General features: G+C 38.6%; 4 protein-coding genes and 13 non-coding genes across 19 annotated transcripts; 3 read left to right on the top strand and 14 right to left on the bottom strand.

The window, feature by feature from the left end:
• Window positions 1–3,189: 3,189 nt before the first annotated feature.
• On the top strand, window positions 3,190–8,422 carry klhl41b (kelch-like family member 41b). The gene is made up of 6 exons (XM_052130570.1): window positions 3,190–4,375; window positions 5,090–5,247; window positions 5,399–5,506; window positions 7,269–7,454; window positions 7,574–7,720; window positions 7,949–8,422. Exons 1-6 carry the CDS (start codon window positions 3,272–3,274, stop codon window positions 8,058–8,060), a joined length of 1,815 nt encoding a protein of 604 aa, XP_051986530.1. The 5' UTR covers window positions 3,190–3,271; the 3' UTR covers window positions 8,061–8,422.
• Window positions 8,423–12,025: 3,603 nt separating this feature from the next.
• On the bottom strand, window positions 12,026–12,119 carry trnai-uau (transfer RNA isoleucine (anticodon UAU)). The gene is made up of 2 exons: window positions 12,082–12,119; window positions 12,026–12,061 (listed from the first exon to the last, which is right to left on the bottom strand). It is a non-coding gene; the product is annotated as a tRNA-Ile (tRNA).
• A 2,046-nt stretch (window positions 12,120–14,165) lies between these two features.
• Window positions 14,166–14,259, bottom strand: trnai-uau (transfer RNA isoleucine (anticodon UAU)). The gene is made up of 2 exons: window positions 14,222–14,259; window positions 14,166–14,201 (listed from the first exon to the last, which is right to left on the bottom strand). It is a non-coding gene; the product is annotated as a tRNA-Ile (tRNA).
• A 1,210-nt stretch (window positions 14,260–15,469) lies between these two features.
• trnai-uau (transfer RNA isoleucine (anticodon UAU)) lies at window positions 15,470–15,563 on the bottom strand. The gene is made up of 2 exons: window positions 15,526–15,563; window positions 15,470–15,505 (listed from the first exon to the last, which is right to left on the bottom strand). It is a non-coding gene; the product is annotated as a tRNA-Ile (tRNA).
• A 740-nt stretch (window positions 15,564–16,303) lies between these two features.
• On the bottom strand, window positions 16,304–16,397 carry trnai-uau (transfer RNA isoleucine (anticodon UAU)). The gene is made up of 2 exons: window positions 16,360–16,397; window positions 16,304–16,339 (listed from the first exon to the last, which is right to left on the bottom strand). It is a non-coding gene; the product is annotated as a tRNA-Ile (tRNA).
• Window positions 16,398–18,433: 2,036 nt separating this feature from the next.
• Window positions 18,434–18,527, bottom strand: trnai-uau (transfer RNA isoleucine (anticodon UAU)). The gene is made up of 2 exons: window positions 18,490–18,527; window positions 18,434–18,469 (listed from the first exon to the last, which is right to left on the bottom strand). It is a non-coding gene; the product is annotated as a tRNA-Ile (tRNA).
• Window positions 18,528–23,107: 4,580 nt separating this feature from the next.
• On the bottom strand, window positions 23,108–23,201 carry trnai-uau (transfer RNA isoleucine (anticodon UAU)). The gene is made up of 2 exons: window positions 23,164–23,201; window positions 23,108–23,143 (listed from the first exon to the last, which is right to left on the bottom strand). It is a non-coding gene; the product is annotated as a tRNA-Ile (tRNA).
• Window positions 23,202–23,941: 740 nt separating this feature from the next.
• On the bottom strand, window positions 23,942–24,035 carry trnai-uau (transfer RNA isoleucine (anticodon UAU)). The gene is made up of 2 exons: window positions 23,998–24,035; window positions 23,942–23,977 (listed from the first exon to the last, which is right to left on the bottom strand). It is a non-coding gene; the product is annotated as a tRNA-Ile (tRNA).
• Window positions 24,036–26,080: 2,045 nt separating this feature from the next.
• trnai-uau (transfer RNA isoleucine (anticodon UAU)) lies at window positions 26,081–26,174 on the bottom strand. The gene is made up of 2 exons: window positions 26,137–26,174; window positions 26,081–26,116 (listed from the first exon to the last, which is right to left on the bottom strand). It is a non-coding gene; the product is annotated as a tRNA-Ile (tRNA).
• A 2,022-nt stretch (window positions 26,175–28,196) lies between these two features.
• On the bottom strand, window positions 28,197–28,290 carry trnai-uau (transfer RNA isoleucine (anticodon UAU)). The gene is made up of 2 exons: window positions 28,253–28,290; window positions 28,197–28,232 (listed from the first exon to the last, which is right to left on the bottom strand). It is a non-coding gene; the product is annotated as a tRNA-Ile (tRNA).
• Window positions 28,291–29,030: 740 nt separating this feature from the next.
• On the bottom strand, window positions 29,031–29,124 carry trnai-uau (transfer RNA isoleucine (anticodon UAU)). Its single transcript has 2 exons — window positions 29,087–29,124; window positions 29,031–29,066 (listed from the first exon to the last, which is right to left on the bottom strand). It is a non-coding gene; the product is annotated as a tRNA-Ile (tRNA).
• A 2,879-nt stretch (window positions 29,125–32,003) lies between these two features.
• Window positions 32,004–32,097, bottom strand: trnai-uau (transfer RNA isoleucine (anticodon UAU)). Its single transcript has 2 exons — window positions 32,060–32,097; window positions 32,004–32,039 (listed from the first exon to the last, which is right to left on the bottom strand). It is a non-coding gene; the product is annotated as a tRNA-Ile (tRNA).
• Window positions 32,098–34,148: 2,051 nt separating this feature from the next.
• On the bottom strand, window positions 34,149–34,242 carry trnai-uau (transfer RNA isoleucine (anticodon UAU)). Its single transcript has 2 exons — window positions 34,205–34,242; window positions 34,149–34,184 (listed from the first exon to the last, which is right to left on the bottom strand). It is a non-coding gene; the product is annotated as a tRNA-Ile (tRNA).
• Window positions 34,243–34,972: 730 nt separating this feature from the next.
• On the bottom strand, window positions 34,973–35,066 carry trnai-uau (transfer RNA isoleucine (anticodon UAU)). The gene is made up of 2 exons: window positions 35,029–35,066; window positions 34,973–35,008 (listed from the first exon to the last, which is right to left on the bottom strand). It is a non-coding gene; the product is annotated as a tRNA-Ile (tRNA).
• A 9,313-nt stretch (window positions 35,067–44,379) lies between these two features.
• On the bottom strand, window positions 44,380–61,375 carry ppig (peptidylprolyl isomerase G (cyclophilin G)). 2 transcript variants are annotated; one of them, XM_052130647.1, is made up of 13 exons: window positions 61,270–61,375; window positions 58,783–58,847; window positions 58,612–58,686; window positions 55,329–55,436; window positions 55,201–55,245; window positions 54,799–54,886; window positions 54,501–54,530; window positions 53,525–53,664; window positions 52,505–52,673; window positions 48,946–49,149; window positions 48,760–48,841; window positions 48,404–48,555; window positions 44,380–45,781 (listed from the first exon to the last, which is right to left on the bottom strand). In XM_052130647.1, the coding sequence occupies exons 2-13, from the start codon at window positions 58,841–58,843 to the stop codon at window positions 44,827–44,829; spliced, it is 2,109 nt and encodes a 702-aa protein (XP_051986607.1). In that variant the 5' UTR covers window positions 58,844–58,847; window positions 61,270–61,375; the 3' UTR covers window positions 44,380–44,826. The 2 variants fall into 2 exon arrangements, with proteins under 2 accessions (XP_051986607.1, XP_051986608.1); XM_052130648.1 differs by lacking the exons at window positions 58,612–58,686; window positions 58,783–58,847; window positions 61,270–61,375 and having other exon boundaries at window positions 54,501–54,576; window positions 55,329–55,428.
• A 5,472-nt stretch (window positions 61,376–66,847) lies between these two features.
• Window positions 66,848–68,492, top strand: phospho2 (phosphatase, orphan 2). 2 transcript variants are annotated; one of them, XM_052130946.1, is made up of 3 exons: window positions 66,848–66,900; window positions 67,063–67,194; window positions 67,387–68,492. In XM_052130946.1, exon 3 carries the CDS (start codon window positions 67,388–67,390, stop codon window positions 68,111–68,113), a length of 726 nt encoding a protein of 241 aa, XP_051986906.1. In that variant the 5' UTR covers window positions 66,848–66,900; window positions 67,063–67,194; window position 67,387; the 3' UTR covers window positions 68,114–68,492. The 2 variants fall into 2 exon arrangements, with proteins under 2 accessions (XP_051986906.1, XP_051986907.1); XM_052130947.1 differs by lacking the exons at window positions 66,848–66,900; window positions 67,063–67,194 and adding an exon at window positions 67,227–67,257.
• A 6,226-nt stretch (window positions 68,493–74,718) lies between these two features.
• ssb (small RNA binding exonuclease protection factor La) lies at window positions 74,719–89,245 on the top strand. Its single transcript, XM_052130450.1, has 12 exons — window positions 74,719–74,811; window positions 75,482–75,540; window positions 75,629–75,732; window positions 77,925–78,099; window positions 79,865–79,972; window positions 80,151–80,254; window positions 80,388–80,459; window positions 80,546–80,588; window positions 80,905–81,042; window positions 85,727–85,922; window positions 87,811–87,927; window positions 88,182–89,245. The coding sequence occupies exons 2-12, from the start codon at window positions 75,484–75,486 to the stop codon at window positions 88,274–88,276; spliced, it is 1,209 nt and encodes a 402-aa protein (XP_051986410.1). The 5' UTR covers window positions 74,719–74,811; window positions 75,482–75,483; the 3' UTR covers window positions 88,277–89,245.
• Window positions 89,246–101,169: the final 11,924 nt, after the last annotated feature.

Here is a 101,169-nt window from a genome sequence, read left to right as displayed (position 1 = left end):
TTTTAAATTCCATTTGTTGGCATTAATGCCACCGATATTACCAGCTTTTTATAAGTCAGCTTTTAATTTCAGCCATTTTGATAACTTCAACCACATGCCCTCTCTCCAAAACCTAGCCCTCCAAAGGCATGTCAGCAAACCTGATCACGCAAAATGATTGCCAATCAGAGAGCATTTCTGATTGGTTGTGTAGTTTACTGATTCGCTAAAAGAAAAATTGGGCTGTTCTCAAATCTTTTGCTGTTTACAGAACGTAGGGCTGTTGTAGAAACAGGAGAGATTTGTATGGTATTAAAAAAAGAGTAACTTGCACCACCTTTAAATATAATTTCTTCCTAAACAACTCCTCATCTGCCATTGGTCACAAAAACAGTTAGGCCTGGTCCAAACTCATGACACTGGTCTGGAGTTAATAGCCGCTTATCCACTCTCAGGCCAGTGCGAGCCAGGACTATCAACTGGCCAGCCGGGGCCAATAGCCTCTGACCTCGAGCCGCAAGACCAAAATCAATATGAGTTACCACAATAAGGCCAATAGCCCCATAGCGTTGCTCCAAAACCCGCCCTTTATATGCCGCCCTGGTGCCAACGTCACACCCCCCTGCCCATTTCACAAGCAAAAGGGAAGCTCAAGCTGAGGTATCATGTTATTTAGTTTTCTAGAATATCGAGTTTATATTGAATGTAAACATTAGCTAGCTAGCAAGATATTAGCGATAACAACTCAACGACTGTAACTGTCATGATGTCCTGAGTGGTCTCTCCACTATCAGCGGGACGATGTTTCAGCACACAGTCTATGAAAGTTAATAAAAATCATTGAAATAATTGCTTTGGGCACCGCTTTGTCCAATGTGTGTTTTAACAGACTTGTACTGTGCTCATCTGTACCATTGTGCGCTGGATACACATCCTGACAAGTTCTGCGAAACTCTGGCTTTGACATTAAACCCACCTCAATCCCCAGTTGGCCTTGTTTGGCCCAAAGGTAATCTGCGGGCCAAAGGTCATTGGCCCAGATAAAGCCCAGAGGGGGCACAATGAAGCCCCGGAAGTGACAGTGGGAATGCACCTGGACCTGGCACATACTAGTACACCCTCATTTGGCACAATAGTGGAAATGTGGCTAATGTTGTTATGTTGTGCGCTCCAACCTACAGTTTTTGTTTTAAAAGTGTTGACTCTTCAGGAAGTCAACCTACAAATGACTTCTATTTGTCTCAGCACATTAAACTGGAATAGAAGAAAGTATTACAGGATCCAAAAAATTCAACAGAGTGATCTTACTGTAAAAGTTGTGACTTGGCAAACTACCATCTGGACAGAAATTGATATGCAAAATATCGAGGTGTTTAAAAATCAGAGGGTAATTCATCCATCCATTAATTAATTGAAGTTGTTGACGATCTGTTATGATTAATGAGCTAACAAGTGACATCGAATTTTACTAGCCTGAAGTTGACAGATTTAATAATTGAGGCAAAACAACCACAAACAACTGAGAAAGCAGACTCTAAAAAAAGAAAATGTATGATAAATCAGAGCTGTAATGTAGAGTCTACTGGAAAATCTGACAGCAAACTTGCATGCTAGTCATTTGCCAGAATAAAAGCACTCTTTCTTACACATACTTTTCATTATTGTATCAAATAACAAGAAGAAAATATCTGTGCTACCTGACACATATCAGTAATTGGTGTCCTGAGAAATCACACCTGTCTCTGTGACCGCTAGACACTGTAAACAGCAAAAATAAGTAAATAAAAAATGAATATGACTGCAGGACACAATTGTTTAGCCAATCAGAAGACTTTGAGTCAGTCCCTGCCTGTCAGCCATTTTGTGCTTTTTGGTTTTTCTGACATATCTTTTAGAAGGGCATGATTTTGGAGAGAGGGCCAGTCTAATTCAGTGGCTGCTAAGTATGGTGGAAGTTAGCAAAATGGCTAACACTGCTTACAGCATGCTTATAGCATGTTTTTTTCCTTTAACAAACTGTCTCTTAATATAAGCTTTTACTTAAATTACACATGATTCCATCCACCACCTTTTTCAGGGGATGTTTGTTCGAAGTCAAATCTATAAGCTCTCAAGTTTTGCAAAGCTTTTTAACTTCCAACAGACGTCCAACAGGCATGTTACACTGGTCTGTAGCATGCTTTTAAACAGAGAATGTTGTAAAAACTGTCCGTGAAAATGAGCAAAATCAGAGTTGATGTTGTGAAATGCAATGATGGTGACACTGCAATCCTTTACAGCTCAGTACCCACTGCACACTAATAAGACAGGAAATAGTGAAAGGATCTCAGTGCTAATGTTCCATTTCACAACTCAATTACTTGCAAGAGTAATCTGAATATTTACTAGCCAGTGGCTCATAACAGAAATTGGCTTGAATATATGAGTGATTTACTCACAATATAGAGGGCTGACATTTACATTAGGTAATTCAACAGACACTTTTGTCCAAAGTGACTTACTTATGAGCAATGCTACAACATTAGTGGTTCATTCTAAGACTTATGATCTAAGTGTATAGTTTAGTTTTCTTTATGTCTCTTTGTGTTAAAGTCAATTACCCTGTGTCTAGGAAGTACTACCCTAATCTATTACTTAATTTGCATGCTTGTGGTCTCTCAATGTTTAGAAGTGGTTTCCACAAGTACAACTAACTATTTTTACATTTAAAGTTTTATTTGAGTGGTTGAAAGTCTCTGCTTTCAGGATCTGATGTATGAATAATAAAGTTTAGGTTACTCTTAAGGAACCCTCATGTTGAGTCTGCTGAAAATGGCTTATCACCTGTTGTAGTCGCAGCTGTTTCCAAACCCTGCTAATGCTGCATTTGTATGGTGATTTTAACTAATAGACAGATTTACACAAAACTGGGACCAGAATCACCTACAAACATGCATATAACCCCTTAGAATTCCTGTTAATCCTTTTGAATTGATAAAACTTGAAGATTCATGGATCACATCAGATCTTTTTGTGGCCTGTCCCACAGTGACAGCTGCTCTCTAGGCACTGGGCTGCCCCACTATTCCCCTCTTCACAACTAAAATTGAAGGATGACAGGGGCAGTGGGGGTGGACAAGAGTGGAAGAGTTATATTTAGACCAGCAGGATTAAATGACAGTCCTTTCAGCCTGGGAATCTTTTCACCACTCTGTCCTTTTCCAACCCGGACTGTGTGGCAAGCAGACCTGCGGCCACCTTCTCTCATTTTTTCTTCTCTTGTACTCCAATTTCCATCTCAAAACACAAAATAATGGATCCAAAAGCCATTAAGGAGGAACTGCGGCTTTTCCAGAGCACCTTGCTTCAGGATGGGCTGAAGGAACTCCTGAATGAAAACAAGTTTGTGGACTGTACTTTGAAAATCGGTGACCGCTGCTTTCCTTGCCACCGTTTGATAATGGCCGCCTGCAGCCCCTACTTCAGAGAGCTCTTCTTCTCCGAGGATGGCAAGGAGAAGGAAAGTGGTAAGGAGGTTGTTCTGGATGATGTAGATCCCAACATCGTGGAAATGATCATCCAGTACTTGTACTCCGCTGAGATTGACTTGACGGATGACAATGTTCAGGAGATATTTGCAGTGGCGAACCGTTTCCAGATCCCCTCAGTGTTTACAGTATGTGTGAATTATCTCCAGGCGAAGCTGTCCTTGTCCAATTGTCTTGCCGTCTTCAGGCTTGGCCTGGTCCTCAGCGTGCCCAGGCTTGCCATAGCGGCACGCGACTACATCATCGACCGCTTTGAAACCGTGGCTGCTGAGGAGGAGTACCTTCAGCTGGCACCCCACGAACTCTTGGCCCTAATTGGCGGAGATGCCCTCAACGTGGAAAAAGAGGAAGTCGTATTTGAGTCGGTGATGAAATGGGTGCGTAGCGACAAGGCGAAGCGTGCCAAGAGTCTGGGGGAGGCGTTTGAGTGCATCCGCTTCCGTCTGCTTCCTGAAAAGTACTTCCGGGAGAAGGTTGAGACTGATGACATAATAAAGGCTGATCCAGAACTCTTGAAGAAGCTACAAGTCATTAAAGATGCCTTCGGAGGAAAACTTCCAGAGAAGAAGAAGGCAGAGAAGAAGGAAGGAGAGGTAAATGAAGAGGAGGAAGAGGAGTTGTTGCCAGGGTACTTAAATGATAATCGTAGATTGGGGATGTACGGACGAGACCTGATCCTCATGATAAATGATACGGCAGCTGTGGCATACGATGTGGTAGAGAATGAGTGTTTTCTGGCTGCCATGTCCGAGCAGGTGCCAAAGAACCATGTGAGTCTTTGCACCAAGAAGAACCAGCTTTATATTGTCGGTGGCCTGTTTGTTGATGAAGAAAGCAAAGAGTCTCCTCTGCAGTGCTACTTCTACCAGGTATGTGATCAAATTAACCCTCGAAAAATGAATTACTTTGAAAACGTCATGCTGTTGGATTGATCAATCAGAATTGGCTGCTGAAAAGACCATTATATGCTTTGAATTTGAGGCCGCCTTTGAGGATTGCATACTTCTGTCCTAGCCAGGTTTTTTTTTTTTTTTTGGTCAACCAGCTTCACAAAGACCATGCAGGTTTAATAAACCTGCCTGGAAATTCATGTTGGTCTTTTCAGCAGGTCTTTTCAAGTTCTTTTCAACATTAATCTGTATACTCTTAGAAAAATGGTTACTTTTAAGGTACAATCACTGGGATGCTACCTTCAAGGGACATTTTTGAGTCTTTTTGATGACAAAATTCTACCCTACTGCCCTATTGTGCACCTTTAATGATACATTTATATTTAGTCTATCTGGGAACAAAATGTACCAGGAACTTTTTTCTCATTAAGGGTACAATTATTTAACCCAAAACTCTAACTAGAGCTACTGATACCTTAAAAGGTACAGTTTGGTACTTTTATCTTAGTGTTAAGAGCATCATAGCATATTATAATTTGGCATTCTGTTGTTGACCCCAGCCAATTACGGTTCATGCTTGATGACCTAATTTTTATCTTCGACTGTTTGTTTAGAGATGTTTTCAAATGTTGTCTCAGTTTGGATAATATGTAATTCCTGGCAAACTGAAAATTATAATTTCTGTTGTTGCAGCTGGACATTCTTGCGGCTGAGTGGAGGGCCATGCCACCTATGCCCAGCCCCCGATGCCTGTTCAATTTGGGTGAATGTGAGAACCTTCTATTCGCCATCGCTGGCAAAGACCTGCAGACAAACGTGTCTCTTGATTCTGTCGTGTGTTATGACACTGAGTATGACATGTCAAATCAACTATTTATTGACTGTGCTTGTATTTCTTTCTGTAAAAATGTCGAGCAGTAAATTCAGTAATTGTACCCTTCACATACATACACGTAGGTTTTTTGCTCAGACTTGGTGTTTCAATATTTCATGTCATTACAGAAAGATGAAATGGAGTGAGACCAAGAAACTTCCTCTGCATATTCACGGTCACGCAGTTGTCTCACATAACAACCTGGTGTATTGCATTGGAGGAAAGACAGATGACAAGTAAGTGTGTGAGTGTAAGTGAGCTCAGTGGTGTTGGAGAACATACAGTGTAATTTGCAGCTGTCTACACTCTCTCAAAGTTCCCTGTGACAGTCTCAATATCCCCTCTCCAGTTTGACACTTTTTATTTGTTTTTGCTTTATATGGTCAGCATGGACAATTCACTTTACCAAAGATTCTTGTTGACCTTTTGTGAATTACTTTGGTATTTATAGATACCTTAATGATACACTAACACAGTGTTTCCCAATCTTTTTTGCCATAAGTACCCCCACAGTACCATCGGTAAGCACCCTTCAAAAAAATCAAAGATGTTTATAATTTAACATTATAGTAAATATTGATTATTTTTGATCAATCAGCATTGGATTTATCTATAGACATTCCTTTTAGGGCTGGGTATTGATAAAGATTCGATTCTGATTCACAAGCTCTCGTTTTGATTCTGATTTTGATTCATTTGTATATATTTCAGTTATAATGTCTTTTTTGCTTACATATGAAAGAATGTATTTCTCAGCTAATGCCATACCTGCCAACACTCCTGATTTTACCAGGTTTCTCCTGTTTTTGCACCCCTCCTCCCGCTGTATTCCCGATATACAATTTCTCCCGATAAACTCACGATTTTCCGCATCTACACTTTGCTCATGAGAATGTATTAGACCTACAGGTAGGGTTGGTTGCCTCCCATCCCTTAAATATGAGCTCAATCTGTATTTAAATATGAAATGATGCATCCCGTATCAAATCAATACCGGACATGATTTGTCCCATAAGTTGATCAGATGGTGTCACAGCGAAATTGTTCCAGATCTTTAATTTAACATTGATATAAGTTGGAAATGTTTCATATGGTGAGTAAGGGTCATCTGAAAAGTCCACACATTGTGATGAAACGTGCGAATACTGTGAATGGTGTTGTAAGGTGCCATTTGAATAGTCCACACATTGTGCTTAAACGGTGGACATTTTTATTAAAAAAAAAATGTTAAATGTTCAATAAGATGTACAAAATTACACAGATCCGTCAATGTAGGAATACAATCAATGAGTCATAAGGACAAGAAGTACAGTTGAATGAAAAATGTATGGTACAAAATCCCATAAAAATACATATAACACAGATGTTTACATAGAGAAGACAAATCATCAAAGAAATAAAAATTATTAGATTTTTTATAAGTCATGGGTCAGTAAAGTTCTCAGCATATAAGAAAGGATATACACTTTTTATTATTAATAACTCAAAAAGCATTTATTGCTAAAAATGTCAAGGACATGGTAAGGGACCATCTGAATACATTTCTTAGTATTTTTTACCTTCAGTGTGGTATTACTGGCCTGTATTGCCGCTCACTATACGCATGATACACAGTCTGCGTAGTGCACCTATTCCCTATGGGGGCACCATCTTACCCTAGTGGGGCACCAGAAACTCCACAGGCTGCCGTTCCTCGCATATACGATCCACAGTCTTGGTGACGTCAGCCGAAATGAAGATTAATTTCAAAGGAAGAGCACGTTATTACATTTTGATGAAAGCTTAAGAAGACAAACTTTTTTTTTTAATGAAATTTTTAATAACTGATGAATCACTATAAGACCAAGAATGTGTATTAAGAAAGCAAAAAGGGATAATGCTGATTTCATGTTGATTTTAACCTCGATTTTATGCTTGATTAAAAAGAGTGTCAGCTACAGCAGTTGATGGAATGACCAAACCCAAAAATGAAAACATCTCTCCCTTTGTCTCTCTTAGCACAGTAATCAATAAGATGTTTATGTACAACCACAAGCAGTCAGAATGGCAGGAACTGGCAGCTATGAAGACGCCCAGAGCGATGTTTGGTGCTGTAGTTCATAAGGGGAAAATTATCGTAGCTGGTGGAGTGAATGAAGGAGGTCTAACAGCTTTATCTGAAGTCTACGATTTTGGAACAAACAAGTAAGAATAATACATTTTGCCTCAAAAATGGCTTCAGAGGGTCTAGTATCATCATAAATGTATTTATTGTTCAATAATGACCGGCTGGCTGTACTTTATCCCACTTATTGTGTCTTTAGGTGGGACACATTCACAGAGTTTCCTCAGGAGCGCAGCTCTGTGAATCTCGTGAGCACTGGTGGAAACCTCTATGCAATTGGCGGCTTTGCAATTGTAGAGCTGGAAGACAAAAACATTGGACCCTCAGAGCTCACTGATGTCTGGCAGTAAGTCCCATTGGCTGATTCTCTGTCCAGTTGCATGAGCCTATGAGGTGTTCACACATATAAAAAAAGAAAACGACTATACTACTATACAGTCAATAAATCAGATTCCAAAAGGAATGGAAACCTACAACAGAGCCCGACCTGAATAGAGCTGGAAGTACTATTCTAGAAGTCAACATAAGTAGCTTCTTTTGCACCTATAAGTATATTTTTTTGCTGTTTTCACAGGTATGAAGAGGATAAGAAGGCATGGAGTGGCATGTTGAGAGAGATGCGCTACGCCTCTGGCTCCTCCTGCGTCGGTATGCGTCTTAATGCTGCTAGAATGGCCAAACTGTAAAAGAACCCAATATCTCCAAGTGTGACCCCTTTGGTGATTTGACTTTTGACCTCAGCACACAGCTGTATGTGTTCATTTCTGTCTAATGTTAAATGAGAAGCTAAGGGATCTAAAAGCTAGTCTGAGGCAAAGATGCTGAGTTTCCTCAGGGTTTTTACAGTTTAGACACAACACAGTTGTAATGAAATGTGTGCATGTAATTTGAGTCTCTTTAATGCCAGACAGATTTCTGAATATTTGAGCAAGAACAGGTGTATGTCTGTATTGTTAATAATATACTCAAAATAGGTTCTCTACATCAATAACACTAGATAATAAACTGTATGTGCAATTTTTTGTAAAATAAAGATTTTTAAACTATACCAACTAACCTGTGGCTTACTGTGGCTTTTTCTAGCAGTTTATTTCCTTGAATACTGCAAAACAAAGAGCTTTGTAATATGGAGGCATAGTGCAGATAATGCATACTTAAGAGTTTGGCCAGTTAATTTGTTTATAGTGCAATATTTGAATTATTAAGTGAATGTAACTGAATATGCAGTGGCAAGAAAAAGTATGTGAACACATTTAAAGTAGCTGGTTTTCTGAATTAATTGTATAAAATTTGATCTCATCTTCATCAAAGTCACAAGTATAGACAAAACGATGTGCTTAAGCTAACAACACACAAACAATTATAATCTTTCATGTTTTATTGAACACATCCCGTTAAACATTCAGTGCTTTGCAAAATAGTAAGTGCACCCTTGAATTTAATACTGGTCGATCCTCCTTTGGTAGCAATAACCAAGCAGACTCAACCTAATCCGGTAGCTACGGATTAGACCTGCACAACGTTCAGAAGGAATTTTGGATTATTCTTCCTTATAGAACTGCTTCAGCTCAGCCATATTCTTAAACTGTCTGGTGTGAACGGCTTTTTTGAGGTCATTCCACAGCATCTCTATTGGGTTAATGTCTGGACTCCGACTGGTCCATTCAAAAAGGTGGATTTTCTTTTTTGAAGCCATTCTGTAGTTCAAGTCTTTAGCTGTCACCCTAGGGTTCTTTTTTACCTCATTGGCTGGATTGGCTGAATTGGCATCTTGGCTGGACGGCCAGGTCACATGGGTAAGGTGTCATAAGGGCTATATCTCACCGATTTTAAAGTTTTGATTCAAATGCTAGTGTTTTCTCTAGAAGTATTTTTGTATGTTGGTTTCAAACACTGTCCTAAATTAAATTGTTTATATTGAATTCTGTCCTCTAAACTAAAATTCCCAAATCATAATTTTATTGCTATAGATGTTGGGTAAACAAGTGAACACAATAGCACAAATTCATGCAAGGGTCAACTATTTGATGAAGGTAAACTTAAAGGGTTGAATGTTGAATTTTTTTTTTTTATGTCAAATTGGGGCAAGTTGTCACATTTTTACAGGGATCTGTTTGTTTTACAGTTTTTTTCTGAAAAGCATATTACCCTATAAATAAAATTATGAAAAATGTTATGGTGATTATAGTGATTAGTGTTAGGGAAACCCTAAACCTTTTTTTTTTTTTAAGTGACATTCTCAGCAGTTCATTTACTTTACCTTCAGGAGACCTCTCAGATCCTTCGACCCCGTCGGGGTCCCTGGTCACCTGTCTCATCCTGAGATGAGCCCTTTCTGCTGGGACTGTCAACAGCTCTCAAAGGAGAACAGAAAAAAGAGGCCCAGAACCTCTTTCTCTTCTCCCCTTTCTTGCCAATCACACTTCCTCCAGCACCTAATCTCCATCACCAGCACCATCTGTGTTGTTCTGACAAATGATGGTGGTGTACTCTTGTACACTGCATCAAACTCTGATTACTCGCTAGGTGCACACTGTTCCATCGTTGTATTGTATCATCAAAACCATTAACTTCACCACAAATGTTTCAGAGTTTGACACCTGTATCAGCACTTTTGGAACTCTTCAAATTCTCATTGTGATGTCATAATGGTTCATCAATAACTAATGACTGGGTTTTCCACTGATCTGTTATATATATATATATATATATATATATAGATCAGTGGGGTTTCCTCACAGTGTCAATGGTTATAAATGATAGAAGTAAATTAATTTAACTAATACGGCTAATGCCAAGTTTACACTACACGATTTAAAGCCCGATTTTCGACAGTTTTGTGGAGATCGCTGACAAAAGCCGAAATCGTAGGCAAGTCGGAGCTCGCTCACGGGAGCGACGACTGCCATGTATAAATGATCAAAGACTGATGTCAGTGAGATATCTAGAATGTTAAATATCTGGACCTGTCGGCGATTCCAAATCACACAATGTGAAATATGTGTTGACTGAATACAACTGCAGTGTTGACCTACAGCCAATGAGAGAGCAAGAAACGGGGCACGGGAAGTTTCAGTGTGAGTCCTGATGTACCTTCAACAGGCTGTGTTATCGAGAAAGTCACATTGGACCGAAGCAATGGAGGAAAATTTTGTGGAATATTGGCAGGAGCACCAGATTTGATGTTTCATCTGAACTGTACCACAACCGTATGAAGAAAGATAAGAGTTGGAGAGAAATTGCCAATTCTCTTGGACAGTCAGGTAAACAAATAGATCGATTTTTCGGTATGAGGTACTTTTTCATATTGTTACCAATAAATGATGCCTTTAGGTGATTCAAAACTTACACATCATATTCTGAAATCCATAACATATGATCATGCATTTGTTTTCGTATCTCGTATCACTTCTCACGTGCACTATGTTGTGAAACGTAATTTGGAGTCCAGGCTGAGTCGTCGGGGATTCGTCAACAGTGAAATATCTTGTAATGTGTTCACCCATGTCACAGATTCATCGTGACAAGACAGACAGTTGTGTAATATGAACGGTACCATGATCCGATGTCTTTGAAAGTCATGTAGTGTGTAGGAGCCATAACGTTTCTTCAGTAAACTACACTTATATAATAAGAATACTCTTTATATTCATAGTTTCTATATACTGCTAATACTATACAATAAAGTTCCATTTGTTAACATTAGTTAACTACATTAAGTACTCTTAATTTAATTTTCTTCCAAAGCACTATATAGTACCAAAACTATCTCAGTCCTTTCCTAAATACCTGCTTGACACTATATATTGCTAAATTAATTTGGAAAATTTATGTTGCTAATTAGTATTCCTGAAATTATACTCAAATAAGTATAACATTTTGTTCAAGGTGATTAAAAAGTTATTTGATAATAGTTCAATAAGAGAACATAAAACACCTTTTTTCTCTTAAGTAATCAAATCACAAGCTTGCCATTGCCTTGCTACATACTGTCTTATGCACTAACCGATTATACCACTGGATCTGATACACTGAACAAAGGCTATAGCACAACATGGGGGAAAAAAAGCCCTATTCTTTCTTTTTTATACTTCATTATGACCATGCATACAAAAGACTTAACATCCATTTGTCAATGTAAAAGAATTTAAACTAATTCTGAAGATTGGCCAACAATTTAGAAGACTGAAAGACAAATGAATATCGGTCTTCAATAAAACAGTTTGAACTCTCATCTTGTTAGAGGGTCTCTAAAACCAATCTTCAGGTCAGGGTCAAACTCCTAACCTCAGCATTGCCTTTCTATGTTATGTCTTATTACTACCATGTGCTAACTGATAACATCACTGGGGATGACAACCAGCCTACTTTTTTTATACGTCATTAGAACTATTCAGAAATTATACATAATATCCAACTGTGAATATAAGGAAAACAACACTAATTCTAGAGATTGACCAACACCATTGAAGATTTAAAGCAAACACCATTAAAGATTTAAAGCCAAATGTAATTCACTTTTCCTTATTGTCATCTTCAAACTCTCATTTTATTAGACCATATGTTCAAGGTGAGGCTCAAACTCACAACTCTCATCATTAGTCTCCCTTATCCTTTGAACTCTCATCTTGTTAGAGAGGCTCTAAAAACATGCTCCAGGTGAGGCTCGAACTCACAACCTCGGCATTGCTTTGCTTTATACTGTCATATAAGTACCATGCGCTAACCGATTGCGCCACAGGAGCTGTTGAACATCAAGAGGTTACATCACAACATGACAAAAAACACTGCCCGAGTCCTTTTAGACTTAGAATTCTAGAGATTGGACAACATCATTGAAGATTTAAAGCCAAATGTACTTTACTTTATCATCATCCTTCGAACTCTCATTTTGCTAGAGCAAATCAAAGACCTTGTTCAAGGTGAGGCTCAAACTCACAAACTCTGATCATTAGTCTTCTTATGCTTTGAACTCTCACCTTGTTAGAGAGGCTCTAAAACCATGCACCAGGTGAGGCTCGAACTCACAACCTCGACATTGCTTTGCTTTATATTGTCTTATAAGTACCAATCTATAAAACCAATCTTCAGGTCTGGCTCAAACTCCTAACCTCAGAAGTGCCTTTCTACGTTATGTCTTATAACTACCATGTGCTAACTGATTGCATCACTGGGGATGACAACCAGCCTACTTTTCTGATACGTCATTAGAACTATTCAGAAATGATACATAATATCCAACTGTGAATGTAAGCAAAACAACACTAATTCTAGAGATTGACCAACACCATTGAAGATTTAAAGCAAACACCATTAAAGATTTAAAGCCAAATGTACTTCACTTTTCATTATTGTCATCTTCACACTCTCATTTTATTAGAGCATATCAGAGCATATGTTCAAGGTGAGGCTCAAACTCACACCTCTCATCATTAGTCTCCCTTATCCTAAGAACTCTCATATTCTTAGAGAGGCTCTAAAAACATGCTCCAGGTGAGGCTCGAACTCACAACCTCGGCATTGCTTTGCTTTATACTGTCATATAAGTACCGTAGGGTAACCGATTGCGCAACAGGAGCTGTTGAACATCAAGAGGTTACATCACAACATGCCAAAAAACACTGCCCGAGTCCTTTTAGACTTAGAATTCTAGAGATTGGACAACATCATTGAAGATTTAAAGCCAAATGTACTTTACTTTTTCATCATCCTTCGAACTCTCATTTTGCTAGAGCAAATCAAAGATCTTGTTCAAGGTGAGGCTCAAACTCACAAACTCTGATCATTAGTCTTCTTATGCTTTGAACTCTCACCTTGTTAGAGAGGCTCTAAAACCATGCACCAGGTGAGGCTCGAACTCACAACCTCGACATTGCTTTGCTTTATACTGTCTTATAAGTACCAAGCTATAAAACCAATCTTCAGGTCTGGCTCAAACTCCTAACCTCAGAAGTGCCTTTCTACGTTATGTCTTATAACTACCATGTGCTAACTGATTACATCACTGGGGATGACAACCAGCCTACTTTTTTGATACGTCATTAGAACTATTCAGAAATGATACATAATATCCAACTGTGAATGTAAGGAAAACAACACTAATTCTAGAGATTGACCAAAACCATCGAAGGTTTAAAGCAAACACCATTAAAGATTTAAAGCCAAATGTACTTCACTTTTCATTATCGTCATCTTCAAACTCTCATTTTATTAGAGCATATGTTCAAGGTGAGGCTCAAACTCACACCTCTCATCATTAGTCTCCCTTATCCTTTGAACTCTCATCTTGTTAGAGAGGCTCTAAAAACATGCTCCAGGTGAGGCTCGAACTCACAACCTCGACATTGCTTTGCTTTATACTGTCTTATAAGTACCAATCTATAAAACCAATCTTCAGGTCAGGCTCAAACTCCTAACCTCAGAAGTGCCTTTCTACGTTATGTCTTATTACTACCATGTGCTAACTGATTACATCACTGGGGTTGACAAACAGCCTACTTTTTTGATACGTCATTAGAACTATTCAGAAATGATACATAATATCCAACTGTGAATGTAAGGAAAACAACACTAATTCTAGAGATTGACCAACACCATTGAAGATTTAAAGCAAACATCATTAAAGATTTAAAGCCAAATGTACTTCACTTTTCATTATCGTCATCTTCAAACTCTCATTTTCTTAGAGCATATCAGAGCATATGTTCAAGGTGAGGCTCAAACTCACAACTCTCATCATTAGTCTCCCTTATCCTTTGAACTCTCATCTTGTTAGAGAGGCTCTAAAAACATGCTCCAGGTGAGGCTCGAACTCACAACCTCAGCATTGCTTTGCATTATACTGTCATATAAGTTCCGCGCGTTAACCGATTGCGCCACAGGAGCTGTTGAACATCAAGAGGATACATCACAACATGCCAAAAAACACTGCCCGAGTCCTTTTAGACTTAGAATTCTAGAGATTGGACAACATCATTGAAGATTTAAAGCCAAATGTAATTTACTTCATCATCATCCTTCGAACTCTCATTTTGTTAGAGCAAATCAAAGACCTTGTTCAAGGTGAGGCTCAAACTCACAACCTCTGATCATTAGTCTTCTTATGCTTTGAACTCTCACCTTGTTAGAGAGGCTCTAAAACCATGCACCAGGTGAGGCTCGAACTCACAACCTCGACATTGCTTTGCTTTATACTGTCTTATAAGTACCAATCTATAAAACCAATCTTCAGGTCAGGCTCAAACTCCTAACCTCAGAAGTGCCTTTCTACGTTATGTCTTATTACTACCATGTGCTAACTGATTACATGACAGGGGATGACAACCAGCCTACTTTTCTGATACGTCATTAGAACTATTCAGAAATGATACATAATATCCAACTGTGAATGTAAGGAAAACAACACTAATTCTAGAGATTGACCAACACCATTGAAGATTTAAAGCAAACACCATTAAAGATTTAAAGCCGAATATACTTCACTTTTCATTATCGTCATCTTCAAACTCTCATTTTATTAGAGCATATGTTCAAGGTGAGGCTCAAACTCACAACTCTCATCATTAGTCTCCCTTATCCTTTGAACTCTCATCCTGTTAGAGGCTCTAAAATCATGCTCCAGGTGAGGCTCGAACTCACAACCTCGACATTGCTTTGCTTTATACTGTCTTATAAGTACCAATCTATAAAACCAATCTTCAGGTCAGGCTCAAACTCCTAACCTCAGAAGTGCCTTTCTACGTTATGTCTTATTACTACCATGTGCTAACTGATTACATCACTGGGGTGGACAACCAGCCTACTTTTTTGATACGTCATTAGAACTATTCAGAAATGATACATAATATCCAACTGTGAATGTAAGGAAAACAACACTAATTCTAGAGATTGACCAACACCATTGAAGATTTAAAGCAAACACCATTAAAGATTTAAAGCCAAATGTACTTCACTTTTCATTATCGTCATCTTCAAACTCTCATTTTCTTAGAGCATATCAGAGAATATGTTCAAGGTGAGGCTCAAACTCACAACTCTCATCATTAGTCTCCCTTATCCTTTGAACTCTCATCTTGTTAGAGACGCTCTAAAAACATGCTCCAGGTGAGGCTCGAACTCACAACCTCAGCATTGCTTTGCTTTATACTGTCATATAAGTACCGCGTGCTAACCGATTGCGCCACAGGAGCTGTTGACCACCAAGAGGTTACATCACAACATGCCAAAAAACACTGCCCGAGTCCTTTTAGACTTAGAATTCTAGAGATTGGACAACATCATTGAAGATTTAAAGCCAAATGTACTTTACTTTATCATCATCCTTCGAACTCTCATTTTGCTAGAGCAAATCAAAGACCTTGTTCAAGGTGAGGCTCAAACTCACAAACTCTGATCATTAGTCTTCTTATGCTTTGAACTCTCACCTTGTTAGAGAGGCTCTAAAACCATGCACCAGGTGAGGCTCGAACTCACAACCTCGACATTGCTTTGCTTTATACTGTCTTATAAGTACCAATCTATAAAACCAATCTTCAGGTCTGGCTCAAACTCCTAACCTCAGAAGTGCCTTTCTACGTTATGTCTTATAACTACCATGTGCTAACTGATTACATCACTGGGGATGACAACCAGCCTACTTTTTTGATACGTCATTAGAGCTATTCAGAAATGATACATAATATCCAACTGTGAATTTAAGGAAAACAACACTAATTCTAGAGATTGACCAACACCATTGAAGATTTAAAGCAAACACCATTAAAGATTTAAAGCCAAATGTACTTCACTTTTCATTATCGTCATCTTCAAACTCTCATTTTCTTAGAGCATATCAGAGAATATGTTCAAGGTGAGGCTCAAACTCACAACTCTCATCATTAGTCTCCCTTATCCTTTGAACTCTCATCTTGTTAGAGACGCTCTAAAAACATGCTCCAGGTGAGGCTCGAACTCACAACCTCAGCATTGCTTTGCTTTATACTGTCATATAAGTACCGCGTGCTAACCGATTGCGCCACAGGAGCTGTTGACCACCAAGAGGTTACATCACAACATGCCAAAAAACACTGCCCGAGTCCTTTTAGACTTAGAATTCTAGAGATTGGACAACATCATTGAAGATTTAAAGCCAAATGTACTTTACTTTATCATCATCCTTCGACCTCTCATTTTGCTAGAGCAAATCAAAGACCTTGTTCAAGATGAGGCTCAAACTCACAAACTCTGATCATTAGTCTTCTTATGCTTTGAACTCTCACCTTGTTAGAGAGGCTCTAAAACCATGCACCAGGTGAGGCTCGAACTCACAACCTCGACATTGCTTTGCTTTATACTGTCTTATAAGTACCAAGCTATAAAACCAATCTTCAGGTCTGGCTCAAACTCCTAACCTCAGAAGTGCCTTTCTATGTTATGTCTTATAACTACCATGTGCTAACTGATTACATCACTGGGGATGACAACCAGCCTACTTTTTTGATACGTCATTAGAACTATTCAGAAATGATACATAATATCCAACTGTGAATGTAAGGAAAACAACACTAATTCTAGAGATTGACCAACACCATTGAAGATTTAAAGCAACCACCATTAAAGATTTAAAGCCAAATGTACTTCACTTTTCATTATCGTCATCTTCAAACTCTCATTTTTATTAGAGCATATGTTCAAGGTGAGGCTCAAACTCACACCTCTCATCATTAGTCTCCCTTATCCTTTGAACTCTCATCTTGTTAGAGAGGCTCTAAAAACATGCTCCAGGTGAGGCTCGAACTCACAACCTCGGCATTGCTTTGCTTTATACTGTCATATAAGTACCGCAGCTAACCGATTAGCCTACAGGAGCTGTTGAACATCAAGAGGTTACATCACAACATGCCAAAAAACACTGCCCGAGTCCTTTTAGACTTAGAATTCTAGAGATTGGACAACATCATTGAAGATTTAAAGCCAAATGTACTTTACTTTATCATCATCCTTCGAACTCTCATTTTGCTAGAGCAAATCAAAGACCTTGTTCAAGGTGAGGCTCAAACTCACAAACTCTGATCATTAGTCTTCTTATGCTTTGAACTCTCACCTTGTTAGAGAGGCTCTAAAACCATGCACCAGGTGAGGCTCGAACTCACAACCTCGACATTGCTTTGCTTTATATTGTCTTATAAGTACCAATCTATAAAACCAATCTTCAGGTCTGGCTCAAACTCCTAACCTCAGAAGTGCCTTTCTACGTTATGTCTTATAACTACCATGTGCTAACTGATTGCATCACTGGGGATGACAACCAGCCTACTTTTCTGATACGTCATTAGAACTATTCAGAAATGATACATAATATCCAACTGTGAATGTAAGCAAAACAACACTAATTCTAGAGATTGACCAACACCATTGAAGATTTAAAGCAACCACCATTAAAGATTTAAAGCCAAATGTACTTCACTTTTCATTATCGTCATCTTCAAACTCTCATTTTATTAGAGCATATGTTCAAGGTGAGGCTCAAACTCACACCTCTCATCATTAGTCTCCCTTATCCTTTGAACTCTCATCTTGTTAGAGAGGCTCTAAAAACATGCTCCAGGTGAGGCTCGAACTCACAACCTCGACATTGCTTTGCTTTATACTGTCTTATAAGTACCAATCTATAAAACCAATCTTCAGGTCAGGCTCAAACTCCTAACCTCAGAAGTGCCTTTCTACGTTATGTCTTATAACTACCATGTGCTAACTGATTACATCACTGGGGATGACAACCAGCCTACTTTTTTGATACGTCATTAGAACTATTCAGAAATGATACATAATATCCAACTGTGAATGTAAGGAAAACAACACTAATTCTAGAGATTGACCAACACCATTGAAGATTTAAAGCAACCACCATTAAAGATTTAAAGCCAAATGTACTTGACTTTTTATTATCTTCATCTTCAAACTCTCATTTTCTTAGAGCATATCAGAGCATATGTTCAAGGTGAGGCTCAAACTCACACCTCACATCATTAGTCTCCCTTATATTTTGAACTCTCATCTTGTTAGAGAGGCTCTAAAAACATGCTCCAGGTGAGGCTCGAACTCACAGCCTCGGCATTGCTTTGCTTTATACTGTCATATAAGTACCGCGCGCTAACCGATTGCACCACGGGAGCTGTTGAACATCAAGAGGTTACATCACAACATGCCAAAAAACACTGCCTGAGTCCTTTTAGACTTAGAATTCTAGAGATTGGACAACATCATTGAAGATTTAAAGCCAAATGTACTTTACTTTTTCATCATCCTTCGAACTCTCATTTTGCTAGAGCAAATCAAAGACCTTGTTCAAGGTGAGGCTCAAACTCACAAACTCTGATCATTAGTCTTCTTATGCTTTGAACTCTCACCTTGTTAGAGAGGCTCTAAAACCATGCACCAGGTGAGGCTCGAACTCACAACCTCGACATTGCTTTGCTTTATACTGTCTTATAAGTACCAAGCTATAAAACCAATCTTCAGGTCTGGCTCAAACTCCTAACCTCAGAAGTGCCTTTCTACGTTATGTCTTATAACTACCATGTGCTAACTGATTACATCACTGGGGATGACAACCAGCCTACTTTTTTGATACGTCATTAGAACTATTCAGAAATGATACATAATATCCAACTGTGAATGTAAGGAAAACAACACTAATTCTAGAGATTGACCAACACCATTGAAGATTTAAAGCAACCACCATTAAAGATTTAAAGCCAAATGTACTTCACTTTTCATTATCGTCATCTTCAAACTCTCATTTTATTAGAGCATATGTTCAAGGTGAGGCTCAAACTCACACCTCTCATCATTAGTCTCCCTTATCCTTTGAACTCTCATCTTGTTAGAGAGGCTCTAAAAACATGCTCCAGGTGAGGCTCGAACTCACAACCTCGACATTGCTTTGCTTTATACTGTCTTATAAGTACCAATCTATAAAACCAATCTTCAGGTCAGGCTCAAACTCCTAACCTCAGAAGTGCCTTTCTACGTTATGTCTTATTACTACCATGTGCTAACTGATTACATCACTGGGGTTGACAAACAGCCTACTTTTTGATACGTCATTAGAACTATTCAGAAATGATACATAATATCCAACTGTGAATGTAAGGAAAACAACACTAATTCTAGAGATTGACCAACACCATTGAAGATTTAAAGCCAAATGTACTTCACTTTTCATTATCGTCATCTTCAAACTCTCATTTTCTTAGAGCATATCAGAGCATATGTTCAAGGTGAGGCTCAAACTCACAACTCTCATCATTAGTCTCCCTTATCCTTTGAACTCTCATCTTGTTAGAGAGGCTCTAAAAACATGCTCCAGGTGAGGCTCGAATCTCACAACCTCGGCATTGCTTTGCTTTATACTGTCATATAAGTACCGCACGCTAACCGATTAGCCACAGGAGCTGTTGAACATGAAGAGGTTACATCACAACATGCCAAAAAACACTGCCCGAGTCCTTTTAGACTTAGAATTCTAGAGATTGGACAACATCATTGAAGATTTAAAGCCAAATGTACTTTACTTTTTCATCATCCTTCGAACTCTCATTTTGCTAGAGCAAATCAAAGACCTTGTTCAAGGTGAGGCTCAAACTCACAAACTCTGATCATTAGTCTTCTTATGCTTTGAACTCTCACCTTGTTAGAGAGGCTCTAAAACCATGCACCAGGTGAGGCTCGAACTCACAACCTCGACATTGCTTTGCTTTATACTGTCTTATAAGTACCAAGCTATAAAACCAATCTTCAGGTCTGGCTCAAACTCCTAACCTCAGAAGTGCCTTTCTACGTTATGTCTTATAACTACCATGTGCTAACTGATTACATCACTGGGGATGACAACCAGCCTACTTTTTTGATACGTCATTAGAACTATTCAGAAATGATACATAATATCCAACTGTGAATGTAAGGAAAACAACACTAATTCTAGAGATTGACCAACACCATTGAAGATTTAAAGCAACCACCATTAAAGATTTAAAGCCAAATGTACTTCACTTTTCATTATCGTCATCTTCAAACTCTCATTTTATTAGAGCATATGTTCAAGGTGAGGCTCAAACTCACACCTCTCATCATTAGTCTCCCTTATCCTTTGAACTCTCATCTTGTTAGAGAGGCTCTAAAAACATGCTCCAGGTGAGGCTCGAACTCACAACCTCGACATTGCTTTGCTTTATACTGTCTTATAAGTACCAATCTATAAAACCAATCTTCAGGTCAGGCTCAAACTCCTAACCTCAGAAGTGCCTTTCTACGTTATGTCTTATTACTACCATGTGCTAACTGATTACATCACTGGGGTTGACAAACAGCCTACTTTTTTGATACGTCATTAGAACTATTCAGAAATGATACATAATATCCAACTGTGAATGTAAGGAAAACAACACTAATTCTAGAGATTGACCAACACCATTGAAGATTTAAAGCCAAATGTACTTCACTTTTCATTATCGTCATCTTCAAACTCTCATTTTCTTAGAGCATATCAGAGCATATGTTCAAGGTAAGGCTCAAACTCACAACTCTCATCATTAGTCTCCCTTATCCTTTGAACTCTCATCTTGTTAGAGAGGCTCTAAAAACATGCTCCAGGTGAGGCTCAATCTCACAACCTCGGCATTGCTTTGCTTTATACTGTCATATAAGTACTGCAGCTAACCGATTAGCCACAGGAGCTGTTGAACATGAAGAGGTTACATCACAACATGCCAAAAAACACTGCCCGAGTCCTTTTAGACTTAGAATTCTAGAGATTGGACAACATCATTGAAGATTTAAAGCCAAATGTACTTTACTTTTTCATCATCCTTCGAACTCTCATTTTGCTAGAGCAAATCAAAGACCTTGTTCAAGGTGAGGCTCAAACTCACAAACTCTGATCATTAGTCTTCTTATGCTTTGAACTCTCACCTTGTTAGAGAGGCTCTAAAACCATGCACCAGGTGAGGCTCGAACTCACAACCTCGACATTGCTTTGCTTTATACTGTCTTATAAGTACCAAGCTATAAAACCAATCTTCAGGTCTGGCTCAAACTCCTAACCTCAGAAGTGCCTTTCTACGTTATGTCTTATAACTACCATGTGCTAACTGATTACATCACTGGGGATGACAACCAGCCTACTTTTTTGATACGTCATTAGAACTATTCAGAAATGATACATAATATCCAACTGTGAATGTAAGGAAAACAACACTAATTCTAGAGATTGACCAACACCATTGAAGATTTAAAGCAACCACCATTAAAGATTTAAAGCCAAATGTACTTGACTTTTTATTATCTTCATCTTCAAACTCTTATTTTCTTAGAGCATATCAGAGCATATGTTCAAGGTGAGGCTCAAACTCACACCTCTCATCATTAGACTCCCTTATCCTAAGAACTCTCATATTCTTAGAGAGGCTCTAAAAACACGCTCCAGGTGAGGGTCGAACTCACAACCTCGGCATTGCTTTGCTTTATACTGTCATATAAGTACCGTGGGGTAACCGATTGCGCAAAAGGAGCTGTTGAACATCAAGAGGTTACATCACAACATGCCAAAAAACACTGCCCGAGTCCTTTTAGACTTAGAATTCTAGAGATTGGACAACACCATTAAAGATTTAAAGCCGAATGTACTTCACTTTTCATTATCGTCATCTTCAAACTCTCATTTTATTAGAGCATATGTTCAAGGTGAGGCTCAAACTCACACCTCTCATCATTAGTCTCCCTTATCCTTTGAACTCTCATCTTGTTAGAGAGGCTCTAAAACCATGCACCAGGTGAGGCTCGAACTCACAACCTCGACATTGCTTTGCTTTATACTGTCTTATAAGTACCAAGCTATAAAACCAATCTTCAGGTCTGGCTCAAACTCCTAACCTCAGAAGTGCCTTTCTATGTTATGTCTTATAACTACCATGTGCTAACTGATTACATCACTGGGGATGACAACCAGCCTACTTTTTTGATACGTCATTAGAAATATTCAGAAATGATACATAATATCCAACTGTGAATTTAAGGAAAACAACACTAATTCTAGAGATTGACCAACACCATTGAAGATTTAAAGCAACCACCATTAAAGATTTAAAGCCAAATGTACTTCACTTTTCATTATCGTCATCTTCAAACTCTCATTTTATTAGAGCATATGTTCAAGGTGAGGCTCAAACTCACACCTCTCATCATTAGTCTCCCTTATCCTTTGAACTCTCATCTTGTTAGAGAGGCTCTAAAAACATGCTCCAGGTGAGGCTCGAACTCACAACCTCGACATTGCTTTGCTTTATACTGTCTTATAAGTACCAATCTATAAAACCAATCTTCAGGTCAGGCTCAAACTCCTAACCTCAGAAGTGCCTTTCTACGTTATGTCTTATTACTACCATGTGCTAACTGATTACATCACTGGGGTTGACAAACAGCCTACTTTTTTGATACGTCATTAGAACTATTCAGAAATGATACATAATATCCAACTGTGAATGTAAGGAAAACAACACTAATTCTAGAGATTGACCAACACCATTGAAGATTTAAAGCCAAATGTACTTCACTTTTCATTATCGTCATCTTCAAACTCTCATTTTCTTAGAGCATATCAGAGCATATGTTCAAGGTGAGGCTCAAACTCACAACTCTCATCATTAGTCTCCCTTATCCTTTGAACTCTCATCTTGTTAGAGAGGCTCTAAAAACATGCTCCAGGTGAGGCTCAATCTCACAACCTCGGCATTGCTTTGCTTTATACTGTCATATAAGTACCGCACGCTAACCGATTGCGCCACAGGAGCTGTTGAACATGAAGAGGTTACATCACAACATGCCAAAAAACACTGCCCGAGTCCTTTTAGACTTAGAATTCTAGAGATTGGACAACATCATTGAAGATTTAAAGCCAAATGTACTTTACTTTTTCATCATCCTTCAAACTCTCATTTTGCTAGAGCAAATCAAAGACCTTGTTCAAGGTGAGGCTCAAACTCACAAACTCTGATCATTAGTCTTCTTATGCTTTGAACTCTCACCTTGTTAGAGAGGCTCTAAAACCATGCACCAGGTGAGGCTCGAACTCACAACCTCGACATTGCTTTGCTTTATACTGTCTTATAAGTACCAAGCTATAAAACCAATCTTCAGGTCTGGCTCAAACTCCTAACCTCAGAAGTGCCTTTCTACGTTATGTCTTATAACTACCATGTGCTAACTGATTACATCACTGGGGATGACAACCAGCCTACTTTTTTGATACGTCATTAGAACTATTCAGAAATGATACATAATATCCAACTGTGAATGTAAGGAAAACAACACTAATTCTAGAGATTGACCAACACCATTGAAGATTTAAAGCAACCACCATTAAAGATTTAAAGCCAAATGTACTTGACTTTTTATTATCTTCATCTTCAAACTCTCATTTTCTTAGAGCATATCAGAGCATATGTTCAAGGTGAGGCTCAAACTCACACCTCACATCATTAGTCTCCCTTATATTTTGAACTCTCATCTTGTTAGAGAGGCACTAAAAACATGCTCCAGGTGAGGCTCGAACTCACAGCCTCGGCATTGCTTTGCTTTATACTGTCATATAAGTACCGCGCGCTAACCGATTGCGCCACAGGAGCTGTTGAACATGAAGAGGTTACATCACAACATGCCAAAAAACACTGCCCGAGTCCTTTTAGACTTAGAATTCTAGAGATTGGACAACATCATTGAAGATTTAAAGCCAAATGTACTTTACTTTTTCATCATCCTTCGAACTCTCATTTTGCTAGAGCAAATCAAAGACCTTGTTCAAGGTGAGGCTCAAACTCACAAACTCTGATCATTAGTCTTCTTATGCTTTGAACTCTCACCTTGTTAGAGAGGCTCTAAAACCATGCACCAGGTGAGGCTCGAACTCACAACCTCGACATTGCTTTGCTTTATATTGTCTTATAAGTACCAAGCTATAAAACCAATCTTCAGGTCTGGCTCAAACTCCTAACCTCAGAAGTGCCTTTCTACGTTATGTCTTATAACTACCATGTGCTAACTGATTACATCACTGGGGTTGACAAACAGCCTACTTTTTTGATACATCATTAGAACTATTCAGAAATGATACATAATATCCAACTGTGAATGTAAGGAAAACAACACTAATTCTAGAGATTGACCAACACCATTGAAGATTTAAAGCAAACATCATTAAAGATTTAAAGCCAAATGTATTTCACTTTTCATTATCGTCATCTTCAAACTCTCATTTTCTTAGAGCATATCAGAGCATATGTTCAAGGTGAGGCTCAAACTCACAACTCTCATCATTAGTCTCCCTTATCCTTTGAACTCTCATCTTGTTAGAGAGGCTCTAAAAACATGCTCCAGGTGAGGCTCAAACTCACAACCTCGGCATTGCTTTGCTTTATACTGTCATATAAGTACCACTTGCTAACCGATTGCACCACAGGAGCTGTTGAACATCAAGAGGTTACATCACAACATGCCAAAAAACACTGCCCGAGTCCTTTTAGACTTAGAATTCTAGAGATTGGACAACATCATTGAAGATTTAAAGCCAAATGTACTTTACTTTATCATCATCCTTCGAACTCTCATTTTGCTAGAGCAAATCAAAGACCTTGTTCAATGTGAGGCTCAAACTCACAAACTCTGATCATTAGTCTTCTTATGCTTTGAACTCTCACCTTGTTAGAGAGGCTCTAAAACCATGCACCAGGTGAGGCTCGAACTCACAACCTCGACATTGTTTGCTTTATACTGTCTTATAAGTACCAATCTATAAAACCAATCTTCAGGTCTGGATCAAACTCCTAACTTCAGAAGTGCCTTTCTACGTTATGTCTTATAACTACCATGTGCTAACTGATTACATGACAGGGGATGACAACCAGCCTACTTTTTTGATACGTCATTAGAGCTATTCAGAAATGATACATAATATCCAACTGTGAATGTAAGGAAAACAACACTAATTCTAGAGATTGACCAAAACCATCGAAGGTTTAAAGCAAACACCATTAAAGATTTAAAGCCGAATGTACTTCACTTTTCATTATCGTCATCTTCAAAATCTCATTTTATTAGAGCATATGTTCAAGGTGAGGCTCAAACTCACACCTCTCAGCATTAGTCTCCCTTATCCTTTGAACTCTCATCTTGTTAGAGAGGCTCTAAAAACATGCTCCAGGTGAGGCTCGAACTCACACCCTCGACATTGCTTTACTTTATACTGTCTTATAAGTACCAATCTATAAAACCAATCTTCAGGTCTGGCTCAAACTCCTAACCTCAGAAGTGCCTTTCTACGTTATGTCTTATTACTACCATGTGCTAACTGATTACATCACTGGGGTTGACAAACAGCCTACTTTTTTGATACGTCATTAGAACTATTCAGAAATGATACATAATATCCAACTGTGAATGTAAGGAAAACAACACTAATTCTAGAGATTGACCAACACCATTGAAGATTTAAAGCAAAAACCATTAAAGATTTAAAGCCAAATGTACTTCACTTTTCATTATCATCATCTTCAAACTCTCATTTTCTTAGAGCATATCAGAGCATATGTTCAAGGTGAGGCTCAAACTCACAACTCTCATCATTAGTCTCCCTTATCCTTTGAACTCTCATCTTCTTAGAGAGGCTCTAAAAACATGCTCCAGGTGAGGCTCGAACTCACAACCTCGGCATTGCTTTGCATTATACTGTCATATAAGTTCCGCGCGTTAACCTATTGCGCCACAGGAGCTGTTGAACATCAAGAGGATACATCACAACATGCCAAAAAACACTGCCCGAGTCCTTTTAGACTTAGAATTCTAGAGATTGGACAACATCATTGAAGATTTAAAGCCAAATGTACTTTACTTCATCATCATCCTTCGAACTCTCATTTTGTTAGAGCAAATCAAAGACCTTGTTCAAGGTGAGGCTCAAACTCACAACCTCTGATCATTAGTCTTCTTATGCTTTGAACTCTCACCTTGTTAGAGAGGCTCTAAAACCATGCACCAGGTGAGGCTCGAACTCACAACCTCGACATTGCTTTGCTTTATACTGTCTTATAAGTACCAATCTATAAAACCAATCTTCAGGTCAGGCTCAAACTCCTAACCTCAGAAGTGCCTTTCTACGTTATGTCTTATTACTACCATGTGCTAACTGATTACATGACAGGGGATGACAACCAGCCTACTTTTCTGATACGTCATTAGAACTATTCAGAAATGATACATAATATCCAACTGTGAATGTAAGGAAAACAACACTAATTCTAGAGATTGACCAACACCATTGAAGATTTAAAGCAAACACCATTAAAGATTTAAAGCCAAATGTACTTCACTTTTCATTATCGTCATCTTCAAACTCTCATTTTATTAGAGCATATGTTCAAGGTGAGGCTCAAACTCACAACTCTCATCATTAGTCTCACTTATCCTTTGAACTCTCATCTTGTTAGAGAGGCTCTAAAAACATGCTCCAGGTGAGGCTCGAACTCACAACCTCGACATTGCTTTGCTTTATACTGTCTTATAAGTACCAATCTATAAAACCAATCTTCAGGTCGGGCTCAAACTCCTAACCTCAGAAGTGCCTTTCTACGTTATGTCTTATTACTACCATGTGCTAACTGATTACATCACTGGGGTGGACAACCAGCCTACTTTTTTGATACGTCATTAGAACTATTCAGAAATGATACATAATATCCAACTGTGAATGTAAGGAAAACAACACTAATTCTAGAGATTGACCAACACCATTGAAGATTTAAAGCAAACACCATTAAAGATTTAAAGCCAAATGTACTTCACTTTTCATTATCGTCATCTTCAAACTCTCATTTTCTTAGTGCATATCAGAGCATATGTTCAAGGTGAGGCTCAAACTCACAACTCTCATCATTAGTCTCCCTTATCCTTTGAACTCTCATCTTGTTAGAGAGGCTCTAAAAACATGCTCCAGGTGAGGCTCGAACTCACAACCTCGGCATTGCTTTGCTTTATACTGTCATATAAGTACTGCAGCTAACCGATTGCGCCACAGGAGCTGTTGACCGTCAAGAGGTTACATCACAACATGCCAAAAAACACTGCCCGAGTCCTTTTAGACTTAGAATTCTAGAGATTGGACAACATCATTGAAGATTTAAAGCCAAATGTACTTTACTTTATCATCATCCTTTGAACTCTCATTTTGCTAGAGCAAATCAAAGACCTTGTTCAAGGTGAGGCTCAAACTCACAAACTCTGATCATTAGTCTTCTTATGCTTTGAACTCTCACCTTGTTAGAGAGGCTCTAAAACCATGCACCAGGTGAGGCTCGAACTCACAACCTCGACATTGCTTTGCTTTATACTGTCTTATAAGTACCAATCTATAAAACCAATCTTCAGGTCAGGCTCAAACTCCTAACCTCAGAAGTGCCTTTCTACGTTATGTCTTATTACTACCATGTGCTAACTGATTACATCACTGGGGTTGACAAACAGCCTACTTTTTTGATACGTCATTAGAACTATTCAGAAATGATACATAATATCCAACTGTGAATGTAAGGAAAACAACACTAATTCTAGAGATTGACCAACACCATTGAAGATTTAAAGCCAAATGTACTTCACTTTTCATTATCGTCATCTTCAAACTCTCATTTTCTTAGAGCATATCAGAGCATATGTTCAAGGTGAGGCTCAAACTCACAACTCTCATCATTAGTCTCCCTTATCCTTTGAACTCTCATCTTGTTAGAGAGGCTCTAAAAACATGCTCCAGGTGAGGCTCGAACTCACAACCTCGGCATTGCTTTGCTTTATACTGTCATATAAGTACCGCGCGCTAACCGATTGCGCCACAGGAGCTGTTGACCATCAAGAGGTTACATCACAACATGCCAAAAAACACTGCCCGAGTCCTTTTAGACTTAGAATTCTAGAGATTGGACAACACCATTGAAGATTTAAAGGCAAATGTACTTTACTTTTTCATCATCCTTCGAACTCTCATTTTGTTAGAGCAAATCAAAGACCTTGTTCAAGGTGAGGCTCAAACTCACAACCTCTGATCATTAGTCTTCTTATGCTTTGAACTCTCACCTTGTAAGAGAGGCTCTAAAACCATGCACCAGGTGAGGCTCGAACTCACAACCTCGACATTGCTTTGCTTTATATTGTCTTATAAGTACCAATCTATAAAACCAATCTTCAGGTCTGGATCAAACTCCTAACTTCAGAAGTGCCTTTCTACGTTATGTCTTATAACTACCATGTGCTAACTGATTACATCACTGGGGATGACAACCAGCCTACTTTTTTGATACGTCATTAGAACTATTCAGAAATGATACATAATATCCAACTGTGAATGTAAGGAAAACAACACTAATTCTAGAGATTGACCAACACCATTGAAGATTTAAAGCAACCACCATTAAAGATTTAAAGCCAAATGTACTTGACTTTTCATTATCGTCATCTTCAAACTCTCATTTTCTTAGAGCATATCAGAGCATATGTTCAAGGTGAGGCTCAAACTCACACCTCACATCATTAGTCTCCCTTATCCTTTGAACTCTCATCTTGTTAGAGAGGCTCTAAAAACATGCTCCAGGTGAGGCTCGAACTCACAGCCTCGGCATTGCTTTGCTTTATACTGTCATATAAGTACCACACGCTAACCGATTGCGCCACAGGAGCTGATGAACATCAAGAGGTTACATCACAACATGCCAAAAAACACTGCCCGAGTCCTTTTAGACTTAGAATTCTAGAGATTGGACAACACCATTGAAGATTTAAAGGCAAATGTACTTTACTTTATCATCATCCTTCGAACTCTCATTTTGTTAGAGCAAATCAAAGACCTTGTTCAAGGTGAGGCTCAAACTCACAACCTCTGATCATTAGTCTTCTTATGCTTTGAACTCTCACCTTGTAAGAGAGGCTCTAAAACCATGCACCAGGTGAGGCTCGAACTCACAACCTCGACATTGCTTTGCTTTATATTGTCTTATAAGTACCAATCTATAAAACCAATCTTCAGGTCTGGATCAAACTCCTAACTTCAGAAGTGCCTTTCTACGTTATGTCTTATAACTACCATGTGCTAACTGATTACATGACAGGGGATGACAACCAGCCTACTTTTTTGATACGTCATTAGAGCTATTCAGAAATGATACATAATATCCAACTGTGAATGTAAGGAAAACAACACTAATTCTAGAGATTGACCAAAACCATCGAAGATTTAAAGCAAACACCATTAAAGATTTAAAGCCGAATGTACTTCACTTTTCATTATCGTCATCTTCAAACTCTCATTTTATTAGAGCATATGTTCAAGGTGAGGCTCAAACTCACACCTCTCATCATTAGTCTCCCTTATCCTTTGAACTCTCATCTTGTTAGAGAGGCTCTAAAAACATGCTCCAGGTGAGGCTCGAACTCACAACCTCGACATTGCTTTGCTTTATACTGTCTTATAAGTACCAATCTATAAAACCAATCTTCAGGTCAGGCTCAAACTCCTAACCTCAGAAGTGCCTTTCTACGTTATGTCTTATTACTACCATGTGCTAACTGATTACATCACTGGGGTTGACAAACAGCCTACTTTTTTGATACGTCATTAGAACTATTCAGAAATGATACATAATATCCAACTGTGAATGTAAGGAAAACAACACTAATTCTAGAGATTGACCAACACCATTGAAGATTTAAAGCAAACACCATTAAAGATTTAAAGCCAAATGTACTTCACTTTTCATTATCGTCATCTTCAAACTCTCATTTTCTTAGAGCATATCAGAGCATATGTTCAAGGTGAGGCTCAAACTCACAACTCTCATCATTAGTCTCCCTTATCCTTTGAACTCTCATCTTGTTAGAGAGGCTCTAAAAACATGCTCCAGGTGAGGCTCGAACTCACAACCTCGGCATTGCTTTGCTTTATACTGTCATATAAGTACTGGCGCTAACCGATTAGCCTACAGGAGCTGTTGAACATCAAGAGGTTACATCACAACATGCCAAAAAACACTGCCCGAGTCCTTTTAGACTTAGAATTCTAGAGATTGGACAACATCATTGAAGATTTAAAGCCAAATGTACTTTACTTTATCATCATCCTTTGAACTCTCATTTTGCTAGAGCAAATCAAAGACCTTGTTCAAGGTGAGGCTCAAACTCACAAACTCTGATCATTAGTCTTCTTATGCTTTGAACTCTCACCTTGTTAGAGAGGCTCTAAAACCATGCACCAGGTGAGGCTCGAACTCACAACCTCGACATTGCTTTGCTTTATACTGTCTTATAAGTACCAATCTATAAAACCAATCTTCAGGTCTGGCTCAAACTCCTAACCTCAGAAGTGCCTTTCTACGTTATGTCTTATAACTACCATGTGCTAACTGATTACATCACTGGGGATGACAACCAGCCTACTTTTTTGATACGTCATTAGAACTATTCAGAAATGATACATAATATCCAACTGTGAATGTAAGGAAAACAACACTAATTCTAGAGATTGACCAACACCATTGAAGATTTAAAGCAACCACCATTAAAGATTTAAAGCCAAATGTACTTCACTTTTCATTATCGTCATCTTCAAACTCTCATTTTCTTAGAGCATATCAGAGCATATGTTCAAGGTGAGGCTCAAACTCACAACTCTCATCATTAGTCTCCCTTATCCTTTGAACTCTCATCTTGTTAGAGAGGCTCTAAAAACATGCTCCAGGTGAGGCTCGAACTCACAACCTCGGCATTGCTTTGCTTTATACTGTCATATAAGTACTGCAGCTAACCGATTATGCCTACAGGAGCTGTTGACCATCAAGAGGTTACATCACAACATGCCAAAAAACACTGCCCGAGTCCTTTTAGACTTAGAATTCTAGAGATTGGACAACATCATTGAAGATTTAAAGCCAAATGTACTTTACTTTATCATCATCCTTCGAACTCTCATTTTGCTAGAGCAAATCAAAGACCTTGTTCAAGGTGAGGCTCAAACTCACAAACTCTGATCATTAGTCTTCTTATGCTTTGAACTCTCACCTTGTTAGAGAGGCTCTAAAACCATGCACCAGGTGAGGCTCGAACTCACAACCTCGACATTGCTTTGCTTTATACTGTCTTATAAGTACCAATCTATAAAACCAATCTTCAGGTCAGGCTCAAACTCCTAACCTCAGAAGTGCCTTTCTACGTTATGTCTTATAACTACCATGTGCTAACTGATTACATCACTGGGGATGACAACCAGCCTACTTTTTTGATACGTCATTAGAACTATTCAGAAATGATACATAATATCCAACTGTGAATGTAAGGAAAACAACACTAATTCTAGAGATTGACCAACACCATTGAAGATTTAAAGCAACCACCATTAAAGATTTAAAGCCAAATGTACTTCACTTTTCATTATCGTCATCTTCAAACTCTCATTTTCTTAGAGCATATCAGAGCATATGTTCAAGGTGAGGCTCAAACTCACAACTCTCATCATTAGTCTCCCTTATCCTTTGAACTCTCATCTTGTTAGAGAGGCTCTAAAAACATGCTCCAGGTGAGGCTCGAACTCACAACCTCGGCATTGCTTTGCTTTATACTGTCATATAAGTACCACGCGCTAACCGATTATGCCACAGGAGCTGTTGAACATCAAGAGGTTACATCACAACATGCCAAAAAACACTGCCCGAGTCCTTTTAGACTTAGAATTCTAGAGATTGGACAACATCATTGAAGATTTAAAGCCAAATGTACTTTACTTTATCATCATCCTTCGAACTCTCATTTTGTTAGAGCAAATCAAAGACCTTGTTCAAGGTGAGGCTCAAACTCACAACCTCTGATCATTAGTCTTCTTATGCTTTGAACTCTCACCTTGTTAGAGAGGCTCTAAAACCATGCACCAGGTGAGGCTCGAACTCACAACCTCGACATTGCTTTGCTTTTATACTGTCTTATAAGTACCAATCTATAAAACCAATCTTCAGGTCTGGCTCAAACTCCTAACCTCAGAAGTGCCTTTCTACGTTATGTCTTATAACTACCATGTGCTAACTGATTACATCACTGGGGATGACAACCAGCCTACTTTTTTGATACGTCATTAGAACTATTCAGAAATGATACATAATATCCAACTGTGAATGTAAGGAAAACAACACTAATTCTAGAGATTGACCAACACCATTGAAGATTTAAAGCAAACACCATTAAAGATTTAAAGCCAAATGTACTTCACTTTTCATTATCGTCATCTTCAAACTCTCATTTTCTTAGAGCATATCAGAGCATATGTTCAAGGTGAGGCTCAAACTCACACCTCTCATCATTAGTCTCCCTTATCCTTTGAACTCTCATCTTGTTAGAGAGGCTCTAAAAACATGCTCCAGGTGAGGCTCGAACTCACAACCTCGGCATTGCTTTGCTTTATACTGTCATATAAGTACCACACGCTAACCGATTAGCATCACAGGAGCTGTTGAACATCAAGAGGTTACATCACAACATGCCAAAAAACACTGCCCGAGTCCTTTTAGACTTAGAATTCTAGAGATTGGACAACATCATTGAAGATTTAAAGCCAAATGTACTTTACTTTCATCATCATCCTTCGAACTCTCATTTTGTTAGAGCAAATCAAAGACCTTGTTCAAGGTGAGGCTCAAACTCACAACCTCTGATCATTAGTCTTCTTATGCTTTGAACTCTCACCTTGTTAGAGAGGCTCTAAAACCATGCACCAGGTGAGGCTCGAACTCACAACCTCGACATTGCTTTGCTTTATACTGTCTTATAAGTACCAATCTATAAAACCAATCTTCAGGTCTGGATCAAACTCCTAACTTCAGAAGTGCCTTTCTACGTTATGTCTTATAACTACCATGTGCTAACTGATTACATGACGGGGATGACAACCAGCCTACTTTTTGATACGTCATTAGAGCTATTCAGAAATGATACATAATATCCAACTGTGAATGTAAGGAAAACAACACTAATTCTAGAGATTGACCAAAACCATCGAAGATTTAAAGCAAACACCATTAAAGATTTAAAGCCAAATGTACTTCACTTTTCATTATCGTCATCTTCAAACTCTCATTTTATTAGAGCAAATCAGTGTTCAAGGTGAGGCTCAAACTCACAACCTCTCATCATTAGTCTCCTTATCCTTTGAACTCTCATCTTGTTAGAGAGGCTCTAAAACCATGCTCCAGGTGAGGCTCGAACTCACAACCTCGACATTGCTTTGCTTTATACTGTCTTATAAGTACCAATCTATAAAACCAATCTTCAGGTCAGGCTCAAACTCCTAACCTCAGAAGTGCCTTTCTACGTTATGTCTTATTACTACCATGTGCTAACTGATTACATCACTGGGGTTGACAAACAGCCTACTTTTTTGATACGTCATTAGAACTATTCAGAAATGATACATAATATCCAACTGTGAATGTAAGGAAAACAACACTAATTCTAGAGATTGACCAACACCATTGAAGATTTAAAGCAAACACCATTAAAGATTTAAAGCCAAATGTACTTCACTTTTCATTATCGTCATCTTCAAACTCTCATTTTCTTAGAGCATATCAGAGCATATGTTCAAGGTGAGGCTCAAACTCACAACTCTCATCATTAGTCTCCCTTATCCTTTGAACTCTCATCTTGTTAGAGAGGCTCTAAAAACATGCTCCAGGTGAGGCTCGAACTCACAACCTCGGCATTGCTTTGCTTTATGCTGTCATATAAGTACCGCACGCTAACCAATTGCGCCACAGGAGCTGTTGAACATCAATAGGTTACATCACAACATGCCAAAAAACACTGCCCGAGTCCTTTTAGACTTAGAATTCTAGAGATTGGACAACATCATTGAAGATTTAAAGCCAAATGTACTTTACTTTTTCATCATCCTTCGAACTCTCATTTTGCTAGAGCAAATCAAAGACCTTGTTCAAGGTGAGGCTCAAACTCACAAACTCTGATCATTAGTCTTCTTATGCTTTGAACTCTCACCTTGTAAGAGAGGCTCTAAAACCATGCACCAGGTGAGGCTCGAACTCACAACCTCGACATTGCTTTGCTTTATACTGTCTTATAAGTACCAATCTATAAAACCAATCTTCAGGTCTGGCTCAAACTCCTAACCTCAGAAGTGCCTTTCTATGTTATGTCTTATAACTACCATGTGCTAACTGATTACATCACTGGGGATGACAACCAGCCTACTTTTTTGATACGTCATTAGAAATATTCAGAAATGATACATAATATCCAACTGTGAATTTAAGGAAAACAACACTAATTCTAGAGATTGACCAACACCATTGAAGATTTAAAGCAACCACCATTAAAGATTTAAAGCCAAATGTACTTCACTTTTCATTATCGTCATCTTCAAACTCTCATTTTATTAGAGCATATGTTCAAGGTGAGGCTAAAACTCACAACGCTCATCATTAGTCTCCCTTATCCTTTGAACTCTCACATTCTTAGAGAGGCTCTAAAAACATGCTCCAGGTGAGGCTCGAACTCACAATCTCGGCATTGCTTTGCTTTATACTGTCATATAAGTACCACGCGCTAACCGATTGCGCCACAGGAGCTGTTCACCTTCAAGAGGTTACATCACAACATGCCAAAAAACACTGCCCGAGTCCTTTTAGACTCAGAATTCTAGAGATTGGACAACACCATTGAAGATTTAAAGCGAAATGTACTTTACTTTATCATCATCCTTCGAAATCTCATTTTGTTAGAGCAAATAAAAGACCTTGTTCAAGGTGAGGCTCAAACTCACAACCTCTGATCATTAGTCTTCTTATGCTTTGAACTCCCACCTTGTTAGAGAGGCTCTAAAACCATGCACCAGGTGAGGCTCCAACTCACAACCTCGGCATTGCTTTGCTTTATACTGTCATATAAGTACCATTTTTGTTATTGATCATGTTTTTTCCTGTTTTTGGTTTAGAGAGGAAGTAAGGGGAGAGTTTTCTTGTTGATTTTAAATTTTATTTGTAAAGGTTAGAAAGTACTCTTTAAATAAAGTCAGAAGAAATTTGTTTTGGCCTGATCGACTTTTTGAAGCTTCCCTTTCTCATGTGTTATCTTGTTAATAAATATGATTCTTTCATTTAAGATTGGAGTGATCTTTGTGACAGAGCTGGGACAGGAGAGGACACTCTTCAAATCAAATCAAATCAAATCAAATCAAATCACTTTATTGTCACACTACCAAGTACACAAGTGCAACAGTAGGTGAAATTCTTGTGTGCAGTTCCGAGCAACATAGCAGTCATGACAGTGACGAGACATATACCAATTACAATAAACAACATACTTACACAAAACAATTTACAAATCAAATGTACACATACTTACACAACACAATAATTATATACAATACACACAATATACAATACAATAAGGAGTATATGAAATATATATATATATATGAAGTAGTATATTGAGGAGAATATGTTGACAGTCCAGTGTGAGATATAAGATGAATAAAGTGCAGTGCTAATTATTGATCGTGATAGATCAAGTGTTCAACAGTCTGACTGCTTGGGGAAAGAAGCTGTCATGTAGTCGGCTGGTGCTGGTCCTGATGCTGCGATACCGCCTGCCTGATGGTAGCAGTGAGAGCAGCCCATGACTCGGGTGGCTGGAGTCTCTGATGATCCTCCGAGCTTTTTTCACAAACCGCCTAGTGTATATGTCCTGGAGGGAGGGAAGCTCACCTCCGATGATGTTTCTGGCAGTTCGCACCACCCTTTGCAGGGCTTTGCGTTTGTGGGCGGTGCTATTGCCGTACCAGGCAGTGATGCAGCCAGTCAGGATGCTCTCTACAGTACTGGTGTAGAACCGTGTGAGGATGTGGTGGTTCATTCCAAACTTCCTCAGCCGTCTCAGGAAGAAGAGGTGCTGGTGAGCCTTCTTCACAACGGCCTCAGTGTGGACGGACCATGTGAGTTCTTCAGTGATGTGGACACCGAGGAACTTGAAACTGCTGACTCTCTCTACCGGTGCTCCATTGATGGTGATGGGGCTGTGTTCTCTGTCTTTCTTCCTGAAATCCACCACAAGCTCCATGGTTTTACTGACGTTGAGGGAGAGGTTGTGCTCCTGACACCAGCGTGTCAGAGTGTGCACCTCCTCTCTGTAGGCTCTTTCATCATTGTCAGTGATCAGACCTACCACCGTTGTATCGTCAGCAAACTTAATGATGGCATTGGAGCTATGTGTTGCCACACAGTCATGCGTGTATAGGGAATACAGTAGGGGGCTGAGAACACAGCCCTGCGGGGCTCCAGTGTTGAGGGTCAGTGATGAGGAGATGTTGCTGCCCATTCTAACCACCTGACGTCTGCCTGACAGGATATCCAGGATCCAGCTGCACAGCGAGCCATTTAAGCCCAGAGCCCGGAGTTTCACATCAAGCTTGGAGGGCACTATGGTGTTGAATGCTGAGCTGTAGTCTACAAACAGCATTCTCACATATGTGTTCCTTTTTTCCAGATGGGAGAGAGCAGTGTGTAGTGTAGATGCAATGGTATCATCAGTGGAGCGGTTGTTGCTGTAGGCAAACTGCAATGGGTCCAAAGGGGGGGCAGAACAGAGCAGATGTAATCTCTGATTAACCTTTCAAAGCATTTGCTGACGATGGGGGTCAGAGCAACAGGACGCCAGTCATTTAAGCAAGTGATTGTGGCTTGCTTCGGTACAGGCACAATGGTTGATGTTTTGAAGCATGTGGGGACTACAGACAGGGAGAGGGTCAGATTGAAAATGTCCATAAAAACACCTGCCAGTTGATTCGCGCACGCTCTGATGACGCGGCCCGGAATGCCGTCTGGACCCGCGGCTTTACGGATGTTCACCTGTCGGAAGGATCGGGTTACATCCACAACAGAGACGGAGAGTGAATCAACCTCTGTAGCGTCAGCAGCGAGTGCTCTCTCCGCGAGGGCGGTGTTACTGTCCTCAAAACGAGCATAAAATGTATTAAGTTCGTCCGGGAGAGATGCAGCGGTGTTCACAGTGGAGTCTTTATTCCGTTTGTAGTCCGTGATGGTATTAATTCCCTGCCACATGCTTCTAGAGTCAGTGGTGTTGAACTGACCTTCAAGTTTGTGCCTGTACTGGCGTTTGGCTTCACTGATGGTGTTACGGAGGGCATAACTGGCTTGTTTACGCTCCTCCGTGTTAGAAGAATTAAAAGCAGAGGACCGCGCATTGAGTGCTGTGCGAGCCTTGCCGTTAACCCATGATTTCTGGTTGGGGTATATCCGTATTGTTTTGGTCGGAACAACATCCTCTACGCACTTCCTGATGAAACACGTTACGCTGTCAGCGTAAACCTCGATGTCGTCATCAGAGTCTGATTGGTCCGACCAGCACTGGATCGTTCTGAGGGTGGGTGCTTCCCGTTTCAGCTTCTGCTTGTAAGCGGGCAAAAGCAGAACGGAAGAGTGGTCCGATTTGCCAAATGGGGGGCGGGGGATAGATTTGTAGCCATCCCGGAAAGGAGAGTAACAATGATCTAAAACCCGGTCCCCTCGTGTGTTGAACTTTATGTGTTGGTGGTATTTTGGAGCGATTGTTTTGAAGTTGGCTTTGTTAAAGTCCCCGATAACAATGAACGGAGCCTCAGGGTGCGCGGTTTCCTGCTCACTTATACTCCCATACAGTTCCCTGAGTGCCCGGTCTGTGTCGGCTTGTGGGGGGATGTACACAGTAGTGATGATGACCGCTGTGAATTCCCTCGGCAGCCAGAATGGTCGACACAGAAGCATGAGATATTCCAGATCAGGAGAGCAGAAAGACTTGATGAAATGTACGTTCCTCTGATCACACCATGATTTGTTGATCATAAAACATACACCACCACCTCTGCTTTTACCGGAGAGGTCTTTCGCTCTGTCCGCTCGGTGCACGGAAAAGCCCGTGGTTTCGATGGCCGAGTCTGGAATCTCCGCAGCCAGCCAGGTTTCTGTAAGGCAGATAACACAGCAATCTCTCATCTCTCGTTGGAAAGAGATCCTCGCTCTCAGCTCGCAGAGCTTGTTGTCCAGAGACTGAACATTTGCCAGTAGTATACTGGATAGCGGGGGTCGATTTGCATGATGTCTTACTCTGATGAGAACGCCGGTTCGTTTTCCTCTTTTCCTTCTGCGTTTCCGCGGCCGAGCAGCCCAGACAAAGGGCTCCGCTGGCGTGTTTGTAAACAGCAGGTCTTGCTGTATACTTACATTGCACCACAGGAGCTGTTGAAATATCAAGAGGTTATATCACAGCATGCGAAAAAACACTCCTTTTTAGACTTTGTAATGCCAAATAATACATCAGACATAATATCCTACTGTGAATGTAAGGAAAACAACACTAATTCTACAGATTGGCCAACACCATTGAAGATTTAAAGCCAAATTACATTAGTTTTCCTTAATATCATCCTTTGAACTCATCTTCTTAGAGCATATCTAAGACCATGCTCAAGGTGAGCCTCAAACTAACAACCTCAGCATTGCCTTGTTTCATACTGTCTTCTAAGAAACACTCGAGAACCGATTACACCACTGGAGCTGACATCCTGAATTCAGGTTATAGTACACCATGGGTAAAAACACACCCGGAGTCCTTTTTTTACTTGATCATCACTAAACATACATAAGACATAAAATCCTACAGTCAATGTAAAGAAATTAACACTAATTCTAAAGACTGACCAACACAAGAGAAGACTGCAAAACAAATGTGTATCGGTCTTCCTTAAAACTGTTTGAACTCACATCTTGTTAGAGCATCAATAAAACCAATCTTTAGGTCAGGCTCAAACTCCTTCGCATTTTCTTTACATATTTGCAATTCAGATTGAGCCTTCTTTTTTGATACGTCATTATAACTATTCATACATATATGTGCTGTCTTATAAGTACTGCACGCTAAGAGATTGCACCACAGGAGCTGACATTCTGTAATGAGGTTATGGCACATTACAGGAAAAACACAGCCTATGCTGTCAATGTAAAGAAATTAACTCTAATTCTAAATATTGGCCAACATAATAGAAGACTGCCTGACAAATGTATAATGGTCTTCCTTAAAACCAATTGAACTCATCTTGTTAGAGCATCTATATATCCAATCTTTAGGTCAGGCTCAAACTCCCAACCTCAGCATTGACTTGCAACGTAATGTCTTAAAAGTAACTTGCGCTAACCGATTGTGGTACTGGACCTGGAACATCCTGAAGAGAGGTTATAGTACACTATGGGAAAAAACACAGCCCGAGTTCTTATATTTTATACTTCATTATGTCCATGAATACACAAGACTTAACATGCTACTGTCAATGTAAATGAATTAACACTAATAACAGCGTTTCTGTACTTGTTAGAGCATCTCTACAACCATGCTCAAGGTGAGGGTTGAACTCACAACCTCAGCATTGCCTTGATACATACTGTCTTTTAAATACTATGCGAGAGCATATTGTAATCAGGTTCTAGCACCACAGGGGAAAAAACAGCCAGAGTCTTTTTTTAAACTTCATTATGACCATGTATACATAAGACATAAAATCCTACTGTCAATGTACACTAAGTCTAAACACTAATTCTAATGATTGGCCAACACAATTGAAGACTGCAAGACAAATGTATAGTCTTCCTTAAAATCTTTTGAACCCTCATCTTGTTAGATCATCTCTAAAAGCATCCTACAGGTGAGGCTTGAACTCACAACCTCAGCATTGCCTTGTTACTCTCTGTCTTACGACTATTACGCACTAATCGATTGCACATGACATCTTGCAAATAGGTTATAGAACACCACAAGTAAATCTCAATTTAAGTTGGATTTAAAATTCAATGAATATAATATAATAAGTACAACTACCAAACTGTTTTACAACTGTAAAACTCAAAAATATCAATGATTATTAGGTTCAATAATCTTGCATTTTTAAGTTCAGTCAGTATCTGGTGTGGCCACCAGCTGCATTAAGTTCTGCAGTGCATCTCCTCCTCATGGACTGCACCAGATTTGCCAGTTCTTGCTGTGAGATGTTACCCCACACTTCCACCAAGGCACTTGCAAGTTCCTGAGCGGAATGGCCCTAGCCCTCACCCTCTGATCCAACAGGTCCCAGAAGTGCTCAATGGGATTGAGATTCGTGCTCTTTGCTGGCCATGGCAGAACGCACAGAACGAGCAGTATGGCTGGTGGCATTGTCAGGCTGGAGGGTCATGTCAGGATGAGCCTGCAGGAAGGGTAGCACATGAGGGAGGAGGATGTCTTTCCTGTAACGCACAGCATTGAGATGGCCTGCATTGACAACAAGCTCAGATGATGCTGTTACACACCGCCCTAGACCATGATGGACCCTCCACCTCCAAATCAATCACGAGTCCAGCCATCACCCCTAGTGAGACAAAACCACGACTCATCAGTGAAGAGCACTTTTTGCCAGTCCTGTCTGGTCCAGTGAAGGTGGGTTTGTTCCCATAGGTGACGTTGCTGCCGGTGATGTCTGGTAAGGACCTGCCTTACAACAGGCCCACAAGCCCTCAGTCCAGCCCCTCTCAGTCTATTGCAGACAGTCTGAACACTGATGGAGGGATTGTGCATTCTTGGTGTAACTTGGGCAGTTGTTGTTGCCATCCTGTACCTGTCCCGCAGGTGTGATATTCAGATGTATTGATCCTGTACTGGTGTTGTTACACGTGGTCTGCCACTGCGAGGACGATCAGCTGTCCTTCCTGTCACCCTGTAACGTCTTAGGCATCTCACAGTACGGACATTGTAATTTATTGCCCTGGCCACATCTACAGTCCTCTTGCCTCCATGCAGCATGTCTAAGATACGTTCATGAAGATGAGCAGAGACCCTCGGCATCTTTCTTTAGGTGTTTTTCAGAGTCAAGAAAGGTCTCTTTAGTGTCTGAAGTTTTTATAACTGTGACCTTAATTGTCTACCATCTGTAAGCTGTTAGTATCTTAACGACCGTTCCACAGGTGCATGTTCATTAATAGTTTATGGTCAATGAAACAAGCACGGAAAACATTGTTTATTTCGATTTTTTTAAATGATCTTTAAAATACAGTGTCCTGAAAAAGGGACATTCCTTTTATTGCTAAGTTTATATTATGATTCAATAAATCGCGATCCATCACATTATAATCTAGCTGAATTAAGTGCACGCTCAAGTGTGCATCAGCCGGGTGCAGTTTTATATCCCTCCTCCTTTGAAGAGGCGCTGACCACACAGAGAAATGCAAGTTTCTGAATTTAGTTATTTACATGATCAGCTTCTGTATTATTTGAACTTTAATAAAGCTATAATGCATTTAATATAACTGCATTCAGTCAGGCATGAACTGCAGTGCTGCTCTCGCACATCATCATTAGAGTTTGATATGATCTCATGTTACATTAAATGAGATCAAATGACTATTCGACAAGGAAAATGTTTGTCAACAATTTTTTATTGCCGACATTGTTGATAACGTCAACGAATAATTTCAGCCCTATCTAATAATATACCACATTTAGTTCCAGTCCTCGAATCTGATTGGACGAGAGACGTTCCATGAGCACTGATGATGTGACAACATCATCACTCAGACGCTTCACTGTGTGTGCATCACTCCTCTTGCGTTCATACTGTTCTAAACTAAAGTGTAAGCGTAATGCATACGTGTTACGAATTACCGTCTTAATTTTTGAAATTACATATGTTAGCCATCAGGTGGTGGCAAAAGATAATTTTTGTGTGTAATATGAGCCTGTTTGTGATTAAGTGAATCTGTTAGTCATTGTTTACATAGAACTGCGCTCCGTGATCACTGGTATTACTAATACATTACCAAAGCTATGAAATAGCTTTAAATGGACAACTACAGGATTAAGGCTCTTGCTGAGAGACACAACAGGCTGATTTATTACAGAACTCAAGTGCTTACCATTTATCGGAGTATCCAAGTTGGATACATACTGTTTAAAATGGTGGAGGACATCGCTGTTTCTATAGTGAATGACACTTGCACACCGGCTACCGCGAAATAGAGAGGAATAACCCTGCTTGGACATCTATTTTCCACAGAAAGCTGACAGCATCTCTGATTGGGTGGGGCAACAGTTGATTGCACACGCTCCATCTCTCTCTCTCACATACACATCCAGCCATCTATCCTTGTTTATCCAATAACTTGTTAGAAACAGCACAAGCTGTGATACTATTTCTGAAGATAACTTTTTGAATTACTAATGAAGTCTTGGACGCATCATTTGTTTTGAAACAGCAACGGCAGATTCTGATTCGTCGCGTAAGAAAGTAGTTCCAAGCACAAATGCGTTTTTATGACCGTACTTAGTTTTTCCAATTTTTTTTAAAATGTACTTGTTCATTGAACTGTTTTATATAAGCAATATCACACTCGCAATCATGCTATATGGCCCTACATCCGCACTTATAGCACTCTTGCTCCTGTGATATTGCTTAACTAAGCTTGGAAAGTTTGGTGAAAATATTCAAATACTTAGTACATATCTAACAATCTGTAACATGTGACGCAATACAATAAACATGGATGCACACAATTGTCTATTGCGACATTACTGTCAGTCCAATATAGTTGGCACTGCATCAACCTTTAATTTAAGTCTCTCTGCTAAACCTGCGTCGAACTGTGTCTTGTCTGAAAAACAATCCGTAGTAAAAGGAAGCTAACAAACATTGTCTTTCTGACGTGTTCCAGGACTTCATTAAAAATAAACATGTGTCAGTCTTTCCTCGTGTTAGGAGCAGAATAAAATGCAGAGAGTCTGTTTTTCCACAACCTGGGACTGCACAGCGTTTTGTAAACTTTGCAGGCATCTCGAACATCCTGTTGCTCCAATAATCCGTTTGTCCACGCCGTGCCGACTCTCATTACCGCTCTAACGGCGAAACTGTGGGTGGGCCAACAATACGATTATGAAGTAGGCGTTGACCTTTTTTATGCAGGGGCAGTGCTGACGTATTCATCCCTATAATATATTATATATAAATATATAATTGTTTAAATAAAGCCTTTTTTTTTTTTTTTTTGGACTAACGAGTAAGTTGTATGTTCAGAAACTTACAGTATGTTTTTATAGTACTATGACCTCTTATATGTCAAAAGATCAAGAAAAAATGTATTTCTCAATGCATAACGCCTTTAAATGGCATAAACGTCAACTTTACTGATTTAATTAAACTTTTTCTACATTAGATAGTTCAATCAACATGTAAAATTGAGTTTATCTGAAAAAATTTAAGTTGTCAAAGTTGTTTACCTGAACTACAGCTTTGCACACTCGGTATATTCTTTCAACCAATTTAACAAGGTGCATCCTGATACTTTCTGAACTGTATTAATTGGCATTCCCATGTATGGAGAACACTTAGTGAAGCAAAAGCAACCAACATCCACCCAAACTCATGAAATGAAAGAAATTCACCCATAGGCTAATTTTAATTGTCTAAGGCCTTTGGTCAAACGTTCAACTCATTTTTATTTTCTTAACACTTTTCGAAACATAGTTTCGAAGCAGCTTTATCAAAAAATTAGGTGTAATGTCTTAAAAGAGCAGTTTCATCAGAAAAAGCCATTGAAAATCATGCCTTAAAATGATTTGCCTTCACACCACGGTGTGGAAGCTAAAGGCAATGTGACAAGGAACTCAAAACTCCATAAGATGTTCCAGGGTCAGTTCCCCACTGTCTAAAAACAAGTTTTATAATTCCTATAAAATAAATTATCAAAATAAACAAGTTCAGTTAAGCATGTCCAAACTTCAGACTGGCATTCTTTTTAAATAAATAAAAGCTCATTATACTTTAGAAACAGAGAACTCAATCAAGAGGACATTTGAAAGCCATGTCACAGGTTCAGTATCAATTTTATTTCTCAAATTCAACAGAACCTACATTGTCAAATGTAATCTCTTTACAAACATAAAGCCCTTACAAAATTCCAAGGTACGCAAACATGTCCCCAACAAACCCCTTTTAAAAAACCATTCAAAACAGAAACTTTTTTTCCAAGCAACCATTTTTACTAAGAAACTTCTATCCTCACTAAACATTAGATTATGGAAGGACATGGGCGATGAAAACGAGAGAATACAAATGAAAAGACAAAAGCAGGACAAATACAACCGAATCTGAAACTAATTAGAATTTTGCTGTCTGTATCAAATCAAGACAAATATTCCAGGAATTTAGGACCAGGGCATGTCCAGTTTATACAATGACTAAAATACGGCAGGAGTCTCTTTGTATCGATCATTGTACAGCAAAACATGAATAAAATGGGGTACAGTACATGCAGAATCTCAGTCACTGTCGCTGGAACTAGAGCCCTTTTTCTTTGCATCTTTTCTTGGGCTTTTCGACTTGTCCTTCACTTTCTCTTTTGATTTTGGGCTCGCACTCCTTTTTCGCTTCTTTTGTTTATCTCCATCACTCTCAGAATCGCTGTTTCCACTGTGGCTCTTTTCCTTCCTTTTCCTGCTCTGTCTATCATCCCTCTCTTTGCTCCAATGTTTCGGCGAGGAACGGTCTTTCGAGCTCCTGTCTCTCCCTCTGGTCTCTTTGCTCTTCGAGTCATCCGTACTCTTCCTCTTGTTTCGGTCTTCTGCATCTTTTCCCCGGTCCCGAGCACGGTCTCGCTCTCTGCTTCTGGACCGGCGAGAAGATCTTCTGTCTCTGCTGCTGCTGTGACGTCTGTCACGCCCTCGGTCGCGTGATTGGCCACGCCCCCTCGAGCGGGACCTTCGTGTGGCATTGCGGCCCTTTTCTCTGCTTTTCGATCTGTCGCGACGCTGCTCTCCATTCTTTTTCTTTTCCACATCCTTTGTTTTCTCCTTTTCATTCCCCTCGGAATGTTGTTTGGTCTTTTCCTTACTCTTGTCGTCTTGTTCTTTTTCTTTCTTCTCTCGTTCTTTGGTGTATTTGTCTTTCTTGTCCTTGCTGCTCGAGCGTCCCCGTTTGTCATCCGCTTTGCTGCGCTTTTCGTCCTTCTCCCTCTTATTTTCTTTGCTCTTGCTTCGGCTGCGAGCTTTCTTCTTTTTCGCATCGGCGTCAGTCTTTTTGCGAGCTTCCCTGTCCCTGCTCTTTGAACGATGTCTGTCCCTCTTCCTCTCTCTTCCTCTGGAGGGACTGCGAGATTTATTTCGTTTTTCTTTCTTGTCTTTGTCAGAGTTTTTCTTTGCTTCTTCCAGCTCTGCTTTTTTGTTCTCGCTCACAGCTGGCTCGGCGGCATCCGTCTTTAGATCTGACATATCTCCTCTAAAAAAAGTCAAACAATTAATGCAAAAGATTTAATTTCATTAGAATAGTAATACTTTATATAATGCTTGAGAGCATTCAGAACATGTTTAGTTCACCCGAAAACTGAAAGCAGTCATTATTCACCATCTTTCGTTGAAAACCTGTATGCTTACCGCAAGCAATTCTGACACTGAACCACGTGCAGGATATAAATGATAGATTAACAATTACATTTTCACTAGTAATTGCCAATTCTTCATTTCAGGAATGGAAAAATAACTAGTAGTGAAAGAAGACTTTTAGAAGAATATCTAGACTCTGTAGGTCTATACAATGCAAGTGAATGGTGGGCAGAACTTTGAAACTCCAAAAAGCACAAAAAGGCAGCATAAAAATAATCCATATGAATTATGGGTTTCATGGAGTAATCCATGAAAATGCTGATTTACGTTCATGCATTTCGCCACCTACTGTGCTGTTGAGCAAATTATTTTGTATTATTTTCCTTTGCTTTGCTTTTTTCTATCTTTTTCTCCTACCTGCCCAGTAGGCGTCATAGGTGAATCAGCAAATCTCACATTGCTTCTGAAGGTATACATTAAACCACTGGAGTCATATGGATTACTTTTATGCTGCCTTTATGTACCTTCTAAATTTTAGTCACCATTCACTTGCACTGTAAGGACCTACAGAGTGGAGATATTCTTCTAAAAATCTTAATTTGTGTTCAGCAGAAGAAAATGATACACATCAGGGATGACATGAAGGTGAGTAAATGAGAACATTTTCATTTTTGGTTGAACTATCCCTTTAAAAAAAAAATATGTATATAGAGATATTTGCAGAAATAATTTTCATTAATAAGATTTCAATTATCTGTCATTCACTCCCATTCAAAACACATTCAGTTATCTAAAATGTCTTAGTTGAAATTACAATTTTACATACAAGATCAATAATTACTCCATTGGGCAAATGTCCATTACTGATGTCAACATTTGAATTACAGCTGGTAAAAAAGTACTTTGGTGTCACCAATGGCAATGTTAATTTCAGACTGAAATGCGATTATAACTATTAATTAAAGTCATTTAAAAGGAATAGTTAACCCAACAATGAAAATTCTCATGATTTGCTCACCTTTAAGTCATCCCAGATGTGTAAGTCTTTCCTTCTTTAGCAGAACCGAAGTGAAGATTTTTATAAGCACATTTCAGCTCTGTATGTCCATACAATGCAAGTAAACAGGTGCCATGAGGCTGCTGGCTGTTTGACCATCCAAAAGGCATATTTAGGCAGCATAAAAGAAATCAACACGACTCCAGTCGATCAATAAATGTCTTCTGAAGCAAATCGACAGGTTTGTGTAAGAAACTAATCCATAATTAAAATGTTTTTAACTATAAATCCTTACATCCTGCCAGAGCTGGGAAATGTTTGAAATGACCCAACTCTTGTATGACATTCATTCCTCTGTTGTAAACAAAGCACCCGCTTCAGTCTTTTCATGTGAATTATGTCACATGATAGCTCTGTGATGGGTCGACTGGTACCAGGAAGCATTTTTTAAAAGTTATTACAGTTTTAATTCACAATAACGTTTTTACACAAACCTATCGATTTGCTATCAAATAGCCAGTAGCCTGATGGCACCCATTCACTTTAATTTTATGGACCTACAGAGCTGAAATGTGCTTATAAAAATCTTCAGTTATGCTCAAGGAAGACATATACATATAGCATGGCTTAAATATGAGTAAATCATGAGAATTTTCATTTTTGGTGAACTATTCCTTTAAGACATTTAATTACCCGTAAATTTATTTATATCAGAAATCCACTCCAATTTATCTGAAATACTGAATATAATATGAAAAAATAGACTTTTAATTTAAATTGACATTTATGCATTTGGCAGACGCTTTTATCCAAAGCCCTTATTACAGGGACAATCCCCCTGAAGCAACCTGGAGTTAAGTGCCTTGCTCAAGGACACAATGGTGGTGGCTGTGGGGACTGAACCAGCATTATAAATAAAGAATTATCATTTCCACTAGTTGAAATTAAATTGTTGTTTTTAGGAATGGATATTTGTACCAGTAACAATCATTGATATTTATATAAAAATATAGATTTTTTTTATCAGCAAGAAGTGCACCGCTAATGTGAAATTGTAATTTCAACTAGTAAGAAACCTGTAATTGTCATAATAGGAGTGAATGAGTTTGTGGTAAAATTCTAAAATTTTAGAATTTAAAAATGCATTTGCAAATAAAGAACGTTTACTGGTTTTAATTACATTTCTGATATCAAGAACGTGCATTTCTGCAAATAAGAATTAATGTTTTTGTTATTTCAAAGGTAATTACTGGCATCAGAAATTTAGCACTTTCACTACTAGCAATTCCACTCCTGATTTGAAGAATTAACATTTTAACTAGTGGAAATTCAATTGATTTCTGTTATTCATATCCTGCAAATGATTAAGAGTAATTTCGGCTTGATGATGTTAAGTAAAAGACAAGATCTTCATTTTTGGGTCAGCTATTCCTTTAAGACTTCAATACATGAATCATGGATGCAATATTAGCATGAACATTAACACTGATGTCTAATGTGTAGTTGAAATATTCTGCGCACTTGTCCCCTTTGATCCATCGTTCTTGGGTGATGGAGGAGTTGGCTTTAGCTTTCTGTGTCCTTTGCATTTCCTGCCGCCAGTGTGGAGGTGTCTCACTGCGTCGAAAGCGATCCCATGACCGTGAGCGCGATCGAGATGGCGTCCGATAGCGCTACAGGACAGATCAATGGCCAAAGACACAAGTTAAACTAGTGCAATATACATGCATTCAATATGCAAGATATTGAAAAATGTGAACGTATGTAAAATATACAGTGGCCCCAAAAGTATTAGGACACTCAAATCACACATTAAAACATTTAATTGCATTCGAAACAAAATATCAAAGAAAAAGGCATCTGCCATCATCTCTCACCCTGGGTCCTCTTCCTTTAATTCTTCGCCCTGATCTGGTCATCACCAGTCTTGTGCGATTTGGCCTAGAGTTCGCCATGGGTCTGGAATGTTATTTACAAAGTTATAGAAAATCACACATCTTCAGACATTTCTTCCAGGTCTGTGCAATCCTTTGATCGTGGACAAATTTTAAAACATCTCCTACCTGTCTCTTTCTCTCTCCCTCTCCCTGACTCTTTCTCTCTGCCTCTCTCTCCCAGAGTCCTCCTTGCGCTGTTCTTTGCCTTGGTCCTCCTCTTTGGCCTTCTGAGGGCTTCGTCTCATCAGGAAGCGGTTTTCTGGAACGGGCGGGACTTCCTCAGGGCGGATGGACGACACAGCTTGGGCATCAGCCTCTTCCTCATCAGACCTCCACAGAAAGACACAATTATGGTATGTTATATATATGTTCCTGATATTTAAATGTTTATATACAGTGCTGTGGAAAAGTATCTGCCCCATCCTAATTTCTTTTTTGTGCACAGAAGATTTTTTTTTATACTAAATTGTTTTAGATCTTAAAACGAGATAACATAAAAGAAAGGCAACCTGAGTAAACACAAAATAAAGTTTTCAAATAAATATGTACTTTATTGAAGCAAAAAAAGTTATCCAACATATATCACCCATGTGAAAAACGAACTGCCTCCTTAAATTTAATAGCTGGCTGTGCCAACTTTAGCAGCATCAACTGCAACCTTCTGATAACTGGAGATCACACACAAAGCTGTGGTGCAATTTTGTCCCACTCTTCTTTGTAGAACTGCTTTAGTTCAGCCACAATGAAGGGTTTTGAGCAAGAACTGCCCATTTAAGATCCTGCCAGAGCATCCCAATCAGGTTCAAGCCAGGACTTTGTCTTGGCCACTCCAAAACTTTAATTTGGCTTCTTTTGAGCCATTCAGAGGTGGACTTACTCATATGTTTTGGATCATTGTCTTGCTGCATAATCCAGTTGCATTTGAGCTTCAACTCACGGACTGATGACCAGAAGTTCTCCTTTAGGATTTTCTGGTAGAGAGCAGAATTCATGTTTCCCTCAATTATTGCAAGTCGCCCTGAAGTGGCAAAGCATCCCCACACCATCAGACTACCACCACCATGCTTGAGCGTAGGTATGATGTACTTTTTGTGGAATTCTGTGTTTGATTTACGCCAGATGTAACGGGACCCCTGTCTTCCAAACAGTTTAACTTTCGACTCATCAGTCCATAGAACATTCTCTCGAAAGGTTTGAGGATCAAGGTGTGTTTCTGATAGTGGATTCATGAATAATGACCTTTAATGATGCAAGAGAGGCCTGCAAATCCTTGGATGTTGTCCTTGGCTTTTTTTTTTTTTTTTTTGTGAATTCCTGGATGAGTTGTTCCTGTGTTCTTGGAGGAGTTCGGCCACTTCTGGGAAGGTTCACTACTGTGCCAAGTTCTCCATTTGGAGTTAATGGCTCTCACTGTGACTCTTTTGAGTCCCAGAGCCTTTAAAATACATCAGTCTGGGAAGGGTTACAAAGCCATTTCAAATCACCTTTTTCCTCAAAAGTTCTGGAATTTCTTTCGAGCTTGGCATATTGTGCTGCTACTGGGTGAGACCTTCTAGCCAACTTCACACTGCTGAAAAGTTCTATTTAGGTGTTTATTTGATTGAACTGGTCTGGCAGTAATCAGGCCTGGGTGTGTCTAGTCCAGCGGAACCCCATTATGAATGCAGTTTCATAGATTTGGGGAGATTTAATGATCAAAATCAAGTTAAGTTAATAAAATGTATTACTACTTTTTACATTAAGACTTTATTTTAGACCTACATTACTTTTTAAAAGAAGTCTCTTCTGCTCACCAAGACTGCATTAATTTGATCCAAAATACAGTGAAAACAGTGATATTGTGAACTCTTTTTACAATTTAAAAGAACAGTTTTCAATTTGAATATATTGTAAAATGCAATTTGTGATCAAAGCTGAATTTTCAGCATCATTACTGCAGTCTTCAGTGTCACATGATCCTTCAGAAATCATTATAAGATGAGTGATTTTCTAATATGGGCATATTTAAAGTGCATTTTACTCATTTAACCTGAACACATATTTGCAAAGCTTTGTTGATGATGAGGCAGCATTAACACTAGTTAAAATATAATCTAAACATTCATATTTTTTTATATCATATTACATATCATATTTATATCACACATCATACAATTTAAATACCTTCTTTAGCCGAAACAGCATTTAAAATGTAACAAAAACTTGCCTATTAGGACATATTTCAAATTTCAATACTCAATCCTGGCTGTCAAGTCTGGAAACAGTCCCACTAGTAAAATATGTACATGTTTATATAAAATAGCATGTCAACTAATGAAAACTAAATTACTTATCTGAAATTGTATCCTCGGCTGGATCAAGTCTCTCTTCAAAATACAAAATGTTAACTCTTCGTCACTATCCAGGAGTTTTCTCACCTGTGTATCGTGCAATCTTCCGAAAAGTAAATGAACTAGATGTTTTGAGGCACAGTCAGGGGCGTTTACCATTTGCATTGATCGCCTCAGCACATTAACGTATGAATAGCGCCCTATGCCCGTGGGTGTGATCACATTAGAGATCATTCGCCAAGAGACACTGTACATCGCTGTATACATTTGTTTCATACAGATTACATTGCAGGAAAATATTTTTTTAAATTTGAATTGTTTTAAAAGTAGACATTTTAAGCTTTCTGAAAACATATGTTTCATGTTTGTGTGATAAGTATTAGCTTTCAGTTCATTTTTGTGACGTGTTTCAGATATATGCTTGTGAACATAGTCTGCTGTAAACTCACCCTTTATTTTACAAAAGCACAAGGTGTTGTTGTTATTGTGAGTGTACACAAATAAAAGTGGACCCTTTATAGTCTCTAATGATGTCTTACACTTATCTGTATGCCCCAAAATGATGGAGAATTTTATGTTGTTTCCGTTGTAATGACGAAAAAATCCAGCAGGATGCGCCGGCGCGTCCGCCGACCCCAGAGGGTTAAAGACAACAAAGTCAAGGTATTGGAGTGGCCATCAAAAAGCCCTGACCTCAATCCCATAGAAAATGTGTAGGCAGAACTGAAAAAGCATGTGTGAGCAAGGAGGCCTACAAACCGGTTTCAGTTACACCAGTTCTGTCTGGAGGAATGAGACTAAATTCCAGCAACTTGTTGTGAGAAGCTTGTGGACAGCTACCCCAAAAGTTTGACCCAAGTTAAACAATATAAAGGCAATGCTAGCAAATTCTAACAAAGTGTATGTAAAATTCTGACCAACTGGGAATATGATGAAAGAAATAAAAGCTGCAATATATAATTCTATATAATATTATTCTGACATTTTACATTCTTAAAATAGTGATCCTAACTGACATAAGACAGGCAATGTTTTCTACAAATAAATGTCAGATTTTAAATGTCTTTGGCTAAGCTGTATGTAAACTTCTGACTTCAACTGAATATACATTCTCATCTATTTATTAGGTCACTACATATTTCCCATACTTCCATTTGGGTTATTGTATAGTTTCAATGACTTAAATATTATTCTCAAATGTGAAAAACAGCAATAATAAAGAATGAGTATATGTGCACACACTTTTGACAGGTAGTGCGTGAAATAATGTTTTCAAGAAATGTTAAAGCATTAAATCTAAAGATAAAATAACATGCAGTATGTGTGTGTAAATGGAGGCTGTATTGGTCAAGTACCCCTTCTTTTCTTTCTTCTTGTGTTTCTGTTCCTTCTTTTTCTTGTGTTCTTTCTTGTCTTTCTTCCGTCGTTTCTTCTCGTCCTTCTCCGATTCAGAGTCAGTGGAGCTGTCTGAGGAAGAGTCGTCATCGCTCTCGCTGGAAGACTGATGCTTCTTCTCTTTTTTTGCTGGACAAGAGAAGTTTGAAAATGTTTTCATTTTGGCCGTTTTGATTCTTTAGGACCCATAGAGCCATCACGATTATTACATTTTGATGGACAATTCATTGTACAAATAACAAATAATTCTGATTAACAAATTAATTGTCGGTTTCATTCCAGTCACTTACAGAGTAAGCTCCAAGTGTAATACATATAAGTAAACATGTTTAACTTATATAATACAATAGGGATATTTGATTTCCTTTAAGGTTGTGAAATCTTTTTTTCCTTAAATGCTGTCTGGTGGACTCGCTGCATTAGTGTAAACAAAGATTTTCTCACATGCGTGCCACATCTGAATGGGCAAAAAGTAAGCTTTTCAGTGAATAAAGACTTACATTTTGGTCTGTTCCTGACACAAAGCTAGCATATGGCTTCAGAATACATTAAATAATTGTTACTGGTGTTTTTATGCACTTTTGGAGATTTATCACAATCCTCTCATCCCTCGTCCTTATATTCCATGGATGAAAAAGTCATACTGGTTCAGAGGGTCTAGTGCACAATGACGACAGAATTTTCATTTTTTGGGTTAGCTAGTTTTCAGCTTCCTAAAGCAGTTTAACTTTTTAATTTAAATGTTTGTATATTTCCATAAAGTACATGACTAAAATGCTTTATTTTCATAACAAAGTATCTAGAAAATAATGAACAATGTAGGCCTAGTGACAAATAATGTAATTGAGATTTAGAGTATAATTGAAGTGTACAAAAAAAAAAAAAAAAAAACAGCAATTGCACACACTACAGTTGGATAAACAACTATTCTTGCAAGCCACATTTACTTGAACCTGAGAAAAGAAATTACAAATGGTCACCTTTAGATTTTGGAATAAGTTCCCCACAGTTGAGCACTTTGACCTCGGTGTAGGGTCGGCTATTGGGATCAGTCTTCTGACTCTCGATCATCTGGATCACCTCCTGGCCGGAGATCACCTGACCAAACACCACATGAAGTCTGGGGGAACATAATTAAACACCATTGTCAAGAGCAATATATAGTACAAGGATAGTACAAATGTATGTGTAGCACCAGCAGGTTGCAGATTATTCAAAGACAAATCTATATTCTTGTATAATCATGTTACTCTAGATGTAGAGCGATATCGCTTTTACAAATAATCGGTGCCTATAGTTGCTTTCTGCAAAATTCTGTTATCGGCCGACAATGATTTATTTATTTTTATTCCATAGTATTCCTCTGTGGCTGCCACTGAAGGATTCTATAGTTTTATCAAGTGACTGATAATATTCATTCATATTTTTATCCTCGCTTCAAAGCAAATTAGTGTTTTTTGTTAAAAAAAAAACAACATATGGTCAAATACGTACGTGTGTGTGTGTGTATGTATGAATGTATATATGCGTGTGTGGTGAATATAAAGGCTACAAAAAGATTAATTTGGGAAATAGTTAAATACAAAACATTGTCAGGAAGACTAGTTTACATCATTTCAAAATAAGAGTCCACATATAGGTAAGTGGTGGCTTATTCACAGTTCATAGAAGCTCCAAATCTTAATTTCCTTCTGGTTATTATTGGGATTTTGAATGCACAATAAACTACATATGCGATTTTACTCATTTTGTACTCTTGTGGCACATATGTCTGTGCCCGTCATAGTAAGAAAATGCTTAGAAAGTTGAACATACTATGAATAGATTTTTTTTTTAAATATCGGCCGATATTGATACTTTTTCACCACCTTCCTTATCGTACCGGCAAAATCCACAATCGGTCGAACTCTAGCGTACATTCTGAAAGCTTTGATACTTAAACGGAAAGGCGCTTACCCGTCCAAGTGAGGAGTTGGCTTTGTAGTTCTATGGTCAGGGACACAAAACAGTGAGGCAGAATGTAAATACAAATCTAACGAACACAAAAACAGTGATTAATGCAAACCATATATCCATTGTTGACATTGTCATACGCAGTTCACAACTAGTTGAAGTTTGAACCAGTGCATCAAGGACATTTACACTCATTATACATCAAGGAAAAAAGAAAGAAAAAGATTTTGCAGATTATCCTCTCCATTATCCAACGCGACAGTAACGCTGCTCCATTAAGAGGTCAGTTTGCCGGACTCACATAAAGAACTGTGAGCCATTGGTGTCTTTCCCCCTGTTTGCCATTGACAGTAGGAACTCCTTGGTGTGTTTCATTGTGAAGCTTTCATCTAGAACAGAAGCAAATTAGAATTATAATGACATTTCAAGTCATTTGTGATCACTGGAAGTTGATTTGCTAATGAATAATCGATTTTTATTCAGATTCAATAAAAAGAGCCAACTCAACAGAACAATTGGCTCACTAGTTGGACTTCATTATGACCTGTGAGCTAATTATATACACTATAAGAAATTCCATGAAGCAAGATATAAAAAAAATTTTTAATTGAGGGTTAATTTTTTAATTTCTTGATTTATCAAGGTTGTCCATTCCCTATATAAATGAAAGTAGGTTGGAGAAGAGGAAAAAAAGTACACCCACCTTCAAAGAATCCTCCATATATGGATTCACCACCTCTGCCATTTCCTGTTTAGACATATGAATCATTAAATATGATTCCACACAGGCAGTTCAATAATGCAATGGAATAAAGCAACAGACAGCCATACCTTCACTAAAGTCTCCTCCTTGTATCATGAAGTCCTTCACTATCCTGTGGAACAAACTTCCTTTGTAGTGCAAGGGTTTCTGAGTGGTTTTACCAATTCCTTTCTCACCTGCAGAGAGAAAGAGCTTAGTTTAACTTATTAAGGAGTAAACAAAGCACATCACTAAGCATTCACACATTTGTGATGATTTTGCTGGCGATATACAATTTTGCAATATCCTAAATGGTAAACTGGCCATTAAAGGTTTTCAGATCTCAGATTAGTTTTGCAATACCTTTTTTGTGTTTGAGGTGATTTAAGTGCATCTGATTTACCCTTTGTAGCAATAATGAGTTCATAAGTTCAGTTTGATTCCAAACTTCAGTTCTTGGGTGGAGCAAAAGGGGTTTTCCAGCCTATTAGCAATCAACATACAGCTCAAAAGTTATGCATTTCCTCTGAAATGGCATAAACGTGTTGTTTTTTCTTTAATCAGAGGACCCATCATTTCAGCCATTATAGCAAAGTAGATTCAAAATGTACTTATTTTCATTTATATGTCCCAACAATGCATGTAAAAAAAAGCATTATTTACATACATCTACAGTGCATCCGGAAAGTATTAACAGCGCTTCACTTTTTCCACATTTTCTTATGTTACAGCCTTATTCCAAAAAGGACACAATTCATTATTTTCCTCAAACATTACCCCATAATGACAACATGAAAGTTTGTTTGAAATCTTTGCAAATTCATAAAAAAAAAAAAATCATATGTACGTAAGTATTCACACCCTTTGCTCAATACTTTGTTGAAGCACCTTTGGCACCAATTACAGACTTAAGTCTTTTTGTATATGATGCTACAAGCTTGGCACACCTATTTTTGGGCAGTTTCTCCCATTCTTCTTTGCAGGACCTCTCAAGCTCTATCAGTTTGGATGGGGAGCGTCTGTGCACAGCCATTTTCAGATCTCTCTAGAGATGTTCAATCGGGTTCAAGTCTGGGCCACTCAAAGACATTCACAGAGTTGTCCCGTAGCCACTCCTTTGTTATCTTGGCTGTGTACTTAGGGTCATTGTCCTCTTGGAAGATGAGCTTTCGCCCCAATCTGAGGTCCAGAGTGCTCTGGAGCAGGTTTTCATCAAGGATGTCTCTGTACATTGATGCTTTCAATGTATTCTCCCAGTTCCTGCCACTGAAAAACATCCCCACAGCATGATGCTGCCACCACCATGCTTCACTGTAGGGATAGTATTGGCCAGGTGATGAGGTTTCCTCCAAACATGACGCTTGCCATTCAGGCCAAAGAGATCAATCTTTGTTTCATCAGACCAAAGAAATTTTGTTTTGAACAGGGTGTGCAAAAAATAAAACTTCACTCATTATTTTTTGGAAACCATTTCAATATTATAAGAATACTAAATTATTATTGTGGGACTCAGTTAAGTTTATTATTAGAATATAAAACTGAATTATTATTTTGAGATTTATTTTATATAATAGTAATACTGTATATTTCTGTGTAATTACTTCACCAGAATCTTATATTTTAGTGGAAAACTGAAGTGCAGATATGATGGATAATAATCTCACATTTAAATCACAGCCTTTTGTGGTTTAATAATCACATATGACCATGTTGCAACTCTGACGTCATTTTAATTAATTTTGTAGCCCTGAAGCATAGTAAAATCTGTTTAAAGGAATCGTAGTGGTCAAGGATAAAGTGCACTATAATCATCAAGATATTTACGATATTGCTTAATTTAATTTTGCCAACAAAATTATCATGATATTGTGTATATTCAATACATTGCCCAGCCCTATTTCAAACTGTCCATTTCAATGAATTCTAGAGTTTATCTAGTGACAAATAGTGTGCTAAATTCTACACATTTTCTGAATAACACTTCAGGCAATAAACATTTTAATGTACTTGGTGACATTAAAGGCTATTTGGTCAAAATTAGGGATGCACCGATATGACATTTTTGGAGTGATTTCAACAAAAAACCACAGACCCATACTGATATTTTGCCACTTACATTACTTTGTCATCAAATCACTTTCACTTAATTATGCTTTATGTACAAAAGCCTTTTCACTGTTCTTACAATAAATAATTTCCATTGAACATTGGATCTGTTGAACACATGACAGGCCAAACTATCAAGAAGTTAAGTCTGCTGGTTTCAAAGTGTTTTGGATGGTTATCCTCATCATGTAGCCTTTAGGTACAGCTTTCACAATCATCACAACGTTTTATGGCATTTCTTCTGCATTAACATAAGAACGAGAAAGAATAAAAATGAAATAAATAAAAATTTAATATTCTTAGGAGAGCCAAGCCCTCTACATATTGTGGCTATTATTATTTCTGGATTGAAAATATTCAGTGAATTCAAATGTATGTACTAATTAATTATAAATAAATCACCTGTTGTTCATATTGGTGTTTTTCTGCTTATTATCAATATGCTGAAGCAGGGGTGCCCAATACGTCGATCGCGATCTACCAGTCGATCACAGAGGCAATGCTGGTAGATCGCACAAAATTTAAATGTACTTTCGTTAAATTTTAATAAAAATAAATATAATGTCTTTCCTCCTTTTAGTTTCTGTCTGACTTGCACTTGACGAGTAAATATTGACCAGGCGTGGTTTTGTTTATTCAGTTGTCATGACAACTAGGTTTGCACATATATCGCCTTCCAAAGATTTCTGAGAACAGAGCTGAAATTGCGATGCTACTGTCCGGATTAGGCAAAACTGTCTGATTCCATTCAGTGCAAGTCATCAGAATAAGGTAAATGCCATGGCTATTGTAATCTATTGTGCTGTAGGTGTTTTGGGTTTAGTGTTAAAACTGAATGATATCAACATTGAACATTATTATATATTTTATTTATTTAATTAGAAGATGAATTCCATGTAGGGATACATGCAGTAGTCCCAACAAGCATTTTCTTATTTTAAATGAAACTGTGTTTTTTTAGTTGGTAGATCTTATTGAGTTGGTCATTTAAAAGTAGATCATCACACAAAAAAGTGTGGGCACCCCTGTGCTGAAGGTTTTAATTTGGTAAATAATTGGCTGATAAATATTAGTAGCGACACATCGGTGCATCCCTAGAGAAATTGAAGGTGCCCGATTGAAGAAAAAAAATTATTTCAGCGCAAAAACAAAGCTTTATACATCAAATATCATTTAAAGGCTGAAAAGTTCTAGCTTTTAAGCCTTGATTAATACCACCTCATATACTGTACTGAAAAATCAGGTCAATTCCTTTTTTACATATACCTGTGCACAGGCAGCGGAAGTTTTCACAAGTCTTGGGACACACATCAGAGAAGAGTTCAATGACTACCCGTCCCGCTGTAGAAACAAAATTGAGCAGAAAAAACAGGTCAATAAAGGAAATGCATGCAACAATTTCCAGATATTTGACATCACGTGTATATAGAGTCCTACCAGGCACGTTACTGATGCCGAAGTCAAAAAAGCAGCGAGGACGCTGCGCCTTCACCCCCATCGTACTGCATGTACAAAACATAAGTCAGGAACTGTTACAGCAACAAATGTAGCTACACATTATAAGATCTGTGCGGATAAGAATTCCACTATATTTGTACAAATGACAATAATACATTGTGCTCTACTGGTGAATTTCATGTAAAGGTCACATAAAATTACATCTATTTTAGGGCCAATAATATTTTCTGCATTTATTTGTGATAATTTAAAAAACTGCACACTACAAATAAAACCAATATGCATAAGAGTCATTGACAACCAAGGTAATAAAACTGAAATGGTTTAAAACACTTGTCAAATAAAGTTGGTAGCAATATAATCTTTAAGTCCATGTTGAATTCAAACATTTTTTGATAAACATAACATTTAAAAAAATGTGAATGTATTAAATAGTTTAAATGACTTAAATGTAAAGTGGTGTAACTATCAAGTCAAAATGTTTTAAAAATACTTTTTGTTTCCAACTTAATTATTAATTTCAAAAACCTTTTCAAACACATTTTAAGAATTTTTGAGTAAAGAATATTAAGAACTTTTCTCAGGGTTACACCAAATGACCTTAACAAACAATGCTGCCTTATAAAAATGTCAACATATTGATATTAAATGACATGACAAAATAATAGGGTTTTTTCCTACTTTGCACACACTGTTGATGGTCAAAAGAGTCTTCTTTTTAATGTCACATGACAACAAAATGGCTGCCTGCATGTTGTTACCACATGACTTTAATCTGATGGTCAAATATTAGTCATTTTAAAATAAAACATTTTCACTGCTTATATATATATATATATATATATATATATATAAAAAAATTCAAAAATTTTTATAACAAAAGATTATTCTGCACTACTCATGCCAACATTTGAGTTACAAGAATTTCAGCTTTAATGAGACTTAAAAGATTTTTTTATTTAATTTTTACTGTCCCTGGATGGTTACACCATTGATTTTTTTATTTTATTTTTAGCCCTAGAATAAAAAGAGAAAAGAAATTGAAAACATGTAATTCATACTAGAGGTGTATACACTGAATGGCTTGTACAGTGGGCACTATGCATGACAGGTGCATCGCTTCATGCGCTTCTCTTCTTACTCTGACGCGCCCATTGCATTGGAATAGGGTAAATCTGGACTCATCAGACCACATGACCATTTTCCATTGTTCCAGTCCAATCTTTATGCTCCCTAGCAAATTGAATCATTTTTTCGAATAGAATCACTAACAAGTGGCTTTCTTGTGGCCACGCAGCTGTTTAGTCCCAATCCAGTAAGTTCTTGTCACATTGTGCATGTGGAAATGCCCTTACTTTCACTATTAAACATAGCCGTGAGATCTACTGTTGGACAGTTCTCAACCTAACTCCGGGGATTTCAGCAATCTCCTTAGTTGATTGTTTTTTTGCTTGATGCGGGCCAATAATTTGCCCCTTTCTGAAACACAGGAACATCTTTTCCACAACCACAGGAAACGTCTTCCAACATGGTTGTGTAAGAAATTAGATCAGTATCAGTATTGTTGCAAGCTGAAACAGATTAATGTGCTGCAATAATGATCCAATCATAAGCTCTTAAGTATCTGCTTATTTAAAAAACAAATGGCGACTTTTTTTTAGCCAGACAGTGTATTTAAGTGATTGTTGGGAGTGATTTGCATTTGTAATTGAATTTCGTAATACTTTAAAGATCAGGACAAAATACAAGTTACACGTCACTGGCACATAAATGCGTATTAGTTGTAATATCATATACACACACATACTTGCAAAATATAATTTGTTATTCTTTTTTTCCCTGGGGGGGAATACAACCCGGACAAGTTCTTGATTGCTTTCCATAAATTCACCCGAAGAATGAAAAATAACCTACTTTTCACAGCCTCACATACAGACTCCTTTTGAAACGCATTTCTTCCAACATATCAGCAGTTTTCTTCAAATCATTAAAAGTACGTGTTAATCTCAGTACGTTCACTTGCAGCAAAATAATTCACAGGCCTCATAGCTCACGTTGCAAAGAAAGCGAATAAACCAGTGTGTGACCTGTGCTTGAGTTGCCAATAATCAACTTAAAAATAAAAACAGACCCTTAAACCAGTTTTCGTGATTCTGCATGTGCTCCAGGGAGCGAGAACCTAACGTGCTACTTCACACACTAACTTCAGCACATTCAGAGTCCATTACGGTGTTTAGGCGACACTGTCATCAGTCGAAGACTTTAGAGTAGAAAGAGAGTAGGAACTAAACGCTTTTTGCTCAAATCCGCAGTAAAATCGCAATGTTTATCTGTTTAGAATTTGAATGGTTAGCATGCTAACCGTTGCTATTCGTGTGTTCTTTGACGTTTCTTTTCCTTTTCTACGTATCAACAAGCTATATGTCACGCAAAAAGGTCTGATCTACAGAAGAGAATATAACTTACATGTCTAGTTCACGTTAAGCAAATATAACTGCAGTAAACAGGATTAACGCGTGTTTGCGTTTCCTCAGCGCGCTGCTCTCTAAAGATGGCGCGTGACGCAGCGTTGTATTATCAGGGGGTCAGTCAGGAAGCGGCTGCAGGTCCCTTTTTGCACCTGCTGGTAGATGCTGGAACTTCACCACCCGATGGCAAAAAGCACGTTTCACCATAGACAGCCATTCAAAAGTAGTCGTGTTTTATGAGGAAATAAAACAATTTCCAAGAACCATTTCAACTTGAAATAATTCAATACATTATAAAATATCGCCATCTGGTGACGGATTGTTTTTGAAGGGCTCTTAAAAGCGTGAAATGTATTTATATTTTTTCCCTGTTTATTCTCATTGACGAGTGATCAGTCACGTGACACCCAATCCCGGAACTGAGCACCAATGAGCAAAGATGGCACCCTCCATTTCGCTCGCTTTCTGGGAACCCTGCGCTAGCTGAGCACAGTCATAGAGATGAATGGGATGCTAACGAATAGCATTTACAGCTCCATGTGTGTGCCATTACAAAAAGGATAACCGCCTGAACTGAGACTACGGATGCCTGAAGCGAACAAAATCGAATGTGTTTCACCATCGAAACTTAGTGCTATTCACCCTTATGTTCATAGCTATATCCTTTTTGTAGTTCAGCTATCTTAGGAAAAATTGTCAAAATTGCGCAGCTCCATCAGCCAAAAGTTTTTGGAATTCACAATTTCAAAATATGAATTGGGAAGAAACCTTTAAAATTAAAAGACGATATTGTGTGACCAATAAGATTCATGAGGTCTCGTTTAAGATTATTCACGGGATTTACCCTATTAAACAAGTTATTGCAAGATTTTGGAAAGATATTGATTTAAAATGTGCTTTTTGTAACATTGAAATTGAACACCTTTTTGACTGTATCTATGCAAAAATGTTCTGGTGTGATTTCGAATGTTTTATTATGATGAATACGGGTATTGATATGCTTTTAAGGAAAGAGGATGTTTTGTTTCATTTTCTATAGTAAAATTTAACATAAAGCATGGTATATTAAACTTCACACACTTCAAAATAGAATTAAAGTATTACTTGAATATGTTAACAGAAGTAAAAAACAGCAAAGCGCTAACTTTTATAAAGCCTTGAATATTCCCCTTTGAATCTTAGTATTATATGCATTTTATAATGTATAATTTATAGCCTTGTGAATTCTGTATAATGTCGATATACCTTTTTGTATGTTTTTTCTTATGCTTTCAGTTGGTTTGACTGTCATGTTATATTGATTAAAGCAATAAAAACAATAGGACACTTCGAATGCAAAAAAATTTACAAAAAAACCTTATGTTCTGTTGAGGTTTGCTTCACTTCCTTGTTGTTTGGGGTTACTGTTACCCCAATGATTAAAGTTTGAAAATTATAATTATAATTAGGAAATAATCCTTTTTTCCTGCTTAAATATTCCTTTTCATTTATCCTGAGTTTATTGAACTGATAAAAGAATAGAAATTAGTGTATCATAATAATAAAATAATGAAGAAAATATAGTTGTAAATGTTCTATATATGTTTTTGAACAAATATAAATGTTCCCTTTGTTTTTGAAAAAAAAAAATCACAGAACATTTTTTATTCAAAATAGTAACATTACTTATGTTTGGGGGTCACACAAGTGTAGTAGTGTCAGTGAATGCAAAGATGGACAATGTTGTCTCCCTTCCTTTAGTCTGAACAAGCTCTTTTGGAAGCTCTGGCTTGTTCTTTCTTATTGTGCCCAACATTGTAACCTTTCTTTTCAGCATTTCTTCTCCTAGTGCATATAAAGTAAAAAAAGTTATCGCATGTCACATCATGGCCAGGGAGCCCATCAGTGACATTCAACACTACTCTCATAGCCTGTTTTTTTTTTCTGATGCACCTCCAGGAGGTTTTCATGAGGAGACTTTTAATTTCCAAGCATAGCTATTATTGGCATCACAAGCTGCCCACATCTTTATACCATATCATGCAGGCTTGCTTGGCATGTACTGCCGAAAGGGACATTTTCCTCTGAACTGAACAAGACATTCATCGACAGTCACATAGGGACATGGGTTATAGAAGAGGGGCAGTTGCTGAACCCTATCCCAAACATCCCTTATGGCTGTCAATTTGTCATTGTCATTGTCATTGTGACAGGGCGGAGGGCGGGGCCGGGTTGTGATTCTACACACCCGGCCCCTTATCAGGCTAATCAAGCCTCCGAGAGGGATAAAGGCTGACTGCGGACAGTGGTGCAAGAGAGAGAGAGCGTATACGGGCAGTTGCCCCATGTGCGTTTGTGTGTGTGTCTTTTATTTAATAAAAAGTTGTTATAATGTCAAACCGGTTCTCGCCAACTCCTTTCCATTGAACTGCTTTACACTTGTGCCGAAACCCGGGAAGGAGGAGGGATACGACGTAGTCGTGTTCTCGCCACTACCATCCACCCCAACGGAGCAGCCGCTGCCATCTGCCGGGGGAAGGAGGAGCCAGGAGGAAGCGAAGGAACGGCTGACGACCGTGAGGGGAGAAGGGGCACGCTGCCGACTGTCAGGGACGGGGGGAGACCCCTTCTGTTCCCCGAGAATGCGGCGGGGTATTCCGTCTGCCAGGGGTCGGAGGACTGCCTCCGATCTGCCCGGGGAGTCATGGCTGTCGTCCGTTAGAGGGTGGAGGATTGGCCGAGTCCCAAGCTACGGCGTATCGGAGAACCGGCGAGTAATTGTTTTTTTTTCTCTCTCTCTCTCCCCTCTTTCTCTCACTGCCGCTCCACGTTGGCCTTTTACCTCTCTGTGTGTGTGTGTGTGTGTGTGTGTGTGAGAGAGAGAGAGAGTGTGCTTTATATTGAAAAATTGCACCTTAGGTACCAAACAGATTCAAAGCATGTGAACGCCTTAAATGTCTGAATTTCATTGCATTATATTAAAAAAATAATTCCATCTGAAAACGAATGATGCTTGAGCTTTTCTCAGAAATAAAAACTTTTGTGGGTGACTTTAAGGTGCTTTCACACTAGCACTTTTAGTGCACACCCAAGGTTGAATGACATCAAAGTTCAGTTCGTTTGGATAATGTGAACTCGGTTTTCCGAACTCGGGTGCGCACCCGTGAACCACACCCGGGTCTGCTTTAAAAGGTGTGACAGCGGATCTAGAGGACCCTGCTAAGAAACACCCCAGAGGTTCCGTCCACTGCTGCACCAAATGACCCTGCCGTGGGCAACCCCAGAGGTACTTGTCATGTTCACCCTCAAAGTCCTTGTCATGGCCTGCACCAGGGGTCCCTGACATGCGCCACCTCAGAGATTCTTGCCAGTGCTTCCCCTTGAGGTCCCTGCCAAGGACCAACACAGAGGTTCCAGCAAGTGCCACCCCAGCGGTCCCTGCCACGTGTTCAGCTAGTGCTATCTCGAGATCCCTGCCAAGGACTGCAAGGACCCAGAGGTCCCCACAATAGGCCGCCCAAGATGTTTCCTGCCTCATCCATACTTTGTGGTCCCTGCCAAGGTCCTGATCAGTACTGCCCTTAAACTCATTGCCACCGCAGCCCCAGAGGTCTCTCCATTCTTGCCAGTGCTTCCCCTTGAGGTCCCTGCCAAGGACCAACACAGAGGTTGCCACCCCAGTGCCACCCCAGCGGTCCCTGCCACGTGTTCAGCTAGTGCTATCACGAGATCCCTGCCAAGGACTGCAAGGACCCAGAGGTCCCCACAATAGGCCGCCCAAGATGTTTCCTGCCTCATCCATACTTTGTGGTCCCTGCCAAGGTCCTGATCAGTACTGCCCTTAAACTCATTGCCACCGCAGCCCCAGAGGTCTCTCCATTCTTGCCAGTGCTTCCCCTGGAGGTCCCTGCCAAGGACCAACACAGAGGTTCCAGCAAGTGCCACCCCAGCGGTCCCTGCCACGTGTTCAGCTAGTGCTATCTCGAGATCCCTGCCAAGGACTGCAAGGACCCAGAGGTCCCCACAATAGGCCGCCTATTATGTTGGTATGTGCTGCCCCAAAAGTCAGCTCTGGTACAGCACCTGAGTCACTGTTCATGTTCTCTTCAGTCTACCCTGGAGCTAGATGGTGAACATCAGCCAGTGAACAGGAAGCACCACTTAGATCACTGTCTAGGTCCCAAAAGTGCACATGAAAAAAATTACATCAAGTTGTATTCTTTTAAATAACTCAACATTAATTGTGGCCCCACATGTTTTCTTGTCTAAAATAATTTTAATTATTGTTGAATTGTCTTGATGATATGTTAAATATCAATAGTAGGCCATTTAAAAAATAAATAAATAAATAAATTATATATATATATATATATATATATATATATATATATATATATATATATATATATATATATATATATATATTATAACATTATTGCTATAATGTATCAATCTACAGGGCTGTAGCAAGGCATTCTGACTGTATATTCATCTGGTACACTTTCTTAATAAAAAATAAAATGTAAAATTTGTTGTGGGCCCACTCAGGACCTTTAGGTCCTTATAATCATTACAACCTTTCACACCATTACCTACCTATGTCAGTCCACATCAGGTAAAACTTTTTCTCAGAAAACTGCACACTATAATTACTATATATATTCAAGACTATTTTGTATTAATTGAAGTAATCCGTTTTGGATAAATCTCTGAGCATACTGGCTGGGACCACACACAGGGTGTGCAGGGCATTCCAGTGATTTAAATTTTTTGTTTTAGTTCTGTGGGAGATGCCTGCCCACCACTGTCTAATATAATAATATTAATATCAGCAGATTAAAAAGATTATAATTTTTTTTTTTTTAGAGATAAAACCCTGAACGGTGTCTTTAAGTGAGGTGACTCCGGCCCATTGTATTGTTTAAAAATAATGCACACCCGAGGTGCAGCTGGCACGACGCGCTTATTTTTTTTTAACAATTCAACTGGACGTCATCAATTGTTTATTTAATCTGCAATAAGAGAAAATGTCATACAGTGGGAGTTCAGAAGTTTAATACTGTCATAACACAACTACCAAAGCATATTTAATTTAGTCATAAAGCACCACAAAATGTGCATGTTTTCAGATAACTTTATCAATATAAATAATGACAATAACATTTTAATCTTTTCATTCTTTATGTATAATTATGTAGCATAAATGATAGAAGTCTGTTCTATAGAAATTAAGTGGTCTTCCATCGTGGCCATTTAACGTTAAAATTTATAAAATGCATGTTTTTTTATTTATTAAATATAATTAAATAAAACATTAATTACTGTAAACAATATTTAAAACTAACTATATAAAATAAATGTCTCTGGAAATAACCCATATGTTGTGTCTAGGATAAATGTGGCAACACCACTGATCTATATATATAACATGTTATATATATAGATCAGTGGGCAACACCTAATTCGTACTTAAAATTAAATAAATAAAAACGATAAATACAAGCTCGCGAAATGATTGGCCAATCAGAGAGTGGCAAGCCCCTTAGAATTATGAGTGACGTGAGCTACAGCCTGTCAGAGATAAGCCTTCACTTGCGGTGGTGTGACTAGTCAAGCAAGCTTCGTGTAGTCGCCAACTTGTCTATTGTCGGTATGTTTGATTTCCTTACATGAATTTCCAAACCTATGTAAAACGTTACGTAACAATTTATGATTGAGAATGCAAGGTTTGATATTCCACTTTTGTATGCATATACATCTGGAAAGACCCTATTGTGGTTATATCGTGTTTCTTCTATTGTTTATTTTTCAGTCTAGCAATGAATGACTAACTAAAAACAGAAACTAAAAGGCCGAAGTTCTTCAGGGCGCCCAATCAGCGCTTTAAGATTTTGAGTGACGTTAGCCGCAGCCTATCAGAGACCAGCAATCACTTGAGTGGGAGGTGAGTAGTTATGCTAGCTTTATGTAGTCGAAAGGCTAAAATTCGTCAAACTGTCGTCCTCAGGTCAGTACATGTTTGATTTCCTCACAATAATTTCGACATGTATTAAAAGCGTTGCTGTTTTGTTAATGAGAATACAAGGTTAGATATGTTGAAGGTATATCGTGCATTTAATCGCATTTTTCCATCTAGAATGAAGACCTTAGTCGTATTCGACTTTGATTACACTGTAGTGGATGACAACAGCGACACATGGGTGATCCGCTCGACTCCCGATCAGAGTTTACCGGACTGCCTGAAGCAGTCGTACCAGAGAGGCCGCTGGACCGAGTATATGGGTCGGGTGTTGACCTACATCGGAGACCAGTCCGTCCACCCGGACCACATGCGCACGGTCATGGAGACCATCCCGTTCACGAAAGGCATGATCGAGGTCTTGACATTCATATCTGAGAATAAGAAAGACATAGACTGCATAATAGTCTCTGATTCTAATACACTGTTTATAGACTGGATCTTGCATGTATCAGGTGTGAAGTCCGCTATAGATGACGTATTCAGCAACCCGGCAAGCATTGACGCACGCGGGTACATGAGTGTGCGGTGCTTTCACGCGCATGACTGTCAGCAGTGCCCTATAAACCTTTGTAAGAGGAAAGTGCTGAATGATTTCAGAGAGAATCAAGATAAAGCTGGTGTGCAATATCAGAGAATTTGCTATGTTGGAGATGGGGGGAATGACTTTTGTCCCATTAAGGATTTGAAAGAAGGGGATATTGCAATGCCTAGGAAAGGATTTACACTAGAGAAGCTGTTGTGCAAAGCCAGATCAGAGGGTTCAACGACATTTAGGGCGAAAATTGTACCCTGGGACAGTGGCAATGTAATCCTACAAGAAATAAGAGCACTAATTGAGTAGCTAATATAGCAGATACTGCTACAAACAACAGGGATACTGAACCAGCACAATATCAAGATGAATATTCTTCAGGAAATGCATTATGCGTTTGCATAGCTGTTGATTGATAATATGAGTCAAATTATATAGTTTGAGTCATAATATGCTAAACTGATAAAAGTGTTTGGGCTTGTTAAAATATCTGTTAACATTGTGTTTCTAAAGGTTATCTTAAAAATTTGGTTTCATGTTTACATGATATGATTTACATATGAATATAACTTTAATTTGTGTTTATGCCTGTAATAGTGATATTTAATCAATTGAGATTCGTGATAGAACATTCAAATGAACAAATGTATGTTTTAACATTGTTTGCTGTAATCTGCAGGATACTTTTTAACATCTATAAATAATACTTTAATTTTATTGCTTCCATTATTGCAAGCATTGTCTGCTTTTATTGCTTCCATTATTGCAAGCATTGTCTGCTTTTATTGCTTCCATTATTGCAAGCATTGATTTAGTCACGTAAGGGAGACCATACTGTATGTGAAAGTAGGGATGCATTGATATGAACATTTTTGGTCGATACTGATTATAACAAAAAATATAGGTCAATGATTACATTTTGCAATTTACCTTATTTTGTCACCTGATCACTGTTTTACTTAGTAATGCTTAAAATATATACAAAGAGGTACAAAAGATTTTTTACAGTTCTAACAATATATAACATGATAATTAATATGAAAAAAGGTAATTTTTTTTTAATACTAAAATATCTCTGTACTTCTTAGCAGTTTAAAATGCAGCCTTTTAAGGTTTAGTAATCGCACAAAGCCATATTACGATTTCAGTCTTTATTCAGTCACTCATGCAGCATTAATGGATATCATACCGATCACTGTAAAAACTAATAGTAATCTCAAATGACATGCCAAATATATTAACTTAATCTTAAGTTTTTACTACTCTTACTGGTTTTAATTAAGTTACCTTGACTCTCTAAATCCTAAAGTTGTCATTATTAAAAACATTTATGTGGTCCTTAAACATTACTTGAAATGCCACATTTTAGAATCATGACTCAAATATATAAGTTCTTTAAACTTTGGCTTCAAGCACTACTATTTCAAAATTACCCAAGGACCAAATTACAGCTGTGTGGCATACCCATAAACCCTTGCGCTTTAATAAATTATGTTTGTTCAAAACAATGGAACTTATGTAGTAAGAAAAAAATATTTTTATTTAAAAATGTATTTAGTTTGAATTCTTATGACTATTGTTGCTACTCAAGAGCGGAAGAAGAAGAAGCAGCGTAATAATAATAATAATAGGAAAACTAACGAAACAATAGGGGTCTTCACCCCTTCAGGGCTTGACCCCTGATAATACATTTAAATAGTATATCAGAAGGTTGGCGTTCCCAAAATTTTTAATTTAAGCATAAAATGCTGTATTAATATCTGTCCCCTATATTAAGTGTTGTCCCATCACCCAGGATACAGAGTCTGGTGCTAAATGAAAGTTCAGTGTTCAATACCTCACATAATGTTCCGAACACCCAACCAAAATTCTTGGACCTTTATACATCCCCAAAATATATGTATTGTGTCCCTGTCTTCTGATTGGCACCACCAGCAGGTGGGTGTGTCTTTAAGACCCAACCTATACAATATAGAGGGGGTCCAGTAGAATCGATGCAAAATCTTAAATTGCATCAGATGGACCCTTGCATCTCTAGATGTAGACTTGATGCTTTTTAGAATCCTAGCCCATACTCCCTCCTCCAATACCAAGTTAAAAAAAAATTCTGATAATCTCTTGAGAGAAGACAAAGTTCCATCCCCCAGACTCTGAATTAAAAGGGAGTAATACACAGATGCCTCATGACCTTTTCCAAAAGCAGTAATCACCACTTCCAGAGTATCTGCTGCTTTAGGGGGGTGTATACTACTCCCCAAAATAGTACAGAACAGGTGGTGCAGCTGTAAATAACTAAAGAACTGGGATCAAGGAATCTTAAAATGTTGATCCAAATTTTCAAAAGATCTCAGCACTCCACCCTCATATAGGTCACTGAGTGCAGTAACCCCACTCCCATTCCACTATGACCAACAGAAAGGGGACTTATTAAGATGTAATTTAGGGTTCAGCCATATGATTGAGGCAGCATTTAAATAATTGTCCGAATTAAACACTGGACTCTTTTGTCCAAACCATGTGCAAGATAATGGGTTGTGAATGAACTTCTCCGGTTAGTTTGATAGAAAGGCTTTGCAATGGTGAAATAGGGGCAAGGACTTCCTGTTCAATATAAAACCAGGGAGGGGCTCTCTCAGGACGAAGCGACCAATGAGCCAAATGCCTGACCGAATGCATAATAATAAAACTAAATCTTGGGTAGGCCTAGCCCACCTTTGTCAATCGGCCTATGTAACTTATTGAAATGTAACCTGGGACTCCATCCATCCATCCATCCATCGTCAACCGCTTATCCTGTGTACAGGGTCGCAGGGGGCTGGAGCCTATCAACCTGGGACTCTTTCATTCAAAATAAAGTATTTCGCTATGCTATCAAATTGCTTGAAATAAGAGAGGGGGACATCTACAGGGAGAGATTGTAGCAGGTATTTTCATTTTGAAATCCAATTAATTTGAATAACATTAACCTTCCCAATCATAGATAAATGTAATGAAGCCTACCTGCCCACATCAATCGAAAACCTTTTTATTAAAGGGTCAAAATGAACTCTAACTATATCACACAAATTAGCTGAGTAAAAAATTCCCAAATGCTTAGTGCCCCGTTTGGGCCACTGGAAGGTGCCTGGCTGAAAAGCAGATACTGGGCAGTACACTGTCAAAGCCAAAGCTTCGGATTTAGACCAATTGACTCTGTAAATTGAGAACTTAGAAAAGGAACTAATAATCCTGTGGAGGCAAGGCATAGATCTATTGGGGTCAGAGACGAATAATAAAATATAATCTGCATAAAGCAAAAGCTTATGCGCCACACCTCCCGCCATCACCCCTGTGAAATAATCCTCCTTTCTTATCACGGCTGCTAATGGTTCCAGGGCAAGACAGAATAATAATGGGGAAAGAGGGCAACCCTGACGGGTGCCCCTATCCAGAGTAAAGTAATCTGAAATTAATCAATTTGTTTGTACTGCCGCAAAAGTAACTTAATCCATTCAGTATAATTATTCTCAAACCCGTACATTTCCAAAGTCTTATAAAGATAATCTCAATCTACCATATCAAACGCCTTTTCAGCATCAAGTGAGATGGCAGCGATGGGAGTCTGATCATTCGACACTGATCACATGATATTGATGAAACACCTAATGTTATCAAAAGAGCTGCGGCTCTGAATGTACCCCACATGATCTGTATGTATAAGAGATGTCATAACTACTTAATCGGTTAGCCAAATTGTTTTTAACATGATTCTGTATAAACGTCTTACAAAAGTGGAGCCAATTCTGTAGCATAATATCAAAAAACACAGTGGTGATGCCATGTGATGGTGTAGTGGTCTAAACCACATAACTGGTAAGCAGAAGGTCGCTGGTTCCATCCCCACAACCACCATTGTGTCCTTGAGCAAGGCACTTAACTCCAGGTTGCTCCGGGGGGATTGTCCCTGTAATAAGTCGCTTTGGATAAAAGCGTCTGCCAAATGCATAAATGTAAATGTAATCTGGCTCCGGAGCCTTGCCTGTAGGCAGGGCCTTTATTACCTGGTCTAGCTCCTCCAAGGTTATTTCAGAATCAAGAGAATTTGTATGCTCAGTTGTCAGTTTAGGGAGATCTAATGGTTCCACAAAGTTTCTAATATCTTCATCAGTAGACGAAGACGTGGAACCATAAATATCAAGATAGAATTCTTTAAAAGCATTATTAATATCAATGGCCAGGGTAAAAATTTCACCACCAACATATTCCACTGAGGCAATGGTAGAAAAAGACACTCTCTGCTTTATATTATCTAGAAAAAAGCTTCCCTGCTTTGTCCCCTGACTCAAAATATGACTTGCTCTAAATAACCAAACTCCACCTTCTGCGACAAAATAGTATTATATCTGTATTTCAGTTGGGTCAATTGTCTGAGGCCATCAGATGACATTTGGCGCTTCAGTTCTGTCTCAGGACTTTTAATATTCTCTTCCAACTCCACAAATTCTCATGCTTTGCTTTTTTTTTTTTTTTTTTATGTGAATGAGGCATACTGTATGATCCGACCCCTAAGAACTGCCTTAAGTGCCTCCCAAGCCACACCCACAGAGGATACTGAGGACCAGTTGGTCTCTATATAAATATTGATTTTAGCCTTTCACATTTGTTGGAATTCAGGATTTTGCAAAAGGGATACATTAAAGCAGCAACTGTAAGATTTATTTTTCTCCATATGTGGCAACATCTCTAAACTCACCAGGGCGTGATCTGAGACTAAAATGTTTCCAATTGAGCAATCAACAACAGAGGAAATGATGGACTTAGATATATAAAAATATATATATATATATATATATATATATATATATATATATATATATATATATATATATTCCAGAATAAATCTTATGGATGGATGAAAAAGGGTGCGAAAATCAAACTTTGCCACTTAATTTCTGCTAAAACTATAATGACTCGTCCTGATTTATCTTTAATCTGTTTGAGACATTTGAATTGTAGATGTTTACTTATCAATGTAAAGACTCCCCTGCTCTTACTTGAGCCAGCACTAAAGATAATATGTCCACCCCATATCTTCCCAAATTTTTCAGCTTCCTGCGGGTAAAGATGCGTTTCTTGAAGAAACACTATATCAAATTTCTTGCGTTTAAGAAAATAAATAACCTTCCTTCTCTTTATAAGGTGCCATAACCCATTCACATTCTATGTGGAGAGAAATAATCCACTCATGTTAACATTTGACATTTTGACATGTTAGAAAAACTTGAAGCCATGTGTTTGTGTCTTCTTTTAAGTTTATCATTAAACCATTATTTATATTGAAAAGCCAGTTCTCGCCTCCTTCTTTCCATTGAATCCCGTTACACACACATGACGGACATGTCCGTAAACGATCTCTCTCTCCCGCACGATCCTCTGAAGTCGACCTTTAACCCTCACTGAGGCATAATTAGCCTAATACGGGACCGGGTGTGTAGGGTCACGACCCGGCCCCGCCCTCCGCCTTGCCACAATTAATAACATGGAAAAATACCTACAAAGAAATGTACAGTAAGTCAGTACATTACAGTATAGATTTACACCTTGCAAGGAAACAAGTGAGTGAAAAGGAGCACCATAATACATAAGACTTGGTCAAAATAAAAGGTAGTAATTAAGAAAAACAGGTCCATATGAGATACACAAACAGTTAGGTAAAATAACTTTATAATAATTATTATCATTATTAAACAATATTGAAGATGCTAGATGCTAAATGTTTACATTCTTCACTGTATTCCATGAAATGATGAAATGCTCAAAGGGTAGGACCACTATGCTTTAGAGTCAGCTGCAATAGTGCCTCATTGTTTATACATGTTTGTTAAGTTTGCTTTTATGTCACAATGTCATCTGTACAGCATAGAAAAGAATGAACTCATCAAAGATGAAACAGAAGAGCACTAAAAACTAATAAACTTTACCTCAATGTTTGAATTTTATTGAGTATTAGGCTACAGTATTCTATAGAGCATGATTTACCACACTGTAAAAAAATATTTCCATGATTTCTTAATTTTATATTGTTTCCAGATCAACTTAGATTTACTAATTTCTTCAGATCTGTGTTTTTGAGTTAACTACTGGCACAATGGCAATGTACTGATATAATATTAAAACAATTTTTTTTTTTTTAAATCAGAAAAAAGTTAATTCCACTACTTGTTAGTTTACTGTACCTTTTTATACAGATTATTATTTATTTATTTTATTTTATTATCAAATTTTATTTCAAAAATAAGTAACCAGGTTCGAGGTTTGAGCTGGTTTGGTTTGAGCAACAAAAATCTGTATAACGGGGATAACTCTTCACTGTATTTTAATCATATATTTGAATGTACAATGTACAGATTCTGCTGTTTTGGAAGGAAATTGGTACATTCAACTGATCACAAAAAGAAAAGGTTAGAGTGGGCAAAGAAACACAGATGTTGGACAACAGATAATCGGAAAAGAGTGTTATGGATCTTAACCCCATTGAGCTTTTGTGGGATCAGCTAGACTCACATCTATGGCAAGTGCTACAGGAAGTGTGGGGTGAAATGTCACCTGAGTATCTGGACAAACTCACAGCTAGAATGCCACGGATGTGCAAAGCTGTCATTGCTGCATGTGGAGGATTTTTTATCATTTCTGGAAGTAGTTAGTAATTTCTGAATATTTTTTTCAAATTGTAATAGTAATTTTTCACGTAATTAATGTCCTGACTATACATTGTGATCAGTTGAATGCCACTTTGGTGAATAAAAGAACCAATTTATTTCCATAAGGAAAAAATCTGTACATTATTCCAAACTTTTGGCAGCCAACGAATGAATTCCATGTTGAACTCAATTTCCCATGATTCCGTGTCCTGTTCATATGTGATATCATAACAACGCGACACCGCACATTTGGTTCACAGGAAAAAGATTCCTTGTGGGAGAGTAGCCGCATTTCGTTTAGATCAGACAGGTCAGAAAGCAGGAAAAGTGAGTATCGTGTTCTTGAAACTTGTTCTTATGATTTTATGTATTTATTTTTACAGCGTCGTGGTGGTTTCCGTTCAGAACGGACCCAAAATGAACGATTACACATTCAGCTTGAGATAGCTGATCAGTGTAATTCTGTAACACGTGGCTCGCGTGGCTTACATGTATTAACACGTATAGAGTGACAATACACACTAAAACGAGATTATATTCGGTCTGATTTATCACTGTGCATATTGACTTCAACAATGAGCACTGAATGTTAAAATAAAACAGCGCGCGTGTGCTCATTTGTATTCACACGTGGTTTGAGCACCACACTGCATTACATACCTTTTATCCCAATGCATGACACTCTTTTTAATACATGTCATTAATAAGCCATTAATAAGCTTATGTAATTATCAAAAGGTGAATAAATATGGGTGATTCTTCAATTAATGGAACTTTTCTGTCCCATAGGATGATTTCAAAGACAAAATGCTTATACACATATTTTTAGTTTAAAGGACTACTTCTAAAATATTTAAAATGGTAATAAAATATTTGAGTGTAGTTGACTAACTAAATCAAAGCGTTATTTAATGTAATAGAGTTTAATGTTATTAATTTATTGAAAGCGCGGATGTGCACTGTAGTAATAGATTTTTGTCATTTATCATCTTTACAGAGATGGCAGATAACCAGGAAATGTCTCCATTGGAGAAGAAGGTGGCAGAACAGATCGAGGTGTGAAAATGGTCATGTTAAATTCTTCTCCCCTTTGAAATTAATTCATATTAATGTTATGAATGCAAATATTTCTGTCTGTTTTCAGTACTATTTTGGTGACCACAATCTCCCCCGAGACAAGTTCTTAAAGGAGCAGGTGCAGTTAGATGATGGCTGGGTCACTCTCGAGACCATGCTCAAATTTAATAGGTAATGGGAAATGCGTCATATTTCTAGATGAATGGTAATGGTACATTTTTATATAAAGCTTGGCTTAATGATGTCAAGTGAGAGTAGTCTCTGGAAAATGGCCTTTATTTACTCACACTCATCATTTTTAGTGAATGCAAAAGAAGAAATTTGAATTACTTGACATGCTCCTTTTTATTTAATGACAGTTCATAGATACCTGCTGTCAAGCTCAGAAAAATGACAAGAAACGCCATGAAGAAGTAATCAATATTACATATACACTCACCTAAAGGATTATTAGGAAACACCATACTAATACTGTGTTTGACCCCCTTTCGCCTTCAGAACTGCCTTAAATCTACGTGGCATTGATTCAACGAGGTGCTGAAAGCATTCTTTAGAAATGTTGGCCCATATTGATAGGATAGCATCTTGCAGTTGATGGAGATTTGTGGGATGCACATCCAGGGCACGAAGCTCCCGTTACACCACATCCCAAAGATGCTCTATTGGGTTGAGATCTGGTGACTGTGGGGGCCATTTTAGTACAGTGAACTCATTGTCATGTTCAAGAAACCAATTTGAAATGATTCGAGCTTTGTGACATGGTGCATTATCCTGCTGGAAGTAGCCATCAGAGGATGGGTACATGGTGGCCGTAAAGGGATGGACATGGTTAGAAACAATGCTCAGGTAGGCCGTGGCATTTAAACGATGCCCAATTGGCACTAAGGGGCCTAAAGTGTGCCAAGAAAACATCCCCCACACCATTACACCACCACCACCAGCCTGCACAGTGGTAACAAGGCATGATGGATCCATGTTCTCATTCTGTTTACGCCAAATTCTGACTCTACCATCTGAATGTCTCAACAGAAATCGAGACTCATCAGACAGGCAACATTTTTCCAGTCTTCAACTGTCCAATTTTGGTGAGCTCTTGCAAATTGTAGCCTCTTTTTCCTATTTGTAGTGGAGATGAGTGGTACCCGGTGGGGTCTTCTGCTGTTGTAGCCCATCCGCCTCAAGGTTTTGCGTGTTGTGGCTTCACAAATGCTTTGCTGCATACCTCGGTTGTAACGAGTGGTTATTTCAGGCAAAGTTGCTCTTCTATCAGCTTGAATCAGTCGGCCCATTCTCCTCTGACCTCTAGCATCAACAAGGCATTTTCAGCCCACAGGACTGCCGCATACTGGATGTTTTCCCTTTTCACACCATTCTTTGTAAACCCTAGAAATGGTTGTGCGTGAAAATCCCAGTAACTGAGCAGATTGTGAAATACTCAGACCGGCCCGTCTGGCACCAACAACCATGCCACGCTCAAAATTGCTTAAATTTCCTTTCTTTCCCATTCTGACATTCAGTTTGGAGTTCAGGAGATTATCTTGACCAGGACCACACCCCTAAATGCATTGAAGCAACTGCCAAGTGATTGGTTGATTAGATAATTGCATTAATGAGAAATTGAACAGGTGTTCCTAATAATCCTTTAGGTGAGTGTAAGTCTGATCATGAGTAAAAATAAGAAAGTCACATTTGTGATGCTTTTTTGGTGCTTGACAGCCGAGGACACAATCAACTGTCATTTAATTGAAAAGTACTGCATGAAGATAATAAAAAAATGCACCTTTAGGGGGCCTGGGTAGCTCAGAGAGTATTGACGCTGACTACCAACCCTGACTACCAACCCTGGAGTCACAAGCTCGATTCTAGGGCGTGCTGAGTGACTCCAGCCAGGTCTCCTTAGCAACCAAATTGGCCCGGTTGCTAGGGAGGGTAGTCACATGGGGTAACCTTGTGGTCGCGATTTGGTGTTCTTGCTCTCAATGGGGCGTGTGGTAAGTTGTGTGTGGATCGCGGAGAGTAGCATGAGCCTCCACATGCTGTGAGTCTCAGCGGTGTCGTGCACAGCGAGCCACGTGATAAGATGCGCGGATTGACTGTCTCAGAAGTGGAGACAACTGAGACTTGTCCTCCGCCACCCGGATTGAGGTGATTAACCACGCCACCACGAGGACCTACTAAGTAGTGGGAATTAGAGATTTACCTTTAGTATTCCACAGAAAATAGCATCGCTGTCTGAAATGTGATGGTGAGTAAATAATGAAAGAATTAAAATTTGTAGGTAAACTATTCTTTTTTTCTAATGTTATATTTTTCATAATTGGTTTTCATCCTCTCAAAATCACTAATTTTCTTTGTTTTCACAGACTGAAAAGTCTCACGTCTGACGCAGCTGTCATAGTCCAGTCGCTACAGAAATCCAAAACTGGTTTGCTGGAGCTCAGTGAGGACAAAACCAAAATTAGGCGAAGTCTGAACAAACCCCTTCCTGAGAACAATGAGGAATACAGAGACACACTCAAACACAAATCCATCTATATAGTAAGCAAATGAGAATAATGACATTAATAGTCGCATATTACAATTGCGAAATTCCATTGTATTCTGAATTTTGTATTTTAATTCATTTTTATCATCAAAAGACGGTCTAATCAAATTAATTTATAAAACTTAATTCAAATAAAAAAAAACAGTTAATTGCTTGTCAACAATCCATTGTATTATTTTCTTCAAATACAATTTTATACAGATTCTCAAAGCACATTCACAGTTTGGAGTTTTTTTTTTTTTTTGTCAACCAAGCATCACAGTATTAATGCATTTGATGACAACTTTTATTCAGTACATTAGCTCTCTTGCTTGTGCGAGTGCTTGAATTAGGTCTGAAAAATTATGACAAAATTCATTATTGTCAATTAATTCTTTTTTCAATTATAGTTAATTTTGATCAATAGAATTTACATTAAATACTTATTTGGGGTGGATCAACTACATATCGTATTTTTTTATGTAGGCTACACATCCAAAACGAGCTGTGTTCCTAAATTATTTTATTGCTGTTTTATACGTCTGTAAACCTAAACGGTCAACTTCACATTGGCCCTCTCAGAAGCATAAAAAACAAAGCTGTTTTTCAATTTTTTATAAATCATACACAGAAGCAAGCAATGGACATGTTGGCGGTTTTGGCGACTTTTTGAACCACCTTAGTTATCAATATCGTCAGACTCTATTATTTAGTGTACGAGCAGCCGGTTTCACACATTCACTTTGGAGAGTGCAGCACATGCAAACTGTAGATTTACGTCATTAAATCTCAGCCTCTTGCAGTTTTATAATCACATTATGACTAGGGGTGGACTGGCAATCTGGAGCACAGGGCGTTTTCCCGATAGGCTGCTACGCAAGTACCGGCCCACCCTAAGTGTCATGTAGGCGGCCACCCTGGGCTCCAACATGCCTGCGTGGACCCCTTAACAAAGTAAGCCAATACAATGGCTTTTATTTTTAATTTTATATGAAATGTATTTATTAAACTATTTTAAACAACATTGTATGATCTTGTATAGCTATATATATATATATATATATATATATATCATTACTATACTTGTTGTTTCCACAACCTCATATTAACTAAAACAATAGTTTATTTGCACTTCTAAAAAAAGTTGAGAGGTGATTTAAGATCTTAAAAACTTTGAAGAAATGTTGAGTTGTCACAGCACCTATAATACTTTACCTTGTGCTTTCATGCACATTTTAATCAAACTTTTTTTTCCCAACATGCAGATGTTTTCAGACATGCTATTTGTCTGAGCTATAAAGTACTTATTTTTAGTGCATTCTCTAAAACAATCACTCGTCACATTTACAGTGGTTTTATATGTTTTCAAATTATGAAAATTTTTGCAATTGTGACTTTGCAAAACTTAGCAGTCAGTTTTTTTTATTTCAACTAAAAAAAAAAAATTTATTGAGCCGGAAAATGAAATCAATGAGGCGGTGTGTTGCGGACTTGGTTTGGTGGAATGTCCAGGGCCACTTTTTAGTCCCAGTCCGCCCCTACATTATGACGTATCACATTCCACATTTTATGGTTAATTAAATTCTTTCATAGTGCCCTAAATTAATTTTGACTCCTCTACCTCCTTATCTTGCTTCTGCTCTAAAACATATTTAATATAATTGAATATAAATATTTAATATAATAAATTATTAAATATTAATATAAATATTATATTATTTCAATGTCTCTTAAACTTTGGCTTGCCGTATTTTGTTGACTAATGTTTTAATGCTACAGAAAGGTTTTCCTCTTGACACTACGCTGGATGAGATTAAAGAGTGGCTCTCTGATAAAGTAACAGCTGAGAACATCTACATGAGGAAAGGACCACTGAAGACTTTCAAAGTAAGACATTTACATTAGATTAAAAGTAAAGCTTCAGAACAAAGCTATCTATCGGTCTATCTGTCTGTCTGCATCTATCTACCTCTAATCATGCACATGTATATTATTTTTGTATTGACATGGTATGTACCTGTACTTTTGACGTAATTTGTAATAAAGCTGTTGTTGTTGTCTTCAGGGCTCCATCTTTGCGGTTCTAGAATCTGAAGAAGCCGCGAAGGACTTTGTCGCGCGTGCTGATGTGAAGGAGTACAAAGGAAACGAGATGATCGTCTTGATGAAGTAGGTGTTTTTACATGCTGTTTGAATGAATGGAGCACTTCCTCATTTAGCTTTTGTGCATTCCATGCTCTTGTTGACTTTGGAACTGAATATACTGGTTTAAGAGTTGTGTTAACATTTGACCTGTCTGTAGAGAGGCCTATTTTTCTAAAAAGATGACCGAGAGGAAGCAGCATCGTGTTGACGCAAAGGCTAAAGCAAAATGGTGAGGCAAAAAAAGAAATGTTCCCTTCAAAACATTTTAAGAATACAATGACGAGAGATGTTATAATGGGAAAATGTGCATTTTAGTGAAAAGGAGGACAAGCAAAAACAAGCTGAAGAGAACGAGCTGGTGAGTTATCATGCAACACACAAATAAAAAAAAAGACATGTCCACTAGTTTGATGGTGTCAATAAATTACAAGGCCTATTATAAATGAAAAAATCAGTTAGCATTCACATCTCAATGGCAGTTGCTCAGCAGAAATTTGGCAGACTCACTCACTGCCCCTACTATAATATAATGAAATAAATTTGTATTGATTTATTTTTAATAAATGTTTCAGCTACCTTTTTGAATGGCCAGCTGTTGAGAAAGGTGCTTTTTTCCCTTCATAATGGTTACTGCATTGACCTTATGGGAATATATCACTCTTCTGTTCACACAGAAATCCCTCGATGATCAGAGAGGTTGCCTTTTGAAGTTCACCGGTGATTTAAGTGATATCTCAAGAGAAGATTTTCACAAAGTCTTCTCTGATCATGCCCAGATCAGATGGATTGATTTCACTAGAGGAGCTAAAGAGGTGAGAGATCAGACATGCTGCATACATTCCTTCCCATTATCATTCTGTGACATTTTTGTATAAATGTTTTTTATTTTGTGTCAGTTATATTAAAGTGCCTTTGTATACCACAAACATGGTGGTTTGTCCAATGTGCATTGTTGCTGTGCTATCATTAAGTCCTTAACAACTCTTCTTTCGTTAGCCGTATTACTGTATCTAATAATGGTTCAGACTGAAGATGGGGTTTGTTGGTTGGGATTTCTATTTGATTGTATGTATTATATAGACTCTTGGAGTATTAAGTTGGCATGTTTAATTTGTAACATGAGAGAATGTATAACAGGTAGATAGATATATGTGGCAATAAGATACAATCAAAAGATTAATCTGTTTTTATTATTTCTATCTGCTTGTTAGAGATCTAGTTTGCTTGTCTTTCGTATTGTGATTCCTTTGTTTTTCAAACTTGGCAAAACCCTAAAATACATACCTTGGGTTTTTGTGACCCAGGCCCTTATTCCACCTCCTTTACTTCAACCATTTTTTGGAGTTATGCCCCCACTTCTATAGTATTCCTCAACCTTCCTCTTATGAATCATCTAACAATACATTTGCAAGAAATATATTTGTTCTAAATGCTGAATTACCAAGAGTATTGGGTCAGTAGTTACCCGAGATATGTAAAAATGTTGCAATGAATATATGCGCTTCCGTAAATCATATTTTTGATTATTTCAGATCAATATAAGTTTAATATCACAGTACAAATAAATGCCATATTCATACAAATAAATACTATATCATGTTGATTTTCTGTGCAACTATGGTGAATTATCAGTATCCCATATGGGTGTACTAGGGGTGTAAAGGTTAGAATTTCTCATGGTTCGGTTTGTATAATTGTTTTAGGGTCACTGTTTCGGTACGATTCGGTTTTTGCTTTGTTCAGAAAAAAATATTACTGCCAAATAATGCCGAATAATTTATTTGGTAAACACTTCAACAGGTTTGCCCTTAACCCTCTGGGGTCTGAGGGTGTTTTGGGCCCTGGAGAAGTTTTGACATGCCTTGACATTTGTGCCTTTTTCAGTTGCTTAAAAACACATTAATGGCTAAAGTCTGATAACACTGTATTCAACACAAACTGGGCTACAATAATATGTGAGCAACATGTGTGTACATGTTTGTATTTTTGAGAAAATAATGTTTATGCGTGGTTTTTGAGTCATTTAAATAAGGCCATATAACACATACTAAACATTTGTCCACCAGCCTTTTGAGAACTGGATCTTGTAGCCTAGAGTTTTTGCTACAAAATGATGTGAAAACCATCCTGATCACTTATTCATACAAAACAATATAGTAATTTAACTTTTGTAAGACGCTTTGTGTTAGAAAGGTCATATGCGAGGAGGCGTGAACTATCATGAATATGGATGTATTTCACACCTGTGGAGACAAAGACCCCTCCCCTGTGCCTATCAATCAGGGATAGAGAATGAATGTGAGGAGACTTAATGATCAAAATCAAGTTTTAAGTTAAAAGTAGTAATCTGACTGTACATTTTCTTTACATAAAGACTTTACTTAATTTTAGACCTACACTACCGTTTAACTCTTTCCCCGCCAAACACGGAATTTTACGGGTTTTATGAAAAAACGCTTCCCCGCCAAACACGGAATTTTCCGGGTATCCGTGTTTTAGGTGGTATATGGTAAGGAAGACCCGCGCGCATGTTTTGAAAGAGTACGCAACTCTTTGATCAAAGAAGCAGACTGCGATCGTCTCAAACGTGAAGTGGAACACCATACTAATACTAAAGCACTTGTTTGATAAAAATGCCTTTTTCTCAGCTTTTTGTCCGAAATGTTGTTTTTGACAAAACCTACCTCTGTTCAAGTGGCAATAAAAAAAGAACAAATGTTTTTTTTTTTTTTGCCTAAAAGCAGAGGCTCAGATCTTTATTTTGATATATAGCATCTTCATATATTCATGGAAGAAAATATTCTGCGGGCCATTAAAGTTTAGCGAAAATCGTCAAAAACCCTGGCGGTGGCTGGCAACTTTTTTTAAAAACGCTGGCGGGGAAAGAGTTAAAAGAAGTCTCTTGTTCACCGAGACTGCATTTATTTGATACAAAATACAGTAAAAACAGTGATATTTTGAACTATTTTTACAATTTAAAAGAACAGATTTGAATTTGAATATATTGTAAAATGCAATTTGTGCTGAATTTTCAGCATCATTACTGCAGTCTTCAGTGTCACATGATCCTTCAGAAATCATTATAATATGCTGATTTTCTAATATGGGCATATTTAAAGTGCATTTTACTCATTTAACCTGAACACATATTTGCAATCACAAGCTTTGTTGATAATGAGGTAGCATAAACACTAGTTAAAATATAATCTAAACATTCATATTTTTTTTTTTGGCCATTTGGAGTAAATTCTTGAGACTGTTGTGCATGAAAATCCCAGGAGATCATCAGTAACAGAAATAATCAATGCCCGTCTGGCACCAACAATCATGCCACACTCCAAATCACTGAGATCACATTTTCCCCCTATTCTGATGGTTGATGTGAACATACAAGCAAGGTGCAATATGTAAACATTTTCATGTAATATTCGCCTTTTTTGTGCCAATTGTGAACGGCTTTTAACGCAACTTAAAAAACGAGCCCTTCCCGGACTTCCTAGGTTGCCTATTAAAGCCTGTAGACTGCTTTTCATGCGAAGGGAGCGGGTTGCTTTTGCCGGAAAAAACCAAAGGATGTGATTTTTATGCGCACTTCTGAGAGCCTTGCCTAAGTGCTTCCGCTATTCAACAGCGTCAACAGACAGTCTGCAACACTAGGTAACGTTATCTTAGAGATGGAATCCAGCAATCGTCCAGCTCCCAGCACAACACCAATTCCTACACAAACTACATGTAAGCAAAAAAAACTAAAAACATTTATCTATTAATTCCCATCTGGCTAAGCAGGAACGTGATTGTGGTCGAGCAAAACTAGATTGAACATCGGCAGGGCATTTGATTCCTGGAGGGACCTTAGTTCAGTTTTGGGGATCAAAACCGACCCTAAATTGTCATTCGTCTTATTGGATAGGTAAGCTTACATAACTGCAAAGCATGTGAAATATAGTGCCATAAGGATTGATCTGTGTAATTTTAGCTAACTTGATCTTGCCTGCTAACACTGACAAATTGCAAGCTACCGTGCTTCCTAACATTCAGATAATTTCAACAATCTTCTCTTTATACTAAGTCAAGTTAATGTCAATGTTAATCTGTAATTGTTCAACAAGGTAAACTACAATAATACATTAAATGAATGCAAGTCAATGTTCAAGATAATGCAAAAAGACCCATTCATTAGTATAATGTAACTTGGTTATACAGAAAATATATACATTTTATTATAAAACAATTGCACATTGATATATCAAAATTACATTTGTGATGGAATCGCATCAATACTGAACTGTCAACATATTAATAAATACAGTCTAATTATAAACAGCTACTTAGCTATTAACAGCGATTGATAAATCTGGCTAGCTAATGCCGACATATCGTATAAATGCAGTCAATGTATCATGCAAAGAAAAGCGACTACTTCAAACTATAGTCTCGCATAGTCAGATCTACACTATATCCACACTTTGTTTTAGCCCTGATCCAGCACTGGAGAGTCAAATATAATATACAGTCTCAAAGTTTCTAGTAAAACCATCATAACTGTGTAACTTTAATTCTGCTACCTCACCTGTCAGCATGATGCCGGGGAATCACGTTCAGTCTCTTTGTTTTGGTTGATGCTCGTGTCCCTATGGAGTGTGTGCGTGATCACGAGCAACAGGCAGCTGGCTGCAGTTCACTTAACGGCCACAGGTGTCATTAATAACAAGAGTTTCTGACTCTTACATACTGCACCTTTAACTAAAGCTCCTGACCTGTATCTGAATGTTTTTATGCACTGCACCGCTGCCACACGATTGGCTGATTAGATAATCGCATGGATGATTGTTGGTGCCAGACGGGCTGATTTGAGTATTTCTGTAACTGCTGTAATTTTCTGAGAAAATCTCCTGGGATTTTCACACACAACAGTCTCTAGAATTTACTCCGAATGGTGCCAAAAACAAAAAACATCCACAGGGGCAGTTCTGTGGACAGAAATACCTTGTTGATGAGAGAGGTCAACAGAGAATGGCCTGACTGGTTCGAACTGACGAACTCTACTGTAACTCAGATAACCGCTCTGTACAATTGTGGTGAGAAGAATGTCATTTCAGAAAGCGATTCGGAGATGCTGTTTTGGTGGCACGAGAGGGACCTACTCAGTATTAGGCAGGAGGTTTTAATGTTGTGGCTGATCGGTGTAAGAAAAATAACATTTCTAAATATAACAATAGTACATTTTCTAATTGTCTTGAAAATGTCATTAAGCTTGTTTCACTTGTGGCCATTTAAACTCTTGAGTTAAGTTGGAAGAGAAGTTATTTCTCATTTGTGGCTTCGTGGCACGTCTGGTTAGGATTCAATGTTATTGGTAAAGACAGTCAGACCCCAGAGGAGACATTTGTTAGTCTAAAATTAAATAACTTTAAACAACACTTCCCCATTGGCAGTTTAAGTTAGTACTTAAAGATTTTTTCTTCCATTGATTTGGGTCTTTGTTATCCTCCTCAGGGCACCATCCTGTTCCACACAAATGCCAAAGAGGCCCTGCAGAAAGCCCGTGATGCTCAGGAAGGGGAAGAGGAGCTGAAGGTCAAAGGCAAGGTCGTTCAGTGGGAGGTGCTCGAGGGAGACACAGAACTGGAGATGCTGAAGAAAATCATCGAGGATCAGCAAGAGTCGATAAACAAACGCAGGGGAGGCAGAGGTAAACAACAGGAGCCAAAACAAGACACTTAAACTGTTCAACTCTGGTGCATTTTTGGGCTGCTGCCTGTTTGTTTGTTTTTTTGTTTTTTTTTTCCACATTTTAATTTAAAAGCTAACCATTTACACATATTGTGGAGTAAAGTGCTCTAAATGCATTTTAGCACTCAAAGATCTGTTCGTCCATAAACATTCAGTCAAATTTTCAGTTCATGCAGCACCCCCATTATTTCATCAAATATCTTCTCATCTGAGTGGACTAGAAGCTTTAGTCAATCTTGGTGTCATTAGAAAACTGCGATCCTCCCCTTTGCGATAATGTAATTGTCTATATACACTCACCTAAAGGATTATTAGGAACACCTGTTCAATTTCTCATTAATGCAATTATCTAATCAACCAATCACATGGCAGTTGCTTCAATGCATTTAGGGGTGTGGTCCTGGTCAAGACAATCTCCTGAACTCCAAACTGAATGTCAGAATGGGAAAGAAAGGTGATTTAAGCAATTTTGAGCGTGGCATGGTTGTTGGTGCCAGACGGGCCGGTCTGAGTATTTCACAATCTGCTCAGTTACTGGGATTTTCACGCACAACCATTTCTAGGGTTTACAAAGAATGGTGTGAAAAGGGAAAAACATCCAGTATGCGGCAGTCCTGTGGGCGAAAATGCCTTGTTGATGCTAGAGGTCAGAGGAGAATGGGCCGACTGATTCAAGCTGATAGAAGAGCAACTTTGACTGAAATAACCACTCGTTACAACCGAGGTATGCAGCAAAGCATTTGTGAAGCACAATCTTGAAGCGGATGGGCTACAACAGCAGAAGACCCCACCGGGTATCACTCATCTCCACTACAAATAGGAAAAAGAGGCTACAATTTGCAAGAGCTCACCAAAATTGGACAGTTGAAGACTGGAAAAATGTTGCCTGGTCTGATGAGTCTCGATTTCTGTTGAGACATTCAGATGGTAGAGTCAGAATTTGGCGTAAACAGAATGAGAACATGGATCCATCATGCCTTGTTACCACTGTGCAGGCTGGTGGTGGTGGTGTAATGGTGTGGGGGATGTTTTCTTGGCACACTTTAGGCCCCTTAGTGCCAATTGGGCATCGTTTATATGCCACGGCCTACCTGAGCATTGTTTCTGACCATGTCCATCCCTTTATGGCCACCATGTACCCATCCTCTGATGGCTACTTCTAGCAGGATAATGCACCATGTCACAAAGCTCGAATCATTTCAAATTGGTTTCTTGAACATGACAATGAGTTCACTGTACTAAAATGGCCCCCACAGTCACCAGATCTCAACCCAATAGAGCATCTTTGGGATGTGGTGTAACGGGAGCTTCGTGCCCTGGATGTGCATCCCACAAATCTCCATCAACTGCAAGATGCTATCCTATCAATATGGGCCAACATTTCTGAAGAATGCTTTCAGCACCTTGTTGAATCAATGCCACGTAGAATTAAGGCAGTTCTGAAGGCGAAAGGGGGGTCAAACACAGTATTAGTATGGTGTTTCCTAATAATCCTTTAGGTGAGTGTATGTTTTATATGAAAGACTTTTATTTTAATTTAAACATTTCTACCTCATGACCTCTAGGTGGCGCTTATTTGCGTCAAAAGTTTTCAAGCTTTATTTTGTTATTTTATGTAACATAAATGCAGAAGTGATGGTAATCTATGTAAAGCTCTAAGCTATCAAATGAGACCAAATATGCTTGACTTATGCATTCGGGGACTTGAACATTTTAAGCGAAACTCTTTTTGCAACATAGCGCCCCCTTTTGGACCCGCAGAGTTGAAGAGGTTAAAAGCCTTTTAATCTGTTTAATCTCCCTGTTTAGCGCATTTGCTCTCGTTACCTCATAACCTGTGATTTCAGGAGGTCACAGGGGTCGTGGAAGAGGCAGAGGAGGTCGCAGAGACAGAGGAGGAAGAGAACAGACACAGTTCCGGGGAAAGAAGACCAAGTTTGACAGCGATGAGGAGGCAGATGAAGGTAAAATGGGAGAGTTTGTTGTCCTCATCTGCTTGAACAATGGCCAGTGAATTATATCTTTAAGCCAACTTTAACATTTTCTTGATGTTTTATGTTACATTCTTTTATATGCCTAAATGGCAAGGAATTAAACTACTTTTTCACAATCAACTAGTAGTTTGGTTGTCTCAAAGTCTTGTTTGTCTTAAGGAAGCCCTGTATAATTAAGGGTCTATATGTGTAAAAATTGTAATTGTTGTTTTCTCCTTCCACAGAACATGCTAGTCCGAAGAAGAGAGCACTTGAGTCTGACAATCAAGATCATGGAGAGCCGGCCTCCAAACAAGCAAAAAGCGAGAACGGATCTTAAGGGCAAAGAGCTGTGTCCTGCTTTTCTGAATTGTACAGTAGATATCAAGAATTCCGGAAAATGCTTTCTCCTACTACTTCCAGTGTCAAAGGCCTAACTGCTGCACAAAAGCTTTGCCGCCACACTTCTCCCAAAACTCCCCATGAAAAACGCTTTATATACCAGATTCATATAGAGATTTTTTTTGTTTCTTTGAACAAGCAAAAATGGATACGAAGGTTCTTTTTTTTTTTTATTTATTTGCCATTTACACGTATATGATGGGTTTATTGGATTTAGATCTCGTCTGCTGTCTTCCCAATTTACAGCTGTCTGTAAATGTTCGTTGATTTCAGATCACCTGTTGAAACAATTAGCTGGAAGCGTTATGTTATTATTGACATCTGTAGATGATAATCCCATTCGTTCATGCCTAGAACTGAGACTTTTTGCAGATTCTGCACAGATTGTTGATTCAGACAGAGGGGTTGTTTTGCTCATATTTTGGCAATGGATTTTGTGATATGCCAAAAGGAACAGTTTTTTTTTTTTGTCCATTTAACACATGCTAATTAATTCCATCTGTTTTATTGTCATTTGCACAAACCTGCGACCTTGTTTCTCTATATTTGTTGGTTTAAATTTGCATCAAATAGTTACAGAGTCTTGTAGAGTAAGGCATTAGATCATCTTAATTTGTTATGGAATGGCTTTTTTTTTTATTGAATCTCTGCAAAAACATATCTCTTAATCTAAAGTGCTGTTTTAGATGCTGTGCTCCATATTGACCTCTTCTGGGTTTCAACAAGCACTCAAATGTAGTTGTTTTGTTAGTTTCTTGTGTGTTGAGATTGAATTTAGGTTAATATTACATGCATTTTGAATTTCAATAAAGGTCCTGAAAATCACTAGTAGTTGTAGTTTTGTGAAGATACAGGTTAATGTATAACATCAATGTGATCTTTCCCCAACAGAAATAAAAATGTTGTGAATGAGTAAATGATGAATTCCTTCTATCAACACACATTGTGTGTGTATATGTATGAGTGTGTAATATATATATATATATATATATATATATTTATTATTATTATTATTATTTTTTTTACTAGTCTAACCTAAAAAGGTTAGTGTTACTTAAAATATTTATCTGCCTCATTTGCATATTAATGCAAATGACATATAAAATGACAATTTTAGGCGTGTAGTTTGTTATTGCTTCCAGATTAAATTTGAGCAATATTCTACCCAACATCGTAATAATACAGAAACAATATGGTACTGCTATAATGTTAATTGTTTATATATTATCAGCACAGCTTCGGTACATTCTGACTTTTGTAGAACATGATAAAAATACTAAAAATAAATGTTCATTCAAATTTTACTTTAAGTGTCATCCTTCCGTTTGAAAAATAGTTCCTGACATTAATATGCTTACTAGTTCTGCGGAGTGATACAGGTGTTTCGCGGTCGTGACTAGAAGGTAACCATTCGGATAACAAAAGTCTCGCGAGTGTCGAATGCGACGTTCACATGCTAAATTTATTATGTTGTCCCGAAGAAGCCCTACACCTAAAATCTAGCCCTAACCCTACTTTTCGCAACAGCAAACGTTAGTCACGCGAGACTTTAGCAATCTGACGGTTATCTTCCAGACACATCAGTGTTTCGAAAAATATTTACAAGTGAGGTCAGTGGTAAATGTATAGTGGTTATTTAAAGTCAATCCACGTGGCGGGTGCTATAAACAGCAAGTCGAAATAGCAGTATATATGTATTCATTTAAAAATCTTACCAGCAGACTTAGAATAATATTTGCTAACGGGAGTTGACTAGAATGCAGGAAATACAAATGTTGCTGCAGTTTTGGACCCTTTTGAAATAAATTGATTTAAATACAGTGGTCACTGTGGTGTTGACGCCTAATCATATTTTTTATATATATTTCAAGTAATCTTTTCAAAAGATATGAAGGCATAGCTTCAGTGAGTTTGATGTTTTTAGCTCAACTACTGCAGTGATAACAACACAGAGCCGGCAGGGGGCGCGAGGACTCCGTTTAGTGTACAGAGTTAACAACCATCAAAATGAATCGAGTCTTCCGCTTATGCATACCAGATTCAGATCTCCATGTTTGTTTGTTTTTCTTTCTTTTTTAAAGGAGAGGTGGTTGTGGCCATAGCTATTTGGCTTTTGTATAAGGAGATGAAATTGTATTTATCTGTTATTTTCCCCTTGGTGCAGTGGTGTCTCTGTGGCGAGACAAAATCTCAATAAAATGCTGTTGATCTTTGACTTACTGCATCAGCCCACTGCAGATTCTTGATCTGAGCCTGTCCTCGCCTCCTACTTTTTTATTTTTTTTATACCTGTCCATGTTGTTTCTTTATGTGTTTGTGTTTTTCATGAGTTTCAGAGCCCTGATAATCTTCACAGTGCTTGGTGTTTCTAAATTGAATTGGTTTTTAATTATTCCTTATTACTCTAATTATTTCTTTGTAGCCTCACTCGGTGCAAACTGACGACTTGATGGTTGTTTTATAATGAGAACATTTGGAATTCTCCTGTTTAAGTGTTTTTCCCATTTGTTTATTTGTTCTCAACCCCCTTTACCTTCCTAATACACATTCATAATTGTGCTTGATTCATCAGTGCACATTATTCCAAATACAAATCATGTTTTCAATCTTGACATGAATCATAAACGACTTTCCTTTTTGGCTGACGTCAGAAACAGCTCTTCCTTTTCAACCTCTCCTCCCCTACCACTTGGCTCAGTTCTGGTATGGAACGCCCACTTTTCACAATCTAATCAAAACCTGATTTGAAAAAATAAATAAAGTCGTGCTCTACTTTTTTAATTTAATAAAAAAAATGTAAAAATTATATTTGACTTGGAAATACGTCAGATTGCATTAGTAAAATTAGTTGTTAGCTAGAAGTAGACTGATATAATGTATCGGTTTTATGATTAATCAGTGCTGATAGTTGCTATTTGGAACTATCGGGTTCTTTGTTTTACTTCTCTGTGTTACTCTGTGGCTGGCGCTGGATGATTCTACAGTAGAACAGCTGGGCAGAGGTGAAATAAAACTGTATCTAGATTTGCTGTATCGAAAATATTTCATCCTTGACAATATTCATCCATATTTTTATCGTCACTTAACATTTAGTTATTTTGATTAGACAATCAATTGTTGTAAATTGAAGCGAATGGTTGCAAAGAAAAATGTGAGTTTATGGAAACATGCCCTGTCAGAACAGGCTACACCACGTCTCCAACTTCATATCTTGTGAATAATAATAAACATTATTCCTAATTGAATCTGGTGAAATGTATACAAATCCCTTCATCTGGTCTATATATAGGCCATAAAATGCTTAGTAATACTTAACTACAGAGCATTTTAATGGAGCGAAGTCTCCATTAAATATAAGAGTTCCTAGGGGGTTTCAGGCTTGTTTATAATTAAAAGTCTGAAATTATTCAACAAATCATCTCTTTTTTTTTCTGGTTATTATTGGGATTTTGGTTGAACAATAAGCTTCATCTTGGATTTTATAAATTGTAGAGTCTCTGGTCTATGCCCGTAATAGTAAGGAAAGACAAAGAAATTTTTTAACCATTTATAAAACAAATTAAACTATTGACCGATTCATCGGTTATCTGCGTTTTCCACCACTTTATTTATTGGTAGCAGCAAAATACACTATTGGTTGGCCTCTGTTGCAAGCTGCATTTAATTTTGACTTTCAAAACATTTCCTAATTTAATTTGACTCACTTTCTAGTTCACTTTACATTGAGCAATGGACCTGGTACACACACACACACACACACACACACACAGGTTTTCACCCATGCATTAGCAATCTATTGTTCCCCATGTTTTGCATGCACGTACAGTCATGTGCATGTCAATGAGTGTCCCTGGTGTCTTCAACGTCTGCTGCGGCACCTGAAAGTCAAATAGTTTTGACTTGACACCAGTGTCATCGAAACCACTGCTATTCAACGCACGTAAAGCACTTATGTGATATATGTGATTTTATGATTTTTTACAGAGATACCTTCACGCATGGTACTGTGACATGAACGTGACCTGAATCATTTGTTATCAAATGGTTACTTGGTTGCTTGTCATTTAGTGAACAATGCAATATGTTTAACACATCAATTGGAAAATATATATATATATATATATATATATATATATATATATATAGGTGCTCTTAAGCTATTAAAGTCAAGGTAAAACATTCCCAACCCATTGAGAAGGGTCTGTCTGCGTTCTTCAAGACTACTAAGGCACACCTTCTACAAGACACAGCCACTACTAGTTACACCCCCTTCAAATAAATGCTCGCTAAGGTCTTTCAACAGTTGGATGTCACATTTATTCAATGTTTGTTACATTTACTTAGTCCAACAGGTACCCTAAACCTAAGTTTAAACTGGTCCTATACCAAACCCTAACCACAAAGATTAAAAAATTTAAAGGTTTACACTGCTGTATCACTAGGTGGCGATAGTAAGTCGAAACGTGATGAAAATGAAAAGTAGAAGAAGTTAGTGGTATGCTAAGCTAACAGGCTAACCGCTTAGCTCGCAGGCTTACTGGAGAAAACGCTATTTTACCATGCATAGGCTATCTTCAGATAAATAATATGATACGTGACATATCATTTAAAATTCATTTTTGTCATGTTGTTTGCACAGTTTAGACAATATGAATCATACACAGATTGAATATAACTTTAAAGTTCTCTCAGCCAATAGAATCATTTTATGTTCCAAGGTGACTTGCATTAGGTGTGTTGTGAAATGGGTGTTCCTTGTAGTCTTGTGGGACGCTTAGAGTTTTGGCCGGTAAGCATGAGCAGTTAATCTCTGTTGGTAAATGCCAAAACTACACTAGTATTGGTGCGTTCAAGTCTTGTGGAAATAAAAAATTTTACAAATTGATTGCACATGAATGCTACCACAAAATTGTAATTAAAGCGCACCCTTACAAAAAATCTAAACTAGCTACAATCTTGCTATAATCTTACCTGCAAATTTACAGCAAATATGTCGCTCGATATTTTCACATGGAAATTAGCTTTTGATTCGCTGCAAATGTTTGCCAGAAGTTTGCAGCTCTTTGCCAGTAGTGGTGAACCTCTGGCAAACATTGGCAACAATGGACAAGTTTGCCGCAAAGCTCATTTGCATAAGATCAAATTATCTTTTTTGTGAGTATACTCTTCTGACTGTAAGTGAATAGGAGTGTGTTTGATGCATGCACAAACAACTTTTTTATGCGTGAGCGATGCACACAGTCGAGGACCGCGTGCGCGGGTCAAGAAAATCTATGCGTCGAGCAGTCAAGCCATTTGCGTCACACATACTGTACATGGAGCGATCCACAACACACACAAAGTATACTTTTGCTTTTACCAGTAACTCTGGATTTTCTTTAAACTGTTTTGATAAAAGAATAATAGCAAAAGCAAATTGGTATTGGCAATAATTCAGTGTTGTTTGCATGCATTTATATACTGTTAAAGAAAAACGTATAGAAAGCTTGTCAAAAAATACTACAACGAAACTACAATTCCCATAATTATATGTAGCGGCACGAAAATGATAAAAATAGATAGATAACGCATCAGTTACACACCTACTGCACATCTTTGCTCTTCGTTTTGTTGCATTGGGTCTAAAAAGCTTCCTGTCTTTATCAGTAAGTGGAAAAAGTCGCCCATGAAGTTGCATGAATAAATGGGTTCATTCTTTTTTCCCCCCTAAAATCACATTGTATGTATGACTTCCAACCTCATAAGTACAAACTTCCCTGGAGGACCTGAATGCAGCCAAGTATTCTGGCACAATGAAATTTTTCACAATCAACACCTAAATTGTGAATATTTCGTTTTATATAGTAGATGTTTTACCAGTGCCTGATATTTTTTGGAGGGCTCTAAAATTGAGTAATTTTCCACTGTTTCTGCCTTTGACATCACAGCTCAGTATAGTCGCTCGTGAAGGGTTTGTGACTGTGCGCATGATTCATGTGGTTCCATCACCCAATCGGCACTGTAACGACATAACTTTCCCTTGGCTCCAGAGTAATTAGACACATGGTATTTATGGCTCATGTGATTGGCTCACAAAATTGAGTCCAGTACTTTGAGCAAAGATGGCAGCAAGCAGGTTGCATACATCCACATCACGCAACTGCCATTGAGATGAATGGGAATGCTAACGGACAGCTTTCTCCAGGTATATTAGAACTCCTTGGCTAATAAGAAAGTAATTTGAAAGGCAAAGCAAGATATTTACATCATGATGAAAGGCTACAAAGACTATTTTTAAGAAAAGGAATGTGCATTAAGAAAGTAAACCATGACTTTAAGTGGCTGACTATCATGTATTGTTGGTGTCTCAAGGTTGTGTGGTTTGTAGTTAGCGCCATTGCATGTAAGCTATCTTGCATAAAACTGATGCAAACTGTTATGTCACCCTATCCCAGTATGCCATCTGCTGATGGACACTCATTGTTACGTGCCCTTGAAAAGTGCACGTGTACGTGTTTAACCAGCAATGTGCCCCTATACCTGCTCTCAGTTGTGATGTGTCAGGCATGGTCAATACTTAAGCAATCAGTGCTGGTCTTAGGAAGAGAATCAGTGGGTGGCGAGGGCTTTTAAAGATGAATGGACAGCAAGAGATCAGTGTGATAACATGGTTTAATTCCAGCCACAATGCTTTAATGATTATGAGATAGCAACCTTTAAGCACTTGATAAAGTGTTGCAGAGGTCAGGAGGAAAGAAGCATGTTTTGTGTGGTATTATGATTGGATGTATTTGTTCTTGACATATGTGTGTGTGTGTGTGTCTAAGAACACGGTAATGTCCTCTATACAAGGTCATGGAAAGATAGGAAATGGATGAAGGCGGTTTCACTAGTCAACATGTTTTGAAATATTTAAGATTTTACCTTATTTTACTCATAAGTTCAAAAACCCCTTTATAAAAATCCATAGGAAAATCCAGAGGTAACTCATGGCAAATGCTCTTCTTGTTTTTTGGACTACGAGTCGAACAGCTCTACTAAGACATACAAGAAGTCTACAAGGGCAACGAATCAAATTGGTGGGGTTCTTGTTCCCTGAGGCTGCTTTGACACCTCAAAGACAAGATGATTCTTTTCTATTTTTATTCTTCTCCAGAAACATTGTGAAATCCTGAATGACTGAAAGGCAGATGTTCAGTGCTTACCAGATCTTTTTCTTTTTTTTTAGCATGCACATTTTGCTTGGTATGCATCTTGAGATGTGAGTGGTTTGGTTACATATTTAAAAAATGTTGTTGCTCATATTTAGGGTAGGATGGGAATTTTAGTCATTTTGTGTACTTGAGTACTAGTCAAGTACTTGCCGGTGGGGGTGGGGTAAGTGGTTGGGTATATTTTTTAAATTGTTGGTCTGTTGACATATATGTCGGACAGATGTCTTTATTTATTGCAACCTGATCTCATGAAAATTACGTGACTGTGGCAGCATTTTTGAAAAAACTAAATTATGTGCTTCATTACGTATTCCACTGCAGTTTCCAAATTAAATGTCCAGCGGGGGGCGCCAAAAGCGAGTGAAATGGTGCGCAATCAGATGAGGGTTTTTAAGGTGAATGTTAGATGAAGGTTTAATGAGTAAAATGTACCTCCCTAAACTAAAACTTTAACCTAAACCTAAACAATAGTGTTCTAAATTCAAATGAGAGGTGAACAAAACCGATATTCTTACCCGATAGTGTCCTAAAAGCAAATGCAACATGAAAAGCAAATTTTCTGAAGCAACCACCTCAATTCGTTTCAATTCTATGACACTTTCATCTCGAACGGTGGACTATTAGGCGAGCTACTGGGCAAGTTAATCACAATGAATAAGTGTGTAAATGTAGGTTGGTCTTTAAAACAAGTGTTGATTTTCAAATTATGCTTTATAGTTAAAGTGTTTCGATATCATAACATAGCAGTGTGTCAGTAATAGAGCAAACAATATGTTTTTATGAAGTCATAATCATCTGTTGTACTTATGATTTTTGTGAAAGTGAATGCAATTTTGTTTAGCGCTTTAGTGTTAATTCAACCTGGAAACTGTGGAAAAATGTAGAACATGGCACGTTAAAACTCAGTTTGCAAAACATTTTTATATCATTCCATGAGACAAGGTTGGTTTCTTTTATTGTGTCTCATTTATTCAGTATTATAGTCTTTTATAACATAGCCTGTAAAAAATCTACATGTAAAACGTCTTGGTTACTGTCATAATCTCCGTACCCTAATGGAGGGAACGAGACATTGTGTCGATGTACTGACATTAGAGGTCGCTCTTGGGAACCCCAAAACTGATCTTTGAGAAAAGGCTAATGAGAATTGCCGTGTGGAATTTGGATGCCACTCCCCCGGACATATGGGTATAAAAGGAGCTGGCTCGCTACCACTCATTCAGGTTTTGAGCTGAGGCAGGGTCTCGGACATTCCATTAGGGAACGGAGGTTACGATAGTAACCGAGACGTCCCCCTTCTGTTACTCATTCGACGTTGTGTCAATGTAGTGACATTAGGGGTCCCTATATGATACACCACAACTAGCAGAACCTTGTTATGTGGACTGCCGATGCTGGTGCAAGCAAGCTGCTCCGTGCATAATAGCAGGTGCATGTAGCCTCCCCCAACGCCCCAAAAAACTGTCATGTAGTTCCCCACATCCCTGAGGGGTGGAAAAAAGATAACTGGCATGGGAGCAGGTCGTGCCAGCCGCGGCCTTTTCTATCTATGTTTTTTCTCTCCACAGAGTATTAGATTCGGCTGGGGACAGCTAACAATATTATTCACGCTGGAGAAGGTGTTCTTTTCCTTTTCTGTACTTTCATGTGGAAAAGACACAGCTGAAGTCACATCCTGCCCGAAGGGAGGTAACATGTGGCAATACATCACTTAGGCTGACCAGCCACAAATGGAAGAGGCATGGTGGTAGGTCCTGCCTCAAAGAGGTGGAGCTCTACAAACATAGCGACCGGGGGCAGAGAGAGCTCTGCCCAAGCGAGACGCGGGTATGCCAACAGGGAGACCGTACGGTGGAAAATACATCACAGGGGACTACCGAAGTAACCGGCACCTGTGGAGCACCTACCCCAGTAAAGGGCATATTAGCACACGTACTGGATTCGGCTGTGAATTCCTTTGCTGAATGGGGCTAGGGAGGAAGACATCCAGGGTTCACAGGTTCGTGAACTCACATTCACGATGGGAGAAGAAGCGCACATCTTTGCCTCACGGAGGGGAAAGGTGTTGTACGCAAGCAGTATAGACAATGATCTGACCTGATAATGTACGGAGAGAACCCGGCTCAACCTGGAGATCACAAAATCTTGCAAAGGTATTGGGTGTTGCCCAGCCCGCTGCCCTGCAGATGTCTGCTAGAGAGGTGCCATTGGCCAGTGTCCACAAGGATGCCAGACTCCTCGTAGAGTGTACTCATATTCCCAAAGGGGTGGACACAGCCTGGGCCAGATATGCCAGCACAATGGCGTCCACGATCCAGTAGGCAAGCCTCTGTTTGGAGACAGCGTTCCCTTTCCCTTGTCCACCAAAGCAGACAAAGTGATGCTCACAGCATCTAGAGCTCTGCATGTGATCCAAATAGATGCACAAAGCACGCATCGGACACAGCGACGATAAGGCTGGGACTGCCTCCTCCTTCACTTGCAGGCTCACCAACTGACCCCTAAAGTTGTCATGGGAACCTTGGGCACATAGCCCTGTCGGAGTCTCAAGACCATGTGAGAACACTCCGGACCAAACTCCAGGCAGGTATCGCTACCAGAGGATGCCTGCAGGTCCCGAACCCTCTTGATGGATTTCGTGAGTGCAGTCGACCCTCCAGCCTCTCCTGCTGGAAAGAAAGCACTGTCCGACTGCGCATCTCTGGGTGCCTTAGCCTCGGAAAGAACATCAATTTGCAAACAAATGCCACTTCAGGGCAAACAGCTGCCTTGTAGAGGGAGCCTTGGCCTGAGTGATTGTGTCTACCACTGCCAGTGGGGCCAGACATGGAGATTCCAGAGGTCTGGGCACAGGTGCCAGATGGTGCTCCATCCCTGAGAGAGGAGGTCCTGCCTCCAGTGAGGGGCTGCCACAGGGAGCGTGAGATCCGACAACCAAGTCTGAGCATGATCAGCGTGATGGCCACACAATGTGTGCCACAGTGCCATGCCCATCTCGTGACTCGAGTCAGTGCTGGAGTGGTCTCATTTGCATCAACCTGAGTGGCGCAGCCGTCGCAGAGGACGTCATATGTCCAAGGAGCCATTGAAACTGTTTCAGTGGGACCGACTTCAGGTAGTTTAGCACCGACTGCACATGCACGCTTGGGAAGCATGCTATCATGGAGACTGAGTCTAACTCCTTCCCTAGAAAAGAGATGCTCTAAACCGGGGAGAGCTTGCTCTTTTCTCAGTTGACCCGAAGCCCTAAACGGCTGAGGTGCCAGAGCACCAGGACCACAACAGTTCTCGAGAGTGAGCTAGAGGAAGTTGAGGATGTGAATGCCCACTTCCCTAGGGGGGCAAGTAACTTGTACTGATACACCCAGCCCTAGAAAGCAAACTGCAGGACAGGTATGAGTTGAGGTAGAACCAAGACGTGGTAGTACGCTTCCATCATCTACCGCCGCAAATCAATCTTGATGCTGGACGCATGCTAAAATGCATTTCTGCATTTGCATTTGCATTTTGAAAGGGAGTCTGTGCAGGGCCTGGTTCAGAACTCTCAGGTACAAGATTGGCCATAACCATCTCCTTTCTTCGGTACATTTACATTTATGCATTTGGCAGATGCTTTTATCCAAAGTGACTTACAGGGCCCTTATTACAGGGACAATCCCCCCGGAGCAACCTGGAGTTAAGTGCCTTGCTCAAGGACACAATGGTGGTGGCTGTGGGGATCGAACCAGCAACCTGCTGATTAACAGTTTACCAGTTATGTGGTTTAGACCACTACACCACCACCACTCCACAAATAAGTAAGTGCTGTAAAGCCCTTTCCTCATCTCAGCTGGAGGGACAGGCTCTATTGCGTCCTTCTGCAGAGGAGCCGTGATATCCTCATGCAGGGTGGCGTAGCCGAGTTGGATGGTCCTGGCCAGCATCGCCCCAAACCCAGGAACCAATCATCCAGCGCAAGGAGTCAGGGGTGGGTGGAGGGTTCCACTCCAGCCCGACACTCGTGGTGGCCCGGGCAAGCATGGCGGTCAGCTCCATATTGGCCTCAGTCTGTGAGGGCAGACCCGAAGGTGGCAGCCAAGTCGATGTCCGACATCATCAACGCACTCTCCGATGCAGCAATCGAAAACTCATCCTACTCGCATCCTCCAAAAGAGAAGATAAGCTGGCCCTGAGGTGAGCTGGCCTCATCTCGGAACATGATGGGGGAAAACAAGCATGTTGGGGAATGGGAGGTCCGGAGGGATGCCGTTTCCATTGAAGTCCCCAAATCACTTCGTGAGTGACAGAAGGGGAAATGGCATAATCAAAACATATGGTATTGTCATGTGAAGGCTCGCTGGGCAACTAAAGTAAAGTATGCTCAAATTGCCATCTCTCTTCTCTTCCGGCAGGTACCTTAATAAGCATACACATCTATTTTCGTTGCAGTTGGTCGGAACAAGTTTTTTGTGGTTGGCTTGACCGGAGTCGGCATAATCACAGTATTGAGCACTGTAGACTGCAAAGTACTGCCGAAAATCACAATGTAATCAATCACAAAATGACAAAAAAAGGCCCCTTTTTGACAGATTTGTGTATAGTTATTACTGAATTTATAGAAAAGTCATGTCACGTGTGATTAGTAAAAATATCTATTTTCCAATGCATGACAAACTTAATTTGATCGATTCTTAAATAAAAATATTGATCTTTTACTCTATATGCAACTCTCTACAATGCAGGTAAATCACTCGCAAATGAGACCACATTTCACATTATGCGACTAAAAACGTCTTTAATTAGCCACAGGCTGGTAAATGTTCAGATTTTACTCACCAGTGATTGAGTAATATAGTGGTGAAGAGTTCAGTATCCATTTGCTGTGTGTTGAGAGTAAAAGTTTGGTTTGACTCATTCTGTGTAATGTGTCCAAAGACGAGACCCACTCAATTTAGTTATAATTGAATAATGTTTTAATACCCTTTCTGGTCTTTAGTCAATTGTTGATCAAAAACAAAACATTGAAATTCTACATAAAATTCTAATAAAGAACAGCACGGATGCAGTAAAAAAGCCATTAGAGTCCACTCTATGTGCTCATTTACAGACATTCTTTATAAAACTTGGGGGGCGGCAAGATGGCGGCCAAGGTGGATGATCTTTCTTAATTGCGGACGTTTTAGGGGTGTTTTTTCCAAATATTTGTGAAGGGATAAATTAATTGTCATACGTTATGGACTACATGTATTTTACCTTGGATTGTTAACTAGACGATAGGTTTTGGAATAGTTCCCCCTCGGTCGTATATTGATTTCCTCTCACAAAATGAAACCGAGTAAGGTCAACAGCTCTGGTGGTGCTATTAAATGAAAAGAGTGTCATCTATATCTTAAGCGTATGCCAGATATAGATGACACTCCAGAAAAACCTCGTTCCAAAGAAATGAAAGATGAGCCATCGCTTCTTGAGATGCAAGAGAACATTGTAACTCTCTTATCCAAATAAATTAATGAGAGTTTGGGGCACCTGGAGAATCTGATTCGAAAAAAATACGCTCAGCATTGGAATCCTGAAAAAGTCAATTGACTTCACGCTGAATTAAGTTAAGGACTTAAAAGATGAAATTAAAGTGGTGAAAGAAATCACTAAATCACATGAG

The sequence above is a fragment of the Xyrauchen texanus genome, chromosome 7 (genome assembly GCF_025860055.1).
Source record: "Xyrauchen texanus isolate HMW12.3.18 chromosome 7, RBS_HiC_50CHRs, whole genome shotgun sequence".
NCBI lineage: Eukaryota > Metazoa > Chordata > Actinopteri > Cypriniformes > Catostomidae > Xyrauchen > Xyrauchen texanus.
This window is presented reverse-complemented; position numbering and strand designations above follow the sequence as displayed.

Coding starts and splice junctions, on each gene's coding strand:
- klhl41b (XM_052130570.1), top strand. CDS start 3,272: ATGGATCCAAAAGCCATTAAGGAGGAACTGCGGCTTTTCCAGAGCACC. Junction 4,376..5,089: donor TGCAGTGCTACTTCTACCAG/GTATGTGATCAA, acceptor CTGTTGTTGCAG/CTGGACATTCTTGCGGCTGA. Junction 5,507..7,268: donor GGAGGAAAGACAGATGACAA/GTAAGTGTGTGA, acceptor TGTCTCTCTTAG/CACAGTAATCAATAAGATGT.
- ppig (XM_052130647.1), bottom strand. CDS start 58,843: ATGGGGGTGAAGGCGCAGCGTCCTCGCTGCTTTTTTGACTTCGGCATC. Junction 54,887..55,200: donor ATATGGAGGATTCTTTGAAG/GTGGGTGTACTT, acceptor CTTCTGTTCTAG/ATGAAAGCTTCACAATGAAA. Junction 45,782..48,403: donor CGATGGATCAAAGGGGACAA/GTGCGCAGAATA, acceptor GACTTTTTTTAG/AGGAGATATGTCAGATCTAA.
- phospho2 (XM_052130946.1), top strand. CDS start 67,388: ATGAAGACCTTAGTCGTATTCGACTTTGATTACACTGTAGTGGATGAC.
- ssb (XM_052130450.1), top strand. CDS start 75,484: ATGGCAGATAACCAGGAAATGTCTCCATTGGAGAAGAAGGTGGCAGAA. Junction 80,460..80,545: donor GCAAAGGCTAAAGCAAAATG/GTGAGGCAAAAA, acceptor TGTGCATTTTAG/TGAAAAGGAGGACAAGCAAA. Junction 80,589..80,904: donor AAGCTGAAGAGAACGAGCTG/GTGAGTTATCAT, acceptor CTGTTCACACAG/AAATCCCTCGATGATCAGAG.